The 102,331-nt window shown below is 46.5% G+C and overlaps 7 protein-coding genes, 1 long non-coding RNA gene and 5 other non-coding genes across 14 annotated transcripts; 6 read left to right on the top strand and 7 right to left on the bottom strand.

The window, feature by feature from the left end:
- The first annotated feature begins 15,939 nt into the window (after positions 1-15,939).
- LOC130609073 (ostricacin-2-like) lies at positions 15,940-17,726 on the top strand. The gene is made up of 3 exons (XM_057427669.1): positions 15,940-16,056; positions 17,141-17,228; positions 17,596-17,726. The coding sequence occupies exons 2-3, from the start codon at positions 17,171-17,173 to the stop codon at positions 17,724-17,726; spliced, it is 189 nt and encodes a 62-aa protein (XP_057283652.1). The 5' UTR covers positions 15,940-16,056; positions 17,141-17,170.
- Positions 17,727-26,467: 8,741 nt separating this feature from the next.
- Positions 26,468-29,666, bottom strand: LOC130609072 (antimicrobial peptide THP2-like). Its single transcript, XM_057427668.1, has 4 exons — positions 29,514-29,666; positions 28,229-28,307; positions 27,431-27,551; positions 26,468-26,713 (listed from the first exon to the last, which is right to left on the bottom strand). The coding sequence occupies exons 2-4, from the start codon at positions 28,284-28,286 to the stop codon at positions 26,698-26,700; spliced, it is 195 nt and encodes a 64-aa protein (XP_057283651.1). The 5' UTR covers positions 28,287-28,307; positions 29,514-29,666; the 3' UTR covers positions 26,468-26,697.
- A 5,170-nt stretch (positions 29,667-34,836) lies between these two features.
- LOC130609088 (gallinacin-8-like) lies at positions 34,837-40,069 on the top strand. The gene is made up of 4 exons (XM_057427692.1): positions 34,837-34,989; positions 38,351-38,441; positions 38,752-38,885; positions 39,954-40,069. Exons 2-4 carry the CDS (start codon positions 38,384-38,386, stop codon positions 39,960-39,962), a joined length of 201 nt encoding a protein of 66 aa, XP_057283675.1. The 5' UTR covers positions 34,837-34,989; positions 38,351-38,383; the 3' UTR covers positions 39,963-40,069.
- Positions 40,070-41,848: 1,779 nt separating this feature from the next.
- Positions 41,849-45,938, bottom strand: LOC130609083 (gallinacin-9-like). Of its 2 annotated transcripts, XM_057427686.1 has the most exons (3): positions 45,778-45,938; positions 42,966-43,095; positions 41,849-42,284 (listed from the first exon to the last, which is right to left on the bottom strand). In XM_057427686.1, exons 1-3 carry the CDS (start codon positions 45,833-45,835, stop codon positions 42,269-42,271), a joined length of 204 nt encoding a protein of 67 aa, XP_057283669.1. In that variant the 5' UTR covers positions 45,836-45,938; the 3' UTR covers positions 41,849-42,268. The 2 variants fall into 2 exon arrangements, with proteins under 2 accessions (XP_057283669.1, XP_057283670.1); XM_057427687.1 differs by lacking the exon at positions 41,849-42,284 and having other exon boundaries at positions 42,962-43,095.
- A 5,498-nt stretch (positions 45,939-51,436) lies between these two features.
- LOC130609081 (uncharacterized) lies at positions 51,437-54,071 on the bottom strand. Its single transcript, XR_008974709.1, has 2 exons — positions 53,934-54,071; positions 51,437-51,815 (listed from the first exon to the last, which is right to left on the bottom strand). It is a non-coding gene; the product is annotated as an uncharacterized LOC130609081 (long non-coding RNA).
- An 11,328-nt stretch (positions 54,072-65,399) lies between these two features.
- TRNAW-CCA (transfer RNA tryptophan (anticodon CCA)) lies at positions 65,400-65,471 on the bottom strand. The gene has a single exon. It is a non-coding gene; the product is annotated as a tRNA-Trp (tRNA).
- Positions 65,472-66,087: 616 nt separating this feature from the next.
- TRNAW-CCA (transfer RNA tryptophan (anticodon CCA)) lies at positions 66,088-66,159 on the top strand. Its single transcript has one exon. It is a non-coding gene; the product is annotated as a tRNA-Trp (tRNA).
- A 978-nt stretch (positions 66,160-67,137) lies between these two features.
- Positions 67,138-67,210, bottom strand: TRNAR-ACG (transfer RNA arginine (anticodon ACG)). Its single transcript has one exon. It is a non-coding gene; the product is annotated as a tRNA-Arg (tRNA).
- Positions 67,211-68,422: 1,212 nt separating this feature from the next.
- Positions 68,423-68,495, bottom strand: TRNAR-ACG (transfer RNA arginine (anticodon ACG)). Its single transcript has one exon. It is a non-coding gene; the product is annotated as a tRNA-Arg (tRNA).
- Positions 68,496-69,484: 989 nt separating this feature from the next.
- TRNAW-CCA (transfer RNA tryptophan (anticodon CCA)) lies at positions 69,485-69,556 on the bottom strand. The gene has a single exon. It is a non-coding gene; the product is annotated as a tRNA-Trp (tRNA).
- A 3,867-nt stretch (positions 69,557-73,423) lies between these two features.
- Positions 73,424-76,633, top strand: LOC130609068 (gallinacin-11-like). Its single transcript, XM_057427656.1, has 3 exons — positions 73,424-73,516; positions 74,443-74,571; positions 75,598-76,633. Exons 1-3 carry the CDS (start codon positions 73,462-73,464, stop codon positions 75,723-75,725), a joined length of 312 nt encoding a protein of 103 aa, XP_057283639.1. The 5' UTR covers positions 73,424-73,461; the 3' UTR covers positions 75,726-76,633.
- Positions 76,634-80,776: 4,143 nt separating this feature from the next.
- Positions 80,777-82,171, top strand: LOC130609077 (gallinacin-12-like). Its single transcript, XM_057427676.1, has 2 exons — positions 80,777-81,098; positions 81,692-82,171. The coding sequence occupies exons 1-2, from the start codon at positions 81,050-81,052 to the stop codon at positions 81,865-81,867; spliced, it is 225 nt and encodes a 74-aa protein (XP_057283659.1). The 5' UTR covers positions 80,777-81,049; the 3' UTR covers positions 81,868-82,171.
- A 6,385-nt stretch (positions 82,172-88,556) lies between these two features.
- LOC130609036 (gallinacin-13-like) lies at positions 88,557-90,449 on the top strand. Its single transcript, XM_057427573.1, has 2 exons — positions 88,557-88,861; positions 90,191-90,449. The coding sequence occupies exons 1-2, from the start codon at positions 88,801-88,803 to the stop codon at positions 90,310-90,312; spliced, it is 183 nt and encodes a 60-aa protein (XP_057283556.1). The 5' UTR covers positions 88,557-88,800; the 3' UTR covers positions 90,313-90,449.
- The last annotated feature ends 11,882 nt before the right edge of the window (positions 90,450-102,331 follow it).

The raw sequence follows: 102,331 nt of genomic DNA, 5'->3' as shown, positions 1-102,331 counted from the left end.
GCAAGAACTGGGGAGGCTGTGTGGCTGCCATGTGTGGTGGTGTCATTCATTTCTCTAGAAGTGTTATTTTCCTTTAGGAATTTGAACAAGAATTCTGAAATCAGGTGGAGCTTGGAGTCCCCTGCTGTGACCAAAGCTGGGGTTAGTGACCATTTCTATATGGAACATATAAGTCTTCTCCAGTGTGGTGCTTCATAGCACTTCTGCTCTGAAAAGTGGGTTCCCACCTCTTGCTTTCAGATCTGGTAACAGCATCCTGTGTCATTATAGGAGCAAATAAGGGCACACTGAGCAGCACAAAAGGAAGCAGGTGACCCCATTTTCAAATTTGAAGCCTTTGGTTATTCTGACTGTCATAAATTTGGAATAAATCTGCAAAACGTATATCTGTTGCAGTAGCAAATGAGGAGATCACAGTTAGACCTAAGACATGGCTTGAGGCAATTAGACAACATGTACTAAAGGCTAACATTCCTGCTACTTCAATCCTTCCTCTTGCAAGAGGTTTCTCCTGTCCTCTCCTGAGCCCCAATAGAAAAATCAGAAGGGGACGGCTGCTCAGTGAGCTCCTGTCTCTGGAGCTGCTCCTGCATGGTCAGGAGCATCCTTCTGCAGACAAATCAGCCTTCATGGCTGTGACCAGTAAATGGTTTTATGCCCTGAGACTATCTATAAGGGCAGAGATCATGCATGTACAGTCAAACCCAGCTTCCGAAGCAGGGCAACCTCAGCCTGTTCCATGTGCTCACACTGTCTCCTGAGTCATAGAATCACAGAATGGTTTGGGTTGGAAGGGACCCTGAAGCTCATCCAGTTCCACCCCCCTGCCATGGCCAGGGACAATTCTCACTAGACCAGGTTACTCCAAGCCCAGTCCAACCTGGCCTTGAGCACTGCCAGGGAATCCATCCCTGGAAGTTCTGTCCAACTATTGCCAGGGATGGAGCCAAGGCCAACGAGCACTGTGCCAGAATAACCTTTCTGGCACATCAGTCTGGATGTAACCACACTTTTCCACAAGCAGAGGGAATTTAATAGTAAACATGACCAGCCTGAGATAGCTGCTCTTATGGGACATTGTTGTGGGTAAAGGGAATACCTGTATCTATCAACAGCAGTGGGAGCTGACCTCAGCTTTCACATGGTCTGTGTGAAGTGTAGCACTCATGAATGCTCAGCAAAGGTAGGAGCAGTAATTGTTGGCTTGTAAGAGAAACAACTAACCCAAGTGCTACACACAAGCAGCTGACTTGAAGCCTCGAGTCTGCCATTAGTTGCAGAGCACCTGGCCTCCCTTCAAAGCAGATGTTTGTGCAAATGAGCCTGCCACCATTGAAACCACAGCCTTGAGAAGGGCAGGAAACCAGGCCAACAGCCACCTTGCAGGGATTGCCCTGGATGGAGACGTGAGGAAGTTGCCAAGTGGAACCAAACCAGCATTTTACAGTTGATGTCCTAAGAAGTTTTGCACAACCCATGGTCGGTGAGTGTTTCTTTCACAAACTGGAATGGCACAAGATGTTTTACTCAAGGTCTGAGGACTTTGCAGGGAGCATTCAGCCCTTGTTATTTTAGATTCGGCTCTGGAGATAAGCCAGTGTCAGTAGCCAGCATCATGCTGTATCATCATGCTGTATCAGCACGCTGTTCACTCACCGCCACAAATAGCTGCCCTTGCATTTATCACAGGGGAATGGCTTCAAGAGCCAGCTTACAGTAAAATACAGTCTGACAGCTCATTACTACGATCCATGCTGCACCTCTTGCTTCTTACCCCAATTTCATCTCCCCATCAGTCTATGTATGTCTGAATTCATCTCACAGCTCTCACCAGGAGGTAGAGAGACTGGAATGGGAAATACCAGACAGATAGCATCAGAAGTGGTAGAGTGGGACTGTCCATGCCATGACCATATATGCAAGGTATGTAGCAGCTAAATCTCCTTTCAGATGCACATCAAGCCTGGGTGAAAATGGCTGGTCATACAGAATCACAGTGTGTGCCCCTAGGACTCTGCTACACTCCCCAGCAGTATTCCCCAAGGTCACTCTTCCAGCACAGTCCCTGTCTCTCTGCACAGGTCTGATAGAGGACACTGGTTCATAACACAGAGGCATGAAGAACAGATCTGCTCACCCCAGTTCCCCCAGCAGTCCTCTTTGCACATGAAGTTTCACTGGAGGAGACAGATGCTCCCAGCACCTTACTGGGGGCACAGCAGTGCTCACAGCACTGCCTGGGTCTCTTATTTCCATGGCACTTTTGTTCAGACATGGCTGCCTGGTGTGGACAGACAGAAAAAGGGAAAAAGCTTTGACCCATTTCATATCTGCTGAGCTGTCATGGCATTAAGAGCCACAGGAGGTGATCGGTTGGAAGCAGTGCATCTGGTGGTCCGGCTCCTCATGGAGCTTCGTTAAGGTGGCAGTTAACTACATCTCTGTGTTGCTGCTCTGTAACACATAAAATAGCTCTGTTTTGGGGTGGTGGAGTTAATAAGAAGCTGTCCTGAGTGCCCTGACCACCATGGCAGAGTAGCACTGACTGCCACGTGATCCCCATGGAGACAGACCTGCACATACTTTGCGCAATTTCCCTCACTGGAGAGAGAAATCAGAGCAGGAAAGAGCAATGAAATATGAGAGAGCATATGAAATACGGCAGGAGGGTTGGAACTTGATGATCTTAAGGTCCTTTCCATCCCAATCCATTCCATGATTCTGTGCTGAGGAGTTTGGATAAAAGATATATTCATGTAGAATTCAGCAAATATGCATTATGCATGGTGTGCTTTTAACATATATAACCATACACGTGTATGCTCAATAAGTCTGCCACAAGGCTGAAAAAGTATGTGAAGATGGCACCAGCAATACGTGGAGAGCCAATAAAGGGTTACAAACAGCAAACTCTAAACACAACAAAGTCACAATTAAAGGCTGTCATTCATGGGGTTGCCAGTTGGACGGAGATGTCATCCCATGTGGCATCCTCCCAGTTATTTTCAAGCGAAGCATTGAGAGCACGCTTCACTCAGGGGGAGGAATACAGAGCTCCTTTGTGTTGTGAAAGCAGATTGCCTGCCAAGGTCTAACGAACAGGGATGCAGTGTGTCCTAAGACATGTCCAGCAAACCACAGCGCTGGATGGCCCTTACGCAAGGTGGGATGACACAAGAGCCTGGGCTGGAGGCCTGAGAATCCTTCTCAGAGGTGTCAGAAGAGGAAGCTGATGCTTCTTTTTCTCTGGCAGGGGGAGAAACAGGAAAAGGAGCTTTTGGGCTGGACGTTTTGAGGTGTCAGCCATCCCAAGGGACATCCCAAGCAAAGGCTGCCACCATTCTGCTGCTGAGATCCAAAAGGCTGTGGGAAGCTCTTATTCCTGGGCTGCCAAGCACATCCTCCTGGTCACATCTGCTCCTGGGCAGGCTGTCCCCTCTCCTCAGTCCTGTCCTTGTGCTACACGACACACAGACAAGGACCCTACTGATCATCTCTGCCTCCTTTCTCTTCTCCCCAGAGCTGTGAACCCTCCAGCAGCTCCCAGCCATGCGGATCCTGTCTCTCCTCTGTGCTTTTCTGCTGCTGATGCTCCAGGGAGTAGCAGGTAAGAAATGTGTTGGGGGATGTAGAGGGCTTGTCCTTCAACAGTATTTCATAGGGAAGATTTTCCAGCTGGGTCATGTGTGACTTCTCCTGGTTGCTGTGGCATCATCTCTGGGGTCTCTCACATCCCATTCCTTTAAGGAGAGTCTCCTACTGCAGGTTCTGTAGCTGGGATGGGAGCTGGGACCTTGTAACAAAGCTCTTGTGCTCCACAGACAAGGATTTGCTGCCTTCCTCATGCCTCCTGGCCCTTGCCTTTCTGAGTCAGCAGCCCTGGGCAAAGCAGTCATGATGGAGAGGAGGAGGAGGAGGGAGGGAGGCAGATCCTGCTCCCACCCTCAGAGTCCTCCCTTGTGCCAGAAGGGATGCAGCAAACATGTTGGAGAGACTGTTCTTCAGGCTGCTGAGGGATGGTAGAGAGTATTACCCATCCAAGCGCCATAAACATCACCTTGATTTCTGCTGCAGATGCATTTGTGGCAGGGGACAACTTGGCCACGCAGGGACCGGGGGCTGTACTCAGCATCTCAGCCAGGCCATGCTGAAGGTCTCTTTCTGCCCTCTGCAGGGAAGACCCTGTCTCGGGGATCACCCCAGGACTGTGAGCGCCGTGGGGGCTTCTGCTCTCATGGGTCGTGCCCTCCGGGGATCGGTCGCGTTGGCCTCTGCTCTGAGCATGAGTTCTGCTGTCGGAGGTAGGTTCAGGGCTGCCCACTGGGGTTAGAGGTGAGGCTGCTGGGGACAGAGGGGCAGAATATGCAGCCCAACACATGGGGTACATCCTGGAGCCCTCACTGGGGGCAGGCACTGCCAGATCTTTCTTCCTGCAGCCGATGGTATCCTTGATGGGCTCCCGACTTCCTGCTGCCGATATCCAAGCAACAGTCTGAGACCAGCCCGTGTCCTCACAGCGTGCTCGGGGAGATGCTGTGTGGAGGCACTGAACACCACTGGGAGCAGCAGCAACCCTGGATAGATGGACCATGGTCCTGTGGGAATTCCCTTACCCAATGTCCCCAATACAAGGTGGTGGTTGGCATTCCCACTGTGAGATGTGTGTGTGTATCTGTCCTCAGGGAGCGATGTGCGGGCATGCATCTCTTTTCTCTGTGTGCAGAGAAGGGCAGAGAAGGCAGGATGAATTCCTGATAGATAGGTACCCACATACACACAACCCACCCTCATCTACCCGTTCTTCAAGCTGGCCCAAGCCACAGCAGCATGGAAAACTCTGGGACCTCAGCACCAGCCTTCTCTCTCAGGAAAGCCATCGCTACACCTCACATCCCAGGTCAGGGATGGAGGGTTGATATGACCCTCTATCTTCAGTGGGTGCCTGCTGGTTATCCACTGGGTCCCAGTCTGTGGCAGGAGTCCATGTGGTGCTGTTTCACAGGACATGTTGCTCTGGTGGCCTTGGGTGCATCCCCAGCTGTGGTACCTGAGTGCATGGCACTGGAGGGTCTTGTGGAGTGCAGAGGTAGAAGGAGATGTGGGAGAAATCATTTTGCCCCTAAGGATACAGAGACTGATGTGGGTCACTTGAGAGCTTGGGATTGTGTTCGGGGTCAGTGCTGCGGGGGTAGGTTCAAGTCTTGTGGCTGGGGGGTTCAGGAGCCCAGTTGGGTCAACATTGTGGGTGAGGCTTGGGGCAGATCGATGATGCTAAGCTCAGGGGGACCATGGTGGTGACCCCTGCACTGCCATGGGCAGTCACCATGGCATTGTCAGGTGATAATTCCACTGCCCCCAAGCAGGGAGAAAGGCAGGCGGGAGGGGACTGAGAGCAGTCTTGGGCATTGGGTACCTTTGTGGCATGGACCATGCCAAGATGTCAGCTGTAGGTTAAAGTCCAGGGCTACATCAGCAGGGCCATGCTGCAGCCCTGGTGGGGTCCAGAAGAAGATCCCCAACTCAAAGGAGCTGGGCAGGGGGTGGCCCCAGACATGGCCTCCCTGCAGTGTGGGCTGGAAGCCCTCTCCAAACCATGACCAGCATCCCTTGGCTGTGCTGGCCCTGGACTGGTCCTTGGTACCAAGCCTCCAGGAGTGAGGATGCTCCTAGGACCCTTACACTCACAGACCCCAACACGGACACCCAAACCTACTGCTATGGATTGCTGCTCGGAGGAGAGCTCCATCACGTGTCTCTCCAATAGATGACACTAGACCATCTGGTATGATACATCATTTGTCTCATGATGTATCCTACCTCAAGACCCTTCGTTCTCTCCAGGATCCAGCTCGCAGAGCTTTGGTCTGTCCAGGCAGCAGACCAGCACTCTTGGTACTCTCTCCCATACCCAGTGCTCTGGTTTGAAGTTTGCTAGGAGACTGCACAACCATGCAGACACACCATAGGCAGACTGCTTGTATAAAAGAATAGTTAGAAATAAAGTTTACTGGGAATATAGGACAGGTTATGGTGATCAGATGCAGGGCACAGCCAGAGAAGCACAGTGAGCAGCAGCTGGCTTACATGAGCTTGGCCTCTTTCATCACTTGCTTCTCTATTTCTCATTAACTGTTCTTCCAAGACCCACCTTGATCTTTACATTTCCCATAATTCCTATAAATCACGAAACTCTTGAGCAAACCCACATTTCCAAGGCCTGATATTAAGTCCTATTCACCATCAATAGACTCCCTTAGCTTGCAAACCTTTACACAGAGACTTCTTTCTTTTGAACCACGTTTGTGGGTTGTGTACCAGGAACGACAGTTTTAGGAGCAGTCAATTAAGACAGAATTAGGTGAGCTGTGTTCTCACTTGATCACCTTCCTCTATCCAGTCTTTGTTTAGATGAGTAGCCATGAGAAAGGTAGCCTTATACTTGCCATTCCTGGCATGTCGAATGAAAATCATCTTGACAAGGGTGAAGCTGTTTGTGTGATGTTAAAAGAGGAGAAAATTAAAACACTTAGCACGATTCTGCATGTCACACACTATCTGTATATTAAGTGGACTGAGACAAAAGAGAGAGATATAATTTACCTTTTTACAGACTGGCTGCTACTGGTGTGTACACCAACCAGCCTGCTTTGTCCATCCACGCAGTCCCTGCCCACCCCGTGTGCCCGCTGTGCCGCAGGGTGTCACAAGATGTGTTGCATGAGGATAACGGTGAAGACTGCAAAAGCCCCAGGAGGCACCTCAGCCTCTCCCACTACAGCAGGGAGGGACAAGGTGCAACCCCATCTCCCGTAAGACGATGGGTCACTTTGGGATTGGCCAAGGGGAGATGTGTCAGCAGGAATAAGTGCACGTCCCACCTGCCAGTAGTGGTATAAGCCCAGGGCGTTTGTCCCAAGTGGCATTCCCTGATCCCAAGGGCATCGGGTCAGGAGCCATTCCTGTTGGGTTTGTTAGTGCTTGAACACCAAGACCTTCATCAGGTAGGTAAGTGTGGGGTCTATTCCTGGGCACCTCTCTCTTTCTACTGCATCTCTCTTGTTGGCTTCTGAAGCTTTCTAAATGACACTGCTGGAAGTATCCATGCATATCATGAGGCCATCTGAGCTTTCCAAGAAGGAGCACTAATTGTCTGTATGAGTAAGTGAGCATCAGAACTCACAGCTATCTAAAAGCAAAACTGGGTTCCCTGACTTCAACTGGGACTGGAAATGTGTCTTGAGGCTTGAAGGTCCCTGGCAACTGGGGCACATGGTGACTGTCCTGGGCAAAGCAGGGAGATGCTATTGATACAGCAATACAGAGATTTTCCATTCTTTCAGGCTTACGTTAACTTGGAATGTGGATTTTTATTGCTCATTCTGTTCATTCACCAGGAGCCTCCCTCACCAAGTGCTGGCATCTCTGCATACAAGCATTCACCTCAACTCCTGAATGTGGGTCAGTTCTTGACCCCCAGTTTTACTGTTGGCATTGCCATTGAGTGTTGTCAGGAGCATCTCCTGATAGTCAAACTGTCTCTTTTTGGGTTCTTTGGTAAGAAGAGGCAGAAGTATGAGGGTAAATGCTCTAGCAATGCAGCTGGTCTGGTAACTACATTTGAAAGTCTGTCCTGGCTCACCCGTGGCTCTGTTTCTCCACAAACATATTTAGTAATCCTCAAGAGATAAGTGTTGGATACATATTACCTGAGGGAGTACAACTTAAAAAGGGAAATATTCTGCATTTTCCACAACTTTAAATATTGTTTTCCTTACAAGTGCAATGGTCAGGAATTACTTCTCCCATGTGTCCTTTAAGAAAATACAAAGAGAAAAGTGAGCAATAAGGTGATGGAACAACATCAGCTGGATTGCCCAACAGGCCAATACTTCCTCAGCTGCTGTCAGCAGAGCCAAAAGACACGTATCTGAAAGGCATCCTTCAGAACAGGCCACAGTAAACATCATCCTCTGTTACCCGGGACAGCCCCTCTGCAATGTGGCATCTTGCTGTGCGCTGTCATCCCCAGGAGCTTTGGTGTCTCCCCTCAGCAGCCCTGTGAAGACTCAGGACAGGCGTCAGCCATGAAGATCCTGTACCTGCTCTTTCCCCTCTTGCTCCTGCTGGTCCAGGGTGCTGCAGGTGAGAAGGGATGAGGGGAGATGGGGTGGGCTGTGAGCCCCCATCGGTGGGGTCCCCCATGTCCTGGGAAGTGACCACCTCTGTCAGAGACCAGGTGGCCAATGGTTCTGTGCTTGCCTTTTAGAGCTCGTGTGTGAAAAGCCATGCAATGGCTTAGATCTGGGTGCATTTACAGTGATCATTTGCACTGGGTGTGGAAGACTCCAGCCCAGAGAAGGGGCTTGTCTGCTTCTTATCCTGAGTGCCCCAAAGCCCTGTTCCCACCATGCATGACCCCTGCAAGGGCTGGGCAAGGGTTTTCCATCACAGGTCACTCAGAGGCAAGGCACAGCCAGGACAGGGATGTGGGATGCAAGGAACACCCGGCTTGCCAGCTCTCCTGGTTCAGGTAGTGGTGGACATGCAGGGGGCTCACATGCAGTGGGGAGCCAGCACGGCTCCTCCTCAGCCTCATGCTGGTGCTGCTCAGTGCCTGCTCTTGTGTGCACCCACACTGGTGTGAAAGAGCCCTTGTAGGTGAGACACCTGGGTATGGAAGTTGTGGCTGTGGTGATGCTGAATTAGGGACTGTGTATTGCCCTGAAATGCATGAGGAGTGTCAGCCCTTCTGCCACCACACATTGCTCTCCCAGATTGTCACTTTAATGGTTTCATGTGTATCGTTCCCATTGAAACAGGAAGCCGGATGAGGTGCAGAGAGAAAAGGGGATACTGTGCTTTTGGACGCTGCCGTTACCCTGCAGTAACTATTGGATTGTGTTCAAGATCTGAAGTATGCTGCAAAAGGTATGGTGTAGATCCCTGGTTGAGGAAAGGGTTTTTTCCTATGTCCACAGAAATATCTGTCAAATATTTCTTTCTAACCTATCTATGGCATATACTGTACTTTAAACATTTATACATATATGTATACCTATATACATTTCTGTTTTGAGGAGGAGGCCCAAAAATGAAGGGAAAAGCCCTGGTGGGTTTGGACCTGCCCTGGGTGGTGCTGAAGGAGCCAAGGTCACCCAGCACCTCCCCACTCTCCTTCAACTCCATGAGACTCATTTGGGCTTTGCAGAAAGCTCTCCCAAGTCTGCAGAGAATGAAGCATTCACTGTCCTTAGGCAGCATGATCTTGGGTTTGCTTCATCTGCACAGAGCTGGAGTTAGAGCTGCCTACACTAAGATAAAATGGGTCCAAACTCTGCAGCAAGGACTGAACCTTACCTCTGTTGAGTCTGATCCTCCCGCACCATAGACTTGCTTGTCTGGGCAGGAGAGGTGGAAGATACAAGCAAGTTACAGTGGGTGACGTGCTTTTATGCTTTCTTTGTAGTGTCTGGGACTGAGCCCCTGAACCCCATGAGCAGGACGTCCCCCTCGCTTCTGGCTCCTGGCACCACCTCCTGACGTCCTCTCCGCTCCCCACCTCTGCCGCCCCCCGGGGCTGTGACAGCAGCAGTGGAAGCACTGCTCCTGCTGGGTGCCCGTGTGCTGGGGACATCCCAACACGGAGCCGGTGCTGCTGGGGCAGAGGCTGCTTTTCCCGGCTTGAATAAAGACGAGCAGTTTGGCATTGCAGCGGCTGGGACGTGTGCCTGTTCTTGTGGCGCAGGGTGTGCTGTGCTGGCTCCCTATGGGGTGCCAGTGGGGTGGTTGAAGACCAGCCCGTAACTCAGAACCACGCAGCTGCTTGCTCCCAGAGGGATGGGGAGGAGAGTCAAAAGAATGTAAATCCCATGGGTTGAGATAAGAACAGTCCAGTAAATTAGGTATAACACAAACCACTGCTGCTACCACCAATAATAATAATGATAAGCAAAACAACAAGGGAAGAAATATAAAACTAAAAGGGGAAAAGGAAAAGAAAACAATAGACACAAGTGATGCACAAAACCATTGCTCAACACCTGCCAACCCAGCAGTGATCTGGGCCTTCCAGGTGATTCCCCCCAGTTTCTATGTTGGGCACGACATGCTGTGGTATGGAATACCCCTTTGGCTAGTTTGGGTCAAGTGTCCTGTCTCCGCTTCCTTCCGGCTTTCCATGCCCTTCCTCACTGGCAGAGCATGAAAGCCTGAAAAGCCCTTGATCAGGGTAAGCATTACTGAGCAACAACTAAAACATCAGTGTGTTATCAGCACTATTCCCAGTCTAAAGTCAAATACACAGCACTGCACCAGCTGCCAAGAAGGAGGAAAATAACTGTTAGGGCTGAAACCAGGATGTGTGGTGCTGGGTTGGAGCAGGGTAAAGTGCCTGGGGATGCTGGGGCTGTCTTTGCGGATGCTCTTTCCTGGCAGTGATGTGGGGATGCTCTTGGCCTGGCAGTCCTGTAGGCAGGGTGGTTGCTGTGGATGTGATAAAGCTGCTGTGCAGATCCTCCCTCCTGGGAGTGGAGCCCTGTTGTGGCTCTGCTGGCCATGAGTGCCCCTTGTCCCTATCAGCCATGGCTTCATGTGCAGGGCTGTGCTGGGTGTGTGTCCCTTGGGGGTCATGGCCAGGGTTGCCCACTCTACCTGTCCTGTGGCCCTGTTGCTTCTCCTTGTCCTTGCTGTGTGTTGTGTTGGAACAGTGCTGCCCTGCACCCCATTCCACCAAGCAGGAGGAGGAATACATATGGGAGCAACTAGTGATTCTGGCTTCTTCAGTGAAGGCTTTCCTTTCTAAGATGAAAAAGCCTTTGCTGTTATTGCTTTCCTGAACTGAGAGTTCAGTGGGGGATGCTCAGATCACCCCTGCCTGCTGTGGCCTTTCCTTCACCTGTGTTCACCTCTCATTGAGCCTGCAGCAGGCACCACCTCACCCTTCATCTCTGCAGTGCAAAGCACCAGGGGATCCTTGGCCCAAAACATCTTGAACCAGACTGATGGTGGCGTGAGCAGCCGCACCTCATGAGTGTCACCTCCTGAGGCAGACAGGAAAGGAAGGGAAAGAGGACAAAAAAGAGAAGGAATGTCTTTTATCTAGAATACAGGAACTTTGATCTTCACTGTCATGTGCTGGATGACTGATTTCGTGGTAGTGAGTTGAGAGATGGGCATCGTTCATCACCTGATACAGGTGTATTCTTGCAGCAGTTAATGTGTTATTTCTGAACCCAGAAAACTCCTTGAACTCAAGTGAGAGGTAAAGCTTTCCTCAGAGTGTATGAATGTGAGCAGGTTTCCAATATCCAGCACGATCTTGCACTTGTCAAGCTCTCTGATTATTCATATCATCACAAAACGAGAGGACCGAAAAATGAAACCTTTTCCTCATTACTGCTGTACCCTGAAGCAACCAGCCTGCTTTGTCCATCCACGCAGCCCATGCCCACCCCATGTGCCCGCTGTGCCGCAGGGTGTCACAAGATGTGTTGCATGAGGATAACGGTGAAGATTGCAATAGCCTCTGCCATTGCAGCAGGAAGGGACAAGGTGCAACCCCATCTCCTGTAAGAAGATGGGTCACTTTGGGATTGGCCAAGGGGAGGTGTGTCAGCAGGAATAAGTGCACGTCCCACCTGCCAGTAGTGGTATAAGCACAGGGTGTTTGACCCAAGTGGCATTCCCTGATCCCAAGGGCATAGGGACAGGAGTCATTCCTGTTGGGTTTGTTAGTGCTTGAACACCAAGACCTTCATCAGGTAGGTAAGCGTGGGGTCAATTCCTGGGCACCTCTCTCATCAGCTCCTGAAGCTTTCTAAATGACACTGCTGGAAGTATCCATGTGTATCCTGAGGCCATCTGAGCCTTCCAAGAAGGAGCACTAACTGACTGTATGAGTGATTATCAGAATATCTTTAAATATTGTTTTCCTTACAAGTGCAATAGTCAGGCATTACTTTTCCCATGTGTCCTTTAAGAAGATACAAAGAGAAAAGTGAGCAATAAGGTGATAGAACAACATCAGCTGGATTGCCCAACAGGCCAATACTTCCCCAGCTGCTGTCAGCAGAGCCAAAAGGCACGTATCTGAAAGGCATCCTTCAGAACAGGCCACAGTAAACATCATCCTCTGTTACCCGGGACAGCCCCTCTGCAATGTGGGATCTTGCTGTGCGCTGTCATCCCCAGGAGCTTTGGTGTCTCCCCTCAGCAGCCCTGTGAAGACTCGGGACAGGCGTCAGCCATGAAGATCCTGTACCTGCTCTTTCCCCTCTTGCTCCTGCTGGTCCAGGGTGCTGCAGGTGAGAAGGGATGAGGGGAGATGGGGTGGGCTGTGAGCCCCCATCGGTGGGGTCCCCCATGTCTTGGGAAGTGACCACCTCTGTCAGAGACCAGGTGGCCAATGGTTCTGTGCTTGCCTTTTAGAGCTCGTGTGTGAAAAGCCATGCAATGGCATAGATCTGGGTGCATTTACAGTGATCATTTGCACTGGGTGTGGAAGACTCCAGCCCAGAGAAGGGGCTTGTCTGCTTCTTATCCTGAGTGCCCCAAAGCCCTGTTCCCACCATGCATGACCCCTGCAAGGGCTGGGCAAGGGTTTTCCATCACAGGTCACTCAGAGGCAAGGCACAGCCAGGACAGGGATGTGGGATGCAAGGAACACCCGGCTTGCCAGCTCTCCTGGTTCAGGTAGTGGTGGACATGCAGGGGGCTCACATGCAGTGGGGGAGCCAGCACGGCTCCTCCTCAGCCTCATGCTGGTGCTGCTCAGTGCCTGCTCTCATGTGCACCCACACTGGTGTGAAAGAGCCCTTGTAGGTGAGACACCTGGGTATTGAAGTTGTGGCTGTGGTGATGCTGAATTAGAGACCGTATACTGCCCTGAAATGCATGAGGAGTGTCAGCCCTTCTGCCACCACACACCACTCTCCCAGATTATTGTTCTGACTGTTTCTCCGTACATGATTTTCTATAGCACTGGGAAAAGAAGAGAAATGCCTACGAAAAAAGGGAGCCTGCTTTATTGGGGGCTGCCGTTTCCCCTATAAATATGTGGGAAGTTGTTCAGCATTCAGTCACTGCTGCAAATTGTAAGTCCTGGAAACAGTTTGCTCTATTTGTTCTATTATTATTGTCTTCCAAGCCAGCTCCTGGTTCACGTGCTCATATATTCATACTCATGGCAAAAAACAGGGAAACAAGGGAGAATTCCTTGTGGACTTGGACATGGCTGCTGGGGGACTGAAGGTGTCCAAGGGCAGCTGGTGCCTCCTCTTCTTCACCCCCACAATTCTTGCCCACTGCCAGTATAGAAAGCTCAGCTGTGTTGTCTGAACAAGCAGACTGTCCTCTGGGCAGCGTGAGGAACAGGGTCCTCCTCCTTATGGCTCTAAAGACCTGTGGTGCCGAGGCTGCCTCCAGTGAGGAGAGCACAGGCCCAAGCCAAACGAAATGACAGGTTTACACCTGTGAGGTTCTTACCTCTATGCACTTCCTAGTCATAAGAGTGGAGGTGGGAGAGAGAGGCAGGTAGAAGCAAGTTACAGTGGGTGATGTGCTTGCATGCTTTCTCCATACAGGATCTGGGGCTGAGCCCCTGAACCCCATGAGCAGGACGTCCCCCTCGCTTCTGGCTCCTGGCACCACCTCCTGACGTCCTCTCCGCTCCCCACCTCTGCCGTTCCCCGGAGCTGTGACAGCAGCAGTGGAAGCACTGCTCCTGCTGGGTGCCCGTGTGCTGGGGACATCCCAACACAGAGCCGGAGCTGCTGGGGCAGAGGCTGCTTTTCCCGGCTTGAATAAAGACGAGCAGTTTGGCATTGCAGCGGATGGGACGCGTGCCTGTTCTTGTGGTGCAGGGTGTGCTGCGCTGGCTCGCTATGGGATGCCAGTGGGGTGGTGGCAGGAGAAGCCCCTGGGGATGCTGGGGATCACTACTGGGTCTGTCCCCAGGGAGGTGCTTGCTTGGGGCCCTGGAACTGCTGGGCTGCCAGCAGTGCTGGTGGGAGGTGCTGGAGGATTCTGGGGGTCCCTGCAGCCCCAGTAGCAGGTCCCAGACAGGGCAACACAGTAATGTCAACCCAGGGGTGTACCCATGTCCCCAGGCTGCATATTGCCTTCTTCTCCGACAGCAAAGGGAAATTTTCAAATAGAAATCGAGTTCATTTATGGCACCTGGGTGGGCAATACTCTCTACCACCCCTTAGCAGCCTCCAGAAGAGGCTCTCCAACAGGTCTTCTGGCTCACTCCTGGCACAAGGTGGGACTCTGAGGGTGGAAGCAGGATGTGCCTTCCTCCTACCTCCTCTCTAGCAGGGCTGTTTTCCCTAGTGCTGACTTGGAAAGACATAGTCCAGGAGATATGGAGATGGTGGCAAAACCTTATCCCTGCAGCATGAGAGCCTTTTACAAGGTCCAAGCTCCACCCCCCCACTGCAAAACCTGCAGCAGACACCTTTCCTTATAGACATGGTGTGTAAGGCACCCCAGGGCAGATGCCACAGCAACCAGGAGATGTCACATCTGGCTCATGATCTCAGTGGAGAAAAAATAAACACCTGCACCAAAAGATTTATCTTCCGTTTTGACTTTTTTAACCTGCATTGTGTCTATAAGGAAACTTCATTATATACTGGGAAACTTTACTGTAGCATCAGATAAATCCTACATTTTTCCATACACTTCATTGATTCACATCTTACGTGCTGTTCCTTGGAGCATCAGGAAGAGAGCTCAGAAAGACCAGTCAAACAGTCCCTTTTCCTGTTTACACCACCCACCCACACCCCTATCCTGATAATAGGAGGCATCACTTTCTTCTTCTGATACCTCTGTGAAGGATTCCCAGGCCTCCAGCCCTGGGTCTCATGTCACCCTGCCTTGCAGAAAGAGCCCTTCAGTGTTGTGGTTTGCTGTACACGTGGGGACACATGCACACACACATTCTGCATCCCTGCTCATTAGAAACCAGCACCAACTGCTGCTGTACCACAGACCACATCTTTTTCTGCTTCTCTTCAAGTAGCTCTCTGGTAAAACCCAAGGTCAATCTTGGGCAGGTGGGCCCTCTGCTTCTTCCACCTTTTGTGTGTTTGTTATCTTGCCACTGTGACTTGACACCTCAATGGCATGCAAGGAGAAAGGCCAAGAGGCCAGGATCCACGACCAAAATCCCCAACATCTAACCTCTTGGAGCTGGGGAGACCAAATTTCTCTTACAAACACCTTCAGAGGCAGTTGCCAAGTCAGGCATGCGTTACAGCAGCCTTCTGCCTAGCAAGGACTGCCTCTTCTCCAGTTGCATGTGTGGCATCAGATGCATTGGATCCTCAAGCAGGGCCTACATCCCTATTTCTTCACCTTGGATAGCTTTAGGAGGAGATGCAGGTTTGTTGGATCATCTGTTTTACAGACCTTAACGTGTATCTTGCTGCTACTCTCACTTTATCTAAATAATCACTAGAGAGACAGTGTTATGCTTATCAACTTTGATGTGTCAGGTACACAGACATCTTGTCCCAGAAGAAGGTGTTCCTGCAGTGTCTAAAGGTGGGAGGGCTTTCAATACTGTGTGTGTTCTTGCACATCACACGCTACCTGATTATACAATCAGATGAGAAGAGACAAAGTAGCACTCCCTTCTTCTGGGGCTGATGCTGCTGTCTGCATCAACCTGTTACTTCGTCCATCCCAAAGATTTCTCATCAAGCCACCACAGGCGCTGCGCTCACTGTGCCATAGGGTGTCACAAGATGTGTTGCATGAGGATAACGGCGAAGATTGCGACAGCCCCAGGAGGCACCTCAGCGTCTCCCACTGCAGCAGGGAGGAACGAGGTGCAACCACATCACCCTCGCACAGAGGGAAGCTTTGGGATTGGCCAAGGGGAGATGTGTCAGCAGGAATATGTGCAAGTCCCACCCACTGGCAGCAGTGTAAAACCAGGGTGTTTTGGGCAAAGTGATACTCCCTAATACTTCTGGGTGCAAGTGATTCCTGGTGGATTGTTTCAGCCTGTTGCTTCCTTGGTGGACTCTGAATCAAGACCTTCATCAGGTAGGTGACTGTGGAGTCTTTTCCAAGCTGGCCACGCATTCAGCTCCTCTGTGCGCATCCATCTTCCCAGAGCTGTACATGACAAACTGATCATAAACAAGTGTCAGAGCTGCATGGGAAAGAGAATAAAACCCCCTCATATGAGGAGGGACCTGAGATCTGTGAAAATGGGGACTTTCCTCAGCAGTAGGAGATCTCTCATAATTTCAAGTTTTCAGTTGACTCAAAAGTTGTCTGATTCCATTTCTGGCCACCAACACACTTCCCTGTCCCCTTGCTTCTCCCTGGGTCTGTGCTGCACAGGTCAGGGACAGTGAGTGTGGAGCTGGAGAGTGTCCTTGCAGAAAGCTTGGGAATGGTCTTGAGTTGAGGATGGGCACTTCCAAGCTGAGCTGGGAGGACTTTCCTGAGCCCAGGGAAGCAGTGGTGATTGGGCAGGGTGTTTCGGGCAGCCAGGTCTGGACTGACAGAAGTGATGGAGAGTGCTGGCTAATGCATGGATTCTCCAGGCACATGCATTTCCCTACGTTCTGGAGTCTGGTTTGGTTATTGGCATGGTACTGAGTGCTGGCACAATATCACCTCATGGGCAAACCTTCTCTGCTCTGGCATTTATTAAGAAGAGGCAGAAGAGAGAGAGCAAATGCCCTAGTGCCCATCCTGGTCTGTGTTGTAAGGTGTATTTTGTGTCACCCCTTGACCCTGTCTCTCTGGAAAATTCTGCCCAGGGGACAAATACATGCCCTGCAAAAGTGAGGGACTATAACATATGGAAAAAAAAAAAAGTATTCTTTTTCCTTATAACCTGAGTTTCAGTGAATGTTGTTTTGAGTAAAATGGCAAATACTAGCCATCAACCAATGCCTTGAGAAAAACATCAGGAACTGATGAAGAAGATGAAACTTTGGATTGTCCAACAGGCTGGTGCTTCCCAAAATGCTCCAAGAATACACGAGAAGTTGCAGTTATTGGTACCATTATTCTCTCTTTTTGTTGGAGATTGTGCTTCTGCTTTTTGGGTGACCATATGCACCCAGACTCGTCCATGTCCTTTCTGTGTTGTTTTGATGTGTCCTTTCTGCAGCCCTGTGAAGACCCGACCGAGGTATCAGCCATGCGGATCCTGTACCTGCTCTTCCCCTTATTCCTCCTGATGGCTCAGGGTGCTGCAGGTGAGAGTGGAAGAGAGGAGATCGGTCGGAATGTGAGCTCCCATCAGTGGGGTCTTGGGAAGTAACCGGATTTGTCATATATATATATATATAACATTTGGGAGGGAGTAACTCTAATGAATGGTTGAGCAGCTGAGGAGCCAGCACAGCAGTTGCTGTACCTCACACTGGTCTTTCCCTATGAGTTTCCATGCATGTGCACATGCTGCTGCAGAAGATAACCTCCTACTGGGGAGGTAAAGATGTTGGTTTTGGTGGCCGGTGCATGTAGGATACTGAGACACAGTGGCAGTATCAGGCTCTCTGGAACCATGCACATATTTTGGTCATCTCATACTCACGTTTTTTGACCTCTTTCACTGTGCAGGATCCTCCCTGGCTCCAGGAAACAAGGCACAATGTCTTCGACAAAAAGGCTTCTGTGCAGTTTTTAAGTGCCCCTTCCCCTTTGTCATCAGTGGGCTCTGTACAAAGTTCTCATTTTGCTGCAAGAAGTAAGTTGTGTTATTAGAAATGCTGATGTGATGGCAGGAAGAGTCACTGGTGTGTTTAAGCACTATGACTAGATAACAGCACAGTGCTGCACATGCATATAAAGCACAGCCCGAGGGAGAAAAAGAAAGATGCTTGGACCTGCCCTGAGTGGTGCTGAAGGAGCCCAAGGTCACCCAGCACCTCCTCATTCTCCTTCAGCTCCATGAGACTCATGCAGGCTTTGCAGGAAACTCTCCCAAGCTAGGAGAGAGCGAAGCATTCACTGTCCTTAGACAGCATGACCCTGGGTTTGCTGCATCTGCATAGAGCTGGAGTTAGAGCTGCCTACACTAAGATAACGCTGGTCCAAACTCTGCAGCAAGGACTGAACCTCACCTCTGTTGAGTCTGGTTCTCCTGCACCATAGACTTGGTTGTCTGGGCAGGAGAGGTGGGAGAGAGTGAGAGGGAAAGTAAGTTATGAGGGGCAACGTGCTTTTGTGCTTTCTCCATACAGGATGTGGGGCTGAGCCCCTGAACCCCATGAGCAGGACGTCCCCCTCGCTTCTGGCTCCTGGCTCCTGATGTCATCTCCTCTCCCCACCTCTGCCGTCCCCCGGGGCTGTGACAGCAGCAGTGGAAGCACTGCTCCTGCTGGGTGCCCGTGTGCTGGGGACATCCCAACACGGAGCCGGTGCTGCTGGGGCAGAGGCTGCTTTTCCCGGCTTGAATAAAGACGAGCAGTTTGGCATTGCAGCGGCTGGGACGTGTGCCTGTTCTTGTGGCGCAGGGTGTGCTGTGCTGGCTCCCTATGGGGTGCCAGTGGGGTGGTGGCAGGAGAAGCGCCTGGGGATGCTGGGGATCACTACTGGGTCTGTCCTTGAGGATGCTCTTTCCTGGCAGTGATGTGGGGATGATCTTGGCCTGGCAGTCCTCCGGGCAGGGAGTTTGATGTGGATAAAGCTATTGTGTGTATTTATGACCCTGTTAGCTGTAGCTTCATGCTCAGGACAGTGCTGGGTGTGTGTCTCTTGGGCAGGCATGGCCAGCGTTGCCCCTGAACCTATCCCAGGTGTCCCTGCTCAGCTCCATCCCTCCTGGCAGCTTCACAGCAGCAGCACCTCTACTAGCCCACAGCCTGTCTCCCTGACACATCCCTCTTGGAGGGGCCTGATAGCACAGACAACCCCCAAGGAGACTTTTACAAGGCCTTGGAGGGAAGTAGGTCCTCCAGACTGGCTGTCCATCTCCTCCTCAAGGTTCATCTCCTCTCCAATGGGTTCCATTGGCCACAACCTGGAAATGTCCGTAAGTGTAGTCTAGCAGCAAGAAAGCAAGGTGTCTTCTTCTCTTTGCCTGACTCAGACAAACAGGGATTGCAACATGGTTCTTCAGCAGCAGCCTTAACCTTTCATCAAGTGCAGACCTCTGTCCTCTATAGTTAAATATATCTGTGTGTCCATGCACATGTGAGTATGTCAGCAAGTAGTGAATCATGTCCATTCCAAGGAGGCAGATCACCCACAGCAGTCCATCCCTGACTTATAGAATCATAGAATCCCAGACTGGTTTCAGTTGGAAGGGACCTTAAAACTCATTCCAACCCCCTGCCATGGGCAGGGGCACCTTCCACTAGACCAGGTTGCTCCAAGCCCCATCCACCCTGGCCTTGAACACTGCCAGGGCTGGGGCAGCCACAGCTTCTCTGGGCAATCTGTGCCAGGTCCTCATCACCCTCACAGTAAAGAACTTCCTTATATCTAACCTGAACTTCCCCTGTTTAAGTTTTAACCCATTACCCCTTTCCTATCACTACAGTCCCTGATGAAGAGGGGGACTCCAGCACCCTTGTAGGCCCCTTCAGATGCTGGAAGGCTGCTATGAGGTCTCCATGCAGCCATCTCACCACCACCTCACCATCTACTGCTTCCCCTCTAGACACGCAGCCCGTCCCAGAGCTATGGGGCTGATGCACCTTTGCCCTGGTCCTGGAGCTGCAGGTCCCAGCTGCATTCAGTGTAACCCAGTCTCCTATGATATCAGTTCCTGTGGGAGGGTTGTAGGAGTCAGAGGAGATCTGTACAGCTCCAAGAGCTGTGTCCACATCAGCAAGGGTCTATCCCCATATCCACCAGCAGTTCCCACCCTTCTGTTTACATCCTGTGCACAACACAGCAGGTTCCCACTGGCTTTCCAGGATCGTTTCCTTCACGTTCATTCATGTATCATGTAACTGAACATTTAGCAGTCACCATCAACACCCCTTATCTCAGCAGCATGAAGCTGTCCTACTATCCCATGGGCCCCTTTGCCCAGGACATCTTGAACAAGACTGATGGTGTTGTGGAAAGTCACCCCATGAGTTTAATACAGTAAAGAAAGAGGAAAAAGAGCAAGAAAATGAGAAAAATCAATTAATAAATAGATATTTTCTGTTACCGATGATCTGACATGACTTACATGGAACCAGTGAACTGGAGATGCTGCTGACATAGGTGTGCATTTGACCATCAGCTCATACATGTGTGCAACAATCAGTATGTTGTTTCCAAAATGTCTGATGAAGCTTCAAACAAAAGCAGAGATAAAATCCTTTTTATAATTCTGACAGGTAAGAAGCTTTATAATACTCCTCATGTTCTTCTACCTCCCATGTAGATTATTTTGTCAGATTGGAGGAGACCTTATCTGCATTTTGATGACTGGTTGCTGCTGTCTGCACCTACCAAAGTCCATGCTGAGACACCAAGCCCATGTGCTCACTGTGCAGCGGGATGTCACAAGATGTGTTGCATGAGGATAACGGTGAAGATTGCATCAACCCTAGGAGGCACCTCAGACTCTCCCATTGCCACGATGAAGGATGAGGTGAAGCCATCACCCCCATGCACATGGGTCACTTGCTGATAGGCCAAGGGGAGATGTGGCCATGGAATAAGCATGTCTCACTCACTAGCACTGGTATAAAACCAGGGTATTTTGGCCAAAGTGGTATTCCCTGACCGCAAAGGCATCTGAAGCAAGTGATTCCTGATGGATTTGTTGCTGCCTGAAGACCAAGACTTTCCCTCATAAGGCAAGTGACTGTGGGGCCTCTCAGGCTGAATACCCATTCAGTCCATCACACTGGGACCATCTAAATGACAAACTATTGTATATATCTATTCACATAATGCCATCTGTGCTTTGGGGGGAAATAAAGGAAATTGAAAAAGTGAATTCTCATTGGAGCTCGTAATCTGCTGAACCTGGTTGCAGGGTTTCCCCAGCACAGGAGAGATTGGAAAGGTTCTGTGGTTGTTTGAAGATGGACACCACGAAATTGTATTCTGGTGAATACAATTTGTAATTGTATTGGGGAACTTCGTAATTTAAAGAATGGAGCCACTTTACATGCAACAGTACAGAGAATTTCCATTCTATCAACCTTCAGAAAAGTTGAAAGTTCATGTTTTCCTGATCCCTTTGGCCACTGACACACTTCTCTCCCTTCTTTCTGCTAACTGGGGAGCTGCTGCACTACTTTGTGACCATAATTTTCCTTTTGCTTTTGCATTTACATTGGCACAAGCACCTGCAAAGCACTCAAACCTTCTTTGCTTTGGCCTTTGGCAAGGAGATGCAGAAGCAAGAGAGCACAGGCACTAGGCATGACCCTTATCTGATGAGCATACTTGAATGCATACCTAGTCTATCCTTTCCATTCTGTCTCTCTAGGAACATATTTAGGTCTGTTTCAGAGACAGGTGAGCTGTGTGTAAGGCCCAAGGTACTCCTAAAGGTAAATTTTCTGACTGCTCTCTAAATAGCACCAGCTGCTTTTTCACTTAAAACAGCCTGAATTACCAGACATAAAATCTGCAGTCTGTGCTTGAGACAGCATATAAGGAAGATACCTGAAGAAGGTACTGCCTTGCCTAGAACTTCCTGAACTACTGGCAGGCTATTCATGAAGTTGCAGAGGTGGCCATTGTTTTTGTGAATATGCTACAGACAGCACCATCTTTTTTCATTCAGGATAACAGATCTGCAGTTCAGTATATACCACTGTGCACAAGCTCCTGCACCATTTGAGATCTCTCATGCCCTTGTTGGCTTTGTGTCTCCACTCTGCACACCTCTAAAGACCTGGGCAAGGCATCAGCTGTGAAGATCCTGTCCCTGCTCTTCTCCTTCTTCCTCCTGTTGATCCAGGGCGCTGCAGGTGAGAGTGGAAGAGGGTAGATGCGTGATCCATGTCCTAGTAGGTGACCGTACATTTTAGAGATGCTCAAAGGAGAGGAAAGTTTTGTGGCTTTGCTCCAACATTAAAAGTCATGCAATGGAATATACCAAAGGATGCTGTTACAATGCCCCTTCCTCTGAGAGCTAGAGGGGCTGGTGTGGAGAAAGCCATTCAGGAATAAGAGCTTGGCTTTATGGAATAACTGCTCCTTCTGCAGGGACAGTGGGAGGATGAAAAATATCCCTTTGTCCCACAAACAGCCCTGTGCCTCAGGGCTTTAGCTGATGGTCCTTCTAGGTAGTTAGCTTGCTATTGAAGGTGCAGTTGTGGTCATTTTCATACTTGGCCCACAAAGTGGGTTGAAATCCTAGTGGAGTGCCAGCCCTTCTAGAATTACAGAATGTGCTCCCAAATTATCTTTCCCTTTCAATTGTCTCTCTCTACAGGTACATCTCTGGTTCCAGGAAATGAATGGCGATGTAAGCACAAAGGGGGATTCTGTAGGTTTTTGACATGACATCACCCTTATCACATCTATGGAAGGTGTACAGATTTGGTAGTTTGCTGCAAAAGATAAGTTCTGAAGTTAGACATTCGGAATTTGCCCTCTGCTATGTTTGCTGAAATAGATCTGCTGTTGTCTTCACATGCACACTGCTGGATAACACCCTCCTGCATTCATATTAAGACGCAGAGGCCAGGGAAGGAGGGTTAAAATTCCTTTGTAAAGCTGCTTGAACCTGCCCGGTGTGGACTGAAGAAGCCCAAATTCAGCCAGCATCTTCCCATTCTCCCTTTCTCATGCTGTGAAAGTGAAGTGCGACCTTTGTATAGTGAGGGGCACAGAACCATCTCAGTGAGGTTTCTGAAGAGCCTTGGGTTCAAGACTGCAACAACTAAGGAATGCACAGGTCCAAGTCAACTGAAATAAGGACTGGAGCTTATCTGAGGAAGGGTTGTCCCGTAATTCTTTACAGGTCCTCATAATAAAAGTGGCAGAGAGACTGGAGGAAGACAAAGAATGAACAGGGAAAATAAATATTGCTGACCACACATTGTGCTTTTTTTATGCAGGAAATAGCGGTGAATCCCTGGACTTCCCAAGCAGAACATCCCCCTTGCTTCTGGCTCCTGAAACCGTCTCCTGATGTCATATTCCCTTCCTGCCCCTGCTACCCCAAGGTGGTGTGACAGCAGGAGTGGAACCGCAGCTCCTGTTAGGTTCTCATGAGCTGGAGATATCCTGCCATGGGTTTGGTGCTGCTTGGGCAAAGGCTGCTTTTCCCTATCTTCAATAAAGACATAGTTTCTCAGCATCACAGCATGGTTGAGTTTGGAAGGGACCTCTGGAGGTCATCTGGTCCATCCACCCCTGCTCAAGCAGTGACACCCAGAGCCAGTTGCCCAGGCCCATGCTCAGATGGTTGCTGAATATCTCCAAGGATGGAGACTCCATCACCTCTTTGGGCAAATTCTGCTAAGTGCTTGGTCACACGGTAAAAAAGTGGTTCCCAATGTTCAGAGGAGCCTGCTGCATTTCAGTGTGTGCCCATGGCCTCTGGTCCTGGCACCAGGCATCACTGGAAAGAGCCTGGATCTCTTCTCTTTGTACCCTTCCTTCAGGTATTTAAACATGTTAATAAATTCCCCCCTGAGCCTTCTATTCTCCAGGCTGAATAGACCCAGCTGTGTCAGCCTCTCCTCATAGAAGAGATGCTCCAGTCCCTCCATCACCCTGGTGGCCTTTGCTGAACTCTCTCCAGTATGTCTGTGTCTGGTTTGGATGAGGAGCTCAGAACTGGACATACAATGCTCCAGCTGTGGCTTGTGAGTGCTGGGTAGAGGGGAAAGATCACGTCCTTGGCAATGCTTGGTCGAATTCAGCCCAGGATACCTTCAGCATAGCCCACTTTGCTGCAAGGGCCTGTTGCTGACTTATGTTTAGCCTGGTGCCCACCAGCACACTCAGGTCCTATCCTGCAAAGCTGCTTTTTAGCTGGGTGACCCCAGCATGTATGGCTGCATGGGGTTGTTCCTCCCTACGTACGAGACATCACATTTCTCCATGTTGGGCTTCATGAGGTTCCTGTCAGCCCTGTTGAAGTCCCTCTGGGTAGCAACACGGCTCCCTGGTGCATCACCCATTCATCCCAGTTTGGTGCCACCTGCAAGCTTCCTGAGGGTAACCTGTATCCAATATCCAGGGAAGAAACAGGATGCCTCCTCCTCTTTCCCCACCTGGAGCCCATACAAGACCAGGCCTGTTGTTCTTTGCTATCAGGCACTAACCTCATCCCTTCTACAGGCCAACATACAGAGCTATGCTATAGCTGCAGGTAAACATGTATGTTTGTATGTGCAGAGGTCTGCGTGTGACCACAGTACTTGTCAGGTAAGAGAAAGACCAGGCTGTTCTACAGGTAAATCTAGCTTCACAGCAATGAAGCAGCTCCAGGTTTAAACCAGGAGGGCAGGTAACAAGGTGTACAGCCAGGATCAAAGCTGGCAAACAGCTCAAGCAAGGGCAGGGAAAGGAAACTGAGCATAAAAGCAGCTCTCAAGTGATCTTTGGGAGAGTCCTGCTTATCAAAGCTCTTTCTCATGCAGTGCTATTGCTCAAGGCCATTTAGCAGCTCCATGTGAATCCTGACATCAAAACCAGCTAAACCTCTGAAAGCCCAAGTGCTGATGAGAGAAAGGGAGGTCCCTCCCTGCTGTGTGATGGGATGGGGCATGAAGCAGCATAGATCCCATCAGGGCATACAACAGGGAGGGTTATGGTGTGCTAGAGCAAGACGAGGAGGAGCCCGGGGCCTCCAGTATAGGTACTGCCCACTCAAGGGACATTGAACAGCACAGACCTCCATAACCATCTGGTGCTGCTGGTGCCTATGGCTGTCAGGAACAAGGACGAGGGCATGGGTGACATTTGGCCATTCGTAGCAAGCAATGTCCTGTATATTTTGTCAAGGTAAAAGTCAAGGCTTGAAAAGTATCAACAAGAAATTCTCTACTAGAATTGTAGAGAAACCTCAGCAGTCAGTGGCCAGCTACCCCCTGACTCCTGTATGTTGAGAAACAACGATGTTTCCTGTCCTTTACTTCCACAATGTGCACTTCATTCCCAACATAACCATAAAAGGTTACATTGCCAGCAGTGCCACTCAAGGAGATCATTTGCACAAGATCGGGCAGAACTGCAGGGGGTAAGAGAGGGGTTGAGACACAATATTTCAGTACCAGATATTATGTGACCTTTGAAGTGTATACATGTATATGTATATAGCTTATCTTCTACAGTATATACAGCATGCAACACATTTGGGGGGGGGTGCCAATTCCTCTAACTTAATTTGCATGACTACAGGCACAGTGGTGGCTAGATTCCCATCATAGTCAATGGAGTCAGGAGAACCAACAGACTGGTGAAGATGGCTTCAGTTGCTTGAGTGTTGTCAGTAGTGCAGCTTCTAGCACTGTGTGACATTCTGCCTGGTCCCCACGTGCTGTTGTGGAAAAGTCAAGACTTCATGCAAGTCATGAAATGGCTTTGTGGTACTTCGTTGCTAACTGGCCTTAATCATGCCACAGAGGATTAGAAGCTGGCTGGGACACCTGAGGATAAGTTTGTTCCCTGCTAAGAAGTGCAAAGGAATAGTCATAGGACGTATGACTATTCATGCCCTATGCTGCCATTTTGTCAGGCAAACAAAATCCCCTCTTGAATATCATTTTATAAATGTGTGGATCTCAATGCAGAACTGAAGGGACTGTGCCGAATGGTGGAGGGACCTAATGAAGAGAGACCAGTTGTGGTGTCAGCTGGGACAGGGTTAATTTTCTTTCTGGTGTGTGTTTTGGCTTTAGTCTGAGAACAATGCTGATAACATTTGCATTCTCTTCCCCATCCCATTGGAGGGGGGAAGGTAAATAAATGGCTTTGTGGTACTTAGTTGCTAGCTGGCCTTAAAACACAACACCAATATAAGTTGTTCTCTATCTATTATCTCTTATGCTTCCTCTTAGAGTGGCAGGTGGGGGTTAAAAAAGCAAAGCTGACATCCATTGCTGCGAAATTACAGGATGAACAGCTTCTGGAGGGAAAAGAACTGGCATAAATTGTTGCATTATTTTAAAGGAAAGATAATAGCACTACATCTTTCCTGGGATGCCCCCAAGCATCTTCCAGAAGCCAGAATGTTACGTCTCAGACGCTGATGTTTTAATGGATGGTGGACATTTGGGCTTTTAGCTATTTCTATTTCTCTTGCCCCAGGAAAAGTTTTCTGCATAGTAAGAAAAAAAGGATTTTGGCAGCTGAACACATTCTCACAGAAGGAAGCTGAGTTTTTCCACCCATCATATCTCTTGGTAATGGAGGGTAAGGCCTTCAGTCCATGTCTGTCTAGCCCTGGACATCGTATGTCTCAGAAAAGCTCAAGTTAAGGAGCAGATGGCACTATAAATTGTTGCCCTCTGTGGTCTGTATGTCAAAACCCAGGTAGGATCATCACCCTCAGCCCATGCAACAAAAACCCATGTTTCAGTGATGCAAATGCTAAGCAACAACAATTTATTCGAAACAGGAGAGAAAGCAATGAAGAATACATTTGGATTTACTTTACATCATAAAGCTTTTTTTGGATTAAAAATAAAAGGTGCATGAGGCTTCGTAGCAGGATTCAGTGGTTTTGGCAGTAAGGTGTTCAAACGAAATGCCGAGGTTTAGAAGGAATTCTCATCACTCTTGAATGGGTGGTCCATGAAGTTTTTATATATCCCATGGCCTGCACAAAGAAACATTAATAAAATTAGGTTCTCTTTCTGCTTGTATTCCCTCCTTACTTGCTCTCAGTCCATGCATATTTTCCTCTTGGGTATAAGTACTTTCCAAAATACATAATGTTGTGTGTAGCTGTGCTGGGGCAGCCCTGTGCACTCATCCCTGTGAGTAAGGAGAGGGTTCTCCTATCATTTCAGGGAAAGCAGGGAATTAAATTGGTATCCCTTTGTACTGGGGTGAATGCATTCATTCCTGAGTGAAAATAGAATGCTACATTTCATGTGATAATTTCTTTTTACCCCACTGTTGCACATTTTGCACACATTTGATGACACTCAGATACTTGTGCTCAGCCTGCACTGTGGCTGAATTACCCTCTGTTTCCCATAGGGCACAGCAGTCCAGTTCTGCAAATACCAAACCCTGGTATTTTCCTCTGGCACAGGAGCTGAAAAGGGTTACACAGAGATGTGACAGCACAAGGCTGACATCTCCAGCTGTACTTTATCACTCTCGCTGGGGCAGACCATGGTGCAGTTCTTGGGAGAAAGAGAACCATGCATCTCCGCCTACGTCAAGGCCTGACTGTCCTCATAGCATGTTAGGTGTTTTTCCTCACTGAGTAATTTGAATGTTTCTTAGCACCTTGCAGTTAGAGACACAGGTAAAAGAGATTTGTCTGCTCATCCTGCAGATAAGTCTTGGTGAATGTCAAACTCACGATTTGCAGCAGGAACGGAACCCAAAGCAGCTTCCAACTTTAACCAGATGGATGGGGCATCTTCCAAAGTAACAGGACCCTTTTCTACAGAGAAACATGTCCCGCTGTGGTGAAGACAAACCTGCAACAATAAGAAAAGATTTCCTTTCCTCTCATCCTGCAGGGCAGGGAAATGTAGTCATAATGCCGGAGGGTTTCCCATTCATTGAGCTGCCTTCACCACCAACTTGCCTAAAGACTGTTGCCTGGATTTGGCCGTGTTGAAAGGCTGTGTTTACAAAGTGAGTAAAGAGGTGAGTTTACAAAGCAGATCTACCCCTTGTGGAGGTGGGATCATAAGGTCACAGTGCATCTAAATGAATGGCCCTTAAGTCTAGGTGGAGAATGATACAGACTCATGATCCTTTCTTTACCTTATAGGAAAGGGTCATGGTTCAAGAGGCTTTAGTACCAGCTTGTATCCCAGAATACTTGGTCAGGCTTTGTTTTCATCTGCATACACACTGCTGAGTGTGCTATTATCCGAAGATCATGGCCATCACAGACACCATGTCAGGCATCTTTCACTGGGCTACTTAACATGGTCTTTTTAGGGAGGTAGCAGAAGTGAAAAAACACTTTCATTCAGAAGTCATTTCTCCACGTTTGAAAGAGGTTTTATAAGAGAGCACAGGCACTGAACTGTGTGATAACTCCTGCTCAGTTTTGAGCAATTTTAACTGGTAGTGGTGCAAATGTGCTGGGGAGTTTACTTCAGGTACACAAAAATCCCCTTCTAGCATCTTTTTTTCATCTTACCTGGAGAAACTTGAAGTGCCAAGAACAGGAGAGATAAGAGCAGGTAAAGGATCTTCATGACTGCAGATTTGCTGTGTCACTGCAGGGAGAAGGAGCAAGAAAGACATATGACAGGCAGTCCCCTGGGATCCACAGTCTTCTGAAGTGTATAAATACTGTATTAATCAAGATGGCATTTATATTACCTATTTGAAAAATTACCAGTAAGACCCATATGATACCATGACTGCTGTGTGAGCATTTCTGGGAAAAAGTAAATATATATGGGGCAACATACTCTAGGGATATGTGATCATTAAATCATTATAATTGTTTGATTACTCAGATTTCTTTCACACTTTGCAAATAGTCCTAGCCCAAATGTAGTCATTATTTAAATTTAGGGTTTTTTTTTAATCTAAGTGTTGTTTATAATAAGCAACACTAGCCAAAAAGAGGCATTTATACAGTCCCATTTGCAAACTTCAGGAAAAAAAAAAGCAGTATTAAAAGTTATCAAGAAATAGCAGCTAAAATCAACTCGCTCAGAATCTTCAGTCTTCATCTATAGGCAGCAATTCTAGAATGGAAATGTACAATCAAATCAGTTCCTATTTGACAAATGAAATTTGAAAAGCAACATGAAATAGAAAATTAATAATTGAACTGATACCTGCAAAATGGGATAGGACAGTCAAGAAGTGGGCTTATGGATAAAGAAGTAGTTAATGTCATATAACTTAGCATTAGAGTATCTTCTGCTCTATCACAAATTATGTTCTCTTAAGCAAGGAAAGGAAACAAGGTTGTGCTGAAATGTCATATTTCAGCAAGTGGAATGGCAGAGGGTGACCCCAACCAGCTTTGAAATTAGTATTAAAAGTTTATACAAATTTCTATGTATTTGAAAATATCAGGACAAAGAAGCAGGCAAAGTCAACAATTCTGAAAAAGTAATAAAGTTCTTAACATAGAGACATAAAGAATATACACTGGACAGACCTCCCTACAGCAACCTGACCCAGACAGATTTTTTCCTAGGAGTTTTAAAGTAGAGTATTGTTATCAAAGTATTTTAAGTATTAGCACATATTTGAATTACTTATTCAACCTGAGCAATTTCTGGAAAATTTAGATTAACTTTTTTAGTAACCTACAGATTTAGGTTAATAGTGCAGAGGTTTGGGGGTTTTGTGGGTTATTGGGTTTTCTTTTGGGTTTTGGGTTTGTTTTTTGTTTGTTTGTTTTTTTAAGAAAAGTCTACAGCAGACATTGAAAGAAAGAGTGAAAAGAAGTGGGAAGTTACCAGGTATCAGGTGAGCCCAGAAGCCAGTGAAGACCTGCTCTTGGTTCCTTCCCTCCAGAGGAATTTGGCTGTGGGCATGAGACCCTCCTTTATAATGTGTTTCCTAAGGGAAGTGACAGCTGCTTTCTCTTCTCAGCAGGTGCACATTGAGCCAATCAAAAAATTGCCCATTTTTTTTGTGACTTTCAATCCAACCAGAATCAAGCTGATTTCCATTTCCCAGTGAAAAGGCAGGGTTTCTGTCTGAACCTATTGAAGCTTCTTCAAAATCCCAGGTTATTCATGCAATGCCTCTTGTGACACTCCGGTTTGTGTAAGATACGTTAAGCCACCTTGGTATGTGTCAAACATCTTGGGATGTACGTTGAACTGTTCCTTCTTGGGAGCAACATAAGGCATTGCAGTACAAAACATCTGCATGCTCTCTGCACTCCCAGCTAGTTTATTTCCTGGATACATGAATAATGGTTATATGAAGCTAAACCAAACATCCATTGGTTTAGTGGCCAGCTGAGCATCTCTGCTTTTTCTGTCCTGGGAAGTAGCAAATAAATATTCCATTTTCATCTCTCTATATCACTACTGATGCTGTGGTCTTCTCTTGCAGTCTCCCTTGATTGTCTATTTTCCCACAATCAAAAGCAGAATTCTGTCAGCCACACCTAGCAGACAAGTCTTCTAACGGGTCAGCTATTTCAATGGATCATTCCTGTTGTACATTTATCTTATTTATTTCAGTTCTGTTATGCCCTTTGGGGAATATGCTGGCTAGAATTACATGTAATCTCCAAAATGCATCTTGGATTTGTACAGTGCCTAATCATAATTATTCTTTTAGTTTCAGCTCCCTTTCCCTGACTCAATTCCTACCATTTGCCTTGCCTTTTTGTTCACAGGTGAACAGTGACATTTCCAAAGTGATATCCACAGTGAAGTCTTAAATTGCATTAGTACAGTTTTGAAGTAACCCCATGATGGTCCCTTGTGGCTTCATGCTGGTTTGGTTTGCAGAGGGGTTTTTGAGTGTGCAAACTAGATTCCTTAGCAGGAAAGAGGACCAGTATTTTTGCTTTGAATGTACTCTGAAGGTAGTCTGAAGGCACTCCAATACCTACTGTGGCATGAATCAACGTGTGGGCTATACCACCTTGAGGTCCTATAGTGTATATATAACATTTCTTTTGGAAACCTAGAGGGTTTGGACTGTAGGATCAGCCACCTGAGGAGAGGCTGAAGGACCTGTCTTTGTTCAGCTTGAGCATGGTTAAAGGTAATGTTCACAACTACCTAATCCACACTCTTCTCAGAGGTACACAGTGGAAGGATGAGGTAACAGAGGCAAATCACAATGAGAGAAATTCCAAGTAGGTATGAGGAAAAAAAGCCCTCTCACAATGAGGGTTGTCAGAAACTGGAATAGGAGCCTGAAGAATTTATGGAGTCTTGATCCTCATAGAGATATTCAAACTCTAAGCAGCCTGGCATATCATTGAAACTGGCTCTGTCTGAAGGGATGGATGGACTGGGTGGTCTCCAAACAGCCATTCCAACTCAGATTGTTTTGTGGTTTATTTAATAGCAAAACCCAAGTCAAAATGAATCAATAAATGGATTCAATGAAAATTTGAGGAGCCTCAGCACAATCTCTAACGTCTAGTGATCCTTTCCTACTTACTGATCTTCCATTGCACCAAGTTACTTGCTGACATACACCGTAACTATCCAATGTCACTAACACTAAATACTTTTTCAAATCATGTTTTACTTTATAAGTCACTCCAGTCAAAAAACATTGTTCATGAATACTTTAATACAACACCTGAAGTACATCATAATAGGTTATGATATGTTTGCTATTTTGAATGACTAATTGACCAAGATCTCTGCAAATGACACCACATCTTACAGATCATTTACTATCAAAACTAAACTGAAATACTTAAATTCCTTTCTGGTTCCTCAGTTTAATTACTAGTGATATGATTGTTTCAACGTTTTGACATTAATTTCTTAACTATACAGAAGTGTTCATGTGTGCATACATGCACAGACACACATAGCTATAGATGCAAGTGAAAACACGCCTACAAATGATTTCTCTCAAATGCATACCCTGGTAATTGGGATAACTTTTTATTTTCTGTGTATTTTTATCAGTGAACTCTTTTCTTTTTCACTAGGAAAAAAGTGATGCTTAAATATCTGGTGTCTTCATGAGGTTCTGGCCATAAAGCAGAAAGCTGAGGGAATAAAATTGCAAAAGCTGCAGTTACTTCACAGCTTGCCAATTTTGCGGTTACTTCGCCTACCAACTGCTACTGTTACTCAACCCGATTCCTCCAGGAAACAAAGATGCATCGTTAACTTTTACCCTGTGCAGGGCTCTGTGTAAGTAATGTCAAGGACATGGCTTTAACGCTGGGCATTCTTGACACCATTAATTATACACAGTAACTCCAATTGTTACCATCAAAGTACCTCTGCCTGAAAATGGGGAAGGGAGAAGCAAAGGAGGGATGGAGCACCTTTGACTGTCTAGAGCTCACTGTGGTAAAGGCAGGCCTTATAGAGGTTTTGGTTTGTGGCTTTCAGGGTAGATAACATCTCCATCCTCACCTACAGCTCCTGCTTTTATGAGCAGGGGACAGTCAGTGAGTTTTGAACATCAAGAGGGATATAGCAGTGTTTTGCCCTTCACAATCTGTGTTTTACTGTAGCGCTTTTGCTGGTAGACCTGACTTACACCAGGATCACAGTAGCACCAGCTACACATTCCTTCACCTAGGGTACATGGGTAGAGCAGTGCATACGATCCAGTCCAGCTAACCTGGGCAGCACCTCTCAATCATTTGGATCTTGACATTAGGTAAGTAATCCTCTCTGCACACACCACATCTACTTTCTTTGCTATTTTCAGTGCAGAGGGAAAGGGAGTTTTCATGGAGAGTTTCCTTTTGCTTAAATAACATGTTTCTTTTCTTTTCTTGTTTCATCAAAGTCCAGAAGTGACCCAGCAACATTTCTCTCTACCTGCACGGCAAGTCTTCATTCCAACTTTTTCTAGCTGGACTTCACCAATGATGTCACACTCCCCCACACATTTCAGGTCCAGATCACACAGCTCTCTTTGGAGAAGGAGAAGCAGTATGATGGGACCAGAATTTTATGTAATGATGTAGTGCATAGAGCCCTGGCACGAGAACTGACAGGTGGATCCTGAACTGCTGCTCTGTCTGATGCTGTTGGATGAACTATAAGGGAGGCATCTTCACAAGGAGGCTGCAGAGTGTGGGAAGGAGAAATGGCTTTCACCTTTTTCAGATCAAGATAAAGGGTTACTCTGCCAAGATCACTTCACAGAAAGGAAGGAGGATCTTACCTCTGTCTTATGAGTCTGTATCTAGCGTAGCAGATGAGGCAATGAGGAGGAAAAGGGGGAATCTCAAACTCTGCTGCTAATAGTTTACTGATGAAAAAAAAAAACAAAAACCCAACAAAAAAAGCAGGAAATCTTAGGGAAGCCTTTCAGCAGTGTCTCCCCTATTTAAAATGCTACTGCACAGAATGCCTGTCTGCTGTTCCATCCCTCACCTCCAAAGGACAGTTTGTTCATGCCAACAAAGGCTCCAGGCATCTGGAAGTCATTGTATGAAGACATAGCTAGAACATCAAGAACAACGATAAGCTGATCCCAAGCAGTTTACCAAAGAGCAGATGTTCAAGTGTGCTTTGAAGAGGAGCTTGGCTGAACAACAGTGATGGTTTGTGGCCTAGCCAGCCACAGGCTGCTCCTCAGTTATACTGTAGCATCATCCCTTACCCTCCTTTATGTGCACTAAACCAAATTCTATCTGTAAGACATAATCGATGCACAGGAGATCAAGGTGTTTTGATGGCACTGTGGAGTGTATAGTACAGAAACTCAGAATCCTCTAGGTCAGCTGCCAAAGCTGTTAGCTGCAGTTCCACTGCTAAAGAGTACATCCACCAAAAGGAGGATAACCAGTATTTCAATGCTATTCTATAGTTGTAAATGAATTTGCAAGGCATGTACTGTTAGAATTAACAGATAAAGTTCTGAACCAAGGATAGATCATCTGAATCAATAACAAACGGATACAAAGTCATAAACTTCAAACAGTGCACAAAAAAACTTCAATCCAGCCCAAAATTAATGATTAAATTGTTACCTTGAGTAACCGGGGAGAAATGATGAAATTAACATCTGTATAAAAAAATCTGCCCTCTGCCTTGGTTTTGACTTGACAGCTAAATTGAAGGTGTCAGGGCACCAGCGCAGAGTCCAGCCTCTTGGTGTAAGGACCACACTGTGACTGGCAGACACGCAGTGTGCTCAAAGCTCCTTGGTACAGGCCATGTAGCCTAAAGTTTCTAGAAACCAAAGAATCTCTATAAACCGAATCACATTTTCTGGAGACAAATGCCAAATGGCAGGAGTAATCTCACCAAACTGTAGATGTCCTAAAGGTAAATACCAAAGGCCAAGCTGTTTTCATTGCTCTTCCTTTATAGTAAATGGAAAGGAATTGTTCTAATTTTTTATATGAGGTACACCGATTTTGGGAACTTTATGTGGACCCTCACAGTCCTTTCCTGCAACAGCAAGAAAGATGTTTTCTTTCTAACTTTCTTTATCCCCATCCTGCCAAGATGCCTGGTCTCTCTTCCTCTGGGACCTTCCCACTCTCCTGTGCTACCCCATCTCCTCTGGATGTACCTCTCCATGTGGCATAAAGCCTGCCTTTGCAACACAGTCGGTGATGCACGGATAAATGTTGCTGCTGTTCTGTAGATGTAAAGCTGAATTTCTGCTCTCTGGTTCCCTGAGCAGCACATTAGCCCTCGTATTTCAAGGGCTTTGGAAGCATACGGCAAGCACTCTTGCGTCTCCTCTGAGAAGCTGGTGGTCCCTGGGCTGGAGAAATGCATCCCAGCCACACTGCCCAGAGGGAACAGGGACAGCTCGCTCTGCACAAAGGACCAGCAGCAGCTGTGATTTCCAGGCAGGTTTTGGCCAAGTCAGATATGGGCAGGTTTCCATGGGGCTGGCCAAGGCCACTGAATGGACAGCAGGCCTGTTCCCTGGCTGGATTTCATGCAAATTGTGGACCTATGTGAGGACAAGCGTTGGGCAATTTTACCAAAGGTCTGTCATCCCTTCCTGTCATTTACACAGAGGACACTGGAGGAAGGGGATGGCAAGGAGAAAGTGAAGGATCCTTACGGATTTTCAAGTTGCCTGAGGACATCCCATCGTCAGAGGTAACCTGTGGCATGATGGAGGCAATACATAGACACACAGGGTTTAATCCAGTTGCCTCCACACCAGCATCTGGAACAATTTGCAGTGTTCTGGACTGTTTGAGATGCCCAGCTGGGGCTGATAGACAAGGGCCAGGAGAGAGGAAACCAAGCCTTGTTGGAACAGCCAGCATGTGGGACACAGGGATGTGTGGTGGGGCACAGGAACACCTTAGGCAGCACTTGTCTGTGTATGAGCAAAGGAACTGAGAGCTGGATATTCAGATGACAGGAGTCTGTGTCATGCTAGGTGACAAAAAGCCAGCTGGCAGTTAGAAAAGTCCTTCCACATGTTCATGTTAACATTTTATATATAAATGTTATACATACGTAAATGTTAGTGTGGATTTGCTAGGGGGACTGTAGAGAAATGGGAGAGTAAGAAATGCCATCATTATAGAATACGTGCAACTTCAAATTACTCACATTAATATCCTGACTATTCCTGGGTAAATTTCAGACTACAATATCCAAATTGTTATCTTCCATTATTATGTACTTCAGCTAAGATAAGATATAAAGCAGCTCAGAAAATTGAGTCTTTATTTCTCTTAGAATATTTATACGTTATGAATATCTACATCCATATAAACAGGCATACAAATAGATATATGCATATATATCTGTGCATGCATATATTCTCTGTATAAAAGAAGAACATGATTTTTAGGGCTCCACTCAGTATCCTCTGCAGTACAGCAGAGAAAAGAAACTAAGACATTCAGCTGTCATAATGCTTTCAGTATACAATATTAATTGATATAAAATATTCATTCTTTTATTACACAAGTTTAACTGCCAAGAAAAAGGTTAGAGAAATGTGTCACTTCTGTAAGCTTGAGTGGCCAATATACTAGTTAGAGTTAATAACAATGTGGTGTAATTAAAATAACAGATAATTTAATTACCATGTTGAAGAAATGTAACATTTACCATCAAGTATAAAACAGACATAATTAATGAGTTGAAGATCTTATCGTGGTCCTGATTCATATTTGATCATTGATCTAATTTGCACCACTTTGGGCAGGAAGCACAGGCACAAAGTGGGAAACAGGAGGAAAAGAGTCTTTTATTCTATTTTGAGCTCCTTTTCAGGAGGTGACAGATTGTCAGACCCCAAAAGCTCAGGTCAGAGCTCTGTGCCTCTAGGAACACATTTATGGATTTAGCACTCACAGAGTTTATTTCTGCTTCTTTGCATTTCATAATTTGATTAACTAATTGTTTTTTTAAGAAAACAAAACAAAAACCTGAACAATAGTTGACAAAGGCTATAAAGCACATATACATGTTCCATCAATTAAATTATACAGGAATGGGTTTTAAAATAGCTATCTGTTTCTGGGCAGTTAAAGCACGTATTTGTAGTTTTCCTAACATATCACTCGGGCTTAAGTAAACAGGATTTTGGGCACCTGTGACACAGAGACTGATGGTTTCTAAAAGAAGAATATATGTCCCACTTCCCCAGACGCTCATGGTTGGCTGTCTCCAGCTGCTGAGGCAATGTAAATCCCACATTCCTCCTCCCTGGACCTACCTCTATTACCTGTTAGGTTCAATATCATTTTCAGAGCAAAGACTTGCTTCTTGTCCATTGCATGAGTCTACAGCAGGTTTCAAAACACTGAGGGCTTTAAAGCTGGCCTGTCAGAAAACATAATCCATAATAATTCACAGAATCAGCTCTCAGAATGAGAAGAAATCTGTATAATTAAGAAGAAAATCTTACTTAGAAATAGAACCTTGTTGTCGGAATAATTTCAGTAGCCTTGACTGAAGAAGGCTGTTGGAGAGCAATTTCACTATTAGCTCTTCATTACCTTCATCTGAGAGGCAGATGAGCTGGGCAGCAGATGCTCTTTGGTTGGCTCTTCGGAGAAACTAATTAATTAAATTAGTTAATTAAAGTAATTAAACGGTGCAAAACCTGAGATTCCTTAATGTAGCCTTGGTAAATGTCTCCAGGCTTCAGAGAGGACCTTTCTGCTGTCAACACCAAGCACTGGCCATGGGACAGCCCTGTGGAACAGGTTCTTGCTGGATCCAAACCAGGAGCTCTCAGTACATGTCCTAGGCTGCTTTTTCCACAGCCCTGATGGATCAATATGTTGTACACAAACTGAGGTGGTGCAAGGTGCTTTACGGAAGAGCAAACTCATGCACCAGAGAAAGGGGAGGGAGTTCATGAGTGGTCAGCATTCCTCAGCGGCTGCTGGGAATTCACATTTCAGCTGCTGGGAATTGATGTGGGAAGCCTGAGCCCTTGGCCTGCTGGTTGTGGCAGCTGTGTCATCAACAGGAGTATATGAAGACAGCTGTTTTAGGGCAAGAATCACTCTGTGAAGCTATCCCTTAAAAGGAACCAGGTAAGACAAACTGATCACTGTGCTCCCTTTCCTGAAGTCCTCTAGGGTGAGCTGAAGGTGTAGTTTCCCCATCAGTTTCAACTGATAAGGAGAAAAATACATCTCTTCTTGCTAATACTCTTCAATCCTCTAAAGAGGAATTGATCATTCCAAGATATATGATTTTGCAGCTTATTTAAATCTTAATAACTGAAATGTATAATGTATGATATTTCAGTAATGCTGATTATTATAGTTAATAATGGTGATTCTGAATGATTATAGTAGTCTTCATTGTTTTCAGAAGTTAATTGGAAACTGCAGCAAGAAATGGTGGTGGAAAAATACTTTGAGGCTTTCATACCTACGCATTATAGAGGTGTTACGGAGAGAAGAGATAGATAACTCCTTAGCTTTTTCTGTAAAGACATTTTTAAGGACTTACTAATGGCTTGCAAGCTACAAAATTTACTATTGTTTGAATAATGAAAATTTCTGAGCGTTTATGACCCAGAGAAATTGGAATGGCTTAAGTCATTGTCTACAGATATCTGAAACAAAATATGCTATAATTAAATAAAATAGACAACTTAGTTACTAAAAGACGGAAGCAATGCACTATTCTATCTATTGAAGTTAACTCCATCCCAGCCAGGTATAGTAATGTTGCTCATATAAAAGTGGGGAAAATGCTAAATGGAAGTTCTGATGATTTTGTGCATGTAGCAGGGTTGCTTATAAGTTGTAAAAGGTATCTAAGAAAAACTCACTTATAAGACTTGGATAAAGTTTTGAGGAAATTAGTTAAATTTCTTACTTTTTGAAGAAGTTATAACAGGGTGTATGCGATTCAAATATAAGAGTCTTTGCTGGAGGTGGTGTAGGTCATCTCTAAAGTTAATGGAAACAAATTATTAATCTAATTCTTTTAAATTTTATAGACATAAATATATTTTCTTGTTCTTATGCAATGTGCTTTCATATATATCTTTTCTCAAAAAGTAATTTTTCAATAGATTTATTCTAGAACATTTACTCTTGCACAAATCACATTTTTTTATTATCAAATAGCAGCTTATATGTAATAAATAGTGTTTGTACTGGGTAATGACAAGTGCAGGTTAAATGCATGACCTCCTTCTGGTTTTCTGTTCTCTTTTTCAGTAGCTGTTGTATTTGGTGGCACTGAATTCAGACATGAAGATCCTTTACCTTTTCTTTGCTATTTTCCTCTTAATGCTCCAAGGCACTTTAGGTAAGAGTTGCATAAGACCAAAGGAAATGGAGGAGGAAGCACACATGAAGTATAGAGTACCTAAAATAGAAATAAAATGTGTTTTAGTCCCTTTTGCCCAAGGCCAACAGGTGCTGGTCCATACTTTAGCAAGGGACAGACGCCACTTGGGTCCATTGGATCCCCTGAGCCCTCCTGCTTTGTAAAATAAGGAAATTTAATGATACAGATGTGGCAAGCCTGCAAGTAGACTAAAATATTGCTGTCATAACTTGTTTTTAGTCTTCTTTGGGAAGGAAAATCAAGACTCTGTTCTGGGGTTTTTGTGCAGGTTTCATGCGAGCACCTAATAATGATGTGCAATGCAAGCAGGCTGGGGGTACCTGTTCCACCGACCTCTGTCCCCTACCCAACATGAGGCCTTTTGGACGTTGCCAGCAAGGGGTCCCTTGCTGTAGGGCTGTGGTGAGTTATGGATTTGGTGAATATCAGGTATTTCTTGGGAGAATGGGTTTATTACTCCCTTTCACACATTCGGACTGCCCTTTAGACGCAAAACTCTTCTAGTGCAAGCCAACAAGGCAGCAGAGACCCTGTACACTCAGATATAGGATTTCCTCAGGATTTCCTCACTAGTTGCCTCTGTACCATAAATAATGTACTCAAGTACCTCATGGGAAAGATCACAGTCAAATCTCTTTAGCAGAGAGGTAATTATCTAGAAATAAACTCCTTTTTTCTGCTGTTCTCATTAGCTGGTTCAAACTACTCATGATGAATGATACTGGCTTTAAAGGACATGTCTCTAAATGTGCAGACCTGGGATGTTTAGGCCAGGTTCACCTGCATGTTCCACACTGTAAAGTCTGCCAGGTCTCACAGTCAGAAGAGCAAGCTATCATGCTGTTCTGCTGGATGTTTTCTCCTGTTCTGTAATTTTACCCTCTCTATACAAAACCAAAACATTAAATTGTATATTTTTTTTTTCTTGAATTCCCTACTGGAATTCTAAATTTCAGACTGTATCTTTACTCCAGTATGAAACTGCAGAAACAAACATCCATGAAAATTTACACTCTCTCTCCACTGATTCTAATATTTCATTTTCTGTATCTTTTGGCTATAACATGGAGTCTCTTATTTAACTTCATTCAATATGAATAGCAAAGTTGTTAAAGACAAAGTGTGTTCAATATGAATAGCAGAGTTGTTAAAAACAAAGACCAGAAGAAATTCCCCAGAAGAATTTCCCCTCCATAAAGGGGGAAGAACCAGAAGAAATTCCCCTCCATACAAGAGATTTTGAGATGAGTAGGAAGCTTCAAGTACAGACACTGGGAAACTCATTATTAATTTAAATAGTAAGGTATTTTATGATCAAAATGCAGCAGCAGGAGTGTGAGTATCCTAGTAAGCACTACCATGTTATCCAGAACTATCAGCTCTTGGTGCTCATTCAATTCCTCTGCTTTTTATTCAAACCTTGTTCTGGTTATAAGTACAAAACCTGAAAGTTTCTTTCCTCTTTTGCAGTATGATTAGCGACTGTTGGCATCTCAGATGGGCCAAGCAGAGCTTCTGGCAGCTTGGGATGCATCATCCCATCAGGAAACCTGGAATTTTAAGCTGAAAATGTGCATTTAGCACACACATGCACACACCAAAAGATAAGCAACAGCAGAAAGAAAACAAACTGCTCCACAAACAGACATGAAGAAATCAAAGCAATTCTTGAACCACCCAGGAGAAAAAAACCAACAATATTTCTTATTTGTCTAAAATGTTTTTCTCTTGAAACTGTATTTTGGCCACCAACACCTACCCCAGAGGGCAGATCACCAACATGCAGAAGTCTGTCCTCATGAAGGGATGCACAGTAGGGTCTTCCTTTGGCCCTCAGAACAGATACTTATTATTTCCTTTTAAAGTTAGCAATAATGCAAATAACGCTAGAAGACAAAGTCTGCAGGAGACATTGAACACTCAGCTGCAATGTTAGTATGTCATGGTCTGTATATCTCAATAAATCTTAGTAAACTTGCTTCAGAAGACTTTTGTTTGATCCTTATACCTGTGAGGATTTGTCTTGGTGTGTGTCATTGCTGGAGGATCTGCCTCTCATCTCACCCGGGTCAGTGTGAGATGTCTCTTGTGCTAAACTTATCCAAGCAAAGGAGAAGAAACCAAACCGATGTATGTGCAGGAATATGGCCTGGTCATATTCACTATCCGGTTGACCAGTAACAGTTAAGAATAACTTCTCCAAACCTGCTGTGGTTAGGCTAGTAGAAAGCTGGGACAAGCTGAGCATGTTCAGTGCCTGTTGCAGTTTGCGGTATGGAGAGTGTGGGTACTTTGAGTCATTCCTTGTCTCAGATCCATTTGGCTTTTGCATTAGCACTTTGGGATGGGGAAAGGAAGCAGGGGATGTGCCTGTCTGTACCTTGTAACAGGAGGCACCAAGACTCCAGGGAGCTGGACACAATCCACTGCCTCCGAACAGCATGGTGGAGTGATAAATAGCGTTTAGTTTAGTAACCAAATAACTTAGTAATAGTTTAGGACCCAGAGAAGTAAAAGTCCGTTAGCATGGTGCTGGCCTGGACTAAATAGAGGCAGCATGAGAAGAACATTGTGAATGTGGGGAGGTGATTTCAAGACCTAAAGGAGCTGGTCTTCTGCCACCCCGCGGTTTGTCTGTGTTGCCATTCCCAGCGCTTCATTATTGAGAGCATCACAAGTAGTGTGACCAGCAGGTCGAGGGAGGGGATTCATCTCTGCTTTGATGAGGCCCCCACACCCCCCCCGCAGTCCCATATCCAGCATCGGGGCCCCAGCATAAGTAGGATGTGGAGCTGTTGGAGGGAGTCCAGCAGAGGTCATGAAGATGCTCCAAGGGCTGGAGCACCTCTGCTCTGGAGACAGGCTGAGAGAGCTGGGCTTGTTCAGCCTGGAGAAGGGAAGGCTCCAGGGAGACCTTAGAGCAGCTTCCAGTGCCTAAAGGGGATGACAAGAAGATTGGAGAGGGGGTTTTGACAAGGGCCTGTAGGGACAGGACAAGGGGGAATGGCTTTAACCTGACAGAGGGGAGATTTAGATGAGCTCTTAGGCAGAAGTTTTTTACTGTGAGGGTGCTGAGGCGCTGGCACAGGGTGCCCAGAGAAGCTGTGGCTGCCCCATCCTTGGCAGTGTTCAAGGCCAGGTTGGACACAGGGGCTTGGAGCAACCTGGTCTAGTGGAAGGTGTCCCTGCCTGTGGCAGGGGGTTGGAACTGGATGATCTCTGAGATCCCTTCCAGCCTTAAACATTCTGTGACTCCATGATTCAGGTTGGGCTGGCAGATGCAGCCCTGGAGAGGAGCAGAGGACTGAGTCTGCTTCCCAACCCCCAGCCTGGTGCCCTCGGATGGGATGACAGAGGAAATGAGCTCTAGTGCTTTTTGATTTATTAATATATATGTTCTCGCACAAAACACTGCAACACAGACACTCTGCAGGATGATTTAACAGGGCTTAGTGACACACACACTTAAATTAACTCCATTTAGTTAAATAAATTCCATTTACAGGTTGATTTTTATAGACAACAAAAACAGCAAAAGCTATCCTGGCATACATGAGCAAATACCAGAAATGTGGTTTCACAGTGATTTTGCTTTTATTAGAACTCAAGTTGCAAATCTCTTTATCGGGGTACAAAACCTCCTCACACCTTCTTTAGCTCATAAGGGTCTTCTTCTTTGTGCAAAAGGCTCCCCAGGATTGCACTGAGACTGGGATCCACTGGTGTCAAAGGAAGAGAGATGTCTTGGATGCCCAGATGTCTATGTGGTCAATGAGGTGTCATCTCTATGAACTGGGTGTCCTGCAAAGAAACCCAATTAGATTAAACAGAAATGCAAATAACTAAACCAAAACAGAAGTATGAAATGGCACCAACTCCAGAGCTGGACCATGGCATATTACAGCATCACTCTGCATGGTATATCTCCTATAAATGCAGATGCTTTCTTGCTTGTACCGATGAAAATATGACAGAGGGTTTCCACCTATAGGGTGGAAATGTCTTATGGCATTTCGCACCAAGTAATGCCGATGGAGAACTGCATGGCTGCTGTGAGTCCTCATTTGCTTAATGGTTATCCTGTGCTGTTAAGCTTCATTTCTGTAGTGTGAAGCTCCATGCTGCTGCTTGTGTGAGTTGAAGGGGACTCCTCAGTGCTGTCTCAAGTCAGTTGTGTACACCCTGAATAGTAGAGGCAGAGCTGCTACCAGAGCATTGGTGCCAGACTCATGGTAGAAGAAGTTATTAGTGATATGTTCTTATCAATATTAGATGCTACTAGTGATGAGGAGATTCAAAGGCCATAGGCCTGCTTTATTTTCTGCCTTTTTGTTACCAGGCACAAACCCCAGCACTTCATGAGGTTTATTTGGAGAGTGTAGGTGGCTGAAGAAGGTGGCCTCTTTCATGCCAAAGGGTAAAAGCCCAGTAAGCCTGTCTGCTCCTGGTTCAGCAGCATTTCTCTGGAGGAATTAGTCTTACCATTTGCAGCATTTCAGCTTCCCACTGCGGCAGGTCCCAATGTTAACCATAGGAGGAGAGCATTCAACAAACGAGCAGGAGCCCCGGTTTTGCCGGCATGCTACAGTGTCAGCATCTACCTGGCTGTAAGCTGCCAAAAGAACCCCAAGGGAAAATTCATGTTCATTTGTCAAGGTAGAGGACTGAAGAGTTGCAGCATCAGATTTACCTGGCATGGTATGTGGTTTCCTGCCACAGTGCCTGATTTGTTATTGGGGTAACCTAATCACTCCTTCTTAAGGTCTTTACATCCACATGAAATGCAAACTAACCAGAAGAGCAAGCTGTAATGCTAGAATCTCTCCATTAAGAGGGAAAGTCCATTGAAATTCTCAATCAAAAGAGACAGTTTGCCTGATTAATACTGACCCAAAGATTACTGTCTGCTCTCATTAGCATCCCTCCTGGACACATGTGCTTGTCATCCCAGTTACACACAGAAATGCTAGGTTATGTGAAAAACCCACAGGAAGCACAGAAAAATGCATGTTTAACATGAATCTCACATTACCTTCAGAAACAGAAGTGATGATATTCAAATGCAAATGTCCTAAACTGAGTTTCTGCAAACTTTCAGTTCAAGTTTCAACAAATGTAAAGCATATTTATGACTCATAATCTTTATCTCCTACTTTGAATATCTTCCTCAGAGGAAGAAATGAGCGTTGTGAGTGGCATGCTCAGAGGAGACCTGTGCAATGTATTACCATGTAAAATGTGGCATGGCTAACACAGATGGCATAAAACTTCAGAAAAGATAAATCTTAATCACAGCTGAAACAATGGGACTAACATTTGCTCAACTAAAATATTTAAATACACTTAAAAACGCACCATTAAATAACGTCTGTGGCTGTTGTTACTAGATTTAGCGAGATGCTATGCTGTTTTTATCATGCTGGTGTGTTCTCACTGAAGGGCCAAATGCTCAGATGGTGGTAAAGGCTGCAGCTCCATCATCATCAGGGGATCTGCCCAGGTTTACTCCAGCTGAGAAGCTGGCCCCAAATTCAGGTTCGAGTATTTCCAGACTAAACATTACTTGTTCTCACTGGATGTCCAGCTTGAGATTCAAATTGTGTTATTTTTGTATAATTTAAATGAAATTCTCATATCAGTTGGAGCTGTGTACATCTGTTCACTGAAAAGGCAGAAGAAGCCTTTATCATCTGCCCCAACTTCTTGCTAAGCACAAACCTGATAATCTCACCCAGTACTTTCTGTGCCTAGAAAAATCCATACCTGTCAACAAACTGGACTCTATCCTTCATTCGAAAGGCATGTGAACTTTATTCTAAATTAGACTTACCACATTTCAACCAATTTGACCTAGTGGTTTTCAAGCCTTTTCTCTTAATCACGCACTATTCAAGGATTATGTGTTGTTGATTTCACTGAGCTGATTTTAAAGACATCATTAGACCTTGGTTTCCCTTGTCTCAAATTAAAAATCCCTGTATTGCTGTGGGTCTTTTCTGTGTGTAAATCTTCATGAAGAGATATAAAACAACTTGTGGCCCTTTTCCAGAGACTACTGGAGTTGCACCTGCTTTGCAGCCATCTTAGAGGTGACAGACTGTTTTGAAATAGAAAATACTTTTTGTGACGCATATAATAGGAAAAATCCAAGAAAGCAATCAAGAAGCACATATTACAGGCTTTGTCCAAAGCACCTACAACTGGTTTTGGCCTCAGTGGTTCTACATTTCTTCTTTGAGTAGACAGACATGTACTGGTCCTGGAAAGTAGGTACAAATTTGTGTCTACTGCAAACCAAAGCAAGGATGGAGATAGCTTAACCTGCTCTGAACTCTCCCAAACATCCCAGAATGATGCATATGCTCTAAACCCAGTTAATGCACATGAACAGTACAGAGGTCAGGCAAAGACCCACAGTCACAGCTACACTTTTCCAAAACTATAGGATGTCTACTTATCTAGAATACACAGTCAGGAAGCGCGAGTGCGAATGTGAGAAAACTCTCAAATTGCAGGGTTGCGTCTTAAGTATCAGCCTAAGAATTGCCTCAGTGGAATCATCATAGCGTAGTAGAACTGTTTATGTTGGAAAAGACCTTTATGATCATCAAGTCCAACCATTAACCTAACACTGCCAAGCCCACTACTAAAACCATGTGCCTAAGTGCCACATCTATGCGTCTGTTAAATACTGCCAGGGATGGTGAATCCACCACTTCCCTGGGCAGCCTGTTCCAATGCTTGCAAACCGTTTCAGTGAAGAAAGTGTTCCTAACATCCAATCCAAACCTCCCCTGGCACAACTTGAGGCTGTTTCCTCTTGTCCTGTTGCTTGTTACTTGTGAAAAGAGACCAATCCCCCCCACACTACAACTTCCTTTCAGCTATTTATAGAGATAAGCAGCTCCCCCCCCACACCCCAATCCTTCTCTTCTGCAGACTAAAGAACCCCCATTCCTTCAGTCACTCTTCACAAGACTTGTCCTGCAGACCCTTCACCAGCTGCTCCATAGCATTCACTGGCACCAAGTTCAATACACAGGAGCATCTCTTTTTCCGTCATGTCATCGTATGACTGGAACGCAAGATGCTAGAAAGAAACCATCAGGAAGACTATCAAGGTGCTTGGCTAAATAGTTTAAAGATTAGGACTGTGACTAGGGAAGGGGACTTCTAATATGAAAGTCATGGAAGCCAAGAACACAGAGGTGTTCCGAACCTCAGCACTAGGCTCTAATGGAGCTCTCTATACATGCACCCTTTTACCCTCCATCTCATCTATTTTCAGTCTTACCTGGAGCAGCCTGGAAGAGGAAGAAGAGAGCAGCAACAAGGAAGAAAAGGATTTTCATGATGCCAGATGGTAGTAGGATAGTCTTTGCAGCTTTGAAGATGCTCAACAATGGACAGAAGCTGGTGTCTGAGGCAGAACACAGTTAGTCTCTCTACTTATAAAGGCTTTGGGATGGAGTAGTCCAGAAAACTAGGGGGGTGGAGGACTGGCTGTCTGAGGAACAGTGAGTTCATTGCCCTGTTGCTATAGAGACTGGTGATGTATGACGATGTTGCAACCTAACACATTTGAAGATGCTTGACCTGAGCAATGGCCAAATCAAATGACCAAATGATAGCTGACCTAAGCAGCCAAATTACTCAGTGCTTGCCTGCCCTGTGCCAGCTGGTGGGCTGCACCCAGGGAGGACACAGGATTGGAGGAGGAGGGAGGTGGGTTCCTGTGATGCACAATACTGTAAACCATGTGAATCTGCTGATGTCCTGTGGCTTTTGGCCATGGTTTTATGGCAGCCTGTGCTCCCCTCAGCCACCAGGCATGGTGAGCATAGCAAAGGCAGGAAAGCAGGCCTGCAGGGCTGCATGAAACAAGGAGGCAACAGACCCTGCTCCTTGAATGCAGGAAGGTATCATAGTGTTAGTCCTTGCTTGGACTGGAATTGTAGGGCTGCAACTGAAGAAGGCAGGGTAGGGATGAAAGGGTTGTGGATATTGCCCCCTATGGCTATGAAATTGGCAGACATGGTAGCAGCTCCAGCTTCCCAGATGTTCTTCTAGCATGAGTTAGAGCTCAGTTACCCTCTGCATCTTATACTTGTGACTTTAGATATGGATTTGTACCAAACCTTGAAGAAGAAGTCATTAGAAAGGACTGGGAGGGACACCACTGTGTGTTGTGCATAGCAAACTGCACCCCAATTCCCTTTCAGAAATCAGCTAAGCTCTGTCCTGAGAAAGGTGAGATCATGGTCCTTCCTACACCGTACTCTGGTGGTTTGAACATTCTTCCAAAGTCTAGCCTTTGCAGAGAGTCTAAACCTACTTTTCTTTGCCCCAAATAACTTTGGTTTGATACCTTTTTCCCTTGCTGCTAGCCACCTTCCTGATGTGGTTGTGAAGAGAGTCATGCCTCTCTTTCTAATTCCGTAGATTCAGCATACCAAGTCCACTTGCATGTGATGCCTCCACATCTCTCTTCACCTTGTAACCTTCCTTTGTATCTGAAAAATAAAAGCTGATTGCTTTTCATGCGCGTAAAGGAGCAGCAGTGTATAACATGGACCAGAGGAAGCGTCACCAGAGCTTTGTACAGCACTCTTACTGCTTGTCCTTGTTTCCAAGGATGCCACTCCTGAGACGTATGAGAAATGCAAGAGTGGGGGTTTTCAGACAAACAGTATAATCCAGGAATCACTAATGAAATCCAGTCATAAGGGTGTTTAATTTTTTACTGCTTCAGTGAGAGCAGCAAACTGGAGTGACAGAGAATAACAGCAAGAGGTGAGTTATGTCTGCAAGCAGAAGTCAGAGATGTCTGCGTCTGGTGAACTGGCTGCTATAAACTGGGTGTAAGGCATGAAGTGGGTGCTCCAATTTGTGCAAAACCCACATTAGTTTTCTATGTCAGGACCAGGACTTCGAAAAAAGTGAAAATCCTCTTTACAGTGGAGGGCAGATGAAGAGGTTGAGGAGGGGCTCCTGAACATCTTTTCCTGCTCACCAGGTTGTGCTACTATGTACTGCTGGCAGGACAGGTAGGACTGGAAGCATTGCCATGGACATCCTGAGATCCAAGGGAAGGAGAGGAAGCCTCATAATCTGACTGTCTCATGTGATGGGCCCAACACTCAGGAGATGCTTGGGGTTATCAAGCCTGTATCTCCCTCTCTTTGCACCTCCCAGACTGCCAGTGGTGGAAAAGGTTCTGATTGTAAATCATGGCCAAGCATAAGGAAGCCCTCAACGCTGAAGTTTGTTTGCAAAAAACAACAGGATTTAATGGAGAAGGAGAACGTGCATGTCTGCTCCTTGCATAATTCTGTCCCAGGTGGCACAAGGGGCAGGGGTATTTGTTTTGGGGGGTGAGGCTGATGGGCTTTGCTCCAACTCTGCCAGGCTTGGCCCATGCCATCACACATTGTCCAATGCTCTTTGGAACCAAACAAATTGGGAAGAAGGAAGGAAAGGGTGAGCAGCTCCATCCTCCTCACTTTCTGCCTCCAGAGCCATTTGAAGAGTGGCAGCAACGCTTGTCCTGCATCCAGGCTCCCTCCATGGAAATTTAAACACACCTGGGGTGATAACAAGCCCCATGAAAACTGCTTGGCACTAGGGAAAGGAAGCCTAGGCAAGGTGCCCCACTTCTTCCTTCTCCTTGAGGACCAGGAGAAGATGCTGGCAAGGAGTCATCAGCGTGCCGAGAAAGCAGTATAGCTGTCACTGATGGGAAGTTGATCTCTTGAGGTGTCTGTTAGAGTTAATATTTGACCTGATAGGAAAAGAGTGGGTGGGGGGTTTGTATGGGACCTGTCCTTGTGAAGAAATGGCCATTCGTCACCCTGAACAAGTAGATGAATTGCTTTGGTTTACTGTTCCTTCAGAGGGCTTGTTGGTTTGTTGTTTGCATTTGCAGCTTGGGAAGTGGCCACCTGTGGTCTCTTTTCTGGGTTGCAGGGCAAGGAGTGCAAATGTTTTTGGGCCTGAAGGACAGTCTCTGCTTTTAATCACAACGGATGGGCAACTGATCTGCCGTTGCAGAAGCAGAGAATTAACTTAGTGAAAATCTCCTGTGGTGTAGGAGTAAATAAACAGGTGGCAGCAAGCAGTGGTTTGAGCTCCCCTGTCCCAAATGTAAGTGCAAAGAAAATATGATGGTGAGAGGTACAGATGTTCACAGACACAGTGAAGGTGACAGTGGGTGGAAGGTACAGTTCGTTCCTCTTGGTGGAGCACTTGATAAAGGCTGCTCATGCATGACACTAAGTTTCAGTGGGGGTTTCCACTAAGTTTCCAGTCCTAGTGATTGAAGTACCTGTCCAAGATCAACCATGGGATCATCTCCAACCTGGATCCCTACTATGGAAGATAGCTGTGAGGGGAAGAAGTCACTGATCAGGAAAGTTTTGAGAAGTCTGAAATCCTATCACCATTCTGAAAACTGATCCATTCTACAGGTGATCAAGGAGGAGGTTTCCTGAGGTCCTGCATTAGCTCTGGGAGGTGAACATCAATCAAGAGATCCCTTCTCCTGTAGCTTGAGCTACACTATAAAAGAATTAGCTGCCTTCCTGCCAGCCCTCCACGAGAAAAAAGCAATGGTATGCTAGGAGGGAAGTCCTCAATAGACATGGGATGAGGAACTTCTTGGGAAGAACTCTCAGTCATCACTGCACGAGAGAGACAGGCCAGGGGACTGGTCATTGTAGGCCTGTTTTCACAGGAAAGCTGTGTGAGCCAGCCAGAATGAGGCCAACCCCTGGCAGGGGTTATGGGGACTGCAGAGGTGAAATAGAGACTCAAGGGGCTTCCTAGAAATTGAAAAAATGGGAAATGAGCCTGAAGTTACCCATGTACGGCAGTGAGGATGGTTGCTGGTATGAAACAAAAGACCTTGATAGACATGAGGTACAGTGCCTAGAGACAGAAGTGAAGACAGCTCTGTTTGGAATAACACCTCTATGACTTAGACACTAGAGATGTGTTTTTTCAGGACCCAATCTGTCCCGAATTTATTCAGATCTAATACCAGAGGTTATTTCCAAGAGAAACTTGAGGGATGGAGAACAGGTCATCCATGTCTGTAGTAGTAAGAACAGGAGCAGGAGATGGACTGTGTTAGTGTGTTAGTGTGTTGTTTAAATGTTATCAAGATCTTTGGTGTAGCTTAGAATTGAGTCAGCTAGACATCTCTGAAGAAATCTTGGGCATAGTTCAGGGGTTAGTATAGATCAGGAACTGTTCTTGGTACACATCTTGAACACAATCTTATTTTAGAGGCCAAGATGCAGTCTTCCATTTCACCAGAAAACTGTGCCTGGACTTTTTAGTTGCTGATATAAATGGAAGATTACTCCAGCCAGGCAGATTACTGGAGGCGGTTTCAAACATGGGTTACTGTTATATCCTCAGGCCTTTCCTGTCTAAGAAACCACAGAAGTAGGTGAAATATGTGGTCCTTTGGTGTCATTTAACACTTACAGCTTATGGTCCTGTTGTAAACGTTGATTCAGAAGAAAGTGATTTAGCCTCATTTAACAGATTCAAAGCTGCAGAAGTTGAGAAGTTTTTTTTCTCTTTCACAAATACAGCTTATAGAAACCTTGTGCAGGGTATTTCCAAAATAACACCAAACATTTGTACATATTACCCTCTTCAGACTAACAAAACAAGAGCATTGTCAAGCTTTTATTGGATAAGTTAAAAAAGAAGAAGGAAAAAAATGTTGCAGAACCTCTATGTTAATTCGACCTATTAGATTTCTGCATTTCCTTTGTGGTTTTGATCTGGGTTCTTTTAGACTCTTTCCTTAGATAATAAAAAAAAGACCACAGTTCTGAGGAAGTAGAATATCTCCTTTTGGTTTGATAAAGCTCCAAAATCAGAGACATGGGGATCAACTGAATTGCTTAAAATTAGGCCTCAGTGCCACAAGGAAAGTCCTGGGATATTTTTTCTAATACACCTGGATGAAGTCAGCCCTGTGTTGCCTTAACAGCTTTTCAAGCTGAATATAGGAAACTAACTCAAAAACATGGACTCTTCTCTCCGTGACTAATTGTGATGGGAGAACCTAAACTGATTGTGCATCTGTAACTATTGGAGGAAACAATGAAAAACAACTTGGGTTTTCATTTTTAGCACCATAGAGCTCATGGCTATATCTGTACAACTGAATAAAACAGGGGATTTAATGTACTGTTATGACTGCTATATAAAAATATAAATAGATGTAGATATAGATATAGGTATAGGTATAGGTACAGGTATAGGTATAGATATAGACATATAGATATACAGAGAGATAGAGATAGAGATAGAGATAGAGATGATAGAGATAGAGAGATAGAGATAGAGATAGAGATAGAGATAGAGATAGAGATAGAGATAGAGATAGAGATAGAGATAGAGATAGAGATAGAGATAGAGATAGGGATATGTATGTGTGCACTTGACTTCATAAATACAGTGTTGGGGACTGAACTGTCTCTATGCAGAACCACAGAGCCAAGGTGTGGAGTGTTACACACTTGTTTTGAAAGCATCAATCCTGTATTCACTAGCAGTCATAACAGTATGTATATATATATACACACACTAGATATATATAGTATGTATATTACACATATATGCATACTATATATATGTAAAATTTGCAGTACTGGAACTGGAGGTGCTTATTGGTTGCCATTTTATCATTTAATCACTCACTATCAGGAGATGCTTGTACAGTTCTTACAACTCAACTTTCAATCTTGCCATCCTGGACATTTTAGTATCACCAAAATTGGTTGCTGTTTTACCCATTCCCTTTTCCAAATCACTCAGAAATATGTGAGACCACACAAACTTACGTGTCTAAAAAGATTGCATGACTCAACAAGCTTAGAGTCAGAACCACAGAGAAAATCACTGTCAGTAACAATAGAAGATCACAGTTGTCAGTTTAAGAAGGCATTTATTTTTGTGTGTGAATAAAATAATAATATATATGTTGTTTCACATCCTTCAAGAGCTGCGTGAACCTGGGCTGATCGAACATCCAAACATCACCATGAGGTAGGCTGGAATAGGTGGCCAAGGTACCAAAGTGGCTTGTGTGTTAAAAGCAAAAAAGGGAGTGACTTCAGCAAAGAAAAACCTGGATCTTCAGAAGCAGTGTGTTAACAGAACATGCCCTCTGGAAGCTTTTGTTCATGCTCATTTGAGGAGGCTTTAGAAAGAGGAGGAATCCATCAAAATCACCTCCTCATGGCAGTGGAAATGTTGCTGGTACAAAGGTATTGACTCAGGAAAGCCTTCTCTTCTTACTCTGCCACAATCCTGTAAAGATAAGAAGGGTCTTGTTATTTTGCTGAAGTGTAATTGAAACTCAGTCTCTAAAAGCCTCAATACCTGCTAATTACCTTTCAGAACATACATACAGAGTGGGCTCAGCCACCTACAATCAGATGCCTCCATGGAAGGGTCCCTGTGTGTGCTGAGTGTCTAGGTCTGCAAGTATTCAATCCTTAAGAGCTATGGTCACTGGCACACTAGTTATATTACCACTAATAATGAAATTTTAATTTGGCTCACCCCAAAATAAAGACTGGGGATTTGACTGAGTTACTGAACCACCCAAGTCTGGTGTCATTTGAAGAGTTCTGGGGTATCTGCTTGGCCTTCACCCATCTTTTTTGAAAAGCAGTGTTTTCCTCTAGTTCATGAGCTATCTCAGCCAGACATGTATATATATGTATATTTAAACACTTCAAGGCACTTCAAATACCACTAAATAGCTCAACGTATCTTTACTGAATCAAACTCTTTGCATCCAATTTAAAAGATTTCTTTTCAATCAACTCAGCAGATTGAATCCTAAGCTGGAAAAAAAACCTGCTTATATTGTACCTCAGAATACCCTGTTGGTTTCAAATTCTACTGTTGTATTAATCAACCCAGCTGAAAATCTAAAATCCAAATAAGGAAGAGTTTTAATCTTGGACATTAGCACCCATCAATATCACATATGGGTACACTCTTCTAAGGAAGAATATTTCTATAGAAAAATTACACCTGGAAGCAAACTCAAGAGGTCTTGTTCTTTTCCCAGCCCCAATTCTCCTTTGATCATGCTTTATAGATGTTCTCACAGAAATCTGAAGACCTTCCATCTGCTCCTACCAGACTGTTTGCTATCAGTAGAAATTGCTTTGTAAAGAGAATGATCATACACAGAGACTGAGGAATCACATCATTCCTTTCTAAAACCGTCTAACAGTATGTTGCTTCTGTACCATCTACTTACTTCCCTGAGTTCCTAAGTGGATGCTTCCTTTGCATCTTAAACTTGTGACATCAAACCTGTCCCATTATTGGTATGATTTGGGTTTTCTGAAACCACCGACTGACCGACATGGGTATCCACATGCTGACCAAATGCTATGAAACCTTCTCTCTAGAGCAATCTCATCACACTTTCTTCAGTCTCTGGGAACATTTAAACCCTGGCAATTCTATAAGCAGCAGAATAAAGAATTCTGGAAAATTCAGAAAATAAGGATCTGAGCTCTCCCTTTGTTTTGAACCAGGCTCTGTCCAGTCACATCAGTGGCTGAGGATCTGCCTGAACGTTTCTTGTTGGGATGAGTTATGTCATCACAGCTGTTCTTTTCATTCTAAAATGCAGGAACATCTCCTCATTTCACACTGAATTGAGTGTGTGTGGTAGTCACTGCAGCTGGCAATAATCATCACGTGGCCATCAGCAGGACAAAACTGCTGTAGGAATTAAATGCCTGGGAGTATGTTCTATCCTAAGCTAAAGTGCGTTCTTCAAAAAGTGTGTTCATAGCCTTAAAGAAGGGAAAAATCTTTCTATAAGGGAAAATCCAGACATTATTAGAAAGTCATCTCCAAAGACAAAAGTGAGATGCACACCACTTGTCTCCAGTCACTAACAATTCACTCTTCTTCACCTTTCTAAGAACAGAACAGTGTTGGGAGGAGAGATGGGAAGAGAATGAGAAGCAGAATTCTGTGAACATGCTTCCTCCCTTAAAATTCATTTTTCTAGGTCATTTTGCAAATAAAAAGAACAAAGGGGGATACATTGTGTCCCCTGATGGGTGAAAATACGGTGAAGTAATTTCCTAACAGTTTTTTGAAAAAACTTCTTTTTTCTTCCCATCACAATTTAAAATAAAGCGAAACACACTGATTTATGCAAAATTTTGACCTTCCTTTTACTCTCACACATAACTACCATAAAATTCAATTGCCTCCTTAAAAACACATCTATGATGTGTGAACACAACAACCTGCTCATCCTCCATCTGTACTCCTCACAAATGGCTGCCCTGCAAGCCCTACGGTCTTGTGCTTATTATTCAAGGAACTATCAGATAAAACAGCAGGACAAAGATGCCTTCTGATGCCTTTCAGTCCTGTGGCACTTACCTTGAGCAGCATCTCAGCAGTCCCCCATGGCACGACCCTGAGACAGTGAAGGTGGGTGGGCATGAGCCAGCACGGCAGAAATTTCCCTGGTTCCTGCACTCTGTGGTGTCAGGAAAAAGGGAATCTGTGGAACCTGTGGGAAGTGGAAGATGCTAAAACATCAGTTTTCAGTCTAAAATTCATCCTTCTCTAAGAACGATATTATTTATATCCTAAGATGTTCTCTAAGGAATAGTGCCATTATGAGAACAGGTGTTCTCGGTCCCATCCACTGCACAGCAGCATCATCACATCTTGCCTGTCAGTTGATGGTTGCTTTTCTTCACCTCTGCTTACAAGCCCTTTTGTAGGATTAACTTTGCTTCTCACCTGAAGAAGCCTGGAAGAGAAGGAGGACAACAGCAAAGAGAACATAGAGGATCCTCATGGCTGCCGCTTGATTTTTTGGCTCCGTGCTCCTGCAAAGTGCCTGAATGACCAATGGAGGATGAAGGTTGGTTGTGGAAGAGGCTAGGAAAGGTACCTGGTATTTATAGGGCCAGTGGAATTGTGCAAGTTTGACATCTGAGTGCTTTGTCAATAAGTAACAGCAAAGAACCTTCTGGAAAGCAGGGTGGTTATCTCCCTTATCGGAGGTTGCAGTGAAATGTGCAGTGAATGTGTTGCAATGCCCAAGGGTGAATATCCACTGACCATGTCAGTAACACAATGGGACCACCAGCCAAGCCCACTGAGCTGCACCCATCACCTTTAACACAGGCATGGGGATGGGTTAGGAAGAGGGGTTGGGAGTCAGCCACTGCTGGAGTCTGGTCCCAGTGTTGACCCTGGATCCGTCACTCACTGACAAGTCACGTAACATTTGTCTCCATCTGCCCATCACTGTTACCAGGAGAATGACGTCAAAAGCATTGGGAAAGATCTGATATGATGCAACTTTGCTTCATCACATTTTAAACAGGTTTCAGGGTATCCTCACCCACTGCAGAGGGCTGATACAAAGCTCTCTCCCTCCTTTAATTCTCACTTGTGTACCACCTTGAGTGCTTTGCATTTCGACCAACTTTTGACATCTTTTTGTTTACCCTCACATTGCCCAGAAGGTTGGCATAATGGGCTGATTTCATGAGAATCTCAGCAGACATAATGCCTCGAAGAGCAACATCTCCTAGGGCTTCACTTCAGAACATGATCCACATGGACGTAAATTTTCTGAGAAGCACCAGTTAGGGGACCAAAGCACTGAATGTTCTCCTTCATCAGACACTGGGCCAGATGTCAAATGGCAGCAACAGCTTTGCATCCATGGGAATCCTCCCTTTGCCCTGATACTGGCACACATAATACACAGGTTGATCTCTGTCAAATACCAGGCGTTTCTGCAGCTCCTAGCTCTGACATTCTGGTTCAGCAGTTTGCTTCCTTATTACCTTGTTTATTGTATTCAGCCCAGGGTTAATGGTATTTTTGTTCTAAGAATTATTTACAGGATGAAAACATTACTGATGTTTATGTTTAATCTGCATACTAACAGGCAAGCTTAAGCAGCTGAGAAACTAACAAGGTGAGGTACTTAAGTGTTTATGCAGCAAATAGCAGTTAGATAAACACTGATTTCCCTCTTCCACCCATAAAATCTAATTAACCAGGAAATGCCAAGCACTCCGGAATGTCCTTTTTTGTACCCTTGCCTTGGAAATTATCTCTTCTTTTTTGCTGGCAACTGATCCACTATCCCTATTTTTAATACAGAGGATGGCTGAGTTGTCACTCCCTTCTTTACTCTTTCATTGCCAGTGGGACACCCCAACAGACTCCTGACCTACAACATGAATGTGAACAAAGCCCTTTTGTTTTTATGAAGACCCATTGAAATGTGGGTTTCCCCCACCTGTCTTTCACACAGACACGACAATGGTGTTGCGATGTTTTGCAATGGGAAGTGTGGGTTTTGAGCACTCCTTGCTCCCTAAAGAAGTCCACGTTAGAGAGGAGTTATGTTTTCCCCAGCTAAAATCAGAATGTGGTACAGGAGAAATCTGTGACTACTCTTTGCTATCGCACGCTCTATTTGAACAAGCTTTGCTTGCTTTCAGGGCTGTACTGTTTTCCACCTGTGGAACAGAATAGATCTATTACCCAAGCCAAATTCTTTAATTTCAGCAGTGCAAACTGCCATAGCACTCACAGATTTTGCTGAACAATCTCATTTCTTGCAGAAGGAAATCAGCCTCCTGGGAAATTGAGCAACATTTTAAGCCCTGCTAACACAGGCAGCCTGAAAATGTTATTCAGAGCAATAGAAAAATTCCATTACATTGGCTCCTGGTAAAAACAAAGACAAGTGTAATCTGATCGCTTAAAACCAGGGCAAACTTGTATAAAACCCCTGAGGCGCAAAGCAATTTGTGCAGCACAGCAGTGGCTTGGGCTGGAGCACGGCAGCATGTGTGTGGAGCTGTGTCCCATGGCAGTCAGGGCCAGGAAGGAGTCATGAAGATCATGGTATGGTTTGGGTTGGAAGGGACCTTAAAGACCATCTGGTTCCAGACCTCTTTTGAATGTTACCTTCCAGACATGGTAACTCAAGGAGTTGTAGGTACTGACCTTAGAGGTTTTAGGTATTAGGGAGGTAAATAGGTATTAGGGAGATTTTACTTGAAACCCCATGCAAGAATACTGCAGTGCAAATAAGATATGAAAGATTCCATGAGAATATTGGTAGTAAATGAAAGTGAAGACATGCATGACAAAAAAAATATTTAATTTTGCCTTTGAGATGGGAAAGAGATGGGCAGCTTTTAATAGTAGAAGCTCCCTTACCTGGTACATCAGCAGATCTCTGTGCCATCATGAAGGATGCAATATATCAGAATAGCGCTCCCTTTATTTCTCACCATTTTCTAACAGGCAACTTTATAAATCTGTAAGGTATGAATAGACAAAGCTTTGATGTTTGCAATCCAATTTTGCTGAATTTTACCCTAGCAGCACAGCTTTCTAATGGTGATATTGCAAGCAAAATCTGAAACATGAAGTGGGGCCAGGCCTTGCAAACGTCAACTCATCCTCATAAAGGAGCACGCAGTAGATTTCTCAGAAATCTTCTGAGTAGATTTCTCAGTCTTCTGCAAGGTAAGTATTTTTCTTCATTTGTTCCCTTATTAGTTAACAAATGACCTCCCACAGCAGTTCAGAATGAGCACCGTATGCCATGTTGCTTGCTTTCTGCCTCAACATTTGCTTGAAGACATTCTCTTAAGAGCAACTTAAACAGTTAACGGCTAATAAAATTTTTTTTAGAATCTAAGAACTATTATACTTCTGAGAATGGTTATTTATAATGAGGTACATGTATTTGGAGACTGATAGGACTTTATTTTGCCATTTTAACTGTAAGTATGCCTTTAAAGCCGCACAGGCAGGTGGTTATTTAGCAAAGTATATGTTTAAGTGACATTAAAAACAAATTCATATTAGCACATATTTCAGTGTTTTCCTGGATTTTCCCTTACACCGCATGCAGAGTAATTTAAGTTTGTAGTGTTTGATCTTCCGTTAATCAGTAGTAAGTTAATTAGTTATGATAATATGTTCTTCAATTGTGCCCTTTGTCCGATGCTTCCAAAAGTTATCAAACAAGATGAAAGAACATAGACTGAAATCTTACATTCATTTCATCATCATCACCGTGTTCACACTGGGCAATGTTAGCCAACACTTTTGGATTTTCCTACTTTTGTAGCTGGCTAGTCTTCCGTTTTACAGTTTTCTCTGTAGGAAATCAATGTAAATCAAATTTACAGCTCTTCCCTTTGCAGCGTAAGTAATGGGGTGTTTCTCTCCCACAGCTGACTGCAGATACCTGGTGGTAAGAGATACGCACTCTTTGAACTTCTGCCTGGAGAGCTACAGGTGAATCTGACATCCAGCCTGCTTCTCCATTGCATCTTACACAGATACACCATGCTCTTGTGTGAAGTATTCCCACATGTGCCTTGTCAGTTTAGTGGTTTATGCCATTTCACTTGGACCAAATGGGTGCACAAGGCTCAAAGCAAAGACCACCAGGCACATTTTACCTCTGATCTTCCACCAGTCCTCACGGCGCTTGTGATAGATACAATGCTCTTCTATTAGAGAAATTTCAGAGGAAGAGAAAAGTACAGCAGAGCAGTGAGCGATTTCTGACATGTGAGGTACTTCCCCGTATCACTGAAAAGGCAAAAGAGGAGGCTGGAGAGCCCCCCTGCAGGTAAAGTTTGGGGATGCTGCAATGCTGAGGTCTGGGAACCTAGTAAATTATTACCTGCCCTTGGTTACTTTGATCTCAATTGCATGTGTCCTCATGTTGCAATCCATACAGTCAACATTAAATAGACCTTTACATAAAAACACTGAAAATCAACATAGAGAATGTAATGTCCTCTGTGGCTGTAAAGCCCATACAAAAGGAATATTCCTCTGCAGAGATGAGGATGAGAAGGAATAATAATCAGTGTTTGAGAGGAAGTCTGGGAAGCAGGATCACCTGTATGTTATCAAGAAAAGACTAGTATTTCTCTGGTCCTGCAGGATGAGTTTCCTGATCTGTCACACAATGCTGATGCTGCTGGCATGATGCTTTTCCTGGAAGGAGCTGAGGCTTCTGTGGGGATGTTATCATCTGAAATATGATTTTAAGAATTATTATATAATCAGAGAATCAGCTAGGTCAGAAAAGACCTTTAAGATCATCGAGTCCAACCTTTATTGTGCAGTTGATGATAAAATAAAACACCAGAAGTGTTTTCATTAGACAGTGAGCAGTGTCTAAATGCTTCCCTCTGTGCAGCAGCAAAATATTGGTTCCTATGGTGTATTGGGCAGATTTCTGTTGACTTGGGCACCATCATCATCAAAAATAAAACCACTGGAGCTCCCCTGGCTCTTGTGAGGCAGGAAGCTGCTAATGCTGCAGCCATAAGAATTGGAATCATACAGAACAGACAGGTCAGAGTGGCATTGACCTTCACCTGCATAAGCATGCTTGTTTTCACGTGTTATAGACAAGTCCGTTGTGTCTGCTACGTCCAAGATGTCATTATAACCTATCGAGTTGCAGCTAGTACAGTTGGTAGAGTGTACAGTAATTCATCTGACTTCTCTTCATCTGTACAGATTAAACAGCGTCAGGATGCGATCACTGAAAACTGATCATCCACAGTATTAAATTATTAGAACATTTCTGTCTGTTTTGGTCTCTGCCAAAAATTCCTGGGCTGTTTCCATGATTAGTCCTGGCTAGGAACTATTCAAGTAGAGTCTGATGTGGTCACCTTGTTTTGGAGGCTAAGACAGTTGTACAGTATGGGTTACACCATGCCATAGGATCTCAGGAGCTGGATAGAGGGACTGTTACTAGTACAGAAGATAGCTTTACAGTCTGTATTTGAAACTTATCATATCACAGGCACTCATATTTGGCTGGTTTTGCTCCAGCTGCAAACAAGCCCTTAAAAAAGTACTCTGACAGCCACCATCCTTCCCCCTACCCATAGAACATCTATCTTGGATGCCTCTTTGTCTGGCTGCTAGAAACAATTTGGGATTAAGACAACCATCTTCTACATCAGTGTCCTGATTAAAGTTTGGAGTTGCATAGGGCTTCTTCACTGTGCCTGTCTCTACTTGGGTGCCACCATCACCAAAGGAAATCACAGTGATTAGGTGCTTGTAAGTGACGTCTAAATCCCACGCTGAAAGTCAACCATTGCAGATCTCTACTTGGACATATAACACACAGTGGAAGATAATACTAAAAGAGTGTATCACCAATCTAACAAAAAAATATGTCCATGGAGTTATAAAAGATGACTTGAAATATAATCCTCTAAAGAACAAAGAAAACAAGCCACCCAGAGGAGTCCCTTATAATAAATACCTAGGTACTCCAACTCATTTAGTTACTTCATTTCTAGCTCTCTGGAAAGCAGCTCACATCTTCTAAGGCCAATATCACAGTTAAAACCCAGTTATGTAAACCATGACGTAAACAAGTACATAATCAATTTCCAATGAACTAATCAGTGCATTGTGTAATGCACATGGGGGCTGGAGGTGCATGTGATATTTGCTTTCTACCACCCAGTGAGCTATGTCTGCTCAGGATGGGAATAGAAGAGGCAGTGCCTGGCTGGGGACTAGGAGCTCTTTCCTTGCACCTCCATCACCAAGATGTTTGCTTTTCAGTTTCTACTTTAAGACCAGTTTCACTTAATTTTCTTGCTGGAACTTCATCCTTTGTGGGTTAAAAACATCTCAGTGTATGACTATACCATTTCTTAGGGGACAGAGGCAGGACTACAAGCATCTCCTTGATATCTGCTGTCCCTTAAATATCTCCTTGAGATAAGCATCTGTCAGGTGAGCCTCGGGGTGCACCATGTAAATCTGCTCTCTGCTTCATCTCCCCATCTGTGGATGGTGTTTCCTTACCACTCTGATCCCCACGATGAAGGATGAGGCTTGGCCCAGTCTTAGCTGGGAGCAGGACTGATCTGCAGCATCTGCAGAAGCCAGCTTGAAAGAGTCTCTCGGCAGGAAAGGGAAGCCGCTGAGTTGTTAGTTTTTGAGCTCCCTTGTTCACAGACACACTGATAGGGCATGAGCCGATCTGATTTTCGTCTGCTGAAGTTGACAAAAAGCTCAAGGCCATTTGAAGTCACCCAACCCCGCAGCAGCTAAAAGGGTCACTTCCAGCCTTCTGCATAAAGGTCTCCAGAGAGCAACCCACGGCTCATAGCTCCCGCTTCCCTGTGCATGACTTTGCTGGGAAACCATGCATTTAACAGCAGCACCTCACCCCCGCCTCCAAGGGTGGGATTCCTCCTGGGTAATGAGCCAGACAGTACCAGGAAAATGACCTTTGGAGAGGCCAAGACTTGCTAACAGCGTTAAGGGCTGCATTTCTCAAGAGCCCTCTGTACATTTTTCATGCCCATGCCTTTGCAGGGGGTGTAAAACAGGCTCACCCACACTTCACCCTCATCTCCAGCCCTTCAGAGGGGCAACATGAATGGTTTTGTGGGTGTTGGTGCAAAGAGCACATGTAAAAGTTTGGCCTTGGTAAGGAATTACAAAAGCATAGCAAAAAATCTAACTCCTTATCAGTGCAAAAATATGTCACCCCTTCACAGGCAAGCCCCATAGATCACTGTTCTTTAGGTATGACTTGCAGTGCAGAATCTTCTAGGCTGCCTAATCATCATCTGAAGCTATGAATAACGGATACATATTTAGCCTTAAAATCTGTGTTTTCTTTTCTTTTTGACTCCTTCCATTGGATTGGAGTGGAAGGATGGATAATGAACAGGGGAAGTTTGGTATGCTAGAAGTCATTCTGGCATAGCTTCCTGTGTGCTGATGGAGTCTGGTCATGGGTGGTGGTGGAGCTAGTCCAACAGCGGACAGAATGATGTTGCCAGAGGAAGGATGGGGAGGTTAGTTGTGTCAACTATTTAACTAAAGATGATGGGGACCATTCCTAAGGCAGCTAGGATGCCATTCATAAACTATGGATGGCCACATCCGTAAACTCTTTCACCCTGCAGAAAAAGATGGCTGAATTAAAACTCTCTATTGAGAATGGTCCCATGCCAACCCCTAGCTGTGCCCAGGGATAGTTTGGGTTGGTGCTAGTTGGCCTGGGCACAAACTGCACCCAGGTTAGCTGATATTATAGAGACATGGTCCTATACCTCTGCCCCAAAACTCATTTACGTGCCAACATGGACATGATGCTGCCCCAGGGAATTTTCCTATGGATGTTCTCAGAAGAGAGGGTGGATAAAGCCTTTTCCTCTGTCCTTCCTCACCACTTATTCCCCCGTGCCCCAAAGCACTCATCAGTTATGCTGGGATACTATTTGGACCAAAGCTGTTGCAATCACACCACAAATAAATGAAATATCTGGCTTTACCCCTACAAACTAATTGTCCCTTTAGATACAAAAGTTCTTGTTTGATCAGCCATTTCACCAGTACAAAGGATATCTGTCTTGTGTAGCAATTTAGTTGCAAGAACAGGTTTGAGTACAGGAATATGATTTAAAATCTCAGAAGCATAAAGCAAGCAAGCAAGCAAGCAAGCAAGCGAACAGCGGGACAAAACCTCATTTGTCAGACAGCTCCTGTTCATACACAAGTGACAAAATGCCATAGAAAAGTTACAAAGGGAAGAAAATCTAGTTGATTTTCCATGCACAAAAGACTAAGAAGCAGCTGTTTATCTTCCACTGGCACAAACCCTGTGGAAAGAGTGTGCCAATAGAACAGCACAGCCATAAGATCAGGCATCAGTGAAGAGTGTACTGATAATAGCAAAATGAGAAGGTCTGCCAGGTCTTTCAGATGAGGGAATTAATGTTACCCAGAAACACTGCATCTGCATGGCTTTCCCCCTGCCTTTCTTAAGCTGTATAAAGCAGGGAGTTCAGCCTGCTGGGGAAATAGATAAACAGTGGATTTTGCCTTTTATTCCTGATGTAGACCTGTAAATAAATGTACCGTGGACTGGAACAGTGAGACTTCTATAGACAGCTCTCCATGCCTTGTTAATCATGATTCCCTTTGTGCTGGAATTTGGTAGTCTCTCTTCTACCCCAATCTGGTCCCTGGACAAGCCCTTCCCTAGGGGCAAGTCACCAACTGGAAAAGGAAATCAAGGTACAGAGAGAAGCAAGCAGGGGCTTGATCAGAGCAAACAAGAGAAACAAAGCTTGGGATTTAGATCTTAATAAATTCCTTCATCACTTCTCCAGCAGCCATTTTATAGGTGATTTAGATAGCGAAGGAAAAAGAGGCTAAAGTCCATATTATTGTCACTGGAGCCTAGGAATTAGCCTCCCTTCACAAACAGGAGTATCTTTCTCCTTAAAAATGTCCAGCAGAACACAAATGACCTTGCCTTGATCACTAACAGGGAGATGTGACCTTGTCCTCAACTTAGACACTGAACCTGAATCAACAGGATGGAGGGAAATGAAAATTAAACTTCCAGTGCAGTTGTGGGATTGTGTTAGAAGTGAGCACAGCCCAGTGGCACAGGAGAGGCACAGATGCTTATACAACCAGGGAAAATCCTTGCTGCCTGATGTAACACTCATCTATATATAACGTAATAAGTTTCTGTAATCATTTTCAGGAGAAACAGACAATCCAGAGCTGGACCCATCTGGCACTGTGAGCAGGGATCCCAACTCAGGGGAGTTGGGCTTGTCCTCACAGGCCCTCCTCATATGTCCTCCTCTGCTCAAGCTGGTTGTATGTCAATATTTAAAGCAAAACACTTCATGTAACAGACCTCAACAGGACTGATCACAATTTTCCAAGAACTGGATTTTCATTGGAAAATGAAGTCATATATGAAACAGCATTTATTATAAGGATTTACAGTTTTATGGAACATTTTAAAGTCTCTTTCTCTCACACTTCCCCATTTGATATTGCCGCAAGGGTTTATGCAAGTTAGAGTGTTTTAACTAGAAAAATTCAGACAGTCTAAAGATTGTGAAATAATTTGATTATAAAGTAACCTATGATAAATTCTCTTGCAAGAGAGACTTCAAGTCCTACTCTCTAGTAAACCACCGTTTTGATTAAAACCAGCCCTTGCCTATATTGTGACTCAAGTCATTCCTGCTTTAAAAAAACAAAAGGCTTTAAAAGTCTGTAAAGTTCAGGCCGTTGAAGAGTGAAGATAATTGTAAATCTCAGTGTACTTTATGAAATGTAAAACCTGCTCCTGTCGGCTGCAGTGAAAATAATACTTCTAAGCAGAAGTACTCCAAAATAATACTTCTTACCAGATACTGGTCTTTCAAGAGTGCGATAAAAGCATCTAACCATTTATCCTAGATTGGGTTTTTCAGCTGTGGAAGATCTGCAAAAGGAAATACCTGAGTTTTTTTCTTTTCAGAGAAGTCAAAAGGGCAGAAAATCACAGCGCAGTGACAGAGTGGTGGCATAAACCTTGCCTCTGGTTCAGAAGCTCTGTGAATGCACTCAGCACGTACAGGGTTTGGCATGCACAGATTCTATCTACAGTGTTTTCCCCATGGTACAGCTATGTGCGCTTGGTGTACAACCAGGTGATCTCTCCCCAGCTTTTGGATGCTTTTGGATCCTGCTTTTGGAAGAGCCAAGGGTATTGGCAGTGAGGCAGCGACATCTGGAGGACAGACAGCCACCGGTTAAATCCTCTGCGTGCTCAACCCATCAGTGGCACGCCAGGAGTTTTGGGACATGGGATAGGGAGTCCTAGGTCTATGTTCATCAGAGAAGCGAGAATGGGAGTCACCAAAGGACCTACACTTGTTTTTTCTGCCTTCTGCCTGTGATTCCCAGATAATATCAGGATTAGGGCATCTCCAGGGCTCTCCAGACCTATGATGCCTAGTTATGGGATGGTCTGAGCCCAGGGAGTCTCTATTTTCCCCTCTGTTCCCATCCCCCAAAACACTTGTGGATGGTGTCAAGCAAGCTACGGGAAGAAAAGTGTCTTCCAGGGCTGTGTCCAGGTAGACTTTTCATTAAGCTTCCTGTTTATGACTCTTAAAATTCACCCTAAAAGAGCACTTAAAAGAGTTCAACTACTTTTATTGAATTATAATTCATATAAGGTCATTCTCAGAGCTTCGAGTCTCCTTTTTTCCCAGTCCTCCATCTTCTCTGTCCATCTCACCAAGAAATACATGGGAAACCAGGAAGAGAATAAGTAGAGAGTAAAAACCCCTGATGGCTAGGCCAGACACCCTGGTTTTGGTTCCCCACAGCTGGGTTTTGCAACAGAATCAACAAAAAGACACTGACATAGTGAAGCAAGTCCACCACTAAGGTGGTGGTGATGTGGTAGCCGAGATGTGAGGAGAGGTGTAGAGAACTGGGTATATTCAACCTGAGGAAGAATATGTAAAAGGCTTTTATCCCAACTTTTAATCACCTAACAACAGCGTGTACAGCAGATGGACCTAGACTTTTCTCAGAGTGCACAGTGATAAGATGGGAGGCAAAACACCCGAAAAGCAATATGAGAACATCTTGTCACAGGGTGCCATGCTTGCAAGGGCCTATGCTGCAATGGATAATGTGCCCTGCTATGGACTGGGAGACTGCAGGCTGGCCTTTTTGTATAAGGGCACATCTGGAGTAGGATGCCCTTGCCCAGGAGGGGTATTGAGACCAAGAGAAGCTGTACGCAGCCATGGAGCTGGAGCTGGAATGTCCGTTAATCCTGTCTTCTTTGTAGACAGGATGAGGTAAGGCTGAAGCGATCCAGACACTACCTAACAAGAGTCCAGCAAGACTACTCTGCCATGGCGCAGTTCCTGCCCTTCACTAGGGCTATGGGTTACACAGTGGGAAGGCAAAAATAATTGCCAAGGAGATGCCCATCTCACAGTGAGACCCCATGGGAGGTGGACATCCTGACCCCGGTGTGATTTGAACACACAGCCTTCTGATCTGGAGTCAGACGCGCTACCATTGCGCCACGAGGTCAGGGCTGGGACAGATCCTACCCAAACATCATCCTGGATTTTATGGCCATGGGTGTTCTCTGAAGGAAGGGGAGGAGCATCTCTATACTTGCCTTGTTAAGCCTGCAAGAAGGGCTCTAAATGAGCTGTTTCAGAGGAGGAAGGCCAAAATGTGACCATTGTCCAGAGCAGCCCTGTAGGACCTCTCCTAGGAGAAAGAGGCTCCTGAGCTTGGTGTCTCTAGAGGGGCAGGAGGGATTACATCCAGCCACCTCTCTGGAGCGAGACGCCCCATTTATCTGGTAGATGCACAGCACCCACCTCACGCCCTGTGGCAGGAAGGACCTTCATGCAATTTGACATCCTGGCTGGGGTCACCTTCCCCACAGAAGGAGATGGAATGTGCTCTGGGTTCAGCTGCCTCCACATGCCCTGGACCCATGCTGTTTATTCTGCACCTCCATGGTCTTTCACCCCCAAGCAGAGTCACCATGCTGTGGACATCACTTGCCTGCCCTCTCCTCAAGGGGTGGCCCTGTATTCTCTACCTCCCATAACCCTTCTCCTAGGGGTCCCCATGGAGAGGACCCAACCGCCCAGGCCAGGGTCCGTGCTGGGGACCTGCACACCTCCACCCTGACCTCGTGGCACAAGGGCAGCGCGTCTGACTCCAGATCAGAAGGTTGTGTGTTCGAATCACACCGGGGCCAGCCTTGGGGCATCACTGGACATCCTCTCATTCACTCTGTGTGAGGGTCAGGGCTCTGTGATGCACTGGCCAACTCCTGAGGAGGAAATGTGATGCCCAGAGTTTTCCTTTCAGTCAGGTGTGGCTCTGTGCTGGTTGGAGATTATGGATCATGACCATAGCAGAGGCCAATGCTGGGAGGTGTTGTGGTGGGTGTCTGCCACAGTTTTCCCTCATCAAGCAGGAAATGATGCATTCTTCCTCAGGGAAGTGCAAGAAGCCTCATAACTGCAAGCTGTCACTCCTGGGGGACCTGGACTTACCCTCAGGCAATATTTGCCTGGGAGGGTAACATGTGATGGTAAGAAGCAGGATCTGGGGAGCTCTCGTCTGCTCAGCTTCACCTCAGAGCCCACGCAAAGGCTATGGAAGAAATACTCCTGAAAGGCATGCCCAAACGAAGGAAGGACTGGAAATGACCAGAAGCAGTGACCATGGACAAACCAAGGGATGATGACTCTTGTGCTCTGGTCTCCAGCCATCTTTGAGGGTCACACTGGTCTTGCTGCTGTTTGTCAGTGCCTTGCCAAGTTCTGCACTCCACTTCAATAAGCCGCATGGAAAGCACGGACAGTAGAGCTGCACTGGGTTATCCCATCACAGATGCAGTATGTTGTGTTTGCCTTTGCTGAACTGACATGTGAGATCTCTAGTCCAAATTTTTACCCAACTTACGACATTCCAATCAGTGTCCTGCCTGCCTGAACTCGGAACACTCCAAGGATGTAGAGTTCACAGCCTCTCACAGTGGTTTGCCATCTTCATCATGAAAGTTTCTTTGGCCAGTATATTGAGCCTGATGCATGGGAAGATATTGTCGTGCAGGCAGACCGACAAGAAGGGAGAAATGCCAGGCAAAGGCAGTCCACTATAGATAATGAGGTGGTCTTTGCTACAGCCCACCATCAATATAACGGCCAGGCTGTGGGCAGAAAAATGGCGAGCCAGGCAGGAGTCGAACCTGCAATCTCCTGATCCGTAGTCAGGCGCGTTATCCATTGCGCCACTGGCCCTCCTTGGGCTTGGGGGGGGGAGGGCTTCCCATTGCTAAATGAGCTTTCTGAGAGGTGCAGGGGAGGCTGCAGTAGGATTTAGTTAAGCACAGATTAAGCAGGTTATAGAGATCCCTGGAAGGCAGGTGATCTAATCCCCTGCTCAGAGCACTGAAGTCATTGACATTGGGTCATTCTGTTAGTCGACATCTGAACATCTCCAACGATGAATGTCTCCGTCCTCCCTGGGACCCTGTTTTAATGTGTGACCTCTGATGTGTGACATTTTTTCCTACCATATAATAGAGATTTTTCTTGATATAATGTGGTTTTTGTTGAGCTTCATCCTCCATGTCCACAAGAAAAGATTGGGTCCACTTTTTCTGTAGGCACACATAGCATGAAACACGGTTATAATCTTTCCTCAACATTTTCTTCTCTGTATTATAGAAACCTACCTCTCTAGGCCACTCCTCATCTGGGACTTCTCATCAGGATGACCATCTCTGGGACTTAGTGAAGTGTGCGAATGGCTTTCTTGTCCTGGAGATCACAAAACTGAACATGATAGGGCAATCCCCCATATCAGTACAGGCTGGGGGACAAAGGGATTGAGAGTAGCCCTGCAGATAAGGACTTGGGGGTACTGGTGGAGGAAAAACTGGATATGATCCAGCAGTGTGCGCTCACAGCCCAGAAAGCCAGAGGGACTTTTTAAAGGGCATGTAAGGATAGGACACCAGGGATAGGCCAGAATCTCCCATTTTAATGTATACCTATTGTCTCTCAACCTCTGATCATGAAACACTGTGAAACATTTGTCTTGATGACCTCCTCATAGATACCGGAAGGTTTCTATCGGGTACTCATTGAAGACTACTCTTCCATTGTCCAAATAAACCCAGTTTCCATGGCTTATCCTCATACAGCAAATGCTACATTTTGATGGTCCTCCGCTATACTTGTTCCAGATGACCAATGCTCTCAAACTGGGGGCCCCAAAGCTTTATGCAGTATTCCCAGTATGGAAGATGAGTAAACTGTGGGAGTAGAGTAATATCAGTAGTGAGTAGAGGAGAGTGATGAGACAAGGGGCCCAGCTCTGCCATAAGGTCTGGAGAGCCTCTTTCCTTCCTGCAGGGCAAGAGGACACCCCAGCACTTTTGCCCTGCAGAAAGCCCCAGTCAGGGATGAAGGAGGGAACAGGAGGAGCCATGGCCAGGCTAAAAGCATTGAGCCAGGCAGGAGTCGAACCTGCAATCTCCTGATCCGTAGTCAGGCGCGTTGTCCATTGCGCCACTGGCCCCTGCCCCTCACCATCCCCATGGCCCTGCCAGGTGCTCTGCATCCCTCGTTCTGTAGAGCATGCTCTGCGCCCATCTCTAAAACACCAAACAACATCCAGTGCAACATGAGGCACTGAAGAACGTCAGCTGGACGCACAGCTGCTGACACAACCCCCTCTGCTCCCCGCTGCAGCCAGTTTGCTTTACCTTGGGATTGAGTTTAGGCGCAGTGTCCCTGTGTCCTGCTACACTGACATGTCTGGGGGACCCTGTCAGAGGTCAGACCAATGTCAAGACAAACGATGTTCTTTGGTGTCCTGTTGACTGCCCAGGAAGTAATGTCTTCAAAGAACCCTATCACACTGCCAAGAGTCATCATCCCTTGGTTTGTCCATGGTCACTGCTTCTGGTCATTTCCAGTCCTTCCTTCGTTTGGGCATGCCTTTCAGGAGTATTTCTTCCATAGCCTTTGCGTGGGCTCTGAGGTGAAGCTGAGCAGACGAGAGCTCCCCAGATCCTGCTTCTTATTGTTCTTGAAAAACTTCTTCTGTTCATCAGAATCCTGCCTCTGTTTCTCTACCCCTACACTGAACAATTGTCCTTCACGCCCTCCAGAAATGCCGTGGGCTGAGTGTACCACCATATGCTACCCTCCCAGGCAAATATTGCCTGAGGGTAAGTTCAGGTCCCCAGAGTGACTGAGCTTACAGTCTTGAAGCTTCTTGCATTTCCCTAAGGAAGAATTCACTTCCTTCTTGATGAGAGAAAACTGTAGCGGACAACCACAACACCTCCCAGCACTGGCCTCTACTATGGTCTGTAGTCTCCAGCCAGCACAGTACTACACCTGACTGAAAGAAAAGCTCTGGGCATCACCTTTTCTCCCTCAGCCACTCTCAAGGTGCCCCCATGTAGCTGTCCTATGCCTTGCAGAGCCCTGCCCCTCACATAGGCCAGCCGCCCAGAAAATGAGGGTGAACGCAGAGGGTGTCCAGTGATGCCCCAAGGCTGACCCCGGTGTGATTCGAACACACAACCTTCTGATCTGGAGTCAGATGCGCTGCCCTTGCGCCACGAGGTCAGGGTGAAGGCATGCAGGTCCCCAGCACGGACCCTAGTCTAGGCAGTGGGGGGTGTCCTCTCTATGGGGACCACCCCATGGGTGTCCAGGCACCCCCACAGACGCTGTAGCTGTGGAGTGGAAGAGGTAACCTGAGGAGAGAGCAGCCAAAGGCTGCAGTGAGGAGTCCAGGCTGCAAGACGAACGTGCAGGGTGGGATGGGGTGATCTGCAGGCTCAGGCACAGCATCTTAGGGATGCTGTGATGTAATGGATGGCAGTCCAGGGCACAACACAGAGAAGGGATGTGGTCCCCTCCTGCAGCACAGCCCGAGGTAGGCTTTGGGTATATACCCAGAAAAGGTCATGGAGAGTGTTAAGAGCAGACAGCCCTTGGGCTTGGTCCAGCCAGAGCTGGACATTACAGCTCCTGATGTCCTGCCACAGCCACGGCCTTGTGTAGACTCAGAATGGCAGCTGGACCTTCTGCAAGGAAGGGAAGACGTCCCACCAGTGCAAGCAGGGTCCACCAACAGTGTAGGCAAAGTCCACTGCTAGCTCTGGCTGCCCAACCCTTTCCTCATGGGTGGTTAGTGCAAGGTTGTCATGGACAGAGATGTCAGAGAGGAAGTGAAACCTTCCTTCTACCTCTCCAACTCCATGCCTACCCCAGAAACATGAAGGAAGCTTCTCACTACAAGTCCATCTTGGGCAAGGTCAAGCTGTGGGCACAATATGGGCAGGGGCCAGCAGTGTAATGGACAAAGTGCCAGGAGAACCCCTTCTGGCTCCTGCCCACAGCCTGGCCATGGTGGAGATGGTGGGAATCAGGCTGCCCTGGTATCCTTTGGAAGTGGTGGGTAAGTGGCCTTGGGTTTTGTCCTGCCTCTGGCTTACCCCCTCTCTCTGCCATGTATTGTGCCAGCAATAAGACATTTTTCTATCAGAAATCCATCAGGCATTTTTCTTGAGCACAGTTATTGTTACACCTCATTGTTCCCCACTGCCATACCTTAGGCTTTATATCACAAATTCTGACACCTTTGCAGTTTCTGTTTGCCCCACAGCCCGTATTAAAAGCCTTGGAGTTAGAGCTCTGACACTGTTATTAACATGTCTGCTTCCTTTTAGAGAAAATAAACCAAGCATACAGGTTTGTGGTGCAATGCTGAATCTATTGTTGTTATTAAGAATGATCCATTTCAGAAAAATCCTTGGAAAAGGACAAAAAAGTTGAGAAAAATTGAGAAAATGGTTTGCAAATGTATGAAACCAAAAACCCTCCCTGCTCTTCAAACACATTAATAATCCTCACGTACTTAACACTGAATGTTCAGTGCTGAAGACAGAGCAAAGGGGCAGGCATCTACATCTCCACCTGAGCAAACCCTGCCCACAAGGAGGGCCTTGGCGTCTGTTCCCCCACAGCGTGTCTTCCCGCAAGAGGGAGCTATGAACCAGCTCATGGGCTCCACAAGCTGCAAAGGCAGGCTGGAGATGAGTTTTGCTATCTTCACACAGGAGGTGCTCCAGTCCCCTGATCATCCTCGTGGCCCTTCTCTGGACTTGTTCCAACAGTTCCATGTCCTTTTTATGTTGAGGACACCAGAACTGCACACAATACTCCAGGTGAGGTCTCACAAGAGCAGAGTAGAGGGGCAGGATCACCTCCTTCGACCTGCTGGTCACGCTGCTTTTGATGCAGCCCAGGATACGGTTGGCCTTCTGGGCTGCAAGCGCACACTGAAGCTGGCTCATGTTCATTTTCTCATCAACCAACACCCCCAAGTCCTTCTCCGCAGGGCTGCTCTGAATCTCTTCTCTGCCCAACCCGTAGCTGTGCCTGGGATTGCTCCGACCCAGGTGTAGGACCTTGCACTTGGCATGGTTAAACTTCATGAGGTTGGCATCAGCCCACGTCACAAGCGTGTCAAGGTCCCTTTGGATGGCATTCCTTCCCTCCAGCGTATCAACCGAACCACACAGCTTGGTGTCATCGGCAAACTTGCTGAGGCCGCACTCAATCCCACTGTCCACAAAGATGTTGAACAAGACCGGTCCCAACACCGATCCCTGAGGGACACCACTCGTTAATGGTCTCCAGCCGGACACTGAGCCATTGACCACAACTCTTTGTGTGCGGCCATCCAGCCAGTTCTTTATCCACCGAGTGGTCCATCCATCAAATTGATGTCTCTCCAATGCAGAGACAAGGATGTCGTGTGGGACAGTGTCGAACGCTTTGCACAAGTCCAGGTAGATGACATCAACTGCTCTACCCCTGTCCATCAGTTCTGTAGCCCCATCATAGAAGGCCACCAAATTGGTCAGGCAGGATTTCCCCTTAGTGAAGCCATGCTGGCTGTCACCACGCACCTTGTTGTTTTTCTTGTGCCTTAGCATGCCTTCCAGGAGAATCTGCTCCAAGATTTTGCCAGGCACAGAGGTGAGACTGACTGGTCTGTAATTCCCCGGGTCATCCATTTTCCCCTTCTTGAAAACGGGGGTTATATTTCCCTTTTTCCAGTCGTTGGGAACTTCACCTGACTGCCATGATTTTTCAAATATGATGGACAGTGGCTTAGAAACTTCATTCACCAGCTCCTTCAGGACCTGCGGATGGATTCCATCAGGTCCCATGGACTTGTGCAGGATCAGGCTCTAACCAGATCTTCTCCTACAGTGGGCGCAAGCTCTTCATTCTCAAAGTCCCTGCGTCTGACTTCCAAGACTTGGGCGGTGCGGTCAGAGCATTTGCAGTGAAGACTGAGGCAAAGAAGTCATTCAGAACCTCAGCCTTCTCTGAATCCAGGATAGCCATTTCTCCTGATAGCTGCTGGAGGGGGCCCACATTTTAAAACTTTTGATCATTGCATCACAAAGCAGGACCTCACAAACAATTCTATAACTTTCTCCTTTTTTTATGGTTTTGGTTGTTTTTTGGTTTTTCCTTTTTCTATGAAATGCCACAACCAGAAGTTCACAATTGAAAAAAACATTTTAGGAATTGATCCAGCTGCCCGCGCATAGAGACTGGAGCCATTTGAGAGGCCATGTGACAGTAAGAATGTTGATATCTGACTGGGGCTGGCAAATATCATGCAGGAGCTATGGGGGATCTGCACCCTTATGGAGCAGAAGCTGGAGGCCAGATGGGATCCCTGAGGTATCTTTGATTACAATAGATGCCCTTAGCTCTGGGCTTGGCCAGCTAGGTAGAAGTATCTACTTAGAACAGCGCATGTTTCTTCATGTGTGATTGCTCCTGAGGTCCCACTATAGCTAAACAGGTTGTTTATGTCCTAAAACCACTAGTTAAACATCTCATTCCCACATGCCCACATCCATTGTAGATGCCTACATCTTGGTATCTGAGTATAGCACTGACCAACAACACTGAGCAGTCAGTTGTCCACACGTTATTGTCCTGTGCCATTTTAAATAAGTTAGACCACACACATGGCCACTCCTTTTTCCCTCTATTCACATGGAGATTATCTCAGGGGTCCTGTGTCTTACCAAGTAGTCCCATGAGATTCTCTGAATACCCTAGGGGAGCCCACAGGAGTTAAGCCTATATATTTGAGCAACTGAATTGAGTCCATAATAGCAATCAGGTAATATTTTCATAAAGAAAACTGGCTGTTTAGTTGGTTGAGACTTTATTTCTCTATTGAGGAAATCATGCAGGAGGTAGGGAGGTGCAGTTACTCTGCTTACTTTTGTGACCCTCTGCCATTGTCCAGGTTTAGCCATGTGCAGCGGTCAAGCTGTACTCCTTGCCTTCCACACTCACCACTGCCAAGGTTCCCTGGACAACCAGGTCTGTTCCTACAGCCCTATAAACACAAGAATGTTCCCTCCTCCCCTCCTCAAAGGTTCCAGTGTTGTGGACCTGTCTCTACACTGCAGCTGAGACTTTCTACCATGAAACTCTTCTGCTTCATGGCTCTCCTCCTTTTGCTCCTCCAGGCTGTTCCAGGTAATAGGGAAGATCCACATTGGGGTCTGCCTGTGTAGGAGGTACAACTTGCTTGTACAGTGGTGCAGAATGTACTCTTCGGTGCTCCTCAGCTCTTTTCATTAGGGCCATTCCTATTTCTCAATCTAGAAGCAGAAGTTAACTTTTAACTTTCCCACAGAAGCCACAATCGGGTGTCAGCTCTTTCTGACTCTGAAATCCCTTTATGCCACTTTGTGGCACTATTGGAAGACGGTGCCATGGAAGTCATCTGCCTCTTTTTACCCCCATGGTCATAAATTGTCCCCTTTGTGTCTGGGAGAGGAGTGACAGAGGTGTTCTCTCATATTACTTAAGTTGAACTATACCAGTGTAGTTTATTTACTTAAGCTCTCTGAATATGCTGGTTTCCCTTCCTCAGCTGTTCTGCTGCACTGACTCATTTACTGACGGTGCTTTCAGCCTTGCTTTTCTTCATGCTTAAGGGAACTCCCCATCTTTGAGTAAGGCTTTCAGAGGAAGGAGCTGGGCAAATTGTTTCTGTTACAAGGGGCTCTCATCAGCTGGGGAAGATTCCAACTTCTGAGTTTTTTTAGGGCATATGAGGACCGTGCTGTCTCTTGCATGACCAGCCTGCAGCATTGCAGTACCAGAACGTAGAAGCATCCAAAGGCTGGCTTGTCCTTACCACTACAGTGTGCATGCCCAGGATATGTTCAGAAACTTGCCATCAACAACTACATTTTTTGTTAGTTGTACAGAAGCCTCCCTTGGAGTCATGTGAGGTCACATGAGTCTTCTCAAAACTTCTGGAAAAGCTGCCTTGGATTTTGGGGGTATTGGTATCAGAGCCTTTGTTGGGGTCCATGGGGTTTCAGCAGGAGGAATGAGACCATGAGAAATGGACCTATCCTGCAGCACAGCTGGGAATCCCATTCTTCCTGCAGGTCTTGGCTTGCCCAAAGATACCTTACGTTGTGTTGGATACCATGGTTTCTGCTTCCGATCAAAATCATGCCCAGCACCATTTGCCGCATTTGGAACATGCTCTCAGCGTCAGAAAACCTGCTGCATAGGTACGTACACCCTGTTTGCTTACATGTAAAGATGCGTGTAAACCCTGCCCAGGCAGGCTATGTTGGGAGAGGAGGTTGATAAAGTCAGCAAAACACACTCTTACTGTCTTTGTCTCCTAATGGCTTTAAGCTGTCTTCTCCCATATAAGAAGGTGGACCTGTCTGTTGCTCCACTAAGGTCAGCATGGAGCACAGGAACAGGATTGCCATTTTGGGGTGGACAAATAGCACATAGCCAAACATCCTGACTCCAACAGAACAGATGCCTGAGGAAATAAAATAGAAACTGTGGCACACACAGAGTCCTCCTTCTTTGATATATCTTCCTTTAATCAGCTGTTGGGGACTGCTGACTGCATCCGCACTGTTACATTTAATAGGTGCCAGCTGACCTATTCCCTGTAAATTTATCTAGCTCCTGGCTTTGCTTATTTTTGGAGCTCCTCAATAGCCAACATATATCATTAATCAATATATGCTTTATAGTTAACTGTGCTACTCAGACCTAAGGTTCATCTGATCCAGCATCTTGTATCTCTCCATGGCCAGAACTGGATGATTCCGTACAGTGACTGTGTGTGTAAAGTGACTATTAATGATAACCATGTAATTACACGTCCTTATATATTCTCCTGGCTTTTATGAATTTGCAGATGTTTAGATTTAGGCATCTTTGTCTTTAAAAGACTTCACTGGATTTCCCCTTTATATTAGGAATGCCTTCTGTTTGTTTTAAAACTTCTTCCCTTACAATTTTATTCAGTGCCACCCATTTCTGTAGTGCAAATGAGATGCAATCATTCTGCATCCACCTTCTTCATATCTTTACAATATCCCTCCTTCAGTTACTTCTGTATGAAGCTGGTGGGTCACAAATCCCAATTTTAGCAGTACTCTGATAATCCCCATAGTCTGTCTTTGTGTCTTTGCTTTTGGAGACAGAGTGACCAGATGCTTTCCGTGTATGAGTTGGTTCAGATGGTGGTGCAATGTTTTCTGTTCTCACTTAAATCCTTTTCATTGCAGACACGACATCAGATTTCCATACTTGTCAAGATGAGGGGGGTCATTGCGTACCTCCAGAAATCAATTGTCTGGAAGAGCAAGTGGGACTTTGTCCTCACAGAGAATGGAAGTGCTGCACAGAAGTGTAATGGAGACCTCATGGAATTGTAGAAAACCACAGAAATGCATGGCCAAGAAAACAAATAAGTGTTCTTTCTAGTGTTGTAGAGAAGATGCCTGGTGTTCTCAACATCCAAAGTGTATAATTAACTAGAGGTGACATGTTTCTTTATATAACAAAGACAAATACTAAATAAACAGGTATAGCAGTTGTGTATGAATGGGAAGAGGCAGAATGTCTATTACACCCACACACAGAAATCCACAGAAAGTTTGCTGTAACATCCTTGGAAAACAAATGCCCTGTAATTCAAACTTCATCTCCCTCCTTTTTCTGTCTTTCTTTCTTCTTTCCTTCCTTTCCTTTCTAATAGAAGGCAACGTCTCCTCTTCCTATTAAGGTGATAGAAACAAGGACTGTCCAACTGGCATGGTTGGTCTATGTCTACACTATCCCACTACCATTCTCCAAAGCAGGATGCCACTCAGCTGCTCTTCCCACCTCCCTATTGCTACCAATAAACTGTACACCCACTTGAGTACAGCTACCACCTATAAAAAGTCTTCATGTATGACTGGGCAAATCTATCTAAAACTATCTATATAAACCCATTTTATGCAGTTTGTGCTTCTCTCTGCGGTAAGCCTGAATTTATTAACTGGAGGGATGGGGATCAATGAAGATGTTTAGATCAGACAGAGGATGGGACGGAAGGTATCAATGAAATCATTTGCAAATCAAACCAAGATGCACAAACAACAAAAGGGTAGATGTACCTTTGAGCAAACAATTGTGCTTTGCTTCCACAAAGCATTTGGGCACATGTGTAGCCCTAAGCTCCTGAGTTTTCCTGATGACTTCAATGCCTAAGATCATACTGCCAGTCTGCCAGTCAGTGCAAGCTGGGGATAGAACCCAGGTCTTCTCCAACCCTTATATCTTCCATATATATCTGTATATATATATATATATATATATATATCAACTCAATCTCACAAAACATGGTACACTTTCATGACAATTCAGTATCTAAATTGTTACAACTGTTCTAGAATACTGAGCAGTCTCAGGGCCTCTTCTCTATCCCTGAAGCCAAATATCATAATCTGGCCATGTTCATCCTCTCTTCACACCAGAAACAGATGGCTACATCCAGACTGTCTGGTGGAATTAATCCCTCATCCCAGACACACTTGGCAATTGTTTGGGAGAGAAATAGTTGGCCTGGACCAAAACCTTTCCAGGGATATGCTAAGCATTTAATAGTTTGGATGATCAAATCCCAGTGATTGTGTCCTGCCCTGTTTTATTTACTAATGAAGATACTGAAGGAGTTTAAGCTTTGATAAAGGGAAAATGCATGAGAGGAGATTAATACATTATTTTTCTAACTAGAATTATAGAAAAAAAAACAAAAAACAACAACAAACAAACAATCAAATTTAAAAAATCCTTCTTTTTTGTCGGTTGTTCCTTTTTTAAATCAAATAACCTCATTTATAGCCTACCCCATGACTCACTGAAATCAAGTTAAGTCAATAAATGGGTTTTAGACTCTGCTCCCATTGAGTTCTCCCACATGTAAATACACGCCCACTACCACACCAGAGTCACCCTCTCTTGTCTGGTGCCTCTATAGGCCTGCTTCCCACCTCCCTGTGCCTCAGCAGTGGTGTGCCCATGCAGGACTCTGCCTACCTTTGTGTGTCTGGTGAGAGGCGGGATATGTCAACATCATGCCTGTGGTCATGCGCAATGATAGATAAGGTCTGGTCAAGGTTACACCATGCTCTGCTGCTGGCATGAATATCAGAAGGAACTGTAGAAGATGTGGTGTCCTGAAAATGTCCCATTCTAACAAGCACAGCAGCCATGGGAACCTCAGATCTTCTTCAGTAAGTGCTCCCTTGTCCATAATCAACATAATGACAGTGATATAACGAAATTACTTTCTTGCTTTGCCATGTCTTCCTTGCTTCTCATTCATTTCTAAAGAACACTTTTTCATCTGAGAATTCGAGGTGAATTTATGTCAATTGAAGTGGAATTCGCTGCCACGTTGAGCATGAAGGTTCTTCCAGAGGTAATGTGAGGTAATGAGAACACCATCCTCACATCAGTCAAGGACACTGGTTAGCCAAGACACTGGTTCCAGAGGACAGTACAGAGGCATCCAAAAAGTTTAGATCAGAAGAGGACCTAAGACTTCCTATGTCTTACATATGGGCTCTCACCATTAAACCTTACTTTCATTTTATTTCTTTTCCTGACTGTATTTACATTATTTTTAGCTGATTTTGGTTGAATGGTGGAAGTTTGTAGCTGTTCACTCATTTATACAAGATCTTGGTTTACTTGGATCATGAAGGAGGTGATGCTTTAGTACAGGGGCAAGAGGCACTGTAACTAGCAAGTTAATGGCTTGCTGGAAGATTTCACTGAGGTGCCATCAGATATAAGTCCGTAAAGAATAAAGTCCCACATCAGGGTTTGTGTGCAGATAAAGCACGCAGGAAAGAGCGCACTGTCTGCACATTTCCCAAAGAAACTCATCAAGGGATTCACCAAGATTACCATAATCATGCATGAAAACCCTTCAGTGGAAGCACCCACCCCCAAAGGCACATTGCAAACCCAAAACATGGAGTAACCTGTGGGACTGGAAGAGACCCATGGCTCAGCAGCACAGGAACTGTTGGAGGACAGGGTCCAGTGGCTACAGCTGTCCAGCCAAGAGTTTATAAGTTCTCAGAAGATCCTGGGCCAATGCCGAATGAAAAGAGCTATGGTCAGATTGGCAGATGGTGTGCATCCACTGGCTCCTATGTCATGAGGAGGTTTTAAAGCCAACACCATGCTCTTCCAGCCTTCCTAGGACACACACAACTATTGTTGGCTGCTGGCCATGGGCTGGGGTTATCCAAGGGCTGGAGGATGGGTTCATTGAGGTGTATAATCCAACTCTGCCAAAGAGGCGGAAAGGATCTTACTTATCTATATAAGCAAAGACTTAAACCCCTGGCATTGAGTTTCTTGCCTTTACTGCCCTGTTTTTATAAAGAAATGCTTCTCTCCAGTCCAGTTACAAAATTCAGCGTTAGTACAGTGCATCTGTACCAACACATTACTCTACCCCTTGCTTTGCACATCTGGACATCTTTTGTGTCGGAATGATGCGGCAAGAGTTTGCACATAAGGGGTGGGAGATATTAGATCACAAAAGACCCCCCAGACTCTCCTTGCAAGGCTGACCTGATCCACACTGTCATGGGCCACAGAAAGAGCAAGAAAGCTCACTCAGCTCCAGGGTTGTTTCACTTCCCCGCATCATTAGTGAGTGGACCAGTGTGTGGGACCAGACAAGCTCTGTAATCAGTTACAAGGCATGAAGAGGATGAGGAGAAGGGAGCAATGCGGCTTGGTTGCAACAGGGAAAAGCCAATCCCATACCCCTCTGTTGAAGCAGAAAAGCAATACATCAAACAAATGGCCTGGGGAGAGGAGGCAGAAACATCCTGTCCTTCCTTTGCAAAACATGAGCAGGCTTAGCTGGAAATTATTACCAGCCTGCAGCAGACAGTGTGCTGATTCTGATGTTCCCCCAAGATCAGTATCTCTCCAGCATGAAATGGTCCACAGAGCCTGGAGCTCTTTTGCCAGACCTGCCTTGCAGGTTTGCCCCTGCATAGCCCAGAGGAGAAATCTAAACACTGCAGTGTTCAAGCAGTGGTGTAAAGGTCCCAGGCCAGCTCCTTGCTCCCGGCCCAGGAGAACAGTCCCACTCCTAAGGGGCTAGTTCTCACTCCAAGAGGGTGGATGGACCTATTTTTGGTCCAGCAGGTGACCATGGAGTAATAGAGTAATCAGAATCATAAAATCACAAATCATAGAATGACTTGGGTTAGAAGAAGCTTTAAAGATCGTCTAGTTCCAACCATCCTGACATGGGCAGGGACACCTTCCACTACACCAAGTAGAATATTAAGTGGACAAGGAAAATTAAGGGTTTGCATGTACTTGACCTCCCTAGATCAGGACTGGTCAGCCTTCAAACAAGATGCTTTAACCCATCTGATCTTAGAGTCAGATGAAATTTGTCTTTTGTCCTTTTTTTCTTTAGGACCAGACTCACTTGCCCCAGACCTGAACACTGGTGTCACTTGAGGTGGCCCAAGGTATCATTCTGGGCTTCCAGAGTGTCTTGCCTGTGACTGTCACTCATGCAGAGATCCATAATGCCCATGCATCTCAAATGCCATCCATCAAACTTTCCATACCTGCTGATCCAGGACAGCAAACTTTGACTCTGTCAAGTGGGTAGATTTAGTTTATATATTAGGAAGAAGGGTGTGGAGTCACTGGCACATGTTGCCCAGAGAACTTGTTGCTACACCATCACTGGCAGTGTTCAAGGCCAGGCTGGAAGGGGCTTGAAGCAACCTGGTCTAGTGGAAGGTGTCCCTGCCCATGGCAGGGGGTTGAAACTGGATGAGCTTTAAGGTCCCTTCCAACCCAAACCATTCCATGATGCTGTGATTTTATGATTCTATCGAGTGCGTCTAAACAACATTGGTTTAGGGAGAAGGAAATTTTTAATCTTGATCTTTCAACTATCCAGCTTAGAATGTATTCACATGAATGGTTACATTAACACAGCTGAAGAGACAGCAAAGAGCAGGACGAGGTAGAGGCAGCAGCCAGGCAAGGGTAGCTGGAACAGCATAGGCTGATTTTAGAGCAAGAACTGCATACCTATCACATAACTACCACCAAGTGGTGCATTGCTGAGCTAACCAGCTACCTTTTCCACCAGAGCTGTGTTCTCATCACACTCAGGAATGAAGCCTCCTAAATTCCTGGGAAGCCAAAGCTGGAATAGCATTTTTGGCAGGAAAAAAATCACATTCAGGTTTCAGCTGGAGAAAACATTCACACAAGCTCAGATAGAAAATGGATCAGTCCTGGCCTGCATCATTCTCCTCCTTGCAACTCCTCAGGAGTCTTCCCTTCAGGTTGCCTTCCACCCATCAGCTTCCCAGGGACTTTGCTGGCTGAAGCCAAAGCTTCTTTTTCCACCAAACTGCCTGCAGTTGGCAACCTACCAGTCCAAAATGGCAAATGACAGAAAGAGGAATTGGGGACGCTGATAACCAGTGAATGTGAAGCAAGTCATCATTGTTTGGAGCCGCAGCACTGGGTCGGAATGACATGGATGGTTTTGTCAGCAGCAGACATTGTTCCTGAGACTGGAATACAATTAACTCCTGCCTACTCCCTCTTCCCAGATGCCACCCAGTGTGCCAGCAGCACACAGAGGCTTCTGCACAATCTCAGGTCTGCACTTTTCCAGCAATGGGGATCCTTTGGTTCATGCTGATCTTCATCTCCCTTATGGGTCATGGTAAGACCAGGAAGGCTGAGGGTGGTAAACAGAGGTATCTGGGAACAGGAATAATGTTTTCTCACTGTTTAATCAAATCAAAATATGATGGGTATTGAGGAAAGGTGTCCTCTGGCTTCTGGATGAGGCAATGGATGAGGTATTTTGGCAAAATGCATGATTTAATCCTTTGGGGTAGTGCAAAAATGTGCAGGGAAGAAGCTGTGAAAATGGGGAACCTCACTGCTTTTGTAAGAGCAGACTGGTTGGAGAAGACCTAAGGAGGTGACCTGTGCTCTGGGGAAATATTTCTGCCTTTTCTCAGGCTGCACTTGTGCCCTTGGTAGGGCAAGGACAACCGCTCTGACCTGCCATGCATGGTCATTGCCAGCATCCTGAATAAACAACTGCATGATAAGGTGTTCCTTGGGTGAGGCTGGCTTTGCAGCTTGGTATTTTTAACACAGATGTCTGAAGCTGTCCTTTGGGACAGGTATCCCATCTGTGCTCTGTGCAGCCACACACGCAATGCAGGCTCCATGCATGCTCGCAGTGCTGCATTGGCACAAGAAGCCCCATGCGTTTACCCACCAGCTTGCCGCTTCTTTTTACAGGAGATGCTCATGGACCACTAGGCTGTAAGCATGAAGGGGGTGCATGCCACTGTAGGCAAGAAAGGGGCTTTTGCCGACTTGGAACCTGTGAACCTGGTGAATATCTGGCTAAGTACTGCTTTGAACCCATCATTCTCTGTTGCAAGAATCTGACATCCCCCAGTGCAAAGAACTGAAGGTTTCCAAAGGAGCAAACTGCAGCACATGGAGAGCTGCAGGAATGAGGAATGATCTGCTGTTGGGAAAGAAATCTTTTGCCTTTCCTGTCACTGTTACTCTTCTGGGAGAACAGGGCTGTGGAATCACTCTGAACACATCACTTCTTGCTTTTATTGGGACTTTCTAGGAAACACCATGAAAAGAATAAATTTGGGGCATCTAGGCTACTTATCACCCCTTTTGGCATCTGGTTGTTACCTGCCATGCATAGGTGACAAATTGCCTTCTCCTTACCTGAAAGCAATAAACATGAAGTTTATGGCAAATGCCCATCTGTGACTCCTGCTGACATTCAGCAAAGCTGCTGGTGGTGGGACATGCTCTTTTTCTCTGGCCAGGGTTGAACACAACACCCCACACTTTCCCAGCAGACCAGTGTGACTTTGTCTCTTTATTTCCCTTCCTCAAGAAAACAGTTGCAATGGGGCAACTGTTATCCCATTGCTTTTGGTGAAAAAGCTACTTGGTTCGACATAAAACCTAAATGGGGTCTATGTTTCTCAGGCAAGTCCCCCCCCCATATCTAGTCTTCTTTTCTAGGGTGTACCATGTTCTTACAGGCAATGGGAAGGGAGAAATAAGACACTAAAAAGGAGCAGGGATTTCCCACATGCATACAGACCCTTTTGCCCATAACGTTCAGAGAAGGAATGTGCTGGCCATCAGCCAACACAGAGACCAGAAAATGTATCCCAGCAGGGCTGTCCCTGGTTCATCCCTCAATACTGCAAGACCAAGGAAGAGACCAGTCTTGCTTGTTTTAAACATGATGGGGAAAGGATCTGAAAGCTGTGAACCATTGCTCTTGACAGGCTGCTCTTCTCACCCACGGACTGCATTTCTGGTGCTCATCCTTTCCTCTGTAATCACCCAACAACCATCCCAAAGCAATTAGCCTGTTTGCACCTAACATCTTTCTGCCTATGACCAGCATTAGCCTAGATCCATTAGCTGTCCAGATCCACTCTCAGCCCTTCTTTATTTCTTCAGCATGGAATTTGGACACTCCCCTGCCTTTGTCAGTCACCTCTATCCCTTTCCAGGTAAAATATTTCTCTCTGTGTCAATCATTTCTGTGAAAGAGAGAAAACGATGTAATGAGAGAGCTACGCCAATTAGCAAAGTGTTGGCCAGAGCCAGGGAAAAGTCCTTCCTGGGAGATTAAGTTCTTGCTCTGATGAATCGAACAGGAAAAATCCCATTGACCTCACCAGGGTCAGGAGCCATTGCCAGAGATCCAACAATTAATTCACCCAAGCAACTCCACTCTTCTGTGAGCATCCCAGCTATTCTCCTTGGGTGATCATAGCACAGTCCAGGGCACCAATGCATGCAGGGAGATACCAGCACTGCCCTGGAGATCCCCTGCAGTTGGATGAACCATCAGGAGAGCCAGGTTACCCAGAGCCAGCTGTTGGCTTGGGAACCAGTGCTGGAAACTGAGACAGGGCTGAGACCAGAGCCAAATTTCTCCCCAGGTCCAGCCCTCCTCTCTGATGCATGCTGGTGTATGAGTACAGCACAGGCAGGCTTTGAAATAAAGGCACCGTTCCAAAGCACAGTTTATTTCTCACGTTCACCCACAGAGTTCATGATTCACTCCTCTTATCTGGGGGATGAGTAGCCACCATATTTATAACCTGGTTTCCTAAGAAAGTGAAACGTATGGGCTCATGCAGCTCACCCTGTAAAGCTCCCTGCCAGTTGCTGGGACTTCCGCCACCTATGCATTTTGAATCACTTTAGCCAGCCAAATTTCAGTCAGGGAAGGTGGAAATGCTCAGACAGTTTATAGTGCACATACATATACTTACAGTGTATATATATACTATATATACTGTATATACTTGCTGATCTGGCAGAAAATAACCCTAAAAAATCCAAACCACAATGCAACAAAAAAAAAGGCAACAGAAATCCATGATTGTTTCTGCCTGATGAATAAAATGAACTGACTTCCCTCCCAGCTACGTGATCTGACACAGAAGGAGAAGAGGGAAAGCACTGAGGACATGGTGGAGGGTAGAGAACAGCACTCTCCAAGTCCACCAACACTACACAACTGTTTCTTGACATGGTTTCTTCACCCATCAACTTGCTTGGGGCAGAGCACTCAGACACCAGCACAGGTCCTGAGAAGCTGCTTAAACAGCAGTATGAGATGGTTTAGTGTAAGTGTATGATAGGGAATGCTGGCCTAACTAATTACCCCGGGCTGGTGTATCCTGTAACCCCAAGGAGGAGGCAGCACTGAACTCCTCTGGTTAAGTGACCATGTTCATGCACTCAGCACAGATCTGCTCACCTATGTGTTTTCATTCACCATGAGACCACACTCCTATAGGCCCCCAAGCACCATATTCCAACCTTTTATATCTAAAATCCAAAACATATTCATGGTTTGAGGCACTCAGTAAAAGTCATCCCCAGTGTGCCCCTTTGACAGAGGACTTCCCCCATGACCAGCAGTCCTGCCCAGCTGGGCTCATTTCCCAGAGTGCAGACCCACATGTAGTAAGCTGGGTTCATCTGAATCCAAAATGTTACCTCCAGAATTGCATGTAGGACTAGAGGGCACAGTAAGGCAAGTGATGGGGAAGCCAGAGAGGCAGAAGTAATGAGAAAGTGAAGTCTGCCATCCCTTCAGAGATGCAGGCTGGTGAGAATTTCAATCAGGCCAGTAGCCCACTTTGAAAAGGCATGAAGTCTTGGGCCTCATGGGAGAAAGCCAAATGAGGAAGATGATGTTTGTGGCAAAGTCTTGGTTAAGCCTTTCATTCCAGCTGTCTGTACCTGACAGAGCTCAGGCGGCTACAAAATAGGGGTTCTTCAGGACTGCCCTAGCAGACCTATATCAGCCCCGAAGGGAGACCAGAAACCACCCAGACATCTTGGGAAATATATGTGGGGTCTTTCAGCCATACAGACAGTCAGGATAGAGCCCTACCCTCATGCCCAGTCTGTCAACCAGCAGAAACCTCATGCATAACTGGAGACATCAGTTCATCAAAGCACAGCATGAACGTCCCCTCACTGGAATTTATTTACTGTTGCCAGGCAGCAGGCCAGTGTTTGCTTGGCAGTGTGAGACAGACAGATTGAATCCTCTGCTTCTGCCTTAAAAACACCATTGGAAATGGAGCTGTATAATCAGAAGAATGGTGGTCAGATGGGCTCCTGCTTGGGGAAGCTGAGATCTCATAGTGCTGGGCAAGTACCTTAGATCCAGATTGTCTCTTATGTCCCCAGAAATCCCATGCAAACCAATGCAAGCACCTGCATGCCTGGCTCTTCCTTCACCCCCATGCAGGAGAATCACAGAATGGTTTGTGTTGGAAGGGACCTTAAAGCTCATCCAGTTCCAACCCCCTGCCATGGGCAGGGACACCTTCCACTAGATCAGGTTGCTCAAAGAAAGGGGTTCATATCCAGCCCACTCATGTGGCTTCTTCAACCTCCTGTGGAGTGGAGGATGCCGTCACCCTACCACACTAGCTCCAGGGGCATAATGGGAAGATAAAACGTGTCTGGATTCAGAGTAAGTCAAACTGTATGAGGCTCAAGATCAGACATGTACAGATACCCATAGAGGCTATCATCATAGAACAGTCAGGGTTGGAAAGGACCATAACATCATCAAGTTCCAATCCCCTTGCCATGGGCAGGGACACCTCACACTAAATGAACATCAAACTAATCACACTAACATCAAACTAATACTTTGCCAGACTGTTCCTTGGTACACTTTGGAGCTGGGCAAATGCCAGGGACCATCTCTAACAGATGTCCAGATGTGGCCATGCAGCTGGTGGCCAGATGCCTATTTAGGTGGCTGACATGAGTACTATATCTCCATGAACTTCAGTGAGGCATCTTATGGGCCTGAAGACCTGTGCTCTCAGGGATAGCCATGACACACCAGATGTGGTAGGCCTGAACACAGGGGTTTGGGCTTATCTCCAGTCATCTCCCCTGGATGCAGGGGGAACTGGGGAGCAGGCAGGAGGCACGACAAAGCCTGCTGGGCAGAGTTTGAGACCAGAAGCATCTCTTGCAAAGCAGGACTGGCATTGGGTGGTTTGGGGGACATGGTAGAAGTCTAGAGGATTGGGAAAATCTGATAAAATGTCCTAAGGGTTAATGGGGTCTGAGTACTCATGGCCTCGTCATGCACAGGAACTAGGTGGACACATATTTAAAACAAGCAAACAAATTGTTCCTTTATGCAACCAGCTGCAGACCCATGAAACTCCGTGCTGAAGGATATTGCCATGTAAGACTTCACTCTTCAGGCTAAAAAATAGCCTGAAAGCAGGAGGCAAACTGAGAAAATACCACAGTTGTGCTGTGCTTACTTTCATTCAGACCTCCCCATAAAATCATAGAATCAACTAGGCTGGAAAAGACCTTTAAGATCATCAAGCCCATGTGGCCACTGTTATAGGAGGGAGGTGGATGGTCCCTTTGAGTGGGTGAGGACAACTGCATGGTGGTTTGTAACGAAAGCCCACCCAAGGCCATAAGGGGGTTCTGTGCCAGGGCTGAGCCCAGAGCTGAGCCCACGATCACTTCTTCATGAGCTGAACTGCAGGGCTGTATCAGTGCTTGCTTGGCTCAGGCACTGGAAAGAAGCCACTGGTGGGATGGGGAAGCAGAAATGGCATTGCAAGCTGGCAAGGGTTCAGTCATCAAAGGACTTGCTCATGTTGGCATACACTTATCCCAGGCTGCATTTAAATATCGGGTTGCTCAGCTCATGGCACAAAAAGAGATGAAGTCAGTGGAGACATCCTTCCTGTCTGGGGCCATGGGGTGGGTGCAGATTGACTTGACTCCTCCCCTGCCTCAAAACCTCTAAGGTACGCAGGCACTGGTTTCTGTGTGTCACTGAGCACAGATCATCCTTTGTGCATGGTAGACTCCAAAAAGAAACCATCTGGTGGCAGGTTGGAAAGCAGGGAAGGGTGGGATGCTGCTGGACCAGCCCCAGTAGGCTGACCAAAGGCTGAGGCCAGCACAGCATAGGGACCACGCGGGAAGAAGCAAGCCCAGCTGCTGTTCAAGCAGTTGCCCAGGGGACAGATACTTCCTGCCCCTGATTTCTGGGGGAAATCTGGTTTATGTTGGTATTGTCTGGTTTTGGCTTTCTTTCCCAAGACATGTTCTGCAACTCGACCCACGTACTACAGCTGTAGAGCAGGGGCTTGTAGTGATGTAGAGGATGCATCCTGGCCACTTTTGTGCCTGTCCCTGTGGAGCACTCAAACAGCCCCAGACACAGCTCATCCTCAGAGATGGTGTTGCTCCCACTAAGGGAAAGCAGCTGAGCTAGGGATAAATCATGGCATTTTGCCATCCACTGTCAGGAACGCCACGGCCATGTGGTACTCTGGCTCTGTGCTAAGCCTCCTCTCTCTAGAGTGCATCAAACCACCTGCACACACGTGTTGAGACACATACTCAGAGCAGGATACTCATATGAGCATCCACACGCTCCTCCCTTCTTGGGCTGTAGCTCAAGGCCTGTAATCTTGTTTCTGCTAGAGAAACTCTACCCCAGCCCCACTGCACCATCTGTCACATTGGAGATGCCAATCCTTAGAGGAACATGGTGGGTTATGGTCTTCCACTCACTGCACCAAGCGGTACCACCAGATATGCAAAGCATCAACACTCATAGAGAGGATTTACACGCATCCTTACAAACCATCTTCTTGTCCCAGGTTTTGTGTGGCCAGTCTGTATAACACCCTGTTTAAATGCTCAGTGTCCCATGATGCAAAGTCCAGCTGGTGAAGGGCCCCTTATCTGCTCTGTTTGATGAAGGTGATCCTTGTTCTGTTCAAGCAGTATGAAGGCCATCACTTTCCCATTTTCCATCACTACCTGGCACCCAGCCTGCAAATAAAAAGCCATCAAGATGACTTACTAAAGGAAAATGGGAGACTTGGTGATGCCTTTTGCTTTTCCTCTATTTGTTGTTGGTTGGGGAAATTTCTGCTGGGTATGTACCTTGTGTTGTTTTCCAAAGCTGAAACTCCGGTCCCACCTCTATTGCATTCCAGGAACTAACCTGGAGAGTTAGTACAGACCAGGGACCCTGCCATCCTTCTTGGAAGAGTTGTAATACACAAGCTTTCCTAATGCTCCTGTTCCTGATAATTATGAGGAGGTATCCCAGATTTCCCATGTAATAAATACATAATAAGATGCTAAATTGCCATTTTTCTTGACACTTGTAAACAAAGCTTTGGCAAGCTTTGCCTTTGCAGCCCAGAAGTTGTGAAACACAGACCTTTGATTTGTAAGGATCCCATGATTTTCAAGCCAATGTTGTGTGCTGGGGAGTGCTGATGAGGAGACTGCATTTTTTCACTCTTGGCTGTCAGTGCTATACACAGAGACTGGAAGCTGGAAATGAACAACTTTGATACTGCAAACACTTGGATGGGATTTTAACATCACATGCTCAAGCGTAAGAACACAAGAGCCAGATTGGGTCAGCCCCAACATCCTGTCTCCAGCAGCAAGCAGTAGCAGACTCCCCAGTGCTCAGTGCAGTTTGTTGACAAAAACTTGTTGCTTTTTTTTTTACTTTTTTTTTTTACTTTTTTACTTTTTTTTCCTTTATTTTTCTTTCTCTTTTCTTTTTTCTTTTTCTTTTTTTTTTTCCTTCTGTAACAAGGTGTGTCTGAGAGTGGGAACATCCCAACGCAAATGTTTGCTGTCATGTTGAAACTCATCTGAGATTGACAAAGTCCCCTGGGCTTCAGGAGCGTTACACAACCCGTCCAGCACTATAAATCCAGGATCTCCCACTTCTCCCTCTTCTCCGCCTCTTTACAGCCCTTCACTCCTCCTCGTGGTGGGACCTCCCCTGACGTCCAGCCATGCGGATCCTCCAGCTGCTCTTTGCAGTCGTTATCATTCTCCTCCTCCAGGATGCTCCGGGTAAGGACAAGATACAGGGGTTTCATCAGGACTGTGGGGAGAGAAAAGACAGGTTCCTACCCCAAGGTAGAGAAGGACAAAACAAGGCCCTCAAGGCAAACCAAGTCAAGGCTAACCTAACTTTTGCTTCCAGGGAACAAATACCTTCTGAAACAGTGTCCATGAAGCTTCTGGATGCAGGCATCCCAGGTTCATAGACTGTACATCCCCTCTTCTCCATCCCCTCAAAACCTACTCAGGAACGCTGAGTCTAAGCTCTGCTCCTGAACAGGATGCAAGCCTCAACCCTCCACAAGACAAGGAGAACCCCATTAAATCAAGTTAATCTTTCAGGGGAAAACAGTAGGGGGAAAGACTGCTAGCTTCTTTCTGTGTCTGTCTGTTTTCTTCTGGGATTCTGTTCTCTTCCTTGGCTTGGCTTTGTCACTGCTTGCTTGTGTGTATATGTTAGAAATTCAGTTTTCATTCACCTGTAAGGTCACTACGATGTTACTAGGACTATGGTGGTATAAATTTCATAGAAAACAAGCCTCATAACAAAGAATAGGAGATTTACTTGCTCAGCTTGTTTATACTCTCATTTAGTTACTTAAATCCTAGAGATAAAGAGGGGAGAGAGAAAGGTTTGTCTGCTCCACCAGTGGTGGATACGCACCTGTGTATCATAGAGTCATAGCATGGTTTGGGTTGGAAGGGACCTTAAAGATCCCTGCCATGGGCAGGGACACCTTCCACTAGACCAGGTTGCTCCAAGACCCGTCCAGCCTGGCCTTGAACACTACCAGGGATGGGGCAGACACAGCTTCTCTGGGCAAGCTCTTCAATGTCTCACCACCCTCCAGAAACCCCAGACTTGGTTCCTGCTGTGTGTAAAGAGAAGCAGCACATACCCTTTAGATCAAAATAAGAAGATTTTTAAAAAACAAACAAAGAAAAATACCCAAAACACCAAGAAAACAACAATCATACAAAACCTCCCAAACCAACAGATAAAACACCTGTTCCAAAAAGACATTTCTCTGACTTGTGATATCGCCCAAGGGATCCACTCCACCTAAGTCATCTAACTCAACTTAGCCAAGCTGAAACTTCACTTAACTCATGGAGCCTAACTTTGCCAACCCACAGCAGCCATCCCACCTAGGCTAGGCTAGTTGTTAAAAGAGTCCCAGTGCTCGCTGGAGGCAGATGCTCCGCAGAGCACATCAAACCTTCATCACGAAGCCAGTTGAATGTCCCCATCTCATCACTCAGTCACCAGCACTAGCAGAGTTCCGAGTGGGTTTGCAGGTGCCCTAAATGGGTCTCCCATCACCTTTTCCCCTGCAGCAAGTGGCCTGTCGGACAGCCAGCAGTGCAGAAGCAACCACGGCCGCTGCCGGAGGCTTTGCTTCCACACAGAGCGCTGGGAAGGGACCTGCGGAAATGGCCACGTGCGTTGCTGCCGATGAGAACAACCATGCTGTGATGGACCCTGGCACACCAAGGTGATCCTGAAACCACAGCTGTACATAGGACCTGCTCCGTGCCTACACCTGCAGCTCAGTTTGTTCATCACCAATAAAGCTGTTGGGTTTTGAAGTACTGCTTGCAGAGTGCAGCTGTGTTTCCCTCTGAGATGGATCATCCTGCCTGATCCTTGTGGTTTGATGATGCTCAAGATGCACTGGGGTGTCCAAAAGATCTGTACAAGGCTGGCAGATGTGGCACAAAACCAAGGAGATACCTGTGCCCTTCCAGAGAGCAGAAACAGAAGGGTCTGTTGAGCTTGTCCAGTGAAGCCCCTCTTCTAGCCCATATTTCTGTCTCCATCACAGCCTTTAACATCTATCTCTTGCTCTGTCTACGGAAGAGACCACAGCAGGATCCATCCTCTTCAAGGAGATGGATCCAAGAGAGAGGTATGATTTTCCCTCCCAGAAATGCCTCCTTCTCCCCAATAGCAACAACCATGTGAACCTGGGTGGATGGCTCAGGTTATCTTCCTGTGAGACGAGGTAAACGTGATGGGTGGAGAAATCCCACTTCCATGGGCAAAACAATTCACCTGGTGGTCACACAGTGGGCGCGGTGGGTTCTGCATCTGTCCTGCTGCTTCATGGAGTGATTCTTGTGTGAAATCTTACTTGCATAGTGAGAGGTTTAAATAAAAGGAGACATTGCCCATCAGGCTGGTGATAAAAGCAAAAGGAGTTTTCCTGGCTTCACTGTTATTTTCTGGTCAGGGATACCCCAGGGTGAGTGTCATTGTGAGCTTGGGGGAAGAAAAGGACTGAAGAAGCAGTCAGTCTGACTTTGGATGGCCCCTGATTGCTGATATGTACAAAAGCATTGTATCCTGAATGCTTTTGGGGTGGAGGTAAAAGAGCTGGAAAAAATGATGTTTGCTTAGGGGAAGAAAGGGGAAAAACCCTTGCTAGAGAGGAAATGATGAATGCATGTGAAGGAGAAGGAGGTACCAGAGCCAGCAACACACTGCCCTGGCTGGGGACCATCCCTCCAAACCCTGCTACCCCGGGCACCTGCAGCAAAGGGGAGGCTTGGGACACGTCATGGAAATGGAAATGGGAAGGGGGGGGGGGGAAGAGGAAGGGAAAGGGAAAAGGGAAGGAAAAAGGAAAAAGGAAAGGGAAAACGGAAAAAAGAAAAGGGAAAAGGGAAAGGCAAGGCAAGGAAAGGAAGCTGCACACCTGACTTTAACCAAAACCCACTCTTCTATCTACCCCAAAAGGACCAGTCTTGTCCTGGAGGGAACAGAGGGAAACCAGTAAAACCGGTATCTCAGCTGTGCCAGTTGACAGTCAGTGGAGATCTTTCCCATCTCTGTCTGTGATCTGAGCAGGGAGAGATTCCCCGGTTCCTCCTACCACCATAAACCAAACCAGTAAGGGACTGGGCTCCCATGTGCTGGGGATACCCTATTCCATGCTCCCCTTGCTCTGCAGGCTGCAAACACAGCTATGTCTTCACACAATCCCTTCTCCTGGAGGCTTCTCCTCCCTGCTGAGTGACAGTCCGGCTCCTCCAGGGCCTCAGAAAGCTCAGCCAGAGGTTAGCAGCCACTCCGGCTCTCATGAGCCATCAGTCCCATCGAGCAGATACGGCTCCCCTTGATAACAAGACCTGCCAGAAGCAAGCCTCTAGTTTTTCCACCTTTTTGAAGTCCGGCCAGTGAAGTTTTGCAGAACTTTGTCTTTCTGCCAAAGTAACCAACTTCCAGCTCCAGCCTTCATCTTCCCTCCTTTTCCCTGACCTCCTTCCCCCCCTCCACCTTCCCTCTTCCTCCTTGCTCCTCCATGGGGCTCCATGATAGAGAAGCTTGGCGGGGGGACACACAGGGATGAGGGGGTGATGTCATGTGTTTTTGGCCCTGCAGAGGAGGAGGCAAGGGTTAGACACGTCTGCCCCTGCCCAGCCTGGCGCCGGGAGCAACTGGGAGCCTTCCTTTAGCAGCCGCCTCTGCGCCTTATCAGGAGCAGGATGACATCTCAGGGACGGGCTGCCGGGTTGCAAGGGGAAGGAGGTGGGGAGCCCCTGAATGGTGCCTTGTGAGGAGCATGCACTGCTGGGTGTGCACATGGCTATGAGTGCTCACTGGCAGGAGCTGCAGGGGGAAATAGCTCCCAGCAGGATGGAGCCGGCTATCAGCCGCCACGCAGAAGAAAGTGGCTCTGTGTGGAAGCCCAGTCAAGCAAGGGCAATGCCCTTGCCCAGCTCCACTCCATTAGGAGAGTTTAACCTCTCACATCCCAGGCAGGCAACATGGAAAACCCTGCAAAGGGTTAAAAGATCCCCTTTGCCATCAAAGGCAATGGTCAGGGCAGAGGGAGGAAGGTGAATCCATCTGCCCCATACCGACAGCCTGGGGCCAGGAGTGATCTCCAGCAGGGCTGGGTACAAATGTGCCATCGAAATCATTTTGAGATGGAGCATCAGGGCCTCCTCTAAATGTTTTTGGCCATTTTTTCCCAACTTGGAATGGAAAAACATCATTCTCCATAAACCAGCAATAGCCTCTAATGCGCTAATGTCAGCCCCTCTTTTCTTCTCTCCCCCAGAAACACGGTTTGATCAGAAGAGCATAAAATATTTTTAGTTAACCCCAAAATAAACCGCTCTTCCTATCTTCTACATCACAGCCTTCAGGAGGGAAAAGCTTTGTGGGACATGGGAACTGCAGCCCAAGAAGAGAGATGGCTCCCTGTAGCAGTGGTGCTTTAATATATTTTATGTTATTTATTCATATTACAAAGAATATTTTTTCCCCACTCTGATGGATCATCTTCCTTACACCCCACTTTGGAGAGCAGTACTCTAGAGGAAAATGGAGATTTTGGGGAGAGGAACTACAGCCTCCAAGTCATGGGGCAGAAATGTAAACAATGACTGGCTCTCTCTCTTTCCAGCCAGAAAGTCTGTAAAGCTACTAATGTTTTGCTTGGAATAAACAAGATTTTCTGCAAAAATCATTCTCACTTGTGATTACAGTGAGAAAAAAAGATACTGAAACACTAGGAGTGCTATAAAATCAGGGTCACCTTCAGTGTCTCTCTCACACCTAAGCCCTGTTTCAGAAGAGCCAAGCCCTTGCATTGGGTAAGCGATTTGAACATCTACAGAGCAAAAGCCCCCATCTCCTTGGCCTCCACAGTGACCTTGAGAGCCAGAGGAACAGGTCCTGTGCAGCAAGAAATCACATCTTACAAGGGTTTTCTTATCTCTGTGGATGGTGAAGGGAGCCCAGGGTGACCCGCCACCATGGAGACACTTCTGTCAGTCCAATGAACCTCTGCCAGTGAAACCTTGGCACCTTTTCTACATTAATAAATCGATGTCCTGTTTGTACTATAAGGGGACTAGGAAGACATGCAGCCCCTGGGACTGCCCTGTGCTGACCTTGTCTGTTCACATCAGAGGGGATGGCAGTCAGTCAGCCCTAACATCTATGTAATAAAGTTCATCTTTTTTTAGGCATTAATAAGTGACTTCACCCTTCTGGTAAGGTGCTCTGGGCTCTTTCATCAGCCCCATGTGGAAGAACAGCAGTGCTGGAGCAATGCAGCCCCCATCTCCCCAAGGAGGGAGCATTGGCTGGTGGGGACGTTCCAAAACAAACACCATGATGGGCACTGCTGGGCTGTTCCCCAGGACACCAGTAAAGCCACCTGCAGCCAAGAGCTTGTGGCTTTTGATTTAGAGACACCCCAGGGATGAGAGGCAATGGTGAAAAGCAGGGGAAAGGCTTTTCACCCAGATGAGGGAGGGTGAATGAGCCCTGTCCCCTCTCCATCCTCCTCCCCAGGGCCACCTCCTGTAGGACCTTTCCTCCAAGAGCAGGTCTCCGTGGCTGGGATGGAGACGAAAGCTGTCAGGAGGCTTTATTGTCCAGATCTTTGTGCCACTATCAGTGACTCCCACACACTGGAAGTGAGATATGTGTGACAACATGTTTTCCATCAGCAAGCTTATCATGGCTGAGAAGAGGGGAAGGGGCTGGGGAGGATGATGTAGAGGATGGGGGAAGGAGGAGAGGTGTATGAGCAAAAACACCCATCCACTCCATCCTACACCCGCCCCATGTTCCCCAAATCTATGAAAGAAGAGGGGAAAATGGGGTTTTGGAGGAATGTGTTGGCAAAGTAATGGTATCAGACCTACAGCCTCCTGGCCCAGTAGAGACAGGCCTAAATTCCTTGGGTAAGAGCCGAAAACACTCAGCCTGAAAACACATCTCTTAATTCATATGGGTGTACATACAAATGGAGAGACCTTCTGCACGGATGTTGGCTGGGCTCGCAAGACCCCAAGGGGTATGACCCCTCCTTGGCGTTAGGCTGATCCTTCCCAGCACTGGGGGAAGCTCCAGCCAGCAGGAAAGACACTAATACAGCAAAACCCTCAGCTGTATCAGACACAGACAGAGCAACTGGGACCCCATCACTGTGGCTGCAGTTGGGAGCCATGCATCCCATCTCGCTGGGGTTTTGCAGTGGTCGCTTTAATCAGTTTGCAGCACATGCAATGGCAACACATCTCAGGGAGGTCTGTAGGACAAGGAGCAGAGGATACAGGTGTGATTTCAAGGGAATTCCCTCTGGAAACCTCTAGATTTATTCCAGGGTGGGCAAGTTCAAGTATATCCCAAGTTTGACATTAGTCCCTTTCCTTCCAAGTGCTGGGTTTCTGCTTGGCCCATAGCAGCCCTGTGAAGCAGCCACCTCAAATAAACCATGGTTCTCAGGATGAAAATAAAATAGGTTAAATAGCTTCCCTCACCAAGCTGCTGCTTGCAAGGAAAGCCCAAGACAGCACTTCCCTGGTTTTGCTTCAGGGTGAGAAGCTTGGCAATGCTATCTTGGGACCATGAGGAGGTAATTGACCAAAGGAAACACCTCTGAAAGCAGAGGTGAAGATGAGGTCCCCCTTGCTTGGCATGTAAATGGGTTTATCTCCCCAAAGAGAACAGTTACGGATTTACCCATTAAGCACATTATGGACTCTTAAGGCTGGTGCTTCCAAGGATGGGGCCAGGAGACAACACAATCTTATAACATATGGCCAGAGGCAAGGGGAGGCCTATCTGAGCACCAGACAATCTGACACTGAGCACATGGGAGAGAAAACACATGGGAGCACATGAGAGGGGAAAAATGTGCATGATGTGTCTGCTCAGTGATGTGATTGCTTCTGGTAGCTGGTGTGTGGAGGTGGTGGCTGTGATTAATGGGAGGCTTCACCATCAGCATGGTCACTCCCATGCTGCCTGCTCCCCCGGGGAGCTGCTATCTGCAGCGAGATGATGGTCTTCAAGCACAGTTCGTTAGCAGAGTCGCCTGGGGGTGGCTGACTGCGGTGGGTTAAGCACAGGCTGAAAAGGGTCTCACATTCTGTGAGCTGACATGGTGGGGATGAACCAAGGTCCTGCTCAGTGTAGGCAGAAGCAATTTCGGCTGGAGCTAATCCAGTTATCAGCACCCACAGCAGCCCCGTCACTCACCAGAGTGGTGAAACCAAAGTGGTTTCACATGATGAAAGCCTTCAGAGTTCTTTCAGAGGCAGGCAGAGTCATTCATCCCACAGCCACTGCCAGCTCCCAAACCACCAACTGGACTGTCCTTAGATAGACCTGAGTGCTGAAGGATGTGTGGAGACCCCCTGTGACCTGAGCATGAGACAGAGACAAGCAGATTTCTCATAGATGAGTCTACAGCAGTAACACTCTGATGAGGGCAGCGGCCATCCTTAGACCAATCAATGAGGTCTGTGAAGGGAAGCGGTGTTATAAGGCCAACAAATATCCTCCAGTAGAGTGGGCAAGGAGAAGGGGCCTTGTGTTCTTTTGTAGAAATTCTCTCTTATCTGTACATATGCAGAATGAATCCATGTCAACGTTCTGCTGCTCTTGAGAACAGAAGACCAGATTGCCTTTTCACCATCCAGGCAATTGAGAGAGTGAAGAGTTTCCCCTAGATTCCTGAGAGGTCTTCCAAACCTGACCCATCCAGCAGACAGGCAGACCGGCAAAGCTCAGAGACACCTCCAGTTGTTTCCTTGCCCATCTCTTTGCTGTTCTCTGTCTTCACAGTGTGTAGGTCACCAAAGTTGGGAGAATCTGCTCTGGAGGGGTGGTACCTGCACCAGGGAAGGAAGGTGCTGGAGGCAAGGGCCCCACTGCTGGAGTCACGGGCTAGATAACACAGGTGAAGCATGGACCAAGTTGCATGGACTAAGACACAACCGCACAAGGAACTAGGAAGCAGATGGGAATATACTGGCCAAGTGTCAGAGGACAAACCACCACACGCCATCAGGAACAGAAAGATGCCAGCTCTCGTGTATAGCAATACCATTTCCTGGAAAAGATCCTGTTTTTCACCCTGCCATGTTCATGTGTCTATGTGAGCTGCCCCCAGGGGTCATATTACCTGAGCTGGCAGCTCTGCCCCTTCTGCCTGGGACTGTCCCTTGAGCTCAAGAAGTATCTGTGGACACGCAGAAGGCACCTAAAGTGATGGAGGGAGGACTTGGCAGTCCTTTCCTTACTCTTTTCCTCTCCTTTCCTTTTCCCCGCAGGATAGATATGCTTATTTTGAGGGATACAGGGAAGGTCCTCCATGGGGGAAAACCTCATGTTATAGATGGCAAAGCCAAGACACCCATGCACCACAAAGCCTTTTGGGAACCCATCCTAGTGGGCCCATCTTGGTTTGGATCAGGCAAGCACCCAGCAAGAGGTTATAAGGCTGCAGACCTAATTCCATGACAGGGGCTTGGAACTAGACGAGCTTTACGGTCCCTTCCAACACAAACCATCCTGTGATTCTGATAGTCCATGATTTAGCCCCACTATAAATAGACAGGCATAGCAAAGCAAAATGTCTGCTTTCAAGGAGGTCTGGATGAGAGCATGCCCTGCACCAGAAATGTGTCTTGTGCCGGATGCTGATCACAGACAGCGACAGAACTGCTGAATCAAAACCATCAGTGTTTCTTTTCTGGGCTGAGCCTGCCCGAGCCAGCGGCCCAGCACACAAGAGGTCAGTGAAGGCTTGCTGCGGGAAACAACCCCTACTGGCGCTTGTTCAGCTTAAGGATAGAGCTCTTCCTACAGCATGTGACCAGAAACATGGAGAGCTGGTCCTGAACAAGAGCCTCTGAGCAGCTTTGCAAGCACTCCTGCCTCAGTTTACCCATCTGTAACATGGGGGCAAAGATAACTCTTCTCTCCCAAAGGTGAATACTGGAGAGCAGCTCATGAAAATAAGAAGTAACTGAGGCTGGATGGTACCTGTTCCAGCCGGGAAACCTAGATCAGCTGCTTTTGGGAAGGCCGAAGGAGGAGTCTCAGGGTGTCAAAAACCATTTATTAGATGTTTAAGAAATATCTTAGAATCATATCTTTATAATATCTTACAATAGTAAAGGCTATCTTGGGACAAGCAGCATTAAAGACATCCATCTTGAAGGAAATGAAATCTCCCACACAAATATCCTGTGACTTTGTGTGTGGTTTTTTTTAAAACTTGTGCAAGTTGAAAAGCAAAAGCATCCAGAAAAAAAAAGAAAACCAAAACCCCCTCTATATATTGTAAAATAAAAGTCTAAAGAAGTGATTTTCAGCTCTTAACATGAGCTTCTTGGGGATGTTGGGGGGGGTGAACCTGTTTCCCTCCCCACCCTCCATCCCTGCAGAAGACGTATTAATGGAAGGTCAAGGAGCACCCAGGACCAGGGCAGCTCAGATCCATCCACAGGGATGGATCAGCCTGGGATCAGCCTCCCTCTGCCCATCCCCAGGATATCCAGCCATGCCTGAAGAGACCGTGGGAGTTTGGCTGCTGCTTCCCGGCCCTTATCAGCACTCATGTGCACCCTGTCACCAAGCCCACTCAGCTCAGCCTCCGTGTACCCACCCTGGGGCCGTTCTTGTCTCCGGGACCCCCACTATCTCCAGCCCCAGCTGAGATGCTGGCAGGGGATCACAGCTGTATGACAGCAGAGGAGCTGCCCTGGTCCCCACCCTCTCCTATCACCCTGCATCCCTGTGGCTCACGCTTGGCTGCTTCTTGCAGCAGAGAGAACGGACCCAGGCAGGGACCCCGTGACAAGTTTCCATTTAGAATAAAGTCCTCCCACCCCTTCAGGGAGGACAACCCCAATACCACCACCTCGTGTGGACCCTGTTCTTCCTCTTCTAGGCAGGGGAGAGGGATGTGGTGACAGGACCGAGCTCTCAGAGCCTGCTGATGGCAGAGCTGATGGGTCACCAAGTGCTCTCCCAAACCCAATGCTGCTCATCACAGTGCTGCTGCTGGAGTTCAGTTGTGTTTAACATATGTATGGAAGAATCAAAGCTACTGCAAGAAGACCATGTCTTGCAGGCTGGCTTCTGCACTCACTTGTTTCCTTCTCTCTTACAGTGATGCTGGACTGTCTCTAGAGGTTTGTGGCCAAGCTCTTCCTTTGTCACCTGTTCTCAAGGCTGCCCAAGCCATGCCTGGAAATGCCTTGGAAGTTTGGCTACTATTACATAGCTCTTACTACCAGAGAGATGAAGAGCCCAGGGGAAACATGAAGAGAGGAATGGAAGATGACCTTGTGACACAGATGGAGGGATTCAGCTCACAGATACTTTCCTTTTGGCCCATGTCCCACTTCCCATGTGCTGGAGGTTCTTGCCATGCTGGACACTGGCCACATCAACCAGTCCCCTGTGTGCTCATGGTTGTTGCTGTCAGGCCAGGATTTTGGTTTCCATCACCAGCACCATCAGTGATGGATCCTGGATCCAGGTTACTGAGATGATCATGTTTGGGCCCACATTTGCTGCCTGGCAGCACAGGCAGGTGTGCTGCATCCCGTCTCATAGTGGGGAACAAGGTCACCGTGTAGGTCTCTTTAACCTCTGATGTATCTGAAAGGTGGACTTCTTTCTGGGGTTATCATCTACTAGACTCTCACTGTTGGCAGGTTAACTTGGCAGGACATGAATGATCCCTCCTATTAAGGAGGGAATTAAATAGGTGTCTTTGCCTACGCTTTTAAATTGCTAGGACCTTGTTTTTAACACTGTCTAGTGAGCACTGAGCTAAACAAGCCCTGGGCACAGCTTGGCCATCAGTACATTACCAACAAGCTCTCCTGCAGTGAAGAGGTCTCCCACATGGCATGCTCCCAGGAGCCTGTGGGTAGAGAAATGATTCTGAAGGGCCACTGGGTTAGGTGTCCCTCCATCGCACCCATCTGTGCTCTGGGGAGAGTTACACCAAAATAGTCAAGGATGATGGTAAGCATCTGGACTAGGGATTTACCCATGCAGGCGCAGGACAGAGGCTGCATCTTCAATAAACTATGCAAAAGGACAAGATTTCCATGTGTGAAATGGAAAACACGTGAAAGTGAGACCTGCTCAGAGGTGATACCAAGAGCATACGTCTGAGAGATCAGCAGGAAGGTGGTGGTGTCTGCAGAAATCACAGCACCAGAGAACCATAGAATACCAGATTAGAAGGGACCTCAAGGACCGTCTGGTCCAACCTTTCTTGGCAAAGCATGACCTAGGCTAAAAGTCCCCATCAGGAAATCAGTCAGGAAACACAGTTGTTATGTTCTACCACAGTAAGATTAAACATCAGACACCCTGAGACAGGACAGACCTAGGACATGGACACAAAACCTGTCTCTGATATGGTTCATCTCAGCAGGATAGCAAGGTATTGGGTTCACATCAAGTACTGTCCCCAGGACACTCCCTCTCTAGGGCTGTCTGTGCACAAGGCAGTCACTAGCTCTCACCATGATGGGAAGCGTGTCACTAACAGATTAATTAGCAGGGCTTCACAAGAGCCTAATTAGCAACTTCCCACAGGGCTGTGCTTGGAGTTTCCCAGCCAGGTACAACCCCATAGGTATGTGACAACGCTTTGCACACACACCTGATGGAGAATCCCCAGCTCCCACTTTGCTGTGAGGCTGAGACGTGTTTCCTAACACAACAAGAAGGGTTTTTCTGGGCTGCCTTTGTCTTGGCAGCTTCCTTTGCTGTAGGAGAAGCCGTGATCTTCATTTCCCTCCTACCCTCCATTATTCCTCTATATTTTTCCTCCAGGGTCTTTTCCTTATCTGCCACCACCTTCCTGTTTTTCTTCCTCGCCAAGCACCCTCCAGCCTCCCTGGCTCCTGGGCCATCGGCTCCTGTCCAAATGCTTCCTCCTCCTCTGGCTGATGTCCTATCCTGGTGATAGCCCCAAGCATCCCAGGGGATAGTGGGCATCCCGCCCAGCCCCAGGGGAGGGAGGTGGTGCTGACCCCACACTAAAGGAAACGGTGCTGGGAGGAAACAAGGGCACTGGGCTCCCAAAATATCTCCACAAAGAGTTACCCCAGGGGTGCAGAGATAAGCAGAAAAAGCCTTGGAGGGGGGAGGGGGGTGGAAGAGGAGGTCAGGGCTGTTCATCGAAAATGTTTGCGCATCTTCTGGCATAAACATCAGTCTGGGCTTTCCCAGCATCCTTTTTGGAGTGGTGGCAATTGTTTATTCAGCCTCTGCTCACCTTGGGACGTGCAGCTCAGCACCGCAACGGCAAGGAAGATGTTCAAAGCTACGGGGACACAATGGGGGAGCAACTGCTGACACAGCAGCTCCCAGGAGGGAGCCCCCTCTTGTTTGGTGTTTGTTGCCTTGGGTGAGGGCCAGTTCAGGGTTAGGACTAACAGTGCCTGATGCTGGAAAGACCTGGGGCTATCCCTTGCCCCTCAAGCAAGACATACAGGCACTTGGTGCATGCTTGGGGCCTTGGTGACACAGCCCATCCTGTGGGACAGCTGTTGGCCTCGTAAGGACTACCACAGATGATGTCCAGCTTAGACGGAGGTCCATCACAGATGATGACCACTGCCCCACTTCAGTGAGCCAGTCTCAGGAGCCCACGGCTCTTGCAAACACCAGCCCATAGTATTTGTTGGCTACAAGTATTCAGAGAGGCTGCAGGCACTTGAAGCATGCAGTAAGACCCCATGGTGTTTTGTCAGACCTCAAATGCTGAGGTCCATCCCCTGGTAGGTGACCGGGTACCTCAGCATGGTGGAGGCTGTAGCCAGTATCATCACCACCTCTTTCCCCATCCCAGAGGCTCTCCATCCCAGGAAGCTCCTGCAGTCAAGTGATGCAGGAACAGGAGCAAGGACGTGGGGGACAGCTTCTTGGCCCCCACTGCATAGACATAGCTGGAGATACCAACAGGACTGTGAAGAAGGGCTGTTGTTGGGATATCTGCCTCCCTTACCCAGGGGAAGGGGAGCCTCATAGCTAAAGAAGGTTTGTTTCAACCTAACTGACCTTCTGCCTCATCAGCTGGGGAAAGACACCAGCTGCCAACTTCCTCTTCAAAACTCAAGACTTCTCTGAAGTCCCAGAATAGCATAATTTTACACTTAAGTCTCAGTTTAAGTACACACATGTGACTCTGTTGTAATAAGAACGAAGCACGCTTGCTGTCTCAGAGCCAGCTCCATCCACTGTTCCCAAGCCAAACCTGCTGCCTTCTTCCTGCTATATTTATCAGAATGATTGAGATGGTTGGAAAGTGCTTGGGGAGGCAGCAAGGGTGGAGGGACTTTGGAAATCAGCCATGGGAGAAAACCTGCAGCCGCCTCCATTCCAATGTGGCTGTTGAGAGACGCTCTCACGTGTCCCTCCGGGTAATTCCAGTGTAAAGCTGGGAGCCTGCTCATCATGTGTTGGATTATTCATGCTCTACAGATGATTTTAAAGCCTTTAGCATTCTTGTGCATGGCCAGCTGAGCTCATCGTCCCTGTGCTGGAGACCCACTTGCCTCACAAACCTCCACAATCCTCATCTCCCTCCAGGATGAGCTGGTGCCACTTCTACCCAGGTGATGCTCCAAAGCAATTTGTTATCCCCATGCCCCTCAGTGCTGTTGCTTTGAACCCACATGGAGAGTTAGCCT

Source organism: Pezoporus wallicus, unplaced genomic scaffold (assembly GCF_028554395.1).
Source record: "Pezoporus wallicus isolate ANWC-B61680 ecotype Strahan unplaced genomic scaffold, APGP_CSIRO_Pwel_v1 contig_6464, whole genome shotgun sequence".
Taxonomy (NCBI): domain Eukaryota; kingdom Metazoa; phylum Chordata; class Aves; order Psittaciformes; family Psittacidae; genus Pezoporus; species Pezoporus wallicus.
This window is presented reverse-complemented; position numbering and strand designations above follow the sequence as displayed.

Excerpts from the sequence above, each read along its gene's own strand:
- LOC130609073 (XM_057427669.1), top strand. The coding sequence starts at position 17,171 with ATGCGGATCCTGTACCTGCTCTTCCCCTTATTCCTCCTGATGGCTCAG. Across the intron at positions 17,229-17,595 it reads GATGGCTCAGGGTGCTGCAG|GATCCTCCCTGGCTCCAGGA; the intron begins GTGAGAGTGGAA and ends TTCACTGTGCAG.
- LOC130609072 (XM_057427668.1), bottom strand. The coding sequence starts at position 28,286 with ATGAAGATCCTTTACCTGCTCTTATCTCTCCTGTTCTTGGCACTTCAA. Across the intron at positions 27,552-28,228 it reads GGCACTTCAAGTTTCTCCAG|GTTTGTCTTCACCACAGCGG; the intron begins GTAAGATGAAAA and ends TTATTGTTGCAG.
- LOC130609088 (XM_057427692.1), top strand. The coding sequence starts at position 38,384 with ATGAAGATCCTTTACCTTTTCTTTGCTATTTTCCTCTTAATGCTCCAA. Across the intron at positions 38,442-38,751 it reads AATGCTCCAAGGCACTTTAG|GTTTCATGCGAGCACCTAAT; the intron begins GTAAGAGTTGCA and ends GTTTTTGTGCAG.
- LOC130609083 (XM_057427686.1), bottom strand. The coding sequence starts at position 45,835 with ATGAAAATCCTTTTCTTCCTTGTTGCTGCTCTCTTCTTCCTCTTCCAG. Across the intron at positions 43,096-45,777 it reads CCTCTTCCAGGCTGCTCCAG|CTTACAGCCAGGTAGATGCT; the intron begins GTAAGACTGAAA and ends TTCTTTTGGCAG.
- LOC130609068 (XM_057427656.1), top strand. The coding sequence starts at position 73,462 with ATGAAACTCTTCTGCTTCATGGCTCTCCTCCTTTTGCTCCTCCAGGCT. Across the intron at positions 73,517-74,442 it reads GCTCCTCCAGGCTGTTCCAG|GTCTTGGCTTGCCCAAAGAT; the intron begins GTAATAGGGAAG and ends TTCTTCCTGCAG. Across the intron at positions 74,572-75,597 it reads TCAGAAAACCTGCTGCATAG|ACACGACATCAGATTTCCAT; the intron begins GTACGTACACCC and ends TTTTCATTGCAG.
- LOC130609077 (XM_057427676.1), top strand. The coding sequence starts at position 81,050 with ATGGGGATCCTTTGGTTCATGCTGATCTTCATCTCCCTTATGGGTCAT. Across the intron at positions 81,099-81,691 it reads CATCTCCCTTATGGGTCATG|GAGATGCTCATGGACCACTA; the intron begins GTAAGACCAGGA and ends TTCTTTTTACAG.
- LOC130609036 (XM_057427573.1), top strand. The coding sequence starts at position 88,801 with ATGCGGATCCTCCAGCTGCTCTTTGCAGTCGTTATCATTCTCCTCCTC. Across the intron at positions 88,862-90,190 it reads CCTCCTCCAGGATGCTCCGG|CAAGTGGCCTGTCGGACAGC; the intron begins GTAAGGACAAGA and ends TTTCCCCTGCAG.